General features: G+C 36.6%; 4 protein-coding genes and 1 long non-coding RNA gene across 13 annotated transcripts; 3 read left to right on the top strand and 2 right to left on the bottom strand.

Moving 5' to 3' along the window:
- The first annotated feature begins 15,258 nt into the window (after nt 1-15,258).
- Nucleotides 15,259-46,705, top strand: clmna (calmin a). The gene is given in 14 exon segments (XM_051869199.1): nt 15,259-15,673; nt 30,912-30,973; nt 33,954-34,049; nt 34,134-34,217; nt 34,313-34,405; nt 34,804-34,997; nt 35,102-35,295; nt 35,620-35,702; nt 35,792-37,654; nt 37,656-37,787; nt 38,796-38,959; nt 39,381-39,459; nt 40,156-40,214; nt 45,113-46,705. Coding segments are annotated over 14 exon segments (3,354 nt in total). The 5' UTR covers nt 15,259-15,588; the 3' UTR covers nt 45,279-46,705.
- A 1,734-nt stretch (nt 46,706-48,439) lies between these two features.
- On the bottom strand, nt 48,440-60,428 carry map7a (microtubule-associated protein 7a). 3 transcript variants are annotated; one of them, XM_051869200.1, is made up of 15 exons: nt 60,287-60,428; nt 57,454-57,567; nt 57,152-57,226; nt 56,893-57,056; nt 55,985-56,090; nt 55,741-55,854; nt 55,386-55,534; nt 55,152-55,270; nt 54,744-54,931; nt 53,548-53,704; nt 53,137-53,308; nt 51,956-52,057; nt 51,440-51,490; nt 51,181-51,367; nt 48,440-49,826 (listed from the first exon to the last, which is right to left on the bottom strand). In XM_051869200.1, the coding sequence occupies exons 1-15, from the start codon at nt 60,417-60,419 to the stop codon at nt 49,816-49,818; spliced, it is 1,842 nt and encodes a 613-aa protein (XP_051725160.1). In that variant the 5' UTR covers nt 60,420-60,428; the 3' UTR covers nt 48,440-49,815. The 3 variants fall into 3 exon arrangements, with proteins under 3 accessions (XP_051725160.1, XP_051725161.1, XP_051725162.1); XM_051869201.1 differs by having other exon boundaries at nt 51,181-51,317; XM_051869202.1 differs by lacking the exon at nt 55,741-55,854 and having other exon boundaries at nt 55,386-55,510.
- Nucleotides 54,733-78,541, top strand: LOC127499093 (uncharacterized). 5 transcript variants are annotated; one of them, XR_007926043.1, is made up of 9 exons: nt 54,733-54,878; nt 60,305-60,439; nt 67,207-67,305; nt 68,834-68,972; nt 70,356-70,419; nt 75,528-75,597; nt 75,711-75,788; nt 75,950-76,032; nt 77,318-78,541. It is a non-coding gene; the product is annotated as an uncharacterized LOC127499093 (long non-coding RNA). The 5 variants fall into 5 exon arrangements; XR_007926040.1 differs by having other exon boundaries at nt 77,086-78,541; XR_007926044.1 differs by having other exon boundaries at nt 67,142-67,305; nt 77,086-78,541.
- A 1,453-nt stretch (nt 78,542-79,994) lies between these two features.
- Nucleotides 79,995-90,694, top strand: znf395a (zinc finger protein 395a). 2 transcript variants are annotated; one of them, XM_051869204.1, is made up of 10 exons: nt 79,995-80,345; nt 84,202-84,435; nt 84,536-84,723; nt 84,810-84,916; nt 86,694-86,887; nt 86,980-87,080; nt 87,173-87,404; nt 87,557-87,655; nt 88,745-88,863; nt 89,891-90,694. In XM_051869204.1, the coding sequence occupies exons 2-10, from the start codon at nt 84,292-84,294 to the stop codon at nt 90,000-90,002; spliced, it is 1,296 nt and encodes a 431-aa protein (XP_051725164.1). In that variant the 5' UTR covers nt 79,995-80,345; nt 84,202-84,291; the 3' UTR covers nt 90,003-90,694. The 2 variants fall into 2 exon arrangements, with proteins under 2 accessions (XP_051725164.1, XP_051725165.1); XM_051869205.1 differs by lacking the exon at nt 79,995-80,345 and adding an exon at nt 80,372-80,427.
- A 767-nt stretch (nt 90,695-91,461) lies between these two features.
- Nucleotides 91,462-111,165, bottom strand: pnoca (prepronociceptin a). Of its 2 annotated transcripts, none has more exons than XM_051869207.1 (3): nt 111,045-111,165; nt 98,164-98,316; nt 91,462-93,579 (listed from the first exon to the last, which is right to left on the bottom strand). In XM_051869207.1, exons 1-3 carry the CDS (start codon nt 111,060-111,062, stop codon nt 92,989-92,991), a joined length of 762 nt encoding a protein of 253 aa, XP_051725167.1. In that variant the 5' UTR covers nt 111,063-111,165; the 3' UTR covers nt 91,462-92,988. The 2 variants fall into 2 exon arrangements, with proteins under 2 accessions (XP_051725167.1, XP_051725169.1); XM_051869209.1 differs by lacking the exon at nt 111,045-111,165 and adding an exon at nt 106,194-106,335.
- Nucleotides 111,166-127,033: the final 15,868 nt, after the last annotated feature.

Below are 127,033 nucleotides of genomic sequence, written 5' to 3'. Positions count from 1 at the left end.
AGCATTACGCAGGTTTACGTTTTTTCGCTGTAAATTATACAATGACTTGTCAGACTTGTTAAAAACTGTAAATTTAATGATATTTTACCGTTAAATTACATAAATGAACCGTTCGATCTATTACAATTATTCACCGTATGTAGTGCAGAAAATTTCTGTAAAGCACAGTTTTTCACCGTAACATTTTTACAGTCTTTTACCATTAAAATCATGGTCATTTTTTACAGTGAACGTAAACAGCGTAGGAGACTGACGGGACAGATGAAACTGTTGTATATTTTTGTTTTGTTTTTGTGCACAAAAAGTATTCTCGTCACTTTATAACATTAAGGTTGAACCATGCACTGTAGTCACATGGACTATTTTAATGATGTCTTTACTACTTTTCTGGACCTTGAATGTGGTAATTTTGTTGCTTTCTATGGGGGGGGGGGAATCTGACGACTCAGATTTTATCAAAAATATCTTAATTTGTGTTCTGAAGATGAACAAAGGTCTTACGGGTTTGGAACGACATGAGGGTGTAATTAATGACAGAAATTTCATTTTTAGGTGAATTAACCCTTTAAAAAAACTTAAAAGAAAATTTTAAATTAAAAAGTTGTAGTACTAAGATTATTAAAACTGAAATAAAATACAATTAAAGCTATATAGAAATATATTAAAAAAAAAAAAAAAAAAAGCAAACTAATAAAAATGACGAGCACAAAATCAATTTACAAAACCTTAAACTAAAATGAAAACAGAAAATATAAAATACAGTCTAATTCAAAATATTAATAAATACTATACTAATAAATAAATAATACTAAAATAACATAAAAACCCACCAATCTAGTTATAACTTTCTTCACTCTGTTTTATTGACATAGTCCTTCCACATTCATTGAATAAATAAAGATGAACCACATTAACCTAATGTGTACGGAAATCTGCACTGTAATAGTAATAGGATTATCTTGACAGAAGACATTTATTAAGAGATGAAGCTCTAGTCACACTAGCCGGATGTGCTCTTGCATATGGCGTAATCAGATTTAGCCACTTAACTTTTGACTTGAGTACAGGTTACACATTTGCTGGCTTGAATGGGATATGAAAAACACACCAAGAGCTGCCGGTCACATGATGAACTTCTGTTGTTAATGTGCCGGACATGACTCACTTTGCTAAAGACTGGGATTTTCTTGTTGCCTTAATACTGTGCCAAAGCCTGGAAAATGTTTTAGCTTTGTGTGACCATAAATGTCAAACAGCAATATCACTTGAGCAAACTGGATGACTATTAGCACTGTCGTTGTTAATTAATCAGTAAGCATAACAAAAGGTTAGTGTCGTTGTGCACCTGGTCTGTTAAAGTTGAGGCTGAAGGAATCTAGTTTATTACACTGGCTGTCCAGTACCTCTGTAGTAAATATTTAATTCTGTGGCATGTTGCCATGGCAGCCAAGGTTTCCATGTCAGAGGTGCTTTCCACTGGGAAAGTCTTGTAAATGCAAATTGACAGCTCCTAAGAAAATCATTTGAAGAACTGCCCTGTCTGGCTGTTGAATTATAGAGAGGTCTACGAATGCAAATTATCTATGAAGGTTGTGTGTGTGTTTATGTGTATATATTTCAGTTATGACAACTTGAGTTTTTGGCATGGTAATGTATATGACAATGTTGATATGTTTGATCTTGGCGGAACAGATCTGCTGATGTTGATTATTGCTACTGCAGAGCAAGTGCGGGACTTGCTACTGCCAATACACACATGACACGCTGCTGTGAGCAAGTAAGACATGCTGCTGCTGTACAAAATATCATACATGAATTACAGATAGTGGATTTATACAGGTGGAGCTGGGGAAGATGGAGGGTTTCTGAAAGTTCACTGCAACCGCTACAGCAAATCAGTGGGGATCGACTGCGCCATCTAGAGTTTCATGACAGAACTGTGTGTGTGTGTATATACACACACACACATATATATATATATATATATATATACACTATATTAACAAAAGTATTGGGAAACCCCTCCAAATCATTGAATTCAGGTATTCCAATCACTTCCATGGCCACAGGTGTATAAAATCAAGCACCTAGGCATGCAGACTGCTTCTACAAACATTTGTGAAAGAATGGGTCGCTCTCAGGAGCTCAGTCAATTCAAGTTTGGTACTGTGATAGGTTGCCACCTGTGCAATAAGTCCATTCGTGAGATTTCCTCACTACTAAATATTCCACGGTCAACTGTTAGTGGTATCATAACAAAGTGGAAGCAATTCGGAACAACAGCAACTCAGCCACGAAGTGGTAGGCCACGTAAAATCACAGAGCGGAGTCAGTGCATGCTGAGGTGCACAGTGTGAAGAAGTCGCCAACTTTCTGCAGAGTCAATAGCTACAGACCTCCAAACTGCGTGTGGCCTTCAGATTAGCTCAAGAACAGTGCGTAGAGAGCTTCATGGAATGGGTTTCCATGGCCAAGCAGCTGCATCCAAGCCTTACATCGCCAAGTGCAATGTAAAGCATCGGATGCAGTGGTGTAAAGCACACCGCCACTGGACTCTAGAGCAGTGGAGACGTGTTCTCTGGAGTGACGAATAATGCTTCTCTGTCTGGCAATCCGATGGACGAGTCTGGGTTTGGCGATTGCCAGGAGAGCAGTATTTGCCTGAGAGCATTGTGCCAAGTGTAAATTTTATTGGAGGAGGGATTATGGTGTGGGGTTGTTTTTCAGGGGCTGGGCTTGGCCCCTTAGTTCCAGTGAAAGGAACTCTTAATGCTTCAGCATACCAAGACATTTTGGACAATTTCATGCTCCCAACTTTGTGGGAACAGTTTGGGGATGGCCCCTTCCTGTTCCAACATGACTGCGCACCAGTGCACAAAGCAAGGTCCATAAAGACATGGATGAGCGAGTTTGTTGTGGAGGAACTTGCCTGCACAGAGTCCTGACTTCAACCCTATAGAACACATTTGGGATGAATTAGAGCGGAGACTGCGAGCCAGGCCTTCTCGCCAACATCACTGCCTGACCTCACAAATGCGCTTCTAGAAGAATGGTCAAAAATTTCCATAAACACACTCCTAAACCTTGTGGAAAGCCTTCCCAGAAGAGTTGAAGCTGTTATAGCTGCAAAGGGTGGGCCAACTCCATATTAAACCCTACGAATTAAGAATGGGATGTCATTAAAGTTCATGTGCATGTAAAGGCAGACGTCCCAAAACTTTTGGCAATATAGTGTATATTAGGATTGTCAAAAGTACTGACTTTGGTACCAAGTCGGTCCTGAAATTTAAAAAATGTGACGATACCAGCATTTCCCCCTAGCATTTTGAGCGCTGTTGAATGGATTCTTAAACACCTCTGATTGGCCTTTGTGTTAATGCACTCAACAGATACAGAATGTCTGTGATTGGCTACAAATGATCAACGCTTCAAAAACATGTTGTAAATAGACATCTTTGACATTCTTCACCGGGCGCTTACACAGATACACGGGAGCGTTTGAAAGCAGGCATCTATCAGTGGGTCAGTCTATCAGTGGATATATTAAGGATCCGCTGATAGACGCCTGCTTTCAAACACTCTCTTGTGTATCTGTGTAAGCGCTCTATGAAGAGTGTCACAGACACATCTATTGAGCGTGTGAACACAATGACCAATCAGAGGTGTTTAAGAATCCGCTCAACAGAGCTCAAAATCCTAGGGGGAAATGCTGGTATCATCACATTTTTAAAATGAACATTAAGATTAATAAATGCTTTAAAACTCAAGATATATTTAAACCTTAAGAGTTTTTTTGCGAACATACTTTGCAGACATTCTTTACAACTTAAAAGTACTTACTCTGCTCAGTAAAACAGTAACTTAAACAAATAAGCACAAGTCAACCTGCCATACCAAACAAGACCACAGGGAGACACCAAAGGACTGAATTTAAATACTATGCGGATCCATTCAAAATTATTAAACACATATAACACCACTGATCCTCTCAAACTTCTCCAAAACATGCTTGTTCGGCGAGCATCCGTTATAAAACACTCACAGCACATTCATTTTGACAACTACGCGAATATATTGAACTGTCTTCATGCAGAAATATGATGTTATTGTGCTCAGTGATTCGAGAGCGCAAATGTGCGGTTTGTTTGCGCGCATAATAACGGACTCGCGCATGCCTTATGTACGACTCCTGTATGTCAACTGTAATCGTATTTGCCTTCATTACAATCGTCATCCATCAAAACGTTTTTAGCGACACAGGTTTTCTTTTTCCAACTGAGAGAGTTTGCATTTTGAGCCACCGTTCAGTCAGTATTTCACAGCAGCACGATGAGAAACTGTCTAGGCTGAACCAAAACAATCACGAGAGAGGTGGTGCCTTGTTTTAAATGTATTTTTTTAATTAATTTATCTTTTTTTAATGTAACGTATTAATAGTTAAATTAAAGGGATAGTTCACCCAAAAATGAAAATTATGTCATCCTTCACTCGCCCTCAGTTTGTTCCAAACCTGTATAAATTTCTTTCTTCTGTTGAATACAAAGTCAGATATTTTGAAGGAAGTTTGTAACCAGGCTGCTTTGAGGCACCATTGACTTCTATAGTAGAGATCGACCGATATGGGTTTTTCTATAACCGATGCCGATGCCGATGTTTAGAGGTCAGGGTCAGCCGATGGCCGATATGTGCTGCCGATTTTTAGGGCCGATATCTTGAAGTTTTCCCCTTCATTTGCATGCTAAAATGTCACACTAATAATAAGTGGATGCACAACATTTCTAAACTTAACATCATTTATTGAACACTGACTTGATTTACATAAAAGTTTTAGAGCATTTATCAAGCTGAATTTTGCTCCAAAAGTTTGTTGGAAAATAAACGTAAACTTAAATATACATTTAAATAAAATAAATACAACTTTATAAATAAAAATCTATTAAAAACTTTGTCATGTTGCACAGCCTTGTATGCAAGGACAGTGCTAAACTCTTAGTGATTTCTGACATTCTTGACGGTTGACGTTAGACAGGTTTAATGAGGATAATAACTATGCGACTATTGGTCGGAACACATCACTTTATTAGGCTGATGTCCATTTCGCATTACACAGTTGATGGAAACACATGCAGATGCGCATATTCTTGAGCTGAATTTTCATTAATGCAAAGTTGGATGGAAACCCGGTTATTGTCCGCATCAAACCATGCTTCTGAACAAATGTCATACACTTCTGCGCAGTGGCGTAGCACAAATCCGCGGGGGTTTAACCAAGAAGGAGACCAATGGATATCACACAAGAAGCAACGTGCAAACTTTGCGGAAAAGTTATGCCGGTAAAAGCTTAACCTCGGTCAGTATTCAAAGTGAAAGTAAAAGTGACGGAGCTGTCTGACGCTGCATTAACGGAGCATTTTCTCTCAGAGACGAATTTCAACATAATATGCTGATAACGGTATATAACTTAATTTATTCCATTATTTCTCTTGTTGCCCGTACATATAGTGAAACAAATGAGAAGAACAGTATTTCGTGTTAAACAGCTTGTTTTTTTTTTTGTTGTTGTTGTTTTTTTGTTTTTGTTTTTAAAGTTGGTGCTTGAAGTAGCTAGCCTAAAGCTGCTCTTAATTTTCATTTATGACTGCAGTGTTAGGAAATATTATAGACTGTTAATAATTATAATTATAGGTCCAATTCATTGTATAATAGACCTAAAAAAATGTTTAAAACATTTTCAAAGAGGAGCTGATAGCCTAATCTTTTATTATCCTCACAGCACGTCAGTTATGCGGTGATGCGCTGTGAAATTATTGCGGGGCAAATTTATTATAATATTAATTTAATAATAAAAGTAGCTTACCTAATAGTAATAATAATAGACTAGAAGAATGTAACAGGCTTACATTAATTGGAAATGCCAAATCCTCTTAATATTGCCAATATTTGTCGGAGTAACGTAGCCCTCAATCACGCTGCAGTGTTTGTCAGAGCTGCCCCAAGCACAGAGTGAAATTCTCCGACTCCGGTACAGGAAAAATAAAACAGAGCTTATAACATTGGGGCTAATATGTTAGCAAGCAAGCTGCTGGTAGTTTTGGACTACAGTCCTTAAAGTTAACTACAAGTAAGCGAACCTTCAACCAGCTGTAGTATTATGCCAGTTCCGACGGTTCTATGCTATCCGTTGTTTCTTTCACTAAGTGAAGCAACACTTCATAGTTTACTAGTAATATATAGTAAATATATGGCCATAGGACTTTGAAATATCAGAATTTAAGCATTAGGCTACCTTTATCTCCCAGTACTGTTGTTGAATCTTTCAAAAGTTTCAATTCACATGCGGCAGCAGCACATTCCACCGCACCAATAACACAGGGCTGCCCGCGGACGTGCCTGGCTTTAAATCGGCGGTACTAAACACGGATATCGGCCGATGCCGATATATTAAAAAAAGACAAATATCGGCCCGATATATCTCTGGTAGTATCACTTTTTTCACATTCGTCCCGATATATCGGTCGACCTCTATTCTATAGTAGGAAAAAAAAATACTATGGAAGTCAATGGTGCCCCAGAATTGTTCAGTTTCCCACATTCTTCAAAATATATTCCTTTGTGTTCAACAGAACTAAGAAATTAATACAGGTTTGGAACAACCTGAGGGTGTGTAAATGATGATAGAATTTTAATTTTTGGGTGAACTATTCCTTTGAAAACCACCGCTTTAGAAGTATTTGTATTGTTAGCTCCACCGCAGGAACTTTCCCCAGGAACTAGGAACTTTGGGGTTGTACTCGGTGTGTTTTGACCGCAGGAACCAGGGTCTAAATGAAGTTACGGGTAAAAAAATTCCCCCTCAGAAAGTACCTGCTCGCTAGGTAGTACTTTTTCAAAGTTCCGGAAGTTTCGGGGGTGGGACTTGGTCGCTGAACATGCTGATTGCTTGAGTTCACGCAACATTTTATTTCAACCATTGTTTTTTAAAGTCTGTTGCGGTGCGTGCAGTAAGAGTTGTTTGCTATTCTAATCTACAATGGAGTTTAAAAAATACGACTGATGGACCGACGATGAGGTTCAGAATTTATTCAGCTTATATGCGGAGGACCAAATCCAGCGGGAACCGAAAAGCCGCACACAGTCCTACGTCACTAGACTAGACTTCAGTGATCCTTCAGAAATCATTCTAATATGCTAATTTGCTGCTCAACAAACATTTATTATTGTTATCAATGTTGAAACAGTTGTTTAAATTGTTAAAATTATTATTAAATATTTAAAAAAGTATTTTAATATTAAACATGTTAAACATAAGCCTTGCCAACACTAAATCTTTCAATTTCCAGTCACAACCATTTAAAGCCAGTAAACATGGTAACTGCAATATATGCACGAGCACTTTAGAAATTGTGTGTATAAGACGTAATAATCCACAAAGTATTGTTTACACAGAGCAAACACCACCCAAAAGGATTACACCTGTAGAACATTAAACTGTCATCCACCTAGAACAGGCTCAGCACTAAAACAATGCTGTAGACAAATATTGTAGGGTTTTTCTTTTCACACATTCTTGTATGGAAGAGTTAATTTAAATGCTCTAATAAAAATATACTCTTCATTTGTTTATAAAGCCTTCCAATAAGTCCATCATTGTAAACATGATTTTTATTTGCTTTTACAAACTGAGAGATGAATCTGAATGATTTTCTTTCACAAACGACAGACAGCATGTCATGGATTTGGTTGATAATGTCTAGTTTAGTTCATAATTTTTAGGTTATTATCTACTAGCTAAGCACCCAGACAGGATATAAAATACAAGTTTTGTGTATGTTATGAACAGCTATAAAACTGAACAGTGTCTTCACTGTAGTAGTTAGACAAGTGCATATTATTTAAACATAATTCACCAATGGAAGAGCATGTGATAGCATCTCCTATCATAAGCTCTTTATTGCAGCTACTGTAGTTGAATATTTTGTATGCCAGCGATTATGTTCTTCAGAGCAGCACAGACTGGGTTCAGCTGCAGTGACTGCAAACGGCTCAGGCTGACTGACCTGATATATGAAATGACCTTTTTAATTAAAGCTGGCTAAACCCAGCTTAATGATGCCTTTGTAGTGGTCTGTGTTTAGAAGAGAGATAACTTGGGGTTGTGGGACACGCACCTTTATGGTGTACCACAAAACCCAGTTAAAATTTCCCACTGACCTTCAGCTTTGGATCAGGTGCCAGATGGGGTGATGTGATGTCACAGAATGATAATACCATCAGAGAGTTACAATGAATTGATTAAGTATTGTGCTCCATTAGTGTTCATTTACCCACCCCTCTTCAACTGTGACTTCACTGTTGCCTACTCCTCCAGAGGACAGATGGTCGACACCAGTGTGCTGGCAGCATTAGCAGGGCATTTGTTCTGTAAAGCAGAAAAAATAAATCCAATCAGTGCTACTGCAGCAACTAGTGGCATCACATCAGAGCCTTGGGTCAATGCACAAGATACACAAAACAGCTGTGGCCCACATTAAAATAAGGTGAGTGTCAAGTCCAGCTGCAGAAGCTCTGCCTAAATTAAATATAGATTCATTTGGTGTCAGTATTAATCAAAATTCAAAGCTCAGTGACTTTCCTCCCCTTGAGGTTTTAAAATAATTGTTTCCAATACTGGTCAATAATAGAAACATTAATCCTACAATACTGGCTCTGGAAATTGTAAACCTAAGAACCGAAACAACACATTCACAACAAATTCCCCGCATCGCATTCAAGTGCTTTGTTGTCGGAAAGAACAGGAATCATTTAGGTTTATTCTTGCCCATTTATTGGGAGAATCTTATTAAAACCAAAATGATATTAGCGTCCCATTTATTTACAACAATAAACATTCACCGTGAGATCAGATAGGTTGATGACGATTCTGGAATTTCGTTCAAATATAGTTATTTTTGCTGTACAATACACTTCAAATTCATATATGTAAATATCCATTACTTTAATGACAAGACAAGGCAATGTAGCTGTTGTGAAAAACAATATATACTAGTAAAGAATATACCGTCACAGCAACAATCGTTCTCCCCTCCACCATGTTTAAAGCAAATGGCCTGCCCAACTCGGGAAATCGGGTATCAAAATTATCCCCGAAATTCCCAATGAAAATAAGACTTGAGAGGGCATTCGTCCAGTTTTTAGTCTTCCACTTTTTTCACAAAACCTTTGCTCTCTAGAAACCCAGTCAGTTTGGGTTCAAATTCTTTGAAGTTCAAGTATTAGCATTATAAACAGTGAATTAATACCAACATATGAAATTAAATTGGGAATGTTGGACAAAATAACAGAATATAACAGCTTATATAAGACAGTGTTGTCTTACATTAATGTCCATTAAAGCAAGACTATGTAAACAAAAAAACACAGCCACTGTGTCCAAAAGTGGCAATTATGGGATAACAGACACAGCAATGAATCATGTTCAATAAGATAATTATGTTTGTAGCATGATCCAGGGGATTAAAACGTATTTCAGACCTAGTGGAGTAATTTACTATTGCTATATTACTCCACTAGGTCTGCCTATAGGTATATGTTTTAATCCCCTGGATCACGCTACAAACATGATGATCTTAACTTTATTAATTTATTATTAATAGTAATATGTAAAGTTGCATAAAATGGAAATACTCAATAAAGTAGGCTAACTACGTTGTGTAATGGTTGGATTTCACAACTGATCACATAAAACATATATAGGTTAAAGGGTTAGTTCACCCAAAAATGAAAATAATGTAATTTATTACTCACCCTCATGTCGTTCTACACCCGTAAATCCTTCGTTCATCTTCGGAACACAAATTAAGATATTTTTGTTGAAATCCAATGGCTCAGTGAGGCCTGCATAGCCAGCAGTGACATTTCCTCTCTCAAGATCCAATGTACTAAAAACATATTTAAATCAGTTCATTTGAGTACAGTGGTTCAATATTAATATTATAAAGCGTTGAGAATATTTTTGGCGTGCCAAAAAAAACAAAATAACGACTTATATAGTGATGGCCGATTTCAAAACACTGCTTCATGAAGCTTCGGAGCATTATGAACCTTTTGTGTCGAATCAGCGGTTCGAGAGCGCCAAAGTCACGCGACTTCAGCAGTTTTGGCGGTTTGACACGCGATCCGAATCATGATTCGACACAAAAGATTCATAATGCTCCGAAGCTTAATGAAGCAGTGTTTTGAAATCGGCCATCACTATATAAGTCGTTATTTTGTTTTTTTGGCGCACCAAAATATTCTCGTCGCTTGAGAGAGGAAATGTCATTGCTGGCTATGCAGGCCTCACTGAGCCATTGGATTTCAACAAAAATATCTTAATTTGTGTTCTGAAGATTAACGAAGGTCTTACAGGTGTGGAACGGCATGAGGGTGAGTAATAAATGACATTATTTTCATTTTTGGGTGAACTAACCCTTTAAGACAATACAAAATTTACTGTAGGTGTCATAAAATTTACTGAGTTTCAGAAATTTTCTATTGCGTTTCTGATTTGGCTGCGAGATTCACCGATTTTGGGTGCCTAAGATGTGATGGATTCTATTGTCCAGTTTTTCGTTTCACCCCAAAATGGCTGCCACGCTACCAAAGCGCCTCCTCGTGGCTGTTACCCAAAAAGCATCAGAGTTTCACCTCTTGGGTTCTAAAATCTTTGCTATAATCCCGGTAGCACGTTAAGGCAGCATAATTCGTAGGATCTTGTTTGTATGTTTCTGTACGCCACACTGATGGTTATAAGTTAGGGTGGACCTTCTTACTTTTTTCTATAAATCGTACATTTTCGTACAGATTTCTTCGATATCGTCACTAAAATAGTTACGTTTTGAGAATGGATTGGCCAGAACGTACTTTATGCAAGTACTCCAAACAAATGCGCGGTCTGGTTGAACATTCTTTGTGCACGTGCTTGCATTGATCTGCCATAACTCAAGGGGGCGGTAGAGTTACTTCAGGAAAAAAAATACTATGGAAGGCATTGGCTACCGTCAACTGTCTGGTTACATTCTTCAAAATATCTCTTTTATGTTCAACAGAAGAAACTCATACAGGCTTGGAACAACTTGATGGTGAGTAAATGATGACAGAATTTTCGTTTTTGTGTGAACTATCCCTTTACGGATGATAGAACCAGAAGTGCTAACTCTAAAGCGCTAACTCGTTTCCGGGTTTTGGCCTACAAAAATGTCATCCCTGCACCACATTGATTTTAGTGAAATTCCACAAGATTCTTTTCAAATAGTTGCTTCATCATCCCTGAATGAAAAAAACGACCGAAAACTATAAAACAACAAGAAGAAAAAACTGAATTCCCACTATAGTGTCTCTTAAGGCAACATTTAGATGACTAGCATTGGGTTATCAGTTGCACTCATGACGAGTTTGTGTAGAGTTCATTTTGGACACATATAGGAATACTTACATAAATAGACCAGTGAGATAAAATAACATTTAAGAAAATCCCCCAACACTATCACTGTAAATCAAAGGCTTGTTTAATGATCTCGCACACAGTTGGTTCTATAACCTGATAAGCTTAATTGAATTTCAGTGGTGCATTAAAGTTAATTCACCAAAGCCCCTATCTTCAGTTCATATCCCCTATTTTAATCTGCCATTGTTTTCCAAGAGATTGTCTGCAACAGCATCATACCTACCATGAAGCCCTCAGGCTGCCGTAACTGAACCTGAGTCTCAACATGGCTTGTGGTGAATTGCATAGCATTCTTGAGTGGTTATTACAAGGTGAGATATATTTGAAACACAAAAGAGTAATTATCTCAAGGTCCTCAAACAATTTTATTTCATTTCCAGGAAACATGGACAGTCTTATAGCCTACTCTTAAACTAACAGTCTAACAAATCAAATGCCTATTATAGTGAGCATTGCATCATAAGAATAGAATGCTTTAAGGACAAAGATCTTTGGAAGAAATATTTTGTTCCAGCTTCTGTTTGTGGGCGGTTTTTACTTCTCATCTTCTTCCCTGTTACACAACAGCCGCCTCTGCCTGGAACAGAGGGTGGGTGAATACTGCTGCCCATCGATCTTTATGAATATTCTGCATAACTGACCCTTGCAGACATGTCTCATCATAATCACTGCAATGCAAAAACAACAGCGCTGTTATACCTCCTGCTCTCTATCTCTCTTACGCACATGGTAGTTAGCAGCACTCCATTGCTCTTCAACAGGAAATCCATGTTAATATAGTGGCTTGCTTTAAGCCCAAGTATCAGGATATTGTAGCCAGCTGACCGTACACCTTACTACTACAATACATTTTCTCTCTAAGCTAAACACTCAATATGGCCTCATTTAGAGACTTAAAGGTGCAATATGTAAGCATTTTGCAGTAAAATATCCAAAAACCACTAGGCTAGTTATATATATATTGTTCACTTAAGTACTTACAATATCCCAAATGTTTGCAACTATTTGTAAATCGTGAGAAAATTGCAATTTTAACCAAGGCTCCGGGACGTGTGAGGAGTCGCCTGTCAATTGCGTCATACCCGCGTTACCCTCGGTTTCCGGTTTTATTTTGTAGAAACCATGGAAACACCAAAGACGCTTTAATATTTACATGTTTTAATAGACAAGGGAACAACTGTTTTGATATATTTATAGACAGAAAACTAATTATTGTTATATAGCTCAACGTTTAGTCTTATTGTTTAAATCTAATTTTCTTGATTTTTTGCGAGTACCATGCTTTACCATGCCTCAGAGAAAAATACTATTTTGTCAAGTAGCTAACATAGCATAATCAGATGCAGCTTCATTTTTTAGTAACAGTAATACAGCATTTTCTCCATCATACAATATGTTTTAAAATGAATTGCGTGCCATTTATCAACATAAGCCATCCAGCATTTAATATGATATTCTAAAATCGATCTAGCTTACTGCAGTGTGCAACAAGTGTCTCACAGCAGCCACCGAGCGAACGCACAGAGTAACGTCATAACATAATTTTCAACACACTCAAATGTATCTAATATGATAAACAGAGCTGTGTTACCTCGTACTCATGACCAGGAAAAGCGGAAGCGGCGCCGGCGACTGCGACATAATAAAAGTTCTGCTACTCGCGGAAAAAGTTGCGCAATCGCTCCAGCGGCCTCGTTCAGCTCCCGCAACACTCTGTCCTGCTCTGCTTCATACTACAGTAATGTTAATAATAGCATCCATGAACATGATTTCTTCCCGCGTCCTATCCCAATTGTTTTCCACCGGCTGTGAGGTAAAGACCACGTCCCAAGATTCCGCGCTCAAACTTGTCTTCATCAAGCTACGCCTTTGTTTTGAATAGGTCTCTAGCGACCTCTAGCAGACAGAAAATATTACATATTGCACCTTTAAGACACAAGCTCTACTACTGAACTAAAGAAGCATTCATTGTGAAATATCAATCTTTATGTAGCCTATGTACAACCATTAATGTGTTTTTGCAAACAGTAATTTTATAAACTAAACAGTAAAAAGCTAAATTAATGTGATATGTTTTCCATAAACAGTTTGACAACTTGTAGGCTACCAGGTTTGGAGTTGAGGCTCTTGAGACTTAAAGAAAATGTTTGCTGATTAAGAATCTCATTTAGCTTCACTAGTGAGGATATATCAGTAATCTCAAGTTCACTTGTGTTTGTAAATGATTACATTCCATCAAAAACAGGACAGATAAAGATAAAAACTAGTAGTTCAAGCTACTCTGCTTTTTGCAGCAGTAACCAGTTTACTATGGCTTAATCGATAACCTTTACATTGACTATTCTTCTTATCAGGTTGACTTGTGCAGTATTTGTTGGTGTCATTACAAAAGCACTGCACGAGTGGTCACGAACGATAATAGATGGTTGTCCATTACAGCTCACTTTAAACGGTCAGTCGGATATGTGCTCGCGAGATGGGGGTGGGTAGGTGATTTGCACATCACATGAAGCAGATTTAGCTCGGTCATTGTGTAAAACATGTGCAGCGAAGCCATGTACGAACGACTACTGTGTCCTTCACATTTACACGACCCACATGCCGCACAACGCTGCATACAGGCACAATTCCTCCAAGACGTCTTTCGTCAGTGATAAAGAGCGAGCGAGAGAGAGAGAGAGAGAGAGAGAGAGAGAGAGAGCAGCCAGCTCTCCTATTCATTTTAGTGTACTGATTCATTCTGACGTTCCGTTCAAATGAATCGAATCGCATGACTGATTCACCTGTTATTTTGAGTCTTCTTTTAAAAGTGGCTACTAGAAGTCTTCGCGCGTCATTTAATAAGGAAAGTTTGATTGAAAAACAATAATAAGATATCATTAAGCTATTATTATGAGTTATCGATTCTCATAATGGCTCTCATAATAAGATAGAGTAATGAGAAATGTTTTTACACACCTGTTTATGCAAACGTTTAGCATCATTTGGGAACTTTGATTCATTTATGCATTTTACTTGCTTAAAAGTGAATGTGTATCAATAGTTCCAAAATGCATTTTTTTTTCTAGAAATTGAGTCACTTAATGCTTGTTATTAACAAAAATAAACAAACAAACACGAATAGGGGCTACATTTAAAAGAGATATTAGGTAGGCCTAATGTCTACACTCTTAAATATTATGGATCTTGAATTTGCTTCTTGGAAAAGGTAAGATAATTATTCTTTCTTTCTTTCTTTTAATAATATTTATTTTGTATATTAATATTGTATTTTGAAGTAATCTTTTCTTGTTTATTGTCAACCGTCTGTTGCAATCTGATGTAAGTTTCAATTGATTCCCTAATAAAAATAAAATAAAATATGAAATCTAAAAGTTGGAAATAAATAAAAGTTCAAAAGGTTCAAATATTATAAGACATACAAACAATATTATATGTATATCATTATCATTATAGATCCAGAGTCATTATTATGAGACAGTTTCTCAATATCATAAATCTAAGTCATGATTATGAGAATTATTTATAAATGTTTTTTTCTAAGGCATGTTTATAAAAGTTAGCTTTATCTAAACCCTGTATGTGAAACCAATTGACTTTTCAGCCGAAATATGGAAACAGCCGGTTTCCATATTTCGCACCTCAGTTTTGTCTTCGCTTCGCCAATCGGTTCGACTGAAAAAGAATCAGTTCAAAACAATGATTCGTTCATGAATCAAACATGAGAGAGAGAGAGAGAGAGAGAGAGAGCGCGAGAGCGCCCCGTCCTCATAGTATCAGAGGTAGTGTGGGCGTGCACAGAGCGAGGATCCTGCAAACATTAACCAGGTGGTTTTTCCTTGCACATTTCCCTCTCATTTTCATCCTCCAAGCTGCGCTGGAGAGACTTTCTTGTGCGTCACGAGGAATTAAAGTAACTTTACTGGAGCAATGCGGGAGCCGAAAACCAACATCTCCTCGGATATAGACCCCTGAAACCCCCACAAACTCCACTCATGGCCACAGCCTGGCCACCCGCCACACAGAGCACTTTATAAGAAAGAAATCTACCGAAATCACAGGACGAGAGCTTCATAAAACGAGCGACTCGCTGTTTGATCCAGATGGCGGGACACGAATGGGATGATTGGTTTGAACGGGAGGAATTGATCGGGCAGATCAGCGACATCCGAGTGCAGAATCTGCAAGGTAAGAGTGCTGGAGGCATGGGATGGGTAGAAGAGTATGATCACGAACATTGGTAGCCTATAGAAGTAATTGGAGTTGATCCAATCTCTCCATTCACCGTTCGCTTTGAAAAAGATAGATACATTTACATGTAACAATATACCGGCGAGATATAACAGCGTTGCGCTTTAGTGTTCCATTATGGCAAGCCATTTTAACATGCATTCCTTCAAACGTACTGTACCTATTTTATGTTACTCATAGGCCTCCGTGTTTTTTTAAGTATTAGCTAATAAATAATTCAATAGTGACTATTACATTTTTCAGTCTCACTAGTAACATTTCAGTACTTAGATACAAATAATGGTCACTGAAAATTGAAAAGCTTATCTAATTCTTTTACAAGTTTAGTTTAGATATATTTAGCGGGTACTTCAATTAGCACTGGACTTTAGCTGTTAAGGGGCTGCTTTACATTGTCAGCGATTTGGAGTGACAAACTAGACATCATTCATTTTCATTGACAGCTGGTGATTTCCAGTGACACTAGCAACAGAGGCCATTGCCAATGCAACAGAGTTGACAGATTTAGATTTATCTTGCCATAGGCCTAAGTATTGAGATGACGAGTTAATATTTTAATTTGCCAAAACCTGTTTGACTTTGAATTAAGACAGTTTAGTACTTGTGTACGGTTTCCTTGGCCTTCTAAAGTCCAAAGTATACAGTTTTTATGCGTACTCGAGGGCTCACGTACAGTGCCCATGATGCAAATTTCGTCACCAGCATAGTATGCGCGTACTGTACACGTGCCGCCCGATTTTTGTAACTTTGTATGCGCAGGTTACTCATGTAATTTGTTTTGCACAAATCAGTTGTTCCAGAAGGTGACAACACTGGCCTGGGCCGTCGTTTCACAGTAGAAACAGAAACTAAAGAGACCGAACAACAACAAAATCCCAGAGACTGCAATGACAACAGATGCCCCTGTTGACAAGCGCTTGTGTGAAGGCGCCATGATATCGCTGCAACTTTAGTTTAAAAAGAGTACAGAGAAATTTTTATTGGTCATAACTTCTGGAGGAAAATGGCGCAGACACTGGACGAAGTGGACAAACTTTCTAGAATGCATGTGTCGACCACCTGCATTCGCGTACGCTATCAAATGGCATATACTTTGAAAGGCTACACATTCGACTGTATGTAAACGCTAGAAAAGGTGTACTTTGGGCTTAAAAGTTGCAAAATGTAACTTTTTTTTAATTTTTTTTTTTTTTTTTACCAAATTTAGTCATTTAATGCTTATTATTAACAAAAAAGAAACACTATTAAATATTATGGAGAAATTCTTGTAATGCCCCTACTACACTGTACAATATTACTGCTATTGAATTGACTTTTGGGGAAAAAGGAGGATAATTATTTTTTTTTCTTTCTTTCCAGAATGTTCTTTTGTATGTTGATATTTTATTTTTGATGTAATCTTTACATGTTTCTTATTAACTGTCTGACTTTGAAATAAGATAGATTACAACTTGTTCAGGTAACCCACAAAATAGTCAATATTTGAAAATATGTACTCACGCACAAGGATAAAATACTTGTGATGTTAGAAGTAATATGTACTTTATAAAATACTAAAATTGAAAAATATTTTATTCACTTTTGGATAATTTCTGTTATTAAATATGTATATAAAATAAGTATGAGTAACAAGTAATTAGTTTTAAGGAATAAATGTTACAGTGGCTTGCCATAGTTGTTCTTATTATTCAGTACTTTGTATGATTAGTAACTTGACAACTGATAGAAGACCTCTATAAATTTGATCATCCAGAACCTGTCGAATTTATAGACATGATGCAGAACCAACGGGTCACTGAAAAAGGCTGAATGATTTTTTTTTTTTTTCTTTTTTTTTTTTTTCAAAGACAACTTTCTAGAGAGGGGAAGCAACAGTTATCTGAATATAGTCTGCATGTGACTGTTCACCTGCAAAGCAGCATCAGGTCCTACTTATTTGACGCATAAACACGAATAAATCATTGCCCTGGAAAGAATTGATTTAATGAGCAGGAGTTTTACACATCACTGATTGTGCATGTTCTCGGCTTTGCCATCAATTACTTTAATGTGCACCGTTAATCGCTGCTCAGTGTTGGCCGGTGGCATTTCAGGCTGTTATATGTGTTTAGTATTGCAGGTTTCATGACTATGAATGACTAAATACATGTCAAGAAGGGAGAGAATGAACATTAGGGCCTGTAAAGTAGCTCTCTGAAAACTTTCAGATTGAATATAAGCCCTCTGGGCTGCTCCTGTGGCCTAGTGCTGTTCATTGCAATAGGGATTTAGGATGTAATGTGGCTTGTATAGGGCTTAGTGGCAGAGAAATTACTGGAGAATATAAATGAAACATAGCAGAAGACAGATGCTGGAAGCAGATTACATAACATATTGTCTTCATTGAAAGAGCAATGCCCTCTGCATTGGACCACTGGAATTTCAGTGCAATAGTCTGCAGGCCCTTGAGAGCTTCCCAGATAATTGGGATGCAGACTCATCTCAGTGCATGTCTACTGCTGCAGGTTTGTTTTGAAAAGGAGGCAAAATCCATATCTTTATTAAAAATGCATGTGTACAACAGTGCAGTTGCATTTTGAAATGTTTTAACTATTCTTATAATAAATTGATTAAACTCGAGAATTAATATTTTTAACCACACTAGTTGTTGTCGTATCGGCCACAACAAACTGTTGATTATCGGTTATCATTATTGGCCCAGAAATTCCATATCACTGCATCCCTCTTGCTTGAATATTTTAGACTTTTGTGTGTGTTTTCCCCCTTATTCAGACGTAATAAAGCAGGAAGACTGAAGCGTATGCTACAAGGAAAGCATCTGTTTGTATTCAGGTTTCGAACTTGGTCTGTAAGTGCTTTTTATCATAAAGGTCTAAGAATCTTCTAAAACGGTGATAAAACAAAACCACTTGCCACGAAGCATGCAGAGCACCACTGATGATAGCAGTCTAAGAGTCAGACATCTGCTGAAGCGTTCTGAAGTGCTGAAACAGAGCCAGTTTGCACCAGGGTAGAAAAAGTGCAATAAAGTAGAGATCAGTGCGACTATACTGGTCTCTGTTTGGATGAGTTGTCAAGCAGGACAGATTTTCATATGAAGTGTTGAATGAGAAATTGCTCAAATACCCCCTCCCTCCCTGTTTCACGTGCACGCTTGCATACTTTTTAGGCACTTTTTTTTAGGAAGTGCTGGTCTACATTAGAAGGCTTTTCAAAAAGAGTTGACCGTAGGGTAGAAGACTGAGTTTGCAGAAACAACTTGAAATCAGGATAGTATCTCCCTGTCTTTTCCGTTATTCTCTTGTGTTTATCTGTAATTTTCCTCAGGCAAACCAACAAATTGACTTTCTTTCTTGAAGCAACTCCGACATCCACTCAGCACAAATTTAGCCTCACTTTAAAGTCTTCCCTTCTGTTCCCTGTTTATGCAGGGAACATGATGAAATGATGAAATCTAAGTAGTTCATTCCTGTTGTGTGGCTCGTTGTTTGGTTAAAGGGATCATCATTTACTCACCCTCATCATTTACTCTTCCAAATTTTTATGACTTACTTTCTTCAGATAAGAAAATACATTGAAAAAAAAATCACAGTATTTTTGTCCATACAGTGAAAGTCTTTGGGGTTCAATATTTGTAACATTCTTCAAATGATCTCCTTTTTGTGTTCCACAGAAGAAAGAAAGTCATACAGGTTTGGAAAAACATTAAAGGGGTCATGAATTGAGAAATCAACTTTTCCTTGAGCTTTTGATATATATAAGAGGTCATCGTACTATAAGAATATCCTGTAAGTTTCAGAACTGAAAACTTCCTTGTTAGTCCAATAAAAGCTTTTATTAAAACCAGGCCCAGCGAATGACTCGTCCCGGAATGTGCCTATCGCGCCTCCACAGAAGAAATCAATGCATCATTGCAATTTTAGCCCCGCCCACTGGCATGTTAGTAAGATGACGAGGAGAGAAGAGCAATACAGGACTAAAAATAGCATTACCTTTCAAAGGGTCCTAATGCTAGGAATATGGTTATTTATTTTCAACAATGTGAATGTCTCAGTTGAGCATTATTTATTTGTATTCGGTACATTTCACTGTGGATTCTTTGGTAAATAAATTGCATTTCGGTGCAGGCTTTGCAAACAGACTTTTACGATATGGACTCGACAGTAACGCAACAACATGTAAGTAATCGTGTTAATTCTAATGCCTGATCTGATATGTAATGATTCATGTACAGTCAGATGTTCTTTGTCTGTGTGTCAATAAATCAAACCAGTGACTAAACGGTCAACTTCACATTGTTTCTCTTAGTAGGATGAAAATAATCTATTATTTAAACTGTGATTTAATTATATACAGAAAGCAATCAAAGAACGCTTCCTTTACAATCGCTAGAGCTGTCAATCAAACAGCTTGAGTTTATCAGTGATTGACGTCTGGACACGTGCCAAAACTCCCATTTTATTCAACGAATCTCTTAGTTACATTATGTTTGCACTGTTAGTTAAGATGAAAGGATTTGTTAGTGTGCAGAAATTGAGTTGCAATGATGAGATCCCTGCATTCACATGCTCAACAACATGTCTGTGATCGGCTACAATGTTCATCACTGCAACTATTCATGCCACGATCTAAATATAATGGCATTAATCCAAATGTAATGCTATAATCAACATTTTTCATGAATAGTAACCTTGAGAACTGTAATAGTAAAAATGTGCTAAAAGTTTTTGAGAGTTCCACATGTAATACTTTCTTATTTCATAGGCAAAGATGTTAGCCAATCACAGCAGAGGGCGTTTACATTGAAGTCTCACAGCAGACACGCCCCTTAAAACAGAGCCCTCAAATAAGAGGGCTAAAATCAGGGTAGGAAAAATGCCTTTTATTTCTAAATTATGACAATTTTTGATGTAAAAAGCATATTAACATTATAAGTGCACCCCAGGAAACATTATAAAACAATAAAACATTACAGTTCATGATCCCTTTAATGTGAGTAATGAAGAATTTCATTTTTGGATACACTATCCCTTCAAAGACCTACATAATGTTAATGTTACTGAAAATTATCAATAACCTAATACAGTCAGTTTTATGTGCATTCACTTATATTTGCTGATGGGAATCCATACAATGCAATGTACCATTCACTTAAAGGTAATGTACTTTTTGAAACGTCCTTTTCCTGTTGTTTATCTTCAAGCATAGTTCTATGTTTTTGGAATTACCTGAAGAGTCTCAGATAAAAGTTGTTGTTATAGTGCAGAAAGGAACTTGGAAACCTTGGAATGTTGCTGGCATTTCCCTTGATCTTCTTTTTAGATTTGAGGGATTCTGTTTGGCTCTGGAACATCTAGAGCCACATCATCGGTGGAGGAGAGCCGTACTGTAGGTGTACCATTATCTATATTTAGCCGGCACTTTCTCCAGCACGCATGAGCGACTCGCCTGCCTGACATAGGCTGCATGTAAGGAGGATGCAGCTGAGTGCTAGAAACCTCTGCAGCTGAGAAATTATGTAAGCTTGGTTAACTCTATAGTTTCCAGGCCAGCTACTGGTGAATCTGAAAATTAGGGATTACTTTAATCGCGCTTTGCTTATGAGATTTTTATGGTGTGCTGTTCGTAAATATGCATATGCAGCATGAGTTTAGATTTTCATATTGATTATATCATGGAGACAGCGTACATTTTATTAGTGATGGTTGCCAATGAAATCCTCACTATATTGTTCACGTCTGATTTTCTTGAGTCATGGTACAAAACTTTGGATTTTAACTTTTCTAAAATTGCCAATTGACTTCCATTGTATGGACAAAAAAATGGAAAAGAAAAAAGAAAAAAATGACCCTTGTGACTTTTGTGATGGTTGCTGAACTATTTTTTTCTGTTTTAGGTAATGAGAACATCAAGAAAGCTGTTTTATTAGTTGCAGGTGTTTCTGACGGCTGGCACAGGCCAGTGGTGATGAATAGTATCAGTGTTCTTCTGTCAGTTTTATAAATAGTCTCATTGTCTAAAACCTAGCTTTCCTGATTAGCCAGTCGTCTTGATAGAAAGATGATAAAAGTCTTATTTAAAAGCAAATGGTGTAATGACTTGGACTTAAATGAATGGAATTGGTCGTCATAAAAACACATCCATCCTTTGTCTGTCAAACTCTATGGTTTTGTTCTCGTGATACACAAACCGTCAAGAGTCAAAGGTTTTTTTTCCATGGCAGTTTTGCAAAATTATCAGTTTTACATTGTTGACTGCAGCTTGCTTGGGGAGAGAAACAAGCTCTAATTGCTCTTGCATAAGAGTCTCTTGGTGTCAAGTAGAGTTTGGCTTTTGTGAAGGGATTAATTAAACTCTTTCGGCTGACAAATAATAGCCATTGTCCAACAAAAACACCCCTTCTGCTGATATTCAGAGCTAAATGCTCCAGGGTTATAAAACTGAGACTTTTTTGATTATATACATTATGCCATTAAATGGGTCCTTTTATGCTTTTTCACTTTTTCAACTTCAGTTAGTGTGTAATGTTGCTGTTTTAGCATAAAAAAATATCTGCAAGGTTACAAAGCTCAAAGTCCACTCCAAAGGGAGATACACTTTTCAAGAACTACAACAAACGACTCGTTGGGACTACAACGCACTTCTTCCAGATCTTGTGAAGTCACAAGTGTCACTCATTTAAATAATCCTCACCCACGGAATATATCCTTAGGAACGTACCACTCTGTAAAATCTGTACTTGCAAAAGTTCTGCATGTTCGTAAACAGGGGCTTTCGCACCGAATAGTTATAGGAACTCAGTTATAGGAACTAGCCACTAGGATAGTGGCTAGTTGGGTAATTTCTCCCCCGGGCCATGTTCCTGGTTGCATTTGCACCGGGAATAGGAACTCTGAATCGGCTGACAGCTGTGTTTTTAAGCACGGCATTTACAAACGCTAAAAACCGGTGAATGGAGGATGCCGTGATCGGAGCTGTGTTTGTTGTGTGTCGTGGGTTTAGTGATAACGATGGAATGAAAAACTGAAAGAGCAAAAAGTGGGGCTAAGAGATAAAATCGCCTATGACGGTGTTGCATATCATCAAGGCGGAGAAAAGAACAGCAGGTAAATGCCGTTATCACTGTTTTCCATGTTCGTGAAGTAAATATGTTTACACGGCTTTTTAAAAATGCCGGGTGCCCATGGTTGACATGCGTTACACTCACGTCACTGATAGTTCCTATAGTGTTGGTTTAGACCCTACTCTGAAGTAGGAGTTCATTTAGTTCCCCCAAAAGGAGTTCCTAGAACTTAAATCGTTCCTAGTTCCTGCGGTGCAAAATCCGGGTACTTCAGCCAATACTTCTAGGAACTATGAAAAGTTTCCTCTGGGGTGAAAGCCCCTATTCTCAGGGTCTGAGTTGGGCTCGAATTGGAATGTCAAAATGGATGCCATTGTTAATATTTACACCTCATCAGATGAAACTCACAGTTATGGTAATGGACATGACATTTCCAGAACACGCTCTAAGCGGTTCGCCAATCACAATACACTGGGCCAGCTAACCAATCACAGCACATTTGGCATTTCGGAAGGAGGGGCTTCATCGATACAGGAACCAAATGGGCCATTTGAGACAGACTGGGAAGAGAGGAGCTGCAATAATGTAAAATATTTGAAAAATAATGAATTTTTTTATTCAAATCAAGCATGAAAACCTATTCTAGCACACCCAAAACAAAATCAAGACATTGAAAAAGGGCATAATAGGACCCCTTTAAAATGTTTTATAAGTAATATTTTTTGTACTGTTCTTCATTCACCCAACCACTTCATTTCTTTCTTTTCATCTCTTTATACATTCTGCACATCTGTGATCAGAAGTGAGCTCTTTTCTCTTGACATTGCACAGCCTGACTAGTTACCTCATTCCCGCTCCAGGAACATGCGTATGATTCGTTTGATGTTTGAAAAGTGCTGTTCACATTGTGAAGTCCTTAAGCCTCTAAACAAATATAATTGTGACATTTAATCCCTTTTTAAGCATGTAAACACTTTTCACCTCTTTTATCCGGGAGTATAAGTGCTGCTGAGAGTATAAATGCTTCATTTTCGTTAGCTTTGGAAATATTTTTATGGGTGAATATCACAAAACTCTTCAAAAACAAATTTCTGCCCAAAATCTAAAGGAAGAAATATTTTTGCACAAAGAAAATAAAGCCTATTTTTAGGAACATAATGAGGTTTTGCATTGTGACATAATTTTCATGACAATTAAGGACATATTAGTTAGTCATTACCGCAGTACAAAAAAAAAAAAACATTTCTCTCACATTTTTAATTATAGACCTTTTTACAGAACTTAAAATATAAAACACTTGAATGCGTTCCAGTAATGAGAATTTGGGAGTAAAACCTGTTTAATCAGCATGAGAATATTTTTTTTTTTTCTTTATGCAAAATATGTCTTATTGGGATGAAATGTGATCTGAACATATAGTGCTTTACAATAAAGTAGCATTCTCCATCTAAAGTACACAGGCAGTGGGTCTCAGTGTAGTACGTGTAGCCCACTCGATCAGGATTGAGATAGAAGCGTATCTAAATGTATTTATTTAGACCAGGGAAAACATTGACATGCTCACAATGGCTGCTTTCAGAGTTTTAGAAAAACTGAAGCATGACTTGGTGACATTATCCTGTGTGCCATCTTTTAAATGAATACAGTAGAGTTTTTGACCATTTAACTTCTGTGTGGAAACCCCCAAATACATTTCACAAGACCTTCTTTTGTGTACTATAGAGTTTGATAAATGTACACTAGAAAGAATGGACAGCAAAATGCAGGCACATAAGTTCACAACCACCAAATCACAGTGCCATTACATTTGGTACAATTTGAAATATTACAAAGGAGCCAATATAGGGACAATACTGATCCAGCCAGTGCATTTACATTTTATGTTTTTGCAAAAATGAAAATCGCGATTGGCATGCTTAAATATGCGTTTAAGCTCACCTTTAATTTGGTAGCCTACCCAAATAAGCGAATTCAAGCAAATTCTACCTACATTGCTGATAGTATTTGAAACCATGCTGTTTGGATTGTTTTTCTCACAGTGCTTCAATGTCACCCAACATATGCCGGTTATTCCACTATGACTCTTCAACAACTATTTATAGAACAGATTTCAAATTCTGATCCTGCACCAGCCGATCAACTCCGATTGAGATGAATGGGAAGGGGAACACAGTTTATAGACCTCCTTGGTTGCACTATAAATCAATCTCTTATGTTGTGCTTTTGGAAGCCCTTTTCATGAGATGACTACATAATCAACTAGTGGTTTGTATTTTATGCCCCTCTCCCACCATAAATGGAAAACTCTCCTGTTTGAAATTCACAATGTCGCCTGATGATAAGAACGGTTGGTTTCCTGCTGGATGATATCTCACTTGGCAAACCCATTCTTTGCATGTTAAGCAAATAAGAGTCACATGATTCAGAGTCTCTGTGTTGCTATCAGGTGACTGAAAGTAAAGAGTCCTGAACAATAATGAATCTGGTAACTGTGACTTAGTGATTCTGTTGGTTCTAAATTGTTTGCATTTGATTGTGAATTCGATAACATTTGGCAAATCTGAGCATTTTAAGAGATAATTACATATCAGATAAAAGGTTCTTTCACAGGATTTGCATTTCACCAGAAGAATTATGTAATTCTGTTTGATAGAACATGAATACATGCTTTCATTGACGCATACACATATCGGAAGGAATTTAGTTTTTAGCTTTGTTGTTTCTTGGTTGATTTACTATGAATTATTATTTTGAAGAGCACGTACGGTCATCATAGCATGAAGCCACTTGTCTGAAGTGAACTTCTGAACTTCTGTGAACTTCTGTGAATCTCGCAATGTTGGACAAAATGAAAATGTGTCAGTGTCATGTAATATTAAGTTATATGTGGAGCCTGGGAACTGAAAATAGAGCAGAGTTTGCTTTGTTAGGCAAAATTATTGCAAATCAGCTAATACTTAGCATATGAAAAAAGCATAAGAATATTTCTAAAGCCGTCATGTTATAAATTTATTCAGCACTTGATATTATACAATAACATTTATGTTGTTTAATGTATTTTATAAACGTTTAGCAACCACTAAACGTTTATAAAATACAATAATGAAAACTACTGCTTCATTATTGATTAGTCACTTTTGTTCATTAACGATTTTATTATTGATTAGCTGAGTCTTTGCACAGAGAACCTCCATCTGTGATGAAGTGTTGAAAAATCCATTTCTATAAAAAAATCTACATTTAATCATTTAATCAAATAATAGCACACCCACAGAGGAGGAAAGCATCATTTTGTTGAAAATAACAATTTGTTGTTAAACATCAAGGTTAAGTTATAAATTAAATAACCTTAAATGGATCTTAATCTTATATGCAACACAGATGCTTATATTTTTATATGAATGATAACTTCAAAAGGTGTAAGTGCTGTAAATGCTTGATTTTGTCCCTTACGCACAGAGATTTCTCCAGTTTCTCTGAATCTTTTGATAATGTTATGCACTGTAAATGATGAGATTTGCAAAGCCTTTGTAATTTGACATTGATGAACATTGTTTTTAAAGTATTCAACAATCTTTTTACGCACTCTTTCACAGCTCTGTCCATCTTTACTTCTGAGAGACTCTGCCTCTCTAAGACATCCCTTTTATAGCTAATCATGTTACAGACCTGATATCAATTAACTTAATTAGTTGCGAGATGTTCTCCCAGCTGAATATTTTCAAAATTTTCTTGCCTTTGCAGCCATTTGTTGCCCCCGTGCTTTTTTGAGACCTGTAGCAGGCATCACATTTGAAATGAGCTCATTTAATGGATAAAAGTGTAAAATTTCTCCATTTAAACATTTATGTTATCTATGTTCTATTGTGAATAAAATATTGGCTCATGTGATTTGAAAGTCTTTTAGTTTTCATTTTATTCAAATTTAAAAAACGTCCCAACATTTCCAGAATTCAGGTTGTATGAAATTTGGTGAACAGAAACACAAACAGAACTGCTGACCACAGCAAAACGAACTAATAGTCCTAACAAAGACATTCTCATGAAGGGTTCCAGCTCTGCTCATGTTTAACCTTCAGACAAACAGAGTTCAGGCCCGTCTGTCACACTTGAGAGCTCAAAGCTGTCCTGTACAGCCAGGCAGTGGCCTTTTGCGTTTGAGCGCTGGCTCTTTGGAGCTGGAAGACGGCCCCCTCATTAAACAGACATGGTCTGTGTAGAAAGATGGAAATGACTGTGTTCTTGGCTGGGGCCCCTGGCCTGAAATGCTTTATAGCTCCTTTGGCAGGAAAAAAAGAAATGGAGGCTGGCGTGTTAATGTTCTTTGTGATTTCTACAAAGGGATTGCTTTTGTAGTACTGTAAAATTGATATTGTTATTATCTTGTTTCATATCTTTTATGATTTTATATAGTACACAAACGTGTATCAACTTCTAATATTGCAGGAACCGTTTACACAGAACGTGTTCAGAACCTGCTAGATGGGAAAACTAAGGTATATTGGTATCATATCATGTTTTGGCTGATACTAGAGTTTTTTTAATGTTATTTTCTGTGTATATGTGCATTTTTCTTCTATTTTTACCTTTAGATTAATTTTGCCATTATCAAACACTCAGTTAAGGTTAATTTAATAGCACTATTTAATGTAATATTTAATTAATTTCAAAATGAATATCCATTTTTCATTCTGTACATTATAATATCATCATGCCTATATTCATTTGTAGCATTTTTTATTATTTTTTTTTTTTGTCAAAATAGTACAGGATTTAAATATCAGCCATTTATTAATAATTGACTCATCATGTTGTGCTTAAACTAAATTAAATATAAATTAAAAGATAATAGGATGATGCATATGTACACAGACCAACAATTAAAAATAGCATATTCTAGTGTGAACAGAACATTTATCTTTGGGCTTGACAAAACAGCTAAATTGCTGTAGGTGATCGAAACTTTACCAACCCCCAACATGTCATACTGGGCTTGGTAATGCAAGAGCAGCCATTAGTAACCAGAATCCTTTGCAAGGATTAACTGTTTATTAGGGCCGACCAGAAACAACTAGTTCTTGAAAGCCAGGAAACACTGTGTTGTTTCATTAAACTTTTACATATTTGAACATGGGGGTGTTTTTAGTTAATATGTATTTGAATTAAAGAATATGACGACAAATGGAAAACGTAGATAAACATGTAAAATAAAGTGTTTTAGTTGACGTAATTTAGCACTAGCTGAATTCAAGGAGACATTTAAGAGCGGTCACATTACCCAAACATTGGCCTTGTATTCTGAATGATGAATTATCTGCCAAAAAAAATTTTATTAAAAAGAGCTTTACTGTGAAGCATTTATGGTCTTATTAAATGTGTTGTCACAAAAATGGTTTTAACTTGGCCACTTTCTGAATGTACACTATTGTGCTGTTGAGTTCTGTGTATGTGGCGACATGCCTAGACTTCCTGTTAGACTGCTGGGTCATTATTCCATCACGACATTTGGACCACAGTTATTGAGTCCAGCAAATGGAGCCTCTTTATGTTGTGGCACTAAATATGAATGAGGAAAGCCATGCCTCCAGAGATATCCCCATCAGGATCTTCCCATGTGTGTACTGTACACCTATAAAATCCAAATGAGCCGCCGGTAGAGGAAAAGAAAACTTGAGAAGAAACCATTCATCATGAGGTAGACTGTGTAGACGCTGTGCCTAACGGATCATGTAATCAGGCACAGTCTCATGGGAGTCTCCCCAACCGCCACCATCTCTCTAGGCCAGATGTCTTGTATTTCAAAGTGTGTACACAAGGTCCGAAGAAACATCTAACCTTTCCTCCCAAACATGAAGCAATAGAGTCACCACTTAGTATCTACCTTTTTCACAGTAGAAGCAAATTGTTGTTAGTCATATGTGAGTCAGATGTGATTTATTTTTAACATGTTTTTTGTACTGTTGATGAAGAATAATGATAAAGCTTAACAGAAAATGCTACTCAGCTGGTTTATGTGGCTTGTGTGACAAACTACATTCCCCACCATTCTCTGTGGCAACATAAGAAGGATAAAATACAGATAAAGCATCCGTTACAGAACTAATTCTTTGCTTTTCATTTTGTTTTGTAAATGCTAAAAAGCTTCCAATATTTGTTGGAAAGTGCAAAAGCAACAAATTAAAGGGCTAGTTCACCCAGAAATGAAAAAAATTGTGAATCAATTACTCAGCCTCATGTCATTCCAAACCCGTAAGACTTTCGTTCATCTTTGAAACACAAATGAAGATATTTTAAATTAAATCTGAGAGATTTCTGTCCCTCCATTGACAGTCCACGCAACTACAACATCGTTGCTTCAAAAAGTTCATAATGACATCGTAAAACTAATGCATATGTATTGACCAGTTTAGTACAAATTTTATAAAGAAACTGCTCAAATTTCATAAAGAAAAGCTCAAATGTGCTGCGTGAGATGAGAATGAACCTCATTGGTTTTTGCGAAGCTCAAACGTGCTTCGTAACGAGAATGAACCTCATTGGTTCTCGCAGAAGCTCAAACGTGATGCTTAACACAAGAATGAACCTCATTGGTTCTTGCAGAAGCTCAAACATGATGCGTAACACAAGAATGAACCTCATTGGTTCTTGCAGAAGCTCAAATGTGCTGCATAACATAAGAATGAACCTCATTGGCTCTTGCAGAAGCTCAAACATGATGCGTAACACAAGAATGAACCTCATTGGTTCGTGCTGCTTAACACATGAGAATGAACCTCATTGGTTCTTGCAGAAGCTCAAACGTGATGCTTAACACAAGAATGAACCTCATTGGTTCGTGCTGCTTAACACATGAGAATGAACCTCATTGGTTCTTGCAGAAGCTCAAACATGATGCGTAACACAAGAATGAACCTCATTGGTTCGTGCGAAGCTCAAACGTGATGCGTAACACAAGAATGAACCTCATTGGTTCGTGCGAAGCTCAAACGTGTGTGTGTCACGAGAATGAACCTCATTGGTTCTCTTGGAAGCTCAAACGTGATGCGTAACACAAGAATGAACCTCATTGGTTCTTGCAGAAGCTCAAACGTGATGCGTAACACAAGAATGAACCTCACTGGTTCTTGCAAAAGCTCAAACGTGATGCGTAACACAAGAATGAACCTCATTGGTTCGTGCGAAGCTCAAACGTGTGTGTGTCACGAGAATGAACCTCATTGGTTCTTGTGGAAACTCAAACATGCTGCGTAACACACAAGAATGAACCTCACTGGTTCTTGTGGAAGCTCAAAAAACGAACCCTTTTAAAATATATACCCCACCTCCCTTTAAAAAAAGGCCTTTAAAAAGCCAGGTCTTAAAAATCCTCAAATTTGATTTTAAAAACCTGCAGATACCCTGAATAAAGCAGTTTACATGCAAAGTGTAATTGGGGTAAAAGGCAAAGATGTAGGTGTGTCAGTCTGGATTTTGCATAAACAGTTTATGGTCTTTATCACAAAAAGAAAAAGAAAAACCGTTTAAGGCATTTTCATGATGTTTTGAGCAATATTAAATATAATCAGTGTGTGAAACTGCATAGGAAAACACCCTGATTGCAGTGATTTGCAAAGCAATTTATAGTATATTTGCTAGAGAGAGCAGCCTTACGTAAAGTGCGTTGCTCAAGAGCACAATGATGGTAGTTTTTACTAGCCCAGACCCTTTCAAAAGCATAGTTTTGCTTTGCTCATTTTTTTAATGTTTATTCTTCATGTCAACACTACACAGCAAAGTTTTGGGTTTTAATGATGTTTCTACAAGTGTATGTGCATTCTTAGCATAATAATGCAAAGACAAGCAAAGTTGCCATTGGCTGCTCATTAAATAAAACAGCTCAGTGGAGGTTTGCCATTTATAGGCACTGGTCATTCCACATTGACTATAATGATTCTGTGCTGTTTGCCTTTGTTGCCATGGTGTGCTCACAAGTGAGCCATTGCTTCAGGCTACATGTGATTAATAACACTGAGCTGCTGTTTTAGATGAAGCAACTTCTTGCCATTGCCTTTTCATCTCCGTGCATCATTTACCTCCGCTGACGTGACACTGTTGTTTTTGTTTCTCTTCCAGTTGAGAGGGAGGTGGTGCAGAAAAGGACATTCACCAGATGGATGAATCTACATCTAGAGAAGGTCAGTAGGAATTTATTTGGATTCTATGAACCCAGTAGATGGAGTTTATAGACTTCAGATGTTCAGATTATCCTCCTTGTGCACACATCGAGGCGTCTTTGTGGTGGAAACATGTAGCCTACTACAAACAGGAAATGTATATCTCCTTCTCTCTGCTGAATTATTAATGAAGGAAATTGAAATTGTAATTTCTTAGCATTAATTATGCATGAGGTAGAAACATTAACCTAAATTGTAGGAAGAATATCAGGTCTGAGGAAATGTTTTGGGGAGGTAGTGGTATAATTTTACTATTGTACAATATTTCCCGCATATGCCAATGGCAGTCAAGAAGCTGCATTTTGCTTACATTTTATTTAAAAAATAGTTTACTTGGTTGTGTCACAAAAAATGAAGACAGGTTTTGATCTTTCTTATATATACATATATACATATAAAACTTAAAACACCTAATTTTTTTAATGTAGGATTAACTTTTGACTTAAAATTATGACTCTTATTATTTTAATTTTTTGATTTTTTTTTCTCTCTGTTGCTCCCTTCTCTCACTTTCACTCTCATATCTTCCTTACCAGAAATGGCGAGACGGACACAAAACACACACACACACACGTATTTGCATGAAGCATTAGTCATTGAACACAACAGTAGGGCGACTCGTTTAAGCCTGCTCTTTTGTTTTCTCTGGCAGTCCTCTACTGCTCTTCTTGTGTTGTAGACAGCTTATAGATTGTAACACTGCCATTCTACAGAGCCTCATAATACTGACTGAAAACACTCAGCGATGAATCCTTTGTTTTCATACACAATGTCGCTCTATTCTGTGACCCTGAGTTTGGCTTCTTCTCAAAACTTTGACCCACCATTGGACAATTACACTTTGTCTGTTCTGTTTTGGTGGAAAATTTCACCTTTAACCCTCAAGTTTCCACTGTTGTCCCATCATATCCTTTTTATTCTTCTGAGAAATGTTATTTTTGATGGTGCGTGGATTAAATTAACCAAGTTAATCAGTGAAATTAACCAAGAGTAAGGTTAGTTTACCCAAAAATTTTAATTCTGTCATCATTTAATCATTCTCATATCATTCCTAATCCATAAGACTTTCGTTTATCTTCAAAACACAAATGAAGATATTTTAAATGAGATTTCTGTCCTTCCATTGAGAGTCTATGCAACTACCACTTTGACACATCAAAATGTTCATAAACTATGAATTGAGCGGTTTAGTCCAAATTTTCTGAAGAGACTCAATCACTTTATATGATGAACAGATTTAATTTAGGCTTTTATTCACATAAACATTCATCAAGCACACATCAGATAAGGTCAACGGAAGCTCAAGTTTGCTTGCTTGACGTGCAAGAACCAATGAGGTTCATTGCCATGTTACGCAACACGTTTGAGCTTCCGCAAGAACCAATGAGGTTCATCCTTGTGTTACGCAGCACGTTTGAGCTTCTGCAAAAGCCAATGAGGTTCATCCTTGTGTTACTCAGCACGTTTGAGCTTCTGCAAGAGCCAATGAGGTTCATCCTTGTGTTACGCAGCACTTTTGAGCTTCCGCAAGAGTCAATGAGGTTCATCCTTGTGTTACGCAGCACGTTTGAGCTTCCGCAAGAACCAATGAGGTTCATCCTTGTGTTACGCAGCACTTTTGAGCTTCCGCAAGAGCCAATGAGGTTCATCCTTGTGTTACGCAGCACGTTTGAGCTTCTGCAAGAGCCTTGTGTTACGCAGCACTTTTGAGCTTCCGCAAGAGCCAATGAGGTTCATCCTTGTGTTACGCAGCACGTTTGAGCTTCCGCAAGAACCAATGAGGTTCATCCTTGTGTTACGCAGCACGTTTGAGCTTCCGCAAGAGTCAATGAGGTTCATTCTCGTGTTACGCAGCACGTTTGAGCTTCCGCAAGAGCCAATGAGGTTCATCCTTGTGTTACGCAGCACGTTTGAGCTTCTGCAAGAACCAACAAGGTTTGTTCTGGCATGTCAAGCAAGTACGGTTGAGCTTCTGTTTATGTTCGTTGATCAGTGTCTATTTATGAATAAAATCTAAATTCAGCCTGTTCGTCATATAATGTGATCATGTTTCTTTAGAAAATTTGGATTAAACAACACATTTGGATTAGTTTTACGATCTCTTCATTAAGTTTTTTTAAGCGACAATGTTGTAGTTGCATGGACTGCCAATGGAAGGAAAGAAAGCTCTCAGATTTCATTTAAAATATCTTCATTTGTGTTGCGAAGATGAACGAAAGTCTTACGGGTTTTGGAACGACATGAGGGTGGGTAAATGACGACAATTTTTTTCATTTTTGGGATAACTAACCCTTTAACTGTTTATTTAACTTTCTCAGTTATGTTTTAAGTATCAAAAATATAAAAACAAAAAATAAAACGAGAAATTTTTGACAAAGTAAGAATATAGAACTATAAAAACAATGTGGATTATGATAGGCATGTAATTTAGTTTAAAAAGTGGATGAGTATTTTGCAAACTTGGGTATCTTTGGAAATCTGAGTGCAGTTTGAGATTACAGGGGCCTTTTTCTCAGGAGAAAAATCTGAAATGCCAAAGACTTTAGCAGTAGTCAACATTTGAATTTGTTTTTGGATGACAAATTTATTTTGATTATATTGTTGTTTGACATTTGAATTTGTTTTCATATTATTTCGTTTTTAAAAGTACCCTTTTCTCTGCACTTTTTCCTCTTATGAGATCTGTATTTTATTCAAAGGTTCAAAAGAGTTTATTGTCATTGTACTGCTGTGCAAAACAACAAGATTGTTGGTATCCTGCGTTCTCAAACATTCACATAAGACAACAGTATAAAAAAAGACAACAAAATATAGACACAACAACAAATATGAACATGTAAATGTTTTTTAAAAAAAAGATCCATAAGATAAAACAATATGACAGGAATCTAATATTTTGTATGAGTTTAAATACTGAACTGCATGTTTTTTCGCTGTGCAGTGCAGCCCTCGAATGGAGGTGCGGGATCTGTTTCGTGATATCCAGGATGGGAAGATTCTGATGGCTCTGCTTGAAGAACTCTCAGGATGCAAACTGGTGAGAATCATTTCAGTAGATTTTCTGAAACATTTCATCTGTTCCCATGAATGACTAAGAAAACTCTGACCTTTAATCTTTCAGCTGCATGGGTTTAAGCCATCCTCACATCGTATTTTCAGACTCAATAACATCGCCAAGGTATTGACATTTCTGGAAGAAAGAAATGTAAGTATCGTTTAGGTCACACACCCTCAAAAACAGCAAATAAAAACCCCTGAATGCCTTTCCTGAATGTGTGATAAATCTGTGTCTGGTTTTAGGTGAAATTAGTCAGCATCGACGCAGCGGATATCGCAGATGGCAATCCATCCATAGTGCTTGGGCTTATCTGGAATATCATACTGTTTTTCCAGGTACCATAATCTTGTTTTCTCCCTTTGTGTTTCTTTATTTTTACATCTTTATGCTTTACATTTGGATTAGTCCATATTTGATTGGATTTAGTTAGGGAAAATAATTAATCAGTGGATTATTTGTTCTTTTCTATGTGGCTTTAAGTGGCTGTGAGAAACGATGATTTCGATTATTTCAACGATTGCATCTGCAGCACCTTTTGATTCTTGTTGGATTAGAGTCCAAATTTGCTCTAATCTTATCTTGTCTTTGAGACAGGACAACTCTATTATCACTTATGTCTAGTCATTGTTTAGATAGGACTGAACAGTTTACTGAGCAGCATGATAGGAAATGCCACCACGCTGAGCAAATGGTTGTCATCTCCTCGTTCAGTAATGGCCTGTTTGTATTACAGATCAAGGAACTCACAGGGAACATTAAGAGCCAATTCCCCTCCTCCTCCAGCCTGTCCTCCATACCCACCAGCTCTGATTCAGACACTTCCCACTCCAGCACACCCTCAGATGAGAGAAAACCCACCATTGCTCAAAGAGGTCATGGGAAGGCAATCAAGACCCTCTTGCAGTGGGTCCAGAGACGCACTAGAAAGTAAGAGGGATTTAAGTGACCACTGAGAATATTTTTTAACTAGTTGTGCCAGATTTTGGACCAGCTGTTGGTTCAAAGCATTGCTTGCTACTTTGTTCTTCCAGATATGGAGTCGCTGTACAGGACTTTGGAAAGAGCTGGACAAGTGGTCTGGCTTTCCTTGCTGTGATAAAGTCCATTGACCCCAGTCTGGTGGATATGAGGAGGGCTCTGCTCCGAATGCCCAGAGAGAACATTGAGGAAGCATTTAGAACAGCACACTACAGTCTTGGCATCCCAAGACTCCTAGAACCTGAGGGTAAATATTAAAGAGACATACAGTGAGAGAGTTATACAGAGTTTATATACAGTGGTCCCAAAAATGTACAGTACTGTTCAAAAGTTGCAAAAGCATCTGCTAAATGAATAAATGTAAAATATATGGCACTTGGTTTGACATAATGCAAAGACATTCATATATTAAGTGAGGCTGAAGTGTCCAAGCACTGTATTACTAATGTAACACAATGTATCTCAGCTACCTTTCAGATGTCTTGAGGACATTTGTCATAGCTTTGATTTGTTTTATATAGCTATTGAAAAACATTAGCACAGTTAAAAAACTAAAAATGTCTTTCCTCAGATGTGATGTTGAATCCCCCTGATGATCAGTCCATAATGACCTATGTGTCCCAGTTTTTAGAGCACTTTCCTGGAATTGAGGAGGTAGGAGCTTTTCAATGAATTATAGCATCAATATACAACAAGTCTCATACATCTCAACAAAATATGCTTTGTTTTATTGTTTTCTCCAGGATGAAACATCAGAAAGAAATAAAGCCAGTGCTCGTATGAATGAACCTCCTGTTCGGAATGGAGTTCAGAGAAAACGGGAGTCTTTTATGGTCAAGAGAGACTTGGTTCAGCCACCACCCAAGATCTTCATCTCCTCGGTGTCTGAAGATCGTGAGCAGATCACCTCTCCAGTCCTATCACAGACCGCTGAGGACAGACCGTGGACCAGTGAAGGGTCATCAGTGGGTTCAAGTCCTAGTCCTGTAAACGACAAGCCCCTTTATCACCCCTTGGACTTAAACAAAGACGTGTCCTCCACAAACTCTCCCCAACCTTCGTTCTCGGATTCTGCTGTCAACTCGCCTGACTCGTGGAGTGAAGTACTTAGTGAGACTACTAACTCTCACCGAATCAATGAGGATCCTATAATTGAGAGCAGTATGGCTGGTACTGTTGAAGTGACCTCGGATTTAGGGTCACCATTTTCTCCAGAGAGCATGCCAGAGAATCATTTGGAACGTGAGCTTTTTATAGATGAGGGCAACTATTCCCTCGGCTCCATGGATAGTTTACATGCCAAATCCACTGCGCCATCTGAGGAGGACGATGCTTACAAATACATCTTAGATCTGAAAGAAGAACAATCTGCTGATCATTCACCCAGCGACAACATGAAGAATAAATCAGATGTAGAATGTTTAGAACAAATCGAAACCAATCCTTTGGAACACCAGGAACCAGTCAAGCCATCTTCTGATGATCCTTCATGTTTGGAAAGTGACTCAGGATACTTTCAGGATAACAAGGAAGCCATGCCAGCTCAACCTGAGGATGAGAGTCCACTTACTTCCACCGTTGATGAAGAAGTGAGTGGAAATCTGGAATCTGAATCTTTTCAGGACAATGTAGAGTCTTCGAATGCAGAAGCCATGCAGAGGAACGCTCTGGAATTAACAGATGGACCTGAGGAGAAGCCTTTCATGATTGAGTATGACAGTGAGGCTGAATGTCCAGTTTTGCAGTTTGAGAGGGTTTCTATATCAGGAAGTGAGGAGGATATTAAACTGTGCACTGATCTGACCGAAGAACCGACAGAGGAACCAGGCAAAAATGATCTTGAAAATGGTCATTCTGAAACCAACAAGGATAGCAGTGACCTCCATGATGGGGAACAAGTAGGTGTTTTGGAAATTGAGGTGAAGGATGTGAAAATTGATGACCTGGAAGAACCTATCTCAGACCAGAGACAAACAGAAGTCGAAGTTCCTGATGAAGATCAGGTGTGTTATATGTGTGGAGGTCCAGTCGCGAAGAGCTCGGCTGAATCAAGCGAACAGGGTGACGATTGTGTGTCCCATTTAAACTCAACTGAGAGGGACTGTAATTCAGACTCAAGACATTTCAGTGAATCAGAAGCAGGTGGAAACTTTGAGGACAATCCAAGGGAGCAGAACAGTGAATTAAATGGAACTGTAAGTGATCTCGAGAATGAGCCAAGTGAGAGTAAAGGTATTCATGAAGATCTGCTTATTATAGGTAAGAGCAACATGGAAAGTGGGTCAGACGGCATAAGGAGGACTGAGTTTTCCCACAATACAAATGATGAAAGCCAAGCTCAGGTTTCAGACAATACGGAGCCTGGAGGGGCCAAGGATAACAGGCCTGTATCAGTAGTGGACTCTCACTATGGCGTTCCGAAATCTGTCACTGAAGACTTAGTGGAGCCTCTTTCTGACGCCACCAACAATGATGGAGAAAACGACTCTACATCAACCCAGCGACAGCATCCAGAAGTTTCCAGCTTTGAGTCACCAATTGAAGCTGAATCCACCTGTATGGATTCAGAGCCCATAATTGGTGTCCGTGGGTACGTTGAAAAACGTCCCTACGGAGCTACGTCTGTCTCTCAGCATGACTCCGCTTCAGCCGGCCCCACCTAAACGTTCACTTACTGAATCGGATACGGACACCGAAGACACTTCCGAGGACCACAGCAAAGGATATAAGTCGAGAAAGGTTATTTTTCATTCTCACTTTCCTTTAGCCTAGAAAACAAGGCTCAGATTAATGCACAGACTGACCTACAAACTGAAGCAGTGGTATCAGCATATGAGCTGTTTTAAGGTCATGACCTCTTTTCCAAATGTAGTTCACTTGAGCGCTTTACTCAAAATGATCTCTAGCTTTAATGATCTGTCCTGTGAGTCCTGTGAGTATAGCCCAAGTATTCAGAGCCAGAAGAAATAATACTGTATTAACTCTCTTCTCTAGAACGCTTTCCATCCGCGATTAAAGATTGATAGTTGAGACGAACTTTGAAAGACAAGTTTAGTTCCCTCACATAACCAGTATGTGGATCAGCTCTCTGTAGAGTTGGGTTCAGTAGCAGTGTCATCCACTCTCCATAAGCCATTAGATAAGGGATAAAAGTATTTTGGCTTCCTTGGAGCTGCACATGCTTTTACATATTGAGGCAGTGTGAGTTTCAGTCAGGTTCATGTAATTTCCCTATTCTCTCTCCTTTTTTCATTTGACCTTTTAATAAGAGTGTTAAAAAGGCCAAAAGGGAAAACAATAGAGGTTGAGATTCTGTCATAAAATGTAATTTATTCCTCTGATAGCAAAGCTGAATTTTCAGCATCATTACTTCAGTCTTCAGTTTCACATGATCCTTCAGAAATCATTCTAATATACTGATTTGATGCTCAAGAAGAAACATTTATTATTATTATCAATGTTGAAAACAGTTGTGCTGCTTAATATTTTTTAACAATGATAGATTTTTATGCTTTAATGAATAGAAAGTGCAGAAGAACAGCATTTATTTGAAATACAAATCTTTTGTGACATTATAAATGTCTTTACTGTCACTTTTGATTATTTTAATGTATCCTTGTAAATTATTATTTTTATGGCCTTCAGTATACTTGAAGGCAAGGATGGTCATCATAGTGATAATATTACCAGAGTGGATATTAAATAGCTTGAGACAGCATTTACTCCATTCTGCATGTGTCCATCTAGGATAGAGCGGGATCTTTGCATCTCCAGGAGCAAAGCCCGTTTGACAGGCACCCAGGAGAATGGGGTGCGGTGGAGCCTGATTCACCAGCTGAGCATTGTGAGCTCAATAAGACGGATGAGGACCTGACCAGCGCTGGTGCCAGAGAAAACACTGGGGCTCTGAGGTACAGCTCTATTAATAGAGTCTGCTACAGATACACAGTCTGTGCCACAGGGGAGCGTTCTGTTTTCTGAAGGACGTGACCTCATAAGCCTCTTAGATCCATTGCAAATTGCCTTAAATGTACTTCATGTTTAGTTTTGAAAACTTTGGTTGACTTTTGGTGATCACGTCATATCCATTTTAGATTAATGATGCAAACATTGTGATCTCATAGCATGCTGTGTTACTGTAAAAAAAAAAAGTGCATTTTACATTACAGCTGATTGAAGTCATGAAATTCACTCTTCTTGTTTTTTTTTCAGTCTGTCATGAATAAATTAGCTTAATTGTAACTTAGGTCCATATAAGGTTTCTTAGAGTTCAGTGAGGCATATGAAACGTGTGTTTCATCAACCATTACAAATTTGTCATTCTTTTAAAAGGGAAGGAGTGGTGACGGATGCAAGCCAACCTTTGACTACTGTACACTTGAGAAGGGTCGTTGACACCAGTGAATCAAAGGTTTGTTAATGTTCATGATTGTGCCTCCCAATAAGCTCTGTTAAAATGTACTTATATCTTATGATATACACTACCATTCAAAAGTTTGAGGTCAGAAGATTTCTTTTTTTTGAAGGAAATGAATACTTTTATACAGCAAGGATGCATTAAATTGATCAAAAATGACAGTAAAGACACTTATAATATTACAAAATATTTCTATTTCAAATAAATGCTGTTCTTTTGAACTTTCTATATAATAATACTGAAAAATATTTCACAGATTCCACAAAAATATTCAGCATCACAACTGTTTATAACATGATAATAATAAGAAAAGTTTATTGAGCAGCAAATCAGCATATTAGAATGATTTCTGAAGGATCATGTGACACTGAAGACTGGAGAAATGATGCTGAAAATTCAGCTTTGCATCACAGGAATAAATTACTTTTTAAAACTTTTCAACATTTCAATTATAATAAAATTACTGTTCTTACTGAATTTTTTAATCAAATATATGCAGCCTTGGTGAGCATGAGTGACGTCTTTCAAAAATTTTAAAACATCTTACCGACCCCAAACTTTGGAACAGTAGTACATGTAATTATGTCATCTTGCAGTGTAGGTGTCCACATTATGAACTTTTTCTCTGGTATTAAATATATTGACATCTACTTCTTTAATTTCACCAATCTGTTGTTTTCCTTTTAATAGGGACAAAATGGGAAGGCCTTAGACTGCAGCAATGTGGACAGTACCATCATAAATAAAAGGTAACTGAAATCATATATTCGTATTGAATATATCCAAGACTGGTTAGATGTACACTATATTGCCAAAAGTATTGGGACACCCCTCCAAATCATTGAATTCAGGTATTCCAATCACTTCCATGGCCACAGGTGTATAAAATCAAGCACCTAGGCATGCAGACTGCTTCTGCAAACATTTGTGACAGAATGGGTCGCTCTCAGGAGCTCAGTGAATTCAAGCATGGTACCGTGATAGGTTGCCACCTGCGCAATAAGTCCATTCGTGAAATTTCCTCACTACTAAATATTCCACGGTCAACTGTTAGTGGTTTTATAACAAAGTGGAAGCAATTGGGAACAACAGCAACTCAGCCACGAAGTGGTAGGCCACGTAAAATCACTGAGCGGGGTCAGTCGCCAACTTTCTGCAGAGTCAATAGCTACAGACCTCCAAACTTCATGTGGCCTTCAGATTATCTCAAGAACAGTGTGTAGAGAGCTTCATGGAATGGGTTTCCATGGCCGAGCAGCTGCATCCAAGCCTTACATCACCAAGTGCAATGCAAAGCGTCGGATGCAGTGGTGTAAAGCACACTGCCACTGGACTCTAGAGCAGTGGAGACGTGTTCTCTGGAGTGATGAATAACGCTTCTCTGTCTGGAAATCCGATGGATGAGTCTGGGTTTGGCCATTGCCAGGAGAACGGTACTTGCCTGACTGCATTGTGCCAAGTGTAAAATTTGTTGGAGGGGGGATTATGGTGTGGGGTTGTTTTTCAGGGGTTGGGCTTGGCCCCTTAGTTCCAGTGAAAGGAACTCTTAATGCTTCAGCATACCAAGACATTTTGGACAATTTCATGCTCCCAACTTTGTGGGAACAGTTTGGGGATGGCCCCTTCCTGTTCCAACATGACTGCGCACCAGTGCACAAAGCAAGGTCCATAAAGACATGGATGACCGAGTTTGTTGTGGAGGAACTTGACTGGCCTGCACAGAGTCCTGACCTCAACCCGATAGAACACCTTTGGGATGAATTAGAGCGGAGACTGCGAGCCAGGCCTTCTCACCAACATCACTGCCTGACCTCACAAATGCGCTTCAAGAAAAAAGTTTCCCATAAACACACTCCTAAACCTTGTGGAAAGTCTTCCCAGAAGAGTTGACGCTGTTATAGCTGCAAAGGGGGGGCCAACTCCATATTAATCCCTACGGATTAAGAATGGGATGTCATTAAAGTTCATGTGCATGTAAAGGCAGGCGTCCCAAAACTTTTGGCAATATAGTGTACCTAATCCTTGGCTAAATTTTATTTTTATTGGTCATTATCAAAATGAAATGTTATAATAATACAAAGACTCAGTGAATCAGCATGTGGAGTGATATAGTACAGTTATGTTGTTTTACAGAAACAGTCAATCCCAATTTTCACCCTTACCTCATGCAATATAGCAATTGTAGTGTTGGTTTTGGATCTAGTATGACACTTTAAAACCTGCTCGGGCAAACACTTCCATCACTGTTTTATTAGACTTTGTGCCTCATCCACAAAACGGGAGTGTTTGTATTGTTCAGACTGGGCGTCGTCTTTGTACCTGGAGTGTAGGGGTGTGTGGCATGGGTTGTGTTTACCCCTCTAAGGTATTTTTATCTTATATTGTCAATGGCAGTCCTGCGGTGATGTAATTAAGTAAACCGTTTGCAACAACAGTCATCTAGGAAAGGTGGAAGCACAGTTTTGAGACACCCATGCATGCCTAACACTTTATTTTTTGCACAGGAAAGCACTGTAATTTTACATGACAAGATGCTTTCTTGACTTTTACTTGATTTAAAGGGGTCATGACATTTTTATTGTAATATGAAGTTCCCTTATAATATAAACAAAGATTTTTTTTTTTTTTGCCCCTTCAGTATTGCATGCGATAAGTGCTTTGAAAACATTATCTATATATAACTGTCATTTACAGACATATCATTATGAAATCATTTACTTTGGGTTTGTAGCTGCTGTCAGATCCAATTCAGCTGAATGCTTCATCTGTCAACAAGTTTCTTTGTGAACTCTCCATTACACTGTGCCTCGTTTACATAACAATCTGCGGTCAAATTCTCTGAACAAACAGGCAAGTGTCAAGCCATAAAGCAACTGAACGCCTGTAGGCGGGGCCTATGGTGCGTAATTATTCACCGATGTCTTGCTCTGGAAGCAGTCATATGCAAATACAATTACCTGTGTGACGCCACAAGTCCCCCAATATCCAAAAGAACTGTTTTTGGAGCTTAATTAAATAAATGCTTTGTTTATAATAAGGAGGACGTTTTAAGCTATGAAACTTGCAGGATGTTGTAATGGTACAAAGACATCTTATATGTCAAAAGACCAAGGCAAATTTCATGTCATGACCCCTTTAAGTTTAATTTTCACCCCATGAAGTCACTTGACAATCATTTGTTTTCATTTTTGACATGTTTCCTATTTAAACCACAGTGCAGGATGATTCATTCATATTTTTGGTTAGTTTTCTTAGAAGAGAAAGACTATACATTTTAAATGTGTATATCTGCAAAAGGTTAATTTAGTCAACTTTTAGGAGTACTTCAGCATATACGTACAGTGGGTACGGAAAGTATTCAGACCCCCTTAAATTTTTCACTCTTTGTTATATTGCAGCCATTTGCTAAAATCATTTAAGTTCATTTTTTTTTCCTCATTAATGTACACACAGCACCCCATATTGACAGAAAAACACAGAATTGTTGACATTTTTGCAGATTTATTAAAAAAGAAAAACTGAAATATCACATGGTCCTAAGTATTCAGACCCTTTGCTCAGTATTTAGTAGAAGCACCCTTTTTATCTAATACAGCCATGAGTCTTTTTGGGAAAGATGCAACAAGTTTTTCACACCTGGATTTGGGGATCCTCTGCCATTCCTCCTTGCAGATCCTCTCCAGTTCTGTCAGGTTGGATGGTAAACATTGGTGGACAGCCATTTTTAGGTCTCTCCAGAGATGCTCAATTCGGTTTAAGTCAGGGCTCTGGCTGGGCCATTCAAGAACAGTCACGGAGTTGTTGTAAAGTCACTCCTTCATTATTTTAGCTGTGTGCTTAGGGTCATTGTCTTGTTGGAAGGTAAACCTTCGGCCCAGTCTGAGGTCCTGAGCACTCTGGAGAAGGTTTTCATCCAGGATATCCCTGTACTTGGCCGCATTCATCTTTCCCTCGATTGCAACCAGTCGTCCTGTCCGTGCAGCTGAAAAACACCCCCACAGCATAATGCTGCCACCACCATGCTTCACTGTTGGGACTGTATTGGACAGGTGATGAGCAGTGCCTGGTTTTCTCCACACATACCGCTTAGAATTAAGGCCAAAAAGTTCTATCTTGGTCTCATCAGACCAGAGAATCTTATTTCTCACCATCTTGGAGTCCTTCAGGTGTTTTTTCATGTGTCTTGCACTGAGGAGAGGCTTCTGTCGGGCCACTCTGCCATAAAGCCCCGACTGGTGGAGGGCTGCAGTGATGGTTGACTTTCTACAACTTTCTCCCATCTCCCAACTGCATCTCCACAGTGATCTTTGGGTTCTTCTTCACCTCTCTCACCAAGGCTCTTCTCCCCCGATAGCTCAGTTTGGCCGGACGGCCAGCTCTAGGAAGGGTTCTGGTCGTCCCAAACGTCTTCCATTTAAGGATTATGGAGGCCACTGTGCTCTTAGGAACCTTAAGTGCAGCAGAAATTTTTTTGTAACCTTGGCCAGATCTGTGCCTTGCCACAATTCTGTCTCTGAGCTCTTCAGGCAGTTCCTTTGGCCTCATGATTCTCATTTCCTCTGACATGCACTGTGAGCTGTAAGGTCTTATATAGACAGGTGTGTGGCTTTCCTAATCAAGTCCAGTCAGTATAATCAAACACAGCTGGACTCAAATGAAGGTGTAGAACCATCTCAGGGATGATCAGAAGAAATGGACAGCACGTGAGTTAAATATATGAGTGTCACAGCAAAGGGTCTGAATACTTAGGACCATGTGATATTTCAGTTTTTCTTTTTTAATAAATCTGCAAAAATGTCAACAATTCTGTGTTTTTCTGTCAATATGGAGTGCTGTGTGTACATTAATGAGGAAAAAAATGAACTTAAATGATTTTAGCAAATGGCTGCAATATAACAAAGAGTGAAAAATTTAAGGGGGTCTGAATACTTTCCGTACCCACTGTAGATTAGCATCAAAGCTAACAGAAACAGACTAAACAAAACTGATTTCATAGGGTATTTAAAGTGCCCCTATCATGCTATTTTAAAGGTTCCTATTTTTTTTCTACAATAGGTTTACATGCATCCAAGGTCAAAAAAACACTTTAATTTTCTCATTATATACATTGCAGCATCACCTCTTTTCTCACAGTTTCTGAAACGTTTTGATAAAGGATTCAGTCTCTCTAAGCCCCTCCTTTCCAAGAGCCTACTCTGCTCTGATTGGTCAGATGGTCCAGTCTGTTGTGATTGGTCTACTGCTTACAGCGCATGTCAGAATCGACAACACAAGCCAAACTCTTCCAGGCCTCAGCTGCAGCTACAGTGTTTGAGGACGGGTCAAAGTAGACATTGTTCGTGGGCAGCCACATGAAAACCATATGCTGGCATTATGCAAATGGATTACTAGCCTACATAGGATGTGCATTAAGTAAATTGCTGGAATTAACCTAGGGCTCGTTTCAGGCAGTTCAGTATCAGTTCTTTTGGGACTCAATTTATCGTGCACTTTGATTTTTTTATTAAACTTTGCAGACCTTTTACATTCACAAACAGCTATATTACACACTATATCAAAAATAATATCTGAAAAAGCATAATATGGGCACTTTAAAGCAATGGGCTGAAATTCTAATACAAATGTGTGTACTTTTGTTTCATTACAGCTTGGAGAGCAAGACTGCTGTGAGTCCAGAAAGCACATATGACACAACCCTGTCCGACCTTGTCTACATCCTCTTGGCTGCTTGGCTCTTCGTGTACTGCCTTCTTGTCCTGCCTCAGATTGACTCAAGGACGCTTCCTAAACTCCTCTTCAACTTAGATGAATGACTGCAATATTAATATACAAAGGAAATGAATGCTTACACCTACAACTCTGATCATGCTCTTATAGATCAGCTTCCTGACATAAAGGAATAGTTTACCAAAAATTAAAGTAGTGACATTCTGATAAACATTTCCTTTTGTGCTGTATGGAACATGAGGGTGAGTAAATTATGGCAGTTTTTTTTTAGTGAACTATCCCTTTAAAATGAACCAGGACTCAAATGTTTAAGGCGTAAATAAAACAGAAAATTGGCCATATCGTTTAGCTTTGTTGCCTTTCATATTTTCATTCACATCTGCTGCACACAAAGAAAAAGTGAAAAGTGTTCTTCTTCTTTTGATTGGAGGGTTTTTGTAATCAGTCTCAACTTTTACAGGTCCACACGCAACACAATTACACAATAGATTATTTATAATGCTTTAGAAGAACATGCTTTTTGGCCTTTTATGTTGTTTGTACGTATACTATATGAAGAAAAAGCATCTTTAAGACTGCAACTGTTTGTATAAAATAAGCGAAGGTTTTTGGTATGCTTTAAAGCTGTTATGCTATGAGTTTTTGAATGTATCTTTAAAAAAAAAAAAAAGGTGATCACATTACATACACCCCTTTATTTTTCTGCATTATTTTTAGTAAAAATGAAGGCTTTCAGTGCAAATAAATGCTTAGATTATATTCCACCAACATTTATTTTATATATATCTCACATAGGGCTCTCTAAGTTTAGAGACACTTGTATGGTGTCAACAGCACTTTTTAAAACTCAAGACAAGAACTGCCAAAGATTCAGTTAAAGATACTGAAACCTCCCAACATAGTGAACAAATCATGAATTTGCCTATTCTTTTAATAATAAATCCTGCACTTACGGTATGTATTTTATGCATTTTACAAAATGCAAGAGCACACCAAAATCTTTAACTCATTTATCAGTCATTTCACACATTTATAAATACATTGTAATGACTGAATTTGTAATATTGACACTGAAGTTGTTAGTGGTGGTTTTAGGTCTGATATCAGTCCCTAAACAGAAAGATTTAATGTGAGCCTGTGGGGCTTGTAATATGTTGTAAAAATGTTGCTTTTTTTCTTATATTTCCTACATTTTAAGCTGAAATGTACACTTCCACAATATAGAACAAGCACACTGGCTGCCGAGTGCTAGTCGCATGATCATAGCAAATTAAAGTGAGCTCTGGACAAACCCAGAATGTTAATGCATTCATTTACACGCTTACAAAATATGTCCAAAATTGTGAACAAGCCAAACTTTCTGCATGAGAATGTGTATGGGAAATAACTTTTGTCTTTAACATTTTTAAAAGTCACCAAGTGAATCTATGTCCTGCTTTTGTAATGAAAATTGTTAAATTTTCATGTTAAAATGCACTGGAGTGCAATAAATGATACATTTTTTGGTTGCCAAGCCTGTTTTATTGTGTTGTAATTTTATACCTTTATCATTTAGTCTAGCCTTTTAGCCTTAAAATTCATATTTAAACTACTTTAGGTTCACTGTCCATGATTTTGCACAAAATCAAGTTGACAAAAGCCAATTGTGTGTGTGTATATGTGTGTGAGAGAGATTCAGCTAAACCCTATATTGTAAAAATGTCCCCACAAAGACGGCAATATCAGAAATCCTTGTCCTTGTGGAGACATTTTTGGTCCCCATGAGAAAAACAGCTTATAAATCATACTAAGTGATATTTTTCAGTATAAAATAATTGTCTATGAAATGTCCCCATAAAACCTGAAAACCCAACGTCTGTGTAAGCTATGCTGTATTGTAAAAAGAAAATATCACATGTTTATGCAGCGTTAGGCATGAGATCATATTAATACACATACTGCGTTTTAATAGGAAATGCTGGAAATTGGATGCAGATATATGAATTCATTTCAGCAGCAGAGTGAGAGAATCTTGCTCTAGTCACCGGATAAACTGAAAATCTTCATTTATTTGCTTGTAGCGTCACCTGCTGGTCGACTCAAACATTTCTACGTTTGTCCACGTCGAGCTAGCTAATCAAGCTGTCGAAATACCTCAGATTAATATAGCTATACATAAACAAATAAAACTACTGGCTAAGCGCATACTTCATATTCTGCTTAAACTAGTGTGAGATGACATATAATAGAGGTAACAGTTGGTCGACTCACTGACAGTCAAGCAGCAACTGTGGACAGGTGATCCAATTAGCCTAAATTTAGAAAATTCCACTGTTGTCTTCAAAGAACGACGCCATTGTGTCATCTAACGCGGTTTTACTCGGATGATCCGACCAAATGTTGTTCAAATTCACTGTAATCCCACAAAATCTGGTAAGTGCAGCAAAATTCAATCCCCTGAGGTTTAGTGTCTGTTATGGTTGCATATGTGGCACTTTCCAGGAATAGGGTACAATTTGTTGCCCCATTTAGTTTTTTTAAGCATTAGAAGCACAAATCTCATGTTTTTGAACGATTAGATATATTAGATAAACTATTATCTAACATGAAATCAACCTATGACAAGTTTTGTCCTGTCAGAGATTTAGAAGTCTTTTCATTATACAACAGTGTGACATTTTGGGCATAATCTGTTGAATTCAATTGTAGTAAAATATTTTTAATAATATTTAAAATATATTACAAAAAAATGTAACAGTGCTTAAAATTGAAAAACATTATTGAAATAATATTATTTTATATTTTACCTTTTTATTTAAAATAAAAATAATACAAATATTAAAACATTTTTTAAAAATATTTTCATGTTTATTTAATATTTATTCTTAGACAACCAGCATCACACCAAAATGTTCTTCATAATTTCCTGTCATTTTTAAGTTCTCATAAGTTTGATTTGTATTTATGATTATGTATTTGTAACACAAATTTAGTCAATGTAAGCACTTGTAAAAACCTTTGAAAAATGATTATTTATAAAGCTAAAAGTTTGTTGTATATCTTGCTTTAGTTCTCCAGGATTCTTCTCATCTGAGGTTACCATTTTCCCTACTGGCAGCCCACTTACCAAACATATAACAATATTTTTGGGCTACAAGAACATTAAGCCCCCCCTCCAGTGATTTCAGGTAATGCAAAACATATCCAATGGTTACTCTTTTTAATTATGTTTTTGTAGACTGGTCAAAAAACATACCAACAACCAGTCTGTTTTTTGAAGCTTATTTACTTACACCAATAAAAAAAGGAATTAAACTGTTTACATCTTTACACCTTATTTGCATAAGCCTCTATCATTGCACAAGGTACCGGGAAACTATATCAATGTTCATAAGGCAGACGAGCACTTAATAATCACACATTTTGATTTAAGAAAAAGGGCTGAGGGAATGTTCTTATTTGGAAAAGCTAAATAGCAGCAGTGCAAAACCAGCTAAGAAACTGTGAAAATATTCATGAGCTCACCTGTCTGGCATAATACTGTGATGCAAAAGCACTATTCAGCAATAAGGACAGATGGAAAATGACCTCTGTATACAATTGTACCCTCATGAGTCAAAACGGCAGCATTGCAAAGAGATGCTTAATTACATGAGTACACAGATATCTGGTTATAAATAAATACTGTAACACATACATTAACATTTAAAAGTTTGCTGCTAGTAAGATTTTTGTTCTAATGCTCATCAAGGCTGCATTTATTTGATAAAAAGCAGTAATATTGACAAATATGATGGCAATTTAAAACAACTGTTTTCTGTTTTAAAATATTTTTCAGCATTATTACTCCAGTCTTCAGTGTCACATGATCCTTCAGAATCATTCTAATATGCTGATTTGCTGCTCAAGAATCATTTCTTATTATCAATGTTAAAAACAGTTGTGTTGCTTAATATTTTGTGGAAAACATGATAGATTTTTTCATCTATCATTTATTTGAAATATATATATTTAAAAAAAAAAAACAAATCTTAAGTCTTCACTGTAACTTTAATGCATCCTTGCTGAATAAAAAGTATTAATTATTTAAAAAAAGAAAATCATACTGACCCCAAACTTTTAAATGGTAGTGTACAGTATGCATTCGTGCAGGTGAATTGCTGTTTATATACCTGATAAGACTAATAAATCCATAAGACTATTACATCACTGCTCAGAGATTCAAAGAGAAATCATTTCTCTTCATAACATCATAAATGTACTGACTAAAATATAAAATATGACTAAATTAAAGCTAAAATATGAAGCATTCAAGTTTTATCTGGTGGGTAATGTACCTTTAAGTCGTCATTATTATTATTATTATTATTATTATGTGAATCTTACAACATACCCAAAGTTATTTGGCTACTCAGCGATGCATGATTTCACTTTAGCAAATCAAGCAGTAATTGCTGTAGGCGTTTTAATTGGGTTGTAAAATAAAGAACTGTATTCTTTATAAGGAATTGTGACTTGTTTCCTACAGGTTTTTTTTTTAAAGTGCAGGGAAATCATGTGCATATGATGTTTTTGTGTTTTTCAGAAAGACAAGCTTGCTGAAGTTCCTCTGACGGTCTTGGCATCACATGACAGGTCCGTGGGTTAAATAACCTCTGAAGCATGGGGGAGAAAAAAATATTTGTATACCAGCTGTATGACAACTTCCACATATGTATTTATTTAAAAGTGCAATATGTAAAAATTTTGCAGTAAAATATCCAAGAACCACTAGGCCAGTGTAATATATTTTGTTCAGTTGAGTACTTACAATATCCTAAACGTTTGCAACTATTTGTAAATCATGAGAAAATTGCAATTTTAACCAAGGCTCCGGGACGTGTGAGGAGTCGCCTGTCAATTGCGTCATACCCGCGTTACCCTCGGTTTCCGGTTTTATTTTGTAGAAACCATGGAAACAACAAAGACGCTTTAATATGTTACATGTATTAATAGACAAGGGAACAACTGTTTTGATATATTTAGAGACAGAAAACGAATTGTTGTTATATAGCTCAACACGTTTAGTCTTATTGTTTAAATCTAATTTTCTTGATATTTACGAGTACCATGCTTTACCATGCCTCAGAGAAAAACACTATTTTGTGAAGTAGCTAACATAGCATAATCAGAAGCAGCTTTATTTTTAGTAACAGTAATACAGCATTTTCTCCATCACACAATACGTTTTAAAATGAATTGCATGCCATTTATCAACACAAGCCATCCAGCATTTAATATGATATTCTAAAATTGATTTATCTTACTGAAGTGTGTAACAAGTGTCTCACAGCAGCCACCGAGCGAAAGCACAGGCTAACATTATAACATTTTCAACACACTCAAATGTATCTAATATGATAAACAGAGCTGCGTTACCTCATACTCATGACCAGAAAAGCGGAAGCAGCGCCGGCGACTGCGACATAATAAAAGTTCCGCTGCTCGCGGCGTGTGTTGCGCAATCGCTCCAGCGGCCTCGTTCAGCTCCCACAACACTCGGTCCTGCTCTGCTTCATACTACAGTAACGTTAATAATCGCATCTATGAACATGATTTCTTCCCGAGTCCTATCCCAATTGTTTTCCACCGGCTGTAAGGTGAAGACCACATGTCCCAAGATTCCGCGCTCAAACTTGGCGTCATCAAGCTACGCCATTGTTTTGAATAGGTCTCTAGCGACCTCTAGCGGACAGAAAATTTTACATATTGCACCTTTAAATCTAATGTATTTATAATATAAAAACATGCATTAAATAGTATACTATACCAAGTAATAATTTTATAACTCCATGAACAGATGTTTATGCTTCAGATGTTTATATTTAAATAAATGACTTTTTAATAACTTAATATTTAATCTAATCCTTGAATAATCAAATTTAATCTTAAATTACATAATATTAAATTGGTATATTTAGTTATGTTAGATTTAAATGAAGATATCCAGAGATGAATGTATTCACATACCAGTTTGCTGATGGGCTTGAATCTCATCCAGGCCAGAAAGACTGCGGAAGGATCGGCGCTCTTTGAAGGCCACAGTAGGAAGCATATCCTCCTCGTCCCTCAGCTCCAGCTTTGGCATTTTTCCTGGACCTGGTAGCCTGATTACAGGATTCACATTCTCACAAGGCAAGTTGTCCGATGCAGTTTTCTAATGGGGACAAAAAATTAGTAGGGCCTCTAGATGGGGCATAAACAAAGCGCCTGCCAATGATAGTCTTACCTTTTCTTCAGAGTCTGTCTTTCTTGTTCTTTTCATGATTTGTTCCAGGCGCTGATTTGGAGAAAATTGAAAGCACAATATATATGTATAATATTCTAAATTCTGGAGTCAGTAAGTAAGTCTCTTATGCTCGCTAAGGCTGCATTTATTTGATCAAAAGTACAGTAAAAAGAGTTATATTGTGAAATATTATGCAATTTAAAATAACTGGTTTCTATTTTAATATATTTTAAAATGTAATTTATTGCTATGATGAGGCAGCTGCATTTTCAGCATCATTACCCCAGGCTTTCAGTGTCACACGATCCTTCAGAAATCATTCTAATATGCTGCTTAAGAAAACAGTTGTGCTGCTTGATGTTTTTGTGGAAACAGTGATACATTTTTGAATAGAAAGTTCAAAAGAACAGCATTTTTCATTTGAAATGGAAATCTTTTTTAACATATAAATGTATTTACTGTGGCTTTTGATGAATTCAATGCATCCTTGTTGTATAAAAGTATTCTAAGACATACCTTTTTCCGTTCTTGGCGTTCGGCCTCCTCTCTCTGGAAACGGCTCTCTCTTTCCAGTCTCTGCTGCTCTGCCAGCACCCTTTGACGAGCCTCTTCCTCTCTCTGAGAACACATTATGGAGCATTATAGGAATTTTTATTCTTTCTGCTAATGATCCATCTAATATAATATGATCCTAGCTTTATTTTGGGAGTGAATGGTATCCTAGATTTTAAAGTTTAAAAAAGCGCATCCATCCATCCTAAAAGTAATCCATACGGCTCCAGAGGTTTAATAAAGGCCTTCTGAAGCAAAGCGCTGTGTTTTTGTAAGAAAAATATCCATTTTTATAACTTTATAAACTAGAATCACTGGCTTTTGGTAACGGCCGTATGCAAGTCGAGTTCCGGCGGAAGAGTAACCTCTGACCCGAAGTATGTAGGATGTAGGAGTAGTATAAGGTGAGAGTAGACTCCTCAAGCTCCTCTTCTCTTATATCGAAATCCTCGGACATTTCTCTTTAAAAATTCTAATTTTAGACTTCTAATCCGTGACCGGTGTTTTGTTTCGTTCTGTCCTCTGTGCTTCTGCGGTCGTCAATACATCATGAGTCAGGTCAGAGGTCACTCTTCCGCCGGAACTCGACTTGCATACGGCCGTTACCGGAAGCCAGTGATTATATTTTATAAAGTTATATGGATATTTTTCTTACAAAAACACATCACTTCACTTCAGAAGGCCTTTATTAACCCCCTGGAGCCGTGTGGATTACTTTTATGATGGATGGATGTGCTTTTTTTGGGCTAGGATACTATTCACTCCCATTATAAAGCTTGGAAGAGCCTGGATATTTTTTTAATATATAACTCCGATTGTGTTTGGCTGAAAGAAGACAGCCACATACACCTAGGATGGCTTGAGGGTGAGTAAATTATGGGATAATTTTCATTTTTGGGTGAACTATCCCTTGAAGCTAAAGTTTGTATTTTGGCAAATAGTCTTGAACAATGATTGTTTTCAAACATGTTTCCCAAGCACTTCTCTATCTGTCACTGGTTGGACATATAGACAGTCCTGCCTCCAAATCAAGCCAGTGATGCTGAATCGGGCTAGTTGGGATGCTGAACACTTTTCAAATGGCTGCCTTATAATTATTTTTGTGTGTGGGGGAAAAAGCTTTAAACATCCAAAAGCTTTAATACCTGCTGTTGAAGCCTTTTTTCCTCATCTCTCTGTCTGCGAGCGTTTTCCTCCTCAGCCTGAAGTCGCTCTTCTTCCTCTTTCTTCCTCTTTTCTTCCTCCAGTCTCAGGGTTTCTGCCTCCTGTCTGGCTCGTTCTTCAGCTCTCCGACGGGCCAGTTCCTCTCTGCTCTTTCTGCCAAGATGAGCCACACAAGTTCATTTAGATACCTAAACCACTACATGAAGTTCAAACTCTGCGATTTCATGTACTGCATTTTAACTTTAGCATGTAACTCTCAGCAAAGACCTAGCTTAAGTTGTGGCCCTTTTTACAATTTAGCATTGATGATAATCAAAGGTTAAGCTATAAAATACTAAGACACAAAAGGTATCTTTCACTGGTAGAGGAAAGGTAAGAATACTAAATTATACCTCTCTGTCTCCTCTTTCTGTCTGCGTTCCTCTTCCTCTTTCTCTCTCTGGAGTCGGGCTTGCCTCCTTTTCTCTGCCAGTAAGCGAGAGGCCTGCTCAGGGTCTGTAGTCCAAGAAGAAGGTCTGACTTGAGCGCCGTCACCAATCCGACTTGGTCCTGAAAGTGAATAAGAGAAGAGAGACATATTTCACCAGGATATTCACAATACCTTCACAATATTCACAATCACATAGGACTCTCTAAGTTTAAGGGATAGTTCACCCAAAAATGAAAATTTGGTCATCACTTCATTCACCCTTAAGTTGTTCCAAACCTGTATGAATTTCTTTGTTCTGTTAAACACAAAAGATGATGTTTTAAAGAATGTTGGTAACCAGACAGTTGACGGCACTCATTGACTTCCATAGTAGGGAAAAAAATATTATGAAGTCAATGGGTGCCGTCAACTGTCTGGTTACCAACATTCTTTAAAATATCTTCTTTTGTGTTCAGGATTCGTTTCCTAAAAGCATCGTTAGCCAACTATGGTTGTAAGTTCCATTGAACTCTATTGATAACGCCCATAGTTGGCTTTGGGTAACGCAGCCCAGGTTTGGAACGACATGAGGGTGAGTAAATGATGACATTTTCATTTTTGGGTGAACTATCCCTTTAAGAGAGACTTTTTATGGTGTCAACAGCACTTTTTAAAACTCAAGACAAGAACTGCCAAAAATTCAGCTAAAGATACTGAAACCTCCCAATACAGTAAATGAATCATGAATTTGCCTATTCTTTTAATAATAAATCCTGCACTTGCAGTATATATTTTATGCATTTTACAAAATGCATTTTTCATTTCAGCAATTAAATTTTTTTTAAATAAAAATATCTTCACTCACTCATTCAAAATGGATGTATTTTGGGGGGAATTATTGACAATTATTCAATAATTAAAAAATTTAACATGTACAAACTTTTGCACTGGTTGCATATATGAAGTTTTTAACATTTGTTTCTCATGATCTTAACTTTGTATTCTAAAATTTTTATTTTTATTTTTATTTTTTGGGTTCCAAAGTATAAGAACCTAATGCAGGAATAATAGCTTAAATACAAACACAAAGAACCGTTTCAGCATAAAATGTTCTAAACTGAATTATTAATATCATTAAAATGTGTGAATCTTTGGAAAATGTGTCAGTCTTTCACTAACCATTAGGAATCTGAGAGCCTGCCGGTGGATTCAGAGGCCCGTTAGTAGCTGGACGTTGTTGAGGAAGTGTTTCGTCAGGCTGACCAGAGGAGAGTTCATGCTCTGGTTCTAGATCCTCCTCTTCTGGCAGCGGAGGTAAACTGTCTTGTTTAAGTGTGGCATGTCTGACATGTGATCTGTTCTGCAGCCTTGGAAATAGGGTATATAAAGAAAGAATGACCCACAGTATAATTTTGTGATTTTTCTGAGAGTGAGGAAAGTTTAGTTTTACTCATTCCTGAAGGAAAGTAAAATCACAAGTCAGATCTTTTTTTTAAAGCTGTACTACACAACTTTAGCCTCTCTGTCGCCATCTGTGGATGAAATGTGAAGTGGCAAGTTACTGCTAGAGTTGTTTGTGTACAGTACCATGATGGTGGGAGGACAGTATTCTCTGGTGGGTTTATGTCCTGTTTGGGCTGGATTTCAGTTGTTGTTTGTAGCTGTGGCTTTTTCAAGTCTTGTCCCTCAAAATCACCTTTTTCCACCTGAAATAATATATGTAAAAAAAAAACAAAAAAAAAAAAACATTTACATTCAGTACTACATGCAGTAAAGAAACATTTTTTGGGGTTTTATTTAAACTAATGGTTTAATTCCCACCAGCTCTCTGTTGGTTGTTCTGCGGATAGTGACGTTTGGACTTGAGCTTGCAGGCCTGTTTGGCACTTTCCCACAATGCACCTTTGGCTTTCGTGTGGTGCTGGAGTTCATGGTATGACATGAGGCTGAACGACGACAAACATGAACAACTGATAATAAATGGTGTGTTTGTGGGTTTTTTTTTTTTTTTTTTTTTTTTTTTTTTTGAAGATGATGAATGAGTACAGAGAAATAGGGTGAAGCAGTGAGCAGGGAAAGAAAGCAGAAAGCCTATGTTTATTACACCCAGCTGCAGACTTGTGGTTTTCCCTTTAAATAGGAATAAAAGATACAATTTGTCACTCTAAAGTGATACCTGTGTCTCGTGACAGACACACAGCACTCTTGCTTCTGGCTAGATAAGAGACGGTAGGGGTCTGAAGGCGACGGACAAGGTCAATCTCCCACTGACTAAGAGAGCGGTGTTTAGCTGGAGAAGAGCAGAAAGCAGACTGACTAACAGGAAGTGGTCAGAAAGGGAGTTGGGAAAATAGATGCGAGGCTAGAAGACCGTATTAGTGCCAGTTACTGCATTTTAAATCATGCATTGAGATATTCACCATTTTTGTTTTCATTCTTGGTGACCCTTCGTGAGCAGTGGCCAGGTTTCTGTTTGGCCTTTTGACTTTTTTCCATCGTCTTCCGCACCACAGACTCATAACGCTCCTAAAACATGGGATGAAAACACTCCCATGATCCCATGTTCCATATGTTTTTAATCATGTTTGCAAAATCACAAGAACAATTTTTCATCTTCGTTGTTGAAATCAGTGCTAGTGTTTATGAAACTGATGATATACACTACCAATAAAAAATTTGGATGCTCTTAACTCAACTTATGAGCTTAAAAACATTTTGATCTAATTTATTCATTTATTCATGCATTTAGCAGACGCTTTTATCCGTATAAATCTATATTATAAAATAACATACAAAAAATATATTAAAGTAATAAAATAAAACTAAAATGTACATTACCTAAAAATATATAGAATAAAATAATTTATATTTTTTGTATATCATATTATAAAACATATATATGTATGTTTTATAATATGAGATAGAGATATATATATATATATATATATATATATATATATATATATATATATATATATGTATATGTATGCATATTAACAAAAAATATATAGAATAAAATATATAATATATTATAAAATAATAATATACAAAAATATATTAAAGTAATAATAACTTAAACTATTAGAACTATTAGTTAATAAAAATATACTGTGTTAGTAATGTGAACTTATTCCACTAAAAAAAGAATAAAAACATCAATTTAACTCAAACCTCTTGCAGAGTTGACAACAGCATAAATATTATTCATTCATTAATTTCCCCCAAATGGTGGATGTCCAAATTTTTCACTGGTAGCATATAAAAGCTATACAAACAAAATCTCTCCCAACCAAGCATCAGTCACAATTTATCTCAAGCACAAACTCACTCTTTCTTCTTTGACCCTCTGTCTGCGTTTCTCCTCGACCGCCATCCTCCTCCTCTCCTCTCTTTGTCGCTGCTCCTCCAACTTCTTCCGTCGCTCCTCCAGGTGTTTCTCGTAGAACAGCTTGGCCCGCTCCTCCCTCGCCAGCCAGCCACGCTCGCGCAGTGCTACAGTTCAGGTACACCAATAAAAACTTCAGTAATGAAGCTTTGTTTGTTCTTCAGTTGGTAATGATGTTATGTGTCGAGAGTAAGGAAAATACCCAGCTGTTTTTGGTACGCCTCTCTCCGTTCCCGGGCCAGTCGCAGTCTCTCGTCCACTTTTAGAGCATTTGACTCTGAATTACAAAATCAATCCGAAATATTTTATGCCGCATATAATAAATTCAACTATGTTGGTATAAATGACAAAAATGAGCAGCTGGGAAGAGCTCAGCAAAGATCCAGCTCCAAAGAACTGAATCTTTATTTACTTTGTATCCATGGCAGCAGTATCAGGAAATGGAAGTGTTTGAGAAAGGAAAATGCAAATTGAATTGATAAGTAAATATTAGTTATTTCAGACCTGCATTATTTCCATTTCGTTTATTGATATTAATCTGGGCTGATTTAATGTGCGGTGGAGCACATGCTTTTCTTTTCTGCTCCAGGGCTGTGGGTTTCACATCAGAGCTGGAATCTGGGAGGGGAAAAAAACAGACTACTTAGTAATTAGAAAAATAGATGTATGTAAACACCAAACTTAAAAATATTTTTTTTTTTTGCTCTCTAAAAATTCTACTGAAATTTACCAGACTCTCCAACCCAGTTTGAAAAGCAGACTGGCAGGTTAGAAGGTAAAGTGTGTTGATGATTTACAACATTACAACAAGAATGAGGAATGCTTAGCATAGTGCAGTGGTTCCCAAACTTTTTAAAGTGTCGTACCCCCCTGAGGCATTTAACATCCTTTTGTGTACCCCCTCTTCCACTTAGAATGCAGTCACTCCTTTTCCATTAAGGGACAATATTTGCCCCCTTAAATTGATTTTCTAGTGTATTTTTTTACCTTTATAAAATAAATAATGCTTTAAATAAAAAAAAAAAAGTTCAATAGAGAAATATGCAATGATGGTAAAGACGAAATGATACTTTTAAAAATTAAACTAAAACCGCCAATAAAGGGCATTAAGTCACTGTCTTATTGAGTGAGTCATTAAAACATTCATTCAGTAACGAAGCAAGTGGCTGTATTTATGAATGGGTCGTTGAATCATTGACTCTCCCAATTTTTTTTTTTCAAAGCCATAGATTCATTCACTAATGAAACACTGCTATGTGTTGCTGGGAGAGACACAACAGTTCTGCTGTGGCTTTCATTGGAACTATTATTTCGTCGCGAAATAAAGCAAACATTACTGACATGTGAACCTGTTGTATAAAATCAATGTCACATTTGCAATCGTGTGAATATTTGGGAAAAATTGCATTCTTGCTCATATAACAAGACCTCACAAAGGGTATGTTTAATCGATCTCTATGCACAGTCTGTCTATATTTGTTATTCATGCTAGTAAGTGCTAAAACCCCACTTTTACAAAGGTACATTGTTGATGCAAACATCATATGCACACCGCAGTTTTGACCACAAAAGATGAGGTAATTTGAATGGATGTCATGTGTTTGACCTTTTACAGCACTATATTGCCTGTTAAACATACATGCTTGGTTTTTATGTTATTTTAAGGTGGAGTAGAAGTAAATGAACAGCAAAACTCAGCATTTTGTTCGCGTACCCTCTCTGTCCACCCCAGTGTAGCCCAGTTTGGGAACCACTGGCATAGTAAAAGATTGATTGATTTCTCTTTAAAAATCATTGAAACAAGCATGCAATTGTTAATTCAAACCTTTGAGTGACACATGTAGGCCTATCAGTTTCATTGTTATTCAGATTAGCACCAAACCTCATGAGTGTTTCCCAATAAGTTTATGGTCAGTTTTTTTTTTTTTTTTTTTTTTTTAAAGAAATCAATACTTCAGCAAAGATGCATTAAATTGATCAAAAGTGGCAGTAAAAACATTTATAACGTTACAAAACATTTCTATTTAAAATAAATGCTGTTGTTTTGAATTTTCAATTCATCAAAGATTCCTGAAAAATTCACTTTCCACAAAAATATCAAGCAGCACAACTGTTTTCAACATAATAATAATAATAATTGTTTCTTGAGCACCAAATCAGCATATTAGAATGATTTCTGAAGGATCATGTGACACCAAAGACTGGAATGATGCTGAAAATTCAGCTTTGCCATCACAGAAATGCATTACATTTTAAAATGCATTAAAATAGAAAACAAATCAAATAAGTGCATCCTTAATGAGCATAAGAGACTTCTTTCAAAAACATTAAATCTTACCGAACCACAAAATAATGAAAAAACAAAACATGGCGTTGGCTAATAAATGCATCTTGAACTATTTTAACCACATACAAAGGCTTTTTAACACAGTTATATTGTTCAGCGTTTTATACAGTATACCTTTGGCATCTGATTTCAAAACCGAGTCAAACCCATGCTTAAAAGCGGTACTTTACTAGTATGAAACATTACTTTAGGGAGAATTAAAAGCGTCCTTACTCTGGAGTTAACACCAATTATCATCTTTTAAGTGTACTGTGATATACATGTTTGGCCCGCCATACTATACAGACCTCTCTCTATCATAGCAGTGCCTTTAAAAACAAATCCATAAACAAAACTTGATGGCCAAAAGGCAGATATAAAAATGAACATGAGGCCTGTCTCATGCCAGTTTTGACTTTGTCCTCTGAATCAAGATAGCCCAAGGCCTGTACACCATTACAAAGGCAACATTTGTTTTACTGTTGCTGTGTAGAACAACAAAATCAGCGCCTGACTGAACAGTACGTGTTGGCGGTGAACTCTTGAGGTGAACTTGACACTCCAGAGCACCACAACAGTGATATTGAGTGGTGAAGTGTGGAGCACGATGCATTCAGAACTGCTGAATTTGCATGCATGAATATTTCAGTCAGTTGCTCTAAGAAAATTAAATCAGACGTGCTTGTCATCGGGGTACGTTACATAACAGACGTCTACCATGTGATGCAAACACCTTTAGCTCAGCTAGCCTCATCACACACAAACACAACCCATTCTTAATACGTCACTATCTGAGCTAACCATGAAGAAATGCGTTGTAATTTAGCACATACACTCAGATGGGTAATGGTTTAAGGCTCCTAAGAGAATCAGTATTTTAGGATACATATGCCCAGTCAAAGTTGTACGCAGTTTATTTCGGACCCTGAATTAGCAGATGCGATAAATGTGAACAGAATAGCAGTTTTCGATGGGAGTGAATGTCATATTTTTCATCTGCTTCTCACCAACCTCTCTGTTTCCTCGCAGTGTCGTACATCTTCAGCTGTCCTTTCTCTGCGATCGCAGCGAGACCCAGCTTTGCCGTTTTGCCCGTCTTCCTCCACTCCCGTTCCTGCTCTGCCAGGCTCAGATGAGCTGGCATCTTATTGTTTCAAGGCTCTTGTAAGTGTGTGTGTGTGCGTGTGTGTGTGTGTGTGTGTGTCCGTCTAGTTCATGCAGAGCATCTGTGTTCCCTGTGCAGAAATCTTCCACTCCAGCTAACAGCTTATCAGTGCATCTCTAACCGGGAATGGACTGGTTGAGAGAGAGAGAGAGACGGAGTATGAGACAGAAATTCTTCCTGAGGGAAACTGTGTGAGCAGCTGATTTGCTCCTGTCTGGGGTGCGTCCAGCACACGTGCCCGGCAAGCGAACTCAGCGAGCATCCGTATGTACAGAGTGCACATGTGCCATTCTCTCACAAAAGAAACCCACCCTGGGATTATTGGAGGTGTTTCTCTTTAAAAATCCATAGAGCCCCTTGCATTGCATTGCGTTGCCCGGTCACATTGACAGCATGCAAGCAGCTGCAGCAAGGATGATGTATTCACAACACAACAAAAAAAGAAGTGGTTGCCTGGGTGACCGTGATATGCAAAATTGTGACACTGAATGGAGGCATGACATTGCACGCCAGTGTCCAGAAATAGCAGCAGCCTGTGCACCCTGCAAAGAAAACACACTTTTAGGATACAAGTAACTTGTATCCAAATGTACAACCAATCACAGATCAGATTAATAGGGAAAGTTCTAGTTCTGTATCTTAGACGCGTTTTTCGCATCCCATAATGCTTGTCTTCAGATTGGCTGCTGGCGCATTAGGATCTGCTCTCAGAAAGATGACATTATGCCTCCACTATTAGTAACAACTGTGGATTCATATTGGTGGTTTTTTGTACAATAATAGCCCACTGTATTACATTGCATTAGTCATCTTTTAGCAAATACTTTCTATCCGATGCAGCTTGCAGTACATGTTTAGGGACATTCGCCCTTGAGCAATGGGTTGGGTGAACTCATAAATCACCCTTTCAGCACTCAAGTTTGAACCTTTAAGACTGTAAACCACTAAGCCACACACCACTCATGCATGTAGAGGAGGCAAGAGGTTATAGTAGGTTGTCACACATTTACTTTACCCCATATAAATTCAGTTTCTGTACAAAATACCATTGTTTGGCTACAAAAAAGCTATTGAAAATTCCTAACATTATTGCATAGAAAAAAAAAAAGAAAAGAAAAATACAGTTCATTGAACATAAATTGGTTCTGGGGCAGGGCATTTTATCACAATAGAAACTTGCCATTAAACAGCCTATTAAAGGCGTTTCCGCAAACTTTAAACTGTAAAACAATTTATGAAACTGCAAAAATGTTAGATATATTTGAAGACATGGTTTCACAGACAAGGCTTAAGTGTAGTCCCAAACTAAAATGGATGTTTGAGCTGTCTTAACTGATAGCATAGTTAAGCACAATGGCACTGACATATCTTAAAATATGTCAGTGCCATTGTTCTTTCTAAGGCACATTTTAAAAAAGCTACTTAAATGTCCTAATTTAACTAAGGCCTAATCCTGGCTTAATCAAAGCCCTGTCTGTGAAACCAGGGGCCGTATGTATAAAGCCGCTCAGAGTCTTAAGTGTGTCAGAATTCTAAGAATGACGTAATTTTACTCTTATTCCTAGACTTAGGAACCTTTATGAATCACAATTATTCTTAAGTGACTAGGCTAAGACTAGGTCTTAGCTCCTAAATTATTTAGGAGAGCTGGAGAGGCCTCCTAACCTAGTTAGAAGTAGCAAGATGGCAGCAAAGAAGAGGAGACACACGCTTTCCAACAAATGTGATGTATTGAAGTTATATGATGACATGGAGAAGTTGATAAAATGATATAAACTTGATTGACCATTCTTTTTAAGCCGCGGTCACACTAGACTTTGAACTTGCGAAAATTCATCAGATGCTGCAATGGTCGTGATATGACGTCACGGTCTACAGCATCTTTTTTTATAAACATGAATTCAACATATGACATAGTAATACATTCAAAATGTAAAAATATACAACCTAATCGATTTTATTGCAAAAATATCATTCTTTTAATTCAGCCAAGAGGTCATGCCGTGACGAATCGATCTTCTACTGGTCGCACATCTTCACGTGATGCGAATTCGCAGATCAGAGTTCACCAAACTTGAACTTTGGAACGCAGCGAAATGAGGAATTTTTCTCACGATCTTGCGTTTCCGGTCTGACGCATTCGCATGCGTTTAAATGGAAGTCAATGGAACAAAAAGTGCAGTGTGACCGCACCTTAAAGGGTTAGTTCACCCAAAAATGAAAATAATGTCATTTATTACTCACCCTCATGCCGTTCCACACCCGTAAGACCTTCGTTAATTTTCGGAACACACATTAAGATATTTTTGTTGAAATCCGATGGCTCAGTGAGGCCTGCATAGCCATCAATGACATTTCCTCTCTCAAGATCCATTAATGTACTAAAAACATATTTAAATCAGTTCATGTGAGTACGGTGGCTCAATATTAATATTATAAAGCAACGAGAATATTTTTGGTGCGCCAAAAAAACAAAATAACGACTTATATAGTGATGGCCGATTTCAAAACGTGAGTGGCTTCAGTGAGTGGCTGAGAGGATCAACGCATTCAGTTGAGGATGTCAGAGAACAGATAAAATAGATACTATTACTTCTAACCTGAGTGATCATTTTACATGTACATATAGCCTGATAGCCAGACCTGATTAAAACGTCAATACCAAAAAAAAAGACGCGAGAATGACTGATTTCATTACATTTAGTTTAATTGGCGATCCATAGTGGATAATAATAGGCTGTATAATGTAGTGACGATAACAAGGTTGCGCTGTTGAGGCTCGCACAGCATCTTGAGGAGAAATGGAAATAGGCTACCGTCACGATTAAAAACGTGACACTGATTTCATACAACTGTTCAGTTAACAAATAGTTAATATTAAGTCACTTACATTTTAGAATAAATCGGTTGAGTCAAAGATTAAATGACCCATTCATAAACAACTGCCTCATTCTTGAATGAATCAGCCATTGGAATGAATTGTTTAAACGAATGACTCACTTATTAAGACGGTTACTTGATGCCACCTACTGGTGGTTTAGTTTAATTTTCTAATTATTTAATCATTTTTCCCCCCAACATTTCTTACAATCCCATAACATTATTTAATGCAGTTGTAATTTTTTTTTTTTTTATTGTAAATTTGTAAAATATTTAATTTGATTGGTAACAGCCCTTAGTGTCCTATTCTAATTAAATTTATTGATCGAATTTAAGAATTTAAAATGAAAGATGAATACATTTAACATGAATCGTGCAATAATGAATGTGAATGAAAAGGCTTAATGTCGAGCCCTGTATGTAGTCTTAATGGGCCGCGTTTCAGTCACCATTTCATATTGTCTGACAACAAAAACAGAAAAATATATAGATGAAACAATTTTATTGGGAATTTGGCTATATTAAAATGTATTATGTGAGCAAAAAGGGTAGCACCAGAGAAGCAAACAAATGTAAAGGGCTGACACTTGGCAGAATGCGAATGCAACAATGACATGATGAATTTTCGAATTGCCGTATGTCGTCATCTATCAACATTTACCGACATATATACACACACACAGTAGTGGTCAGAATTATTAGCACCCTTGGTAAATATGATCAAAGATGACTGTAAAAATAAATCTGCATTGTTTATCCTTTTGATCTTTATAAAATTAGCAAAAATCTAACCTTTCATTGAAGGAAAATAATTGAAAGTGGGGGGAAAATCACATTATGAAATAAATGTTTTTCTCCAAAACACATTGGCCACAATTATTGGCACCCCACAATTATTTAGCACACCAGGGTGATCATGAACATGAAATTGTCCAGCCATGACTTCCTGTTCCACAGGAGTATAAACATGAGGAAACACAAAGGCCAAATTCCCTTAATCATTCATCACAATGAGTAAAACCAAAGAATATAGTTCTGATGTGCAGCAAAAGATTGTTGAGCTTCACAAAATAGAAAGTGTCTGTAAGAAAATAGCTAAAGCATTGAAAATCCCCATTTCCACTATCAGGGCAATAGTTAAGAAGTTCCAATCAACTAAAGATGTTACAAATCTGCCTGGAAGAGAACATGTGTATAAATCATCCTAATACGCAGTGAGGAGGAAAGTTTGAGTGGCAAAAGACTCTCCAAGGATCACAGCTGGAGAATTGCAGAGATTAGTTGAGTCTTGAGTCTCAGAAAGCCTAAAAAAATTATCAAACAGCACGTACATCCCCACAAGTTGTTTGGGAGAGTTTCAAGAAAAATCCTCTGCTCTCATCCAGAAACAATCTCCAGCATATTCAGTTGTCAGACAAGACTGGAACTTCAAACAGGACCGGCTTCTATGGTCAGATGAAACTAAAAAAAGAGTTTTTTTGGCTCAAACCCACCAGATGGGTTTGGTGCACATATGGATAAAAAGTACCCCATGCCCACGGTTAAATATACTGCTGGATCTTTAATGTTTTGGGCCTATTTTTCTGATGGAGGTCCTGGACATCTTGTTCAGATACTCGGTATCATGGATTCTATCAAATACCAACAGATAAAAAATCAAAACCTGACCGCTTCTGCTAGAAATCCAATAATGGGCCGTGGTTGGATCTTCCATCAGGACAATGATCCAAAACAAACATCAAAACCAACACAAAAATGTGTCACTGAGCACAAAATGAAGCTTCTGCCATGACCATCCCAGTCCCCTGACCTGAACCCTAAAGAAAATGAGTGGAGTGAACTGAAGAGAAGAAGCACCAACATGGAATCTGAAGGATCTGGAGAGATTCTGTATGAAGGAATGGTCTCTGATCTCTTGTCAGGTGCTCTCCAAACTCAACCAAGGGTGCCAATAATTCTGACCACCACTGTGTATATATGGCATTAAAAATGTAAAAATTGGCATTAAAAACCATTAAATTAGATTTGATGAAACCTGTAGAAACCCTGAAAAGAGTAAAATAAGCATATTTGGCATGCTGTCTGAGGGTTTTGAGGGGTCCGAGCTCAGAATTTAGCCAAAACCTAGAGTACTCTCCACTCTCCCATATCCTGGGAATAGGAACCAGCCAAGAGTGAGTCGGGGTGGCGGAGGGGTGCAGAAGACTGTCGAGGTAACAGATGAGTCGGCTCTGTGTATGTATAGCCTATGCCTCCTTGAGCTGATTAGATAGACCATTTGAACGTGCTTCTCCCGAACTTTATTTATAGAGCATCATTTGTCGTTTGAATTCTTCAATCTTTCGAGATGCAGACATGTAAGAGGCTGATAATTAGCTGAACATATACTTGTTTAATTAGTGACACTTAGCCTACAATTTAAAATCTTTATTTGAATATGGCAACATGATACCTCGTTCTACAATATTTCTATAAATAAGTCACTGACAGAGACTCCATCCCCTATTAGTTAATCACTGTGGGCATAGTTAGTGTTGACGTCATCCATAGCAACGAGGTCAGCCCCACCCTTTCTCTTAGCTTAAGACTTCTCTCTATTCCTTAGTAAAAGTTTGTCTCAGTTCTTGGCTAAGAGTTTTCTCTTAACCTATTCACAAAGCTGCTTTTACTGCTATTTAGGAGAACTCTAAGTGGTAAGGTAAAATGTTTTGTGAATACGGTCCCTGGCCTAAGTGTGTGTGTTGTTTTTTTTTTTTTTTTCTTTTTTCTTTTTTTTTTTTTTTCATGTTTCAAATTAGCTTTTATTGTTATATTTTTAGTTTTTATTTTAATTTAGGTTTTAGTCATTTTATGTGCTTTTGTCATTTTCATTAGTTTTAGCTTTTTAAAAAAAAAAAAAAAAAAATTGTAGCTTTTGATTCATTTCAGTTATTAATTTTAGTACTTCAAATTAAAATTAATTCACTTAGTTTTGTTTTTAGTTTTTTAAAGTTTACATTTTCATCTAATATTTATATTTTATATTATTTTCAGCTTTATTTCAATTACCGAAAACTATTAAATACAATAAAAATTAGATATTTTAGATACTAGATATTTTAATAAAAATTACATTTAAGTGTTGTATTTTTATAAAACTCCACATTTTACAGTTGTTTGTTTTTTTTTGTTTGTTTTTTTTAGGATTATTGAAATACAGCCATTGTGGCATCTAGCCTCGGTCTCATCTGTACATAACATTACGCAAATTAGATTTATCTGGAACGTGTCAGAGTCAAAAGAATTCTTTAAAACTGTTTCCAAGGTTCAAAGTACACATGTTTAATTTGTGTAAATGCAAATATCTTGTTAGTTGAATTAACAGCATACCCACAGAAGACACTAGTGATTATAATCAGGTTAGGTGTGCCCTTCGAGGGTGGCGGCACTTCCAGGTTAGTCAGATTCTCAGGACGTCTGAAAGAGGAGTAGCTAGCTGGAATGGTAAGATTTCTGATGACAGATGTTCACACAGATGTTTACAGTAATATTATGTACAGATCGTATTTCATTTGTTTATTAAACACAGACATTTTTTGAGTTTGATATAATGACTGTGATATTATTATTATTATTATTATTATTATTATTATGGCTTGATTTGCTTCTGTAACTAGATATCAGTAAGTATATTTGAAAATGGGTGTGAAAGGGAGGAGTCTGCACGAGGAGTCAATGAATGAGTGATTGGCAGTCTGTCTGATATGATGACAACTCCAGTGAAAGAATGAGGAAATGGAGCTTGTCAAAGCTTTTTTTTTTTTTTTTTTCCTGTCAGAAAGGTAGAGTCAGTGTTATGCTGACAGGAGCTAGCTGACGGGTGTCTGTTGTCTGCACCGATATGTAGGGTTCAAGAGCAGAGGAGAGACTGCCCAAGGACTGCATCTGAACGCTTTCGACAACAGTTCACTGACTGAAGGAGGTCACTGAATTATCATCTATACAGGTACTTTATCTTTTCCCACTATATTTTTGCTCAGATTTTTCACATGTTATGTTGTATGAAAGTCCAGACTTATTCATTATGGAGATTTTCTTTAAATAATTAACTATATAATTATTTATTTTTTTTTAGTTTCTGTCTCTTTAAGGAAGTTTCTTTAGTCTTACATTCTTATTATTCATTGAGCATAATAATTGAACAGTGAAACTAGGAGAGGCCCAATTCTCATCATTCGTAAATGACTAAGAGCAGGTCGATCTTGGTTTCGTTCTGGAACCTGTTCCATGTGTTTTTTTTTTTTTTTTTCCCTTTGGGTGAGGTTTACGTATACCTTACCTTGAGTACTGTTGGAATTGCATATATATATGGTAAAGATGTCACTACAGTATACCCACCAAGAAAGATGGTTTACTGTCTCATTAATAAGTGGTTATTCTAGTTTTTGATTTGATGTTCTGGTAAAATTACGACAACGGTCCCAGTTATAGTTTTATATGTATCTTAAACAAGCAATATTAAATCCATAGAATGTGGCAAAAATGAAAATTGTCATCATTTACTCGCCCTTAAAGGGATGGTTCACCCAAAAATGAAAATTGTCATCATTTACTCCCTCTCAAGTTATTTCAGATCTGTATACATTTCTTTGTTCTGCTGAACACAAAGGAAGATATTTGGAAGAATGTTTGTAACCAAGCAGATCTCATCCCCCATTGACTGACTGTATTTTCTTTGACTACTATGGTAGTCAATGGGGTGAGATCTGCTTGGTTACAAACATTCTTCCAAATATCTTCCTTTGTGTTCTTCCTTCCAAAGAAATTCATACAGATTTGGAACAACTTGAGGGTGAATAAATGATGACAGAATTTTCATTTTTGGGTGAACTGTCCCTTTAAGTCATTCCAAACCTATATTATTAACTTTCTTTTATGGAACAAAGAAATTTTGTTCTGGTTATTCAGAGAAAAACACCAATTACGATGAAAAGGCATGGAGAGTTTCAAGCTTCGAAAAGGAAACAAAAACATCATAAAATAGTCCATACCACCCTTGTGCTATATTCCAAGTCTTCTGAACCCATAAAATAGGTTTGCGTGAGAAACAGACTGAAATTTACATGACATTTCGATGAAAATATTCCTCCACAATGAGCTGTTAACCACTATATGCGGGTAATTGAGTCAACTTTAGAACCGGCTCAGTCAGATCCAGTTTCAGGCTTTTTTCTGAACTGGACCAACCAATTTATTAAAAAGGCCTAACTAAAATGAATGCCTTATTTGTGAATGAATCATTGCTACTTGGTCCAAAGGCATGTAACAATTGGTGTGTTCTTTTCTTGGGAGTTTCTGAATTTAATGGAAAGTATGTGACCTGTCCAGATTCTGAACCTATTTTTAATTGGCTTATTATTACTATTTTTATGTGTAAAGCACTATTCAGGCACAATTGAAAGTGGTATGAGGTCCACAGTGACTATATACATGAAATAATGTATTCAATTGACAATTGATCTGTTTTCCTGTAGGTTCCACAATCATGGCACCAATCAGCACAGATGTGTTGGGCTGGGCGATCTCAGAGCAACCAGAGGCTGCTTTTCTCTCCTTAATCATCCTCTTCATCGCTAGCATCGCACTCCTCGCCCTCTGTGCAAGCTGTAAAAAGTAAGTGGTTGACCTTTAAGTGATTTTGCTTGTTTTCGGTTAAAAAAAAAACATGGCTCAAAAGATGAAGTCAACTGAAAACAGGCAACAATACATGTCCTATAGGCATGTAGCAGAAAGTCACCGGCGCTATTTCTGTAAGCTACATTCCTAGACATCACTGTCAAGATTTTCTACTACGGAAATTTGTAAGGAATGAGGCAGGAATGTGGCCCTGTCACAAAACACAGAGAACTGCATCTTACGCATACTTGCTCATATTTAACATAAGATAACATGAAAAAGAGTCCAAGCAAATAAACAGTGTATTGTGGGGTTGAAATTTCTGAAATTTCTTTGCAGACTGTCTGCATAGTGGTGATGCATAAACCAGTGAGTCAAATGCCAGTTAACATTTCAGTCTCATTGTTTAAACTTATTAAGGTAAATTCCTAATAAAAAAAATAATAATATAATAAAAAGATCTATTCACATTTATTTAAAGCTGTACCTGTAGTTGCAGTTTTAATCTCAACCACTAGAGGCCAGCCAAGAACTAGTGCATGATAAGTGTTGGAAAAACTTCAGGCATTTTTGCACTGACAGTACTTATTGTTTAGTATCATCAGTGTTGGGTAAAGTTGCTCTAAAACCATAGTTAATTAATTACTAGCTATTAATTTCATCTTCAACAGTGTCATTAATGTACTAATTGCTTTAAAAAGAATTTCATTACTTAATTCTTATTACTTTCCAAATATGAACCTCAACACGAAACTGCTCTTTTAATTCTTTCAAATAAATATAAAATTGCATAAATTATTCTTGAACTGAATAGAAAGTATTGAAAGAGAGGTTACATTTACAACATAAGACGTTAACATTAGATGTTAAAATTCACTGTTTTATATAGAATTGTTCTATACAGTATTTAATGCAATTACATCAGAAGTAACTAATTAAAATTACAGAAATTAAGAGTAATCTCTTCACTTTTTCAAGGAAAAAGTAATTAAATTACAGTAATTACTTAATGCATTACACCCAAAACATACATTGAGTTAATGTAAGCAATTAAATCATGTTTGTGTTAAAATAACCTAATTGTTAATTCAATAATGATTTGAAGATTAATGACTTTTTTGGCGAATTTTGCGGTTTTAATCTCGGCCACCAGACGCCAGCCAATAACTCAAGTGCATGTGGTATAAACTTGAGGCTTTAAACTTTATTGCACTGGCAATAAATCTTTACTTTCCTAAATGGGATTGTATAAGCAATAAAGTCACTTATTTGTTTTAAACAAAAGATTACACTCATTAAGTGCAAAAATCATTAAGTTTACCAGAAGCATGGCCACACTTTAAATCACGAATGATTTCAATTTATTTTATTACTCAACAGACATTCATTTGAGTTAGAGAGCAGCAGTGCACCAGAGCAGAAATCATCAACACTTGTGAGCGTGGTGAGTGACAAATGAAAGAGCATAAACCTAAAAGAAAATTGACAGTGTTTGAGATATATATATACAATATGTATAGTATCTTACAGAAGTGAGTACACCCCTTAGATTTTTGTAGATATTTGATTATATCTTTTCATGTGACAACACTGGAAAAAAATGACACTTTGCTACAATGTAAAGTAGTGAGTGTACAGCTTGTATAACAGTGTAAATTTGCTGTCCTCTCAAAATAACTCAACACACAGCCATTAATGTCTAAACCGCTGGCCACAAAAGTGAGTACACTCCTAAGTGAAAATGTCCAAATTGGGCCCAAAGTGTCAATATTTTGTGGGGCCACCATTATTTTCCAGCACTTCCTTAACCCTCTTGGGCATGGAGTTCACCAGAGCTTCACAGGTTGCCACTGGAGTCCTCTTCCACTCCTCCATGACGACATCATGGAGCTGGTGGATGTTAGAGACCTTGTGCTCCTCCACCTTCCGTTTGAGGATGCCCCACAGATGCTCAATAGGGTTTAGGTCTGGAGACATGCTTGGCCAGTCTATCATCTTTACCCTCAGCTTCTTTAGCAAGGCAGTGGTCATCTTAGAGGTGTGTTTGGGGTTGTTATCGTGTTTGGGGTTATCATGTTGGAATACTGCCCTGCGGCCCAGTCTCTGAAGGGAGGGGATCATGCTCTGCTTCAGTATGTCACAGTACATGTTGGCATTCATGGTTCCCTCAATGAACTGTAGCTCCCCAGTGCCGGCAGCACTCATGCAGCCCCAGACCATGACACTCCCACCACCATGCTTGACTGTAGGCAAGATACACTTGTCTTTGTACTCATCACCTGGTTGCCGCCACACATGCTTGACACCATCTGAACCAAATAAGTTTATCTTGGTCTCATCAGACCACAGGACATGGTTCCAGTAATCCATGTCCTTAATCTGCTTGTCTTCAGCAAACTGTTTGTGGGCTTTCTTGTGCATCATCTTTAAAAGAGGCTTCCTTCTTGGACGACAGCCATGCAGACCAATTTGACGCAGTGTGCGGCGTATGGTCTGAGCACTGACAGGCTGACCCCCCCCCCCCCACCTCTTCAACCTCTGCAGCAATGCTGGCAGCACTCATACGTCTATTTCCCAAACACAACCTCTGGATATGATGCTGAGCACGTGCACTCAACTTCTTTGGTCGACCATGGCAAGGCCTGTTCTGAGTGAAACCTGTCCTGTTAAACCGCTGTATGGTCTTGGCCACCGTGCTGCAGCTCAGTTTCAGGGTCTTGGCAATCTTCTTATAGCCTACGCCATCTTTATGTAGAGCAACAATTCTTTTTTTCAGATCCTCAGAGAGTTCTTTGCCATGAGGTGCCATGTTGAACTTCCAGTAACCAAATTTAACACGCCTGCTCCACATTCACACCTGAGACCTTGTAACACTAACAAGTCACATGACACCGGGGAGAGAAAATGGCTAATTGGGCCCAATTTGGACATTTTTACTTAGGGGTGTACTCACTTTTGTGGCCAGTGGTTTAGACATTAATGGCTGTGTGTTGAGTTATTTTGAGGGGACAGCAAATTTACACTGTTATACAAGCTGTTCACTCACTACTTCACATTGTAGCAAAGTGTCATTTCTTCAGTGTTGTCACATGAAAATATACAATAAAATATTTACAAAAATGTGAGGGGTGTACTTACTTCTGTGAGATACAATGTGTGTGTGTGTGTGTGTGTGTGTGTATGTATATGTGTGTGTGTGTGTGTGTGTATATATATATATATATATATATATATATAATAACAGTGTTGGGTAAGTTAATCTAAAAAAGTAATTAATTACTGGCTACTTTACTTTACTATTACTGGCTGCTTTACTTATTAATTACTTCCTAAATCCCGTATTAAAGGGATAGTTCACCCAAAAATGGAAAATTATCCTATAATTTTCCATTTTCACCCTCAAGCCATCCTGGGTGTGTATGACTTTGTTCTATCAGCCAAACACAATCAGAGTTATATAAAAAAAATTCCTGGCTTTTCCAAGCTTTATAATGGCAGTGAATGGTGCCATTTTTTTTGAAGCCCAAAAAAGCACATCCATCTATCATAAAAGTAATCCATACGGCTCCAGGGGGAAAATAAAGGCCTTCTGAAGTGAAGAGATGTGTTTTTGTAAGAAAAATATCCATAATAACTTTATAAACTGTAATCACTGGCTTCCGGTAACGATCGTACGCAAGTCTAGTTCCGGCCGAAGAGTGACCTCTGACCCGACGCATGACGTATTGACGAACACGGAAGTGCAGTCACGAATTAGAAATCTAAAACAAGAATTTTTAAAGAGAAATGTCGGAGGAGCTTGAGTCAGCCCTATTTGTTTGAACCACGAAAGGCGTGGATGGATGTGCTTTTTTGGGCTTTAAAAAATGGCATTCTCTCCCATTATAAAGCTTGGAAGAGCCAGGATATTTTTTTAATATAACTGATTGTGTTCGGCTGAAACAAGTAGTCATATACACCTAGGATGGCTTATGGGTGAGTAAATTACGGGACAATTTTCATTTTTGGGTGAACTATCCCTTTAACTTCAACCAGTTAAAATGTTGATGTTATATCCACTATTGTTTAATATAAAAATGTTCTATAGTTTATACAGTATTTAATGCAATTATATCAGAACTGTAATTAAATGACAGAAAAATTAGTAATCCCTTATTTGACACTTTCATGGGAAAATTAAATTACAGTAATTAATTACTTAGTAAGGCATTACACCCAACACTGTATATAAAACTGTTTTATATTTAGTATATTACAATGTTTCTTTATCATACATTGTTAGAAAGAAAGGTTCTGTGGGTTTCTATATAGAACCCTAGAGTTCTTGAGCCAATTTTAAAGAATATTTTATGCCAAAAAGTTTCTGTATAAGGAGAAATGTCTTCGATGTTTGCATAATACTTGCGTTTAACTTCATTTCATTTATTTGTTTCATTTATTTCATTCTAGTAATAAAGTATGTTTACAGGCTGCTTAAATTGCCCCTATTATTTTATTTTAAAGGTTCCTAATTTTCTTTTGAAGGTCTCCTACTTTAGGTTTACATGAAGTTTCTGTTTTACCTGTGTTCTTGTTTCCTTTGTTCCTGTTGTCTTGGTTTCTTGCTATGTTCCCATTTGTTTCCATGGTTACTCATTTGTTAATTGATTAACCCCACCTGTTCCTTGTTTTCTCCCTTCAACTAAAAACGGAAAACTTTTTATGCGTTTTGGCCGTTCATTTACACAACAACGGCGTCTTGGGGGCCTGAAAAAGGAAACTTTTTTGAAAACAGGTTTCAAAGTGCAAGTTTTTGAAACAATACCATTGTTATCTCTGTGTAAACTGCAAAAACGAATCTGAGAAAACGGTGACATCGTGCACATGCGTATTACGTGTTTAGTCTATTCACCTTATTTTTCAACGTGCAGGTAAGGTGTTTTCTGTGAATGTGTGAGACTTCTGATTTATTACCCGCTATAGGGAAATAAAGAGAAGAATATTGAAGTGCAGTAAACTGTAAAAAATAAATAAGGTGGATAGACATGCGCGTTTGGCACGAGTGCTCTGTATAAGAATGCGTATGCGTAGCCACGTAATCTTTCTTCACAAAGTGACATCGCCAACTACTTGTCTGGCATGCGTAATTTTTAGTCATTTTCACAGGTCCGTGTGAACGGGGATAGTTTCAATAACGTTATCTGTACAAAGAAAAAACGTTTCCATTTTTAGTACATCGTTATCGTGTAAACGTACCCTGAGTCTGTATTTAAGCCCTCATTTTCAGTTGTTTCTTTGTCCTTTCTAGTGATGAAGTCCGATTCTTTTCCACTAACTGATCCTTTCGGACAGTTTATTTCAATTAACCGGTTCAAAAGCCGATTCACCAGTTCATTTACATAATCAAGCAATGACGTCATGTATATGCTATTCTACTGAGAGGGGATTAAAGCACCCATTGATGATGTGAAACGTGGATGTTTCACATGTGTAAAGCATATAAAGTGAGTAAACTAGTCTTAATCAACTCAAATTTTACATAAACCATAAGAAACTATAAAAAAAAAAAACTTTCATTTTGCCCCCTCATTCAAGTCAACTGTGCATTCAGGCTTGTATAAGCAGCTCATCGGTTCTTTGCGGACATGTCCGAGTCCGAACTGCTTCCTCAGGTGACTCGAGATCTGTTGTAACCGTTAACTGACTCTTGACTTGAGACAGAGCTGCTATCAGTGTACTGCTGTTGACACTGTTATATGTTTCCAGTATGTTTTAGTTGTTGTTCTTTGTTTTGTTTTGAGCAAAAGCCAGAACATACAGTATGTTTTGCATATCAGATATATCTTAAAGACTGTTCTCAGTTCAGTCAGTGTACTGTTGGACTAACTGGAGTGCTGAATGAGTTTGCAAAAAAAGGATCATATACTCCTGGATATTAGCTCATTTCCAGATGAAGTGACTGTCAGAGGCATGACCAAAAGTGAGATGTGATTGTGTAACTTGTAGATCTTTATTGACTTGAGCCACAAACGGTTTTAGACTGTTCAGTCCAGTTCACTAAAAAGAATGATTTGTTCCCAAAACGGACAACACTAGTCCTTTCTTGTCCATGTTAAAGGGTTAGTTCACCCAAAAATGAAATTTCTGTCATTAATTACTCACTCTCATGTCGTTCCAAACCCATAAGACAAATTAAGATATTTTGATGAAACCTGAGAGGTTTTTTTTTTTTTTTTTATCCTCCAAAGTAGACGTTCTTCTTGGGCAGCCAATGAAGACTATAGGCTAGGGGTTGTGCACTTTGATCTTTAAAACTTTGTTGACATTTTACATTCACAAACAGCTATATTACGAAAAAGCAGAAATGGGGAACTTTAATTCATAAAACTTAATGAATTTTGTTTCAATTCATTTTTTGTTTTAATTAACTAAATTTGTAAAATGATCCCATGATGGGAACACCTAAAAGGTTTTATATATGAAACGCCTGACAGAACCCTTTTCTTCTAAGAGTGTATAAATGGCCAAATGTGATGTAAATCTTGTGCTCAACTCTAATTGTCAATTGAGCAGGCAAGAAAGGACAATTCAACAGGAGCCAGACACAACCCTGCTGCTAATGAAATCACGGGTGATGAAATCGGTAAACTGAGTTGTCAATGACACTGAATTTCTTTTGAATCTGAATAGCTGTTTATCTCTTTGCAGTGCTATCAAACTCACTCATCAGATGCACTTTAATCTTGTCTTTTGAAGGTTTAGAGTCTGGTGATGTAACAATCTCTCAAGAAGGAATCGTGTACAAACCCTGGAGAAGTCACACTCTCACTCACGGTATGTCTCTCCAGGTCAGAAAAGATAATTGCAAGGAATTCAAACCACAAAAGTAATTTAATACCTGTGAAATCGCTTTACTTCTCACCACACATTTTGATCCCAGAAATGAGAAATGCACAGAAAAGTCTAACATATAACAATGTATGTGCTTTCTGCAGGTTCAAACCCACCAACTCAAATAAATGGCAGTGTTGGGACAACGAATGAGGGTTCAGTAACGCTTCACGCTATTTGAGAAAGTGTAAGCACTTCGGATGATTCTGTTCTACTTTTAAAATACTCTTAAAGGGATAGTTCACCCAAAAATGAAAATTATCCCATAATTTACTCATCCTCAAGCCATCCTGGGTGTATATGACATTCTTCCTTCAGCCGAACACAGTCAGAGTTATATTGAATAATATCCTTTTCACGAGAGAGTCGAGTTCCAGTGAAATGGTGACCTCTGACCTGACTTATGATGTAGGTGTAAAACGAGAAGTCTAAAACAAGAAGTTTTAAATAAAAATGTTAGAGGATTGCAATATAAGAGAAGAGGAGCTACGTCCTGCATTGGGTCAGAGGTCACTCTTCCACCAGAACTCAACACTTTAGTGAACGTGCGTATGGCTGTTGCCGGAAGCCAGTGATTATTGTTTATAAAGTTCATTTCGCCTCAGAAGGCCTTTATTAACCCACTGGAGTTGTATAGATTACTTTTATGATGGATGGATGCACTTTTTGGAGCTTCAAAAACTATTCAATACCATTACAAAGCTTGGAAGAGCCAGGATATTATTTAATGTAACTCCTATTGTGTTCGGCTAAAAGAAGAACAAAGTCATTTACACCTATGACTTGAAGGTGAGTAAATTATGGGTTAATTTTCACTTTTGAGTGAGCTTTTCCTTTAAAGTGATAGTTTACCCAAAAATGAAAATTGTCATAATTTACTCACCCTCAAGTTTTTCCAAACCTGTATAAATTTCTTTGTTCTGTTGAACACAAAGGAAGATATTGTGAAGAAAATTTGTAACCAGGCCGCTTTGGGGCACCATTGACTTCCATAGTAGGAAAAAAAAAATACTATGGAAGTCAATGGTGCCCCAGAACTGTTCAGTTTCCCACATTCTTCAAAATATCTTCCTTTGTGTTAAACAGAACAAAGAAATTTATACAGGTTTGGAACAAGCTGAGGGTGAGGAAATGACAGTTTTCATTTTTGGGTGAACTATCTCTTTAAGTTGCATTTGAGTGAATTTCAAATGACAAAACAAACAAATGTGTGCCTCTCTTTTTTTTTTTTTTAATTCAGATAATAAAAATGGCATCAACGACGTAGACCTAACACTAGACTTTGTGGTGGAAACCATCTTCCACCATCTTTATTATGCAACCTGAAATGCTTATACTAAACAAAACCCCAAATTATTTGGAGATACTTTCTATATTCTTCTGGAGCCAGGCTGAAATCCTGCTTTGTGATGTTGACTCCCATAAAGTGTCCATCAAACTTCATAGGAAATATTGTATCCCCTTTCCCTCAGCATTGACCGGACTGATTCAAAGCTGAATGCTTATGCAGCGGTTCAGACAGTGTCCCTCAGGGCACGGAGCCTGATCTTCTGGCCACACCCGTTCTGACAAATAGGAGTCTCTTTGCGGGTGGTCACCAATTAAATGCGACATAGGCAAGAAAAACAAGGCACATTTCCATCTGAAGATGAGGTGGAAGTGTTGTCACTACCAGAGAGACCTGAAGAAATGAAGATTTTTCCTGTTTCGTTTTCTGATGAATTCCAGTATTGTGAAACTATTCTGTATTCTTAGTAGGGGTGATGTATAGACTTTAGCTCTCAGATCGACTGATCTGGATATGTTTAACTTTATGGATTTAAATGGCAGCACACTGGTGAATAGTTTTAGGTTTTGAACAAATGTATGAATTCCAGTGGGTATGCATACATCTGATTAAAAACTTTGTTACTTTAATTACATTTTCAGACTCTTTAGAATTATCCCTCCTGTTCTGGTGAGATTGACCTTATCTAGCAGAAATATTTGCTCTGTAGAATTGGGCCTTTTTTTTTTTTCTTTTGAGGGCATTTGTGGGTCAATGACAAGATAGTGTCATTTAAAGGCTAAAATTCTTAATCTTAGAAATAATGTTTAAAATTATCTTTTATTTCTTAAAAAAAAAAAAAAAAAGCAGTGAAACAATTGTAGACTATTATTTGTGTAAACAACATGCAAGAAACCATTTAAAAATCATAAAAGCATGATTTTTGTAAAATATCTGTGACTGCAGAAAATAGAAAATAATTCAGTTTTTTTTTTCGGTGGTATGAAACCAACATAATTACATTTCTGAGAACTTAGCACATGGGTTTTAAACATTTTCTTGAAAAAGAAGACTCATTTTTGTATGTCATTGACTCTTATATACAATAGACACTGTACTGACCCTAACTCTGCTAAATCTGAAGTAAAATACTGTGTAATATATAAAATATTAGATAACAGCTATACAAGGAGGCATTCACTAGGGGCATTAACCAGAGAGTCTTACATTGTGATAATGTATTTGCAGTTGCATTTATTCATGGTTTATACTGTATTTCTGTGTCACCAAACATGTAACATTTTTCATTGAGGGTGTTTTCATTTTGATTAGAACCAGTTCTTTTAAGATTAGGAAAATCTCAACAAGAGTTTGGAATAAAAACAGACCATAAGGGTTAATTTGCATGCCCTATCTAATAAATTCTTAATGTGTGTAAATACTTTTGTTTTTGCTTGCACCTTATACATATTCAGAATCACAAATACATTGTGAAAATATAAAAAAAGCTGCAGGAAAAAGGCGTTTATCAATCATTATCAATACTATTCATTAGATCGCACGTACTGTCAAAACACGGAGGTGACAACATCCTTAAAAAGTCTATTAAAATATCTTTGAACATTTCGTCGATCTGCGCTCTTTGTCCTACTTTCTGTAACGCGCAATACTCACGTTCAGCGGTAATGCGTAAACAATAAAAAAAACACACTATGTTTAAAACGTTCTTCACGTGACGCCTGTTCTTGCAGTATTTGGGAAACGCGCACGGAGCTGTGGCCGACGTGCAGAATGAACGTTCTCTATGTTCTGGCACGAGGATGTGCGCTCTCTCACGTACGCGTTTATTGGCCTCAACTGGTTCACGAGCGCAGCGCGTGGGAGGTGAGTCACAGCGATCGACCAATGGCGTGCGGCGGTGATGACACCGGACTGGGAAAGCTCGTATTATGTAACCCTTTCACACCCTCCCCTTTAGAACACAGCAACTAAAACAGAAAAGAAAACAGCTACTGAACTTAAGATGTTTTTTGTTGGTTTAAATACAACACGCCTGATTTTAGTTAAACATATAGATTAACACCTTATTAACCCTCTCATTGTAAACCATTAAAATTCATTGACTCGTTTAGGGTACAAGACCAACCATAAAACGAATGTGTTTTTCTGGTTCCAAAGCGTATTGTGATAAAAAAGAGAGCAATTATGGAAAAAAAAATTAAAATAAAACAATGTGTGTGAAATGTCAAAGAACATGAAGACAACTCTTTGCATTTGAATTAATTGTCAATATTGCATATTTTATATAGCATATATTTATATCATATTCTTTACTGGAAACAAGTCAAAGATGACCCAAAGGCATTAGAGGGGTTAATCCTATAAGGGAAATTCATACAGCCAGCCACAAGTCACAAGGTACACGACGTACACATGCAAAGAGACATATGCTGCACTATGCAGACGCATATATGATAGTTAAATAAGTGTAATTTTAATGCACACTTCGTGTTATGCAATAAAAAGCATAAACTTATATAAAATGTGCTGGAAACCACGTTTCAAATCATTATTTTTCACTGTGCAAATAATGATTTGAAACGTGCACACTGAAAAACAATGCATCCATTTTGCACGTTGTTTCTCTGCATTGCTGTTCAAATGCATTTTACAGGAGTAATGCAAAAACACGGAGATTTAATAAAAGTGATGTAGGAGTGCACGAAATACAGTATCCTATGTGTGTCCATTGTGTTTCTCGACCCTTCCTCAACTTCTGCGTAAACAAGTTGGAATTGTAGGGCGTGTGTCTTGGAAAGCGCTGCTTAGCCAATGAGCGTCGACATCCCCACCACATGGTCAGGTTGTTTACTACAAAAGCAGAAGCCCGCTAGAAGGCGCTTGGGTGGAAACCCGGAACTGGATTTCACTGGAACGGCTCGCCCCGGTGAAGACGGAAGCAATACGGATTAAAACTAAATCAAACAGAAGCTCGCTTCATCTTCGGCATGTTTAGCGAACATTGTAGTTGTGAATACACTGCTTTAATAGTAGTGTTCCTACGGTCTTGGTGCTTTATCAAACAGAAACAGTGACTGTTACTGTTAAAGATCCAGGCCGGGATTTTGAATACCTGAACACCAGCCGTTCTGGGCTATGAAAAAGGACAATTTCAAGTTAGAGCCGGTCAGAGCGAGCCTTGTGGAAAGGGGGTGTGTTGAAATTTGGCAAAGGTACGTGCGCAGCGTTCATTGAAAGTTTTCCTCTCTGTTTAAATGTATTTGTGTCTTATCTGCGTTGTTTGGTGCTATTAAGGTTAGTAGATTTTTTCAGTGAATTAATGCGAAAATCTCACGGATGTTTATGTTTGATACTTATGGCTTGTTTGTGCGATTGATGTGCTTCCTTTTAGCAGAAAGATTGATTTAGTTCTGTACGGATTCAATATCTACACAACTGTGAACTTTTGCATTTGATATGAAAACATTTTCCGGGCACATTGAAAAAAAAAACAAACAAAAAAAACAGTTAATTAATTCCGGTTTATAATCTTCAAAAACGAACTTTTTCGCATCGGAAGAGATTAAGTGTCCAGCTGCTATGCTGAGCAGTTTTGCAAAAACTGCATTTTAACGCTTTGAATGAGTACTGGATAATCTGCTCCTGCTGCGCGTTCTTGTCGAGTCGCTTCTGCTACACGGCAGCGAGCATGTGGGCAGCGACTCACGCGTTGTTATTAATGTCCTGGATAAGCTGTTCGATTCCTGAATGAACGGTTCTTTCGAGTTGGATGTTCAATGAATTGGCTGAGCCGGTTCACAAAACTGGCCTGATGAAATATTAACTGTTAATGAATCAGACTGAATGTCGTGTCCGATGAGAGTTATTTAAATGGCCGAACAGCAAAAATAAATGAAACGTTCATGACTTGATTATGTGACAGTTAATACGAGACCGAGCTGGTTTAACCATCTGGTGCTGTCGTTCTGTTATTTTTGAAAGAAAAAAATTACGGTTTTTTTTTTTTAAATTTTTTTTTTAGGATTTTTTACTTCATCTGAATAGTACGAAAGTTGGTAAATATTTTAGAACTTGCTATGTAAACACACACACACACACACACACACACCACAACAACAACAAACAACAAACAACAACAAAATCATGGACATGATTCGAAAAGGCTCCTCTCAGTCAAAACTGACCGCATTGGAAACGAATGGGAAGTGAATTTCATCTAGTGGAAACGTTTGGTACTGCGCCCAAACTAAATCTTACTGAAAGCTCATTTTTTTGAGATATCAACCTCAAATTTGGACCACAACTTGTTTAGATTTATTGCTGGTTTTTTTTTTTTTTTTACCGTTTTAGAGTAAAACATATTTTGGAAAATATATATTTCATATAAAAAATAAAAATGCATTTTTCATAATAATAAACTTAAATGTCTATAACTTTTTTAGTTTCACTTTTTAAACTAATTTTCACTTCAGCAATAATTTGCCAAATGTCATCTTTAAAAAGAGACCAAATTTAAGTCTGTGCTCCAATGCATTCAAGATTTATGACAGTTTAAGTTGGAAATTTCATTTTAAGGTCTATGCTCAAAAAGTGATTAACAGGTAATAAATTGATCATAACTGTTCTATAAATATAATTTAATAACATAATCTCCTAAAAATACAAAATATTAAATAAAAAACATTATCGAACTAAAATATAGTACATTCATTTCACTGAAATAAAAAAAAAGGTCATTTTTGACCACCACACGAGCATCACCAGAGGGTTAATAAATATTTTATTAAAACATGTAAAAACTTAATCAGGGTGTGATTGTTTCAAAGCAAAGTTAGTTCTAAATAACTTTATTTTTATGAGTTGAATCATGGCTGCAACAAAATTAATTTGAATACATTAAATCACAGTAAGCACCTAGGTATAATAATATAAAACTGTAATAAACAGAAACATGAAATATACCACGCCGGTGTGTCGGGGAAAACGCGACGACATAATTACGATACAATGTAATGTCATTCTTTCAACCAGTTATTTGCAAGAAAGTGATCGGTCTTCTGAATGTACTGAACATTCATCTACCAAAACCATTACATCATACACATCCTATATTCTCCAACTTTTATAATCACCTAGTTGTAATTAGAATGTGATTTTTAACAGATTTAGAAAGGCAAAGGTTGCAGGTTGGATGTAAATAAAAAGCACTTGCCTCAACCTCCAGTTCATTTTGTTTTTCAAAATGCTCTAATTTTAGTATAAATAAGTTCCTATTAGACTCAAAAAACAAGCAGTAACATTTTTTAATCATCTGTTGTTGTATACTGTACATTCTATCTAACCGCTGCATACTGTGCAACACTGACATGCCAAGTAGAGGTCAAAACACATTGCAAACTAAAGGAGGTCATGCAGTAATATCATGTGATTTTAATGGTTTGCACAGTATTTTCTGTTCTGTTGTTAATAATTTGCTACTGCAGATAAATTAATGTATTTAGGAAGTATAATATAGTAAATATAGTTTATATGTAATATATAGTATCAATCAATTATACGTAATACAAATAATTTGCTTTTAGAATTCAGATGTTGATTTGGTGCCAAAGAAACATTTCTTATTACTATTAAAGACCGTTGTTTTTGTGGAAGCTGACACCTTTTTTTTTCGGATTATCTGATAAATAGAAAGTTCAGAAGAACATTTCTTTAAAATATATATACAGTCAAACCAAAATTTATTCAGACATCTTGAACATTTCATTCATTAATACAGTTTATTCACTATAGTTTAAAAAATGGTAATAAAATATGACAAGATCTCAGAGTTAAACTGTGTCAGAAAAACATTCATCTTAATTTTGTCAGATAACACTTAAGCAAAACATGGTCAGGTCAAAGTGTCTCAAGAATTTTTGGTTCCAAATTTTTATCAATTTTACTGGTAGTCCACCGTATGAAGAATTTTTGGGTATATTATGTCACAGTTTACTTTATTTTGCTATCCTCACTTACATAAATGAACTATAGTGTCCTGCACCCACTAGTAAAAATATATAAGAAATATAAAAAATGTCTGAATACTTTTTGGGTTGACACTATATATATATATATATATATATATATATATATATATATATATGTGAACCATTATATAATATTAATTTTTAGCATCTAGTTAGAACATGTTGGACACTTATCCCCTGGTTTACAGGGGATTTACATTTTTGATGAAGCACACCTTCTCATTTACATCTATTATTCTGCTTGTAAGAATAATACAAACAGTAGCAGTACACTTGCCATGCTGCCAAATATGTGGTATTTGGCAACCAATGGAAATTTTTGGTTCAATCGGTTGCAGTTACTCTGAATCACCTTTTACTGGAATGGAGGAAACTTAATACCTTGCTGCAGCTGGTAATAAGCGTCATCTAGTAATTACCAATTCCTCTGTGCCCCAAAATCTTGGGTGAACATTATGAGGTTGCAGTTTTAATGTCTTGGATTAGTTAAAGTAGTTTTTGCATGGTTTATTCTGTGTTGACACAATGAGTCACAGTCATTCTGCAGAATCTGCACAGTTGCACGTAAACTTCTAATTTTGCATCATTCGTCCTGTGACGTCTTAATAGTTTGATACTTAGTTGCCGGATGTTTCACAAAAGGATGGTTGGTGACTCGTGCTGATTTCACTGATCAGAATCAACAGGTGAAAGCATTGTTGAGACTAATGTTAATATTTTGTACATACACCTGGCAAGGTTAATATATCTAGTTATACACATTTAGATAACTGAATCATGTTTATGATTTTATGTCATAAATATTTTATTTTGTTTGGGTAGAACTAGTGGTCGACCGTTATGGGTTTTTCCAGTTTTAATGATACTGATATCTAGAGAGCAGTGTGTCTAAACTGAGATAATTTTTTTTGGCCTAATCCTGATATATACACACTAAAATGAGATATACATAAAATTGCTATCTCCAAAACATCAGGCTCTCTTTCTGGCAATAAAATGTGACCCGAACTACATTAATCATTTGTTTGTTTCCTCTTATCAGCTTCCTGTTTGTCATTCGAATAGCACTGCTGAATCTCCATCAGGAGTTCTTCAAGGCAGTCGAGAAGATACAAGGTGCTAAAAACGGAAAATGGTACCGAAGACCAGGCTTGGGAAGCGTTCCCCACTGGGCACCCTGGTGTGTGGATCCTCAGCGGATGGCTTGACAGAAACGGGGCCCCATGGATGCCCGGAAAATGGGCTTCACAGAAGCAAGCTTTACCCAGGACAGAAGGTAAGCATGAATGTCTTTGTTGTTGTAGAGTAAATCAAAATATGACCGGTATTCTCAATGCACAATGGCACTTCATGGTGTTTTTCCTGATACGTTTCAGGTGTATGTGCACTGCGGAGGACAAGAATGTGGAGGTGTGGTCGAACAGCATAACCACGTGGACAATGAGGTTTCTATCTTCCTGCCCCAGCTCAACCAGCACGTTCATCGCAAGCTGGAAGACGTGTGGACGAGCCCCACGTCCAGTTCTACCTCCTCAGTCTCCTCATCCATTGATGTGCCAAGAAGGTGTGGCTTGTTGTAGATGTCAAAATGATGAATGCTGACTTTTTGAGTGAGAAGCACTCCCTTATAACTCTACTTCAACACTGCAGGAATCCAGAGACAGTGGACATGGATGAGATTATGGCTGCAATGGTGCTTACAAGTCTTTCGTGCAGTCCAGTCATCCAACACACAGCTCCAGGGAGCGCAACTCCAGGTTAGTTGAACCTTATACATTCATAAATGCTTTGCCAAAGCGACAAATCTGGCGTAAACCAGTTGAGATTACTCAGCACTTGCTGAGATAGGCGTTAGTCACCAAGAAGAAATTCCTAACAACTGCACGTACAGTTTTCACTAGTTAAACAAAATCTCACTGAAACTAGTACAGGATTGCATATCATAATTTTTAATCGCTCCTGAAGGATTAAATAAGACCCTACTACCTAAACTGAGTCTTCATGTTATATATTTATATATATATATATATATATATATAAGACTTCAGATGCAAAAGCCTCTAAGTGCCATCTGAAATTTACTTCTAAAATGAGCATTTTTATCAAGCTCGTATATTTATGTTCAGTTATTTGACCTTAATGGCAATGAAAAGGACCTATTAATTGCCATTAAACTGAAATTACTGAACCAAAATATACAAGCTTAATAAAAATGCTCATTTTAGAAAATAATTTCAGATGGCACTTAAGAGGCTTTTGCTTCATATATAATATATATATATATATATATATAATATATATATACACAGTCAAACCAAAAATTATTCAGATATTTTTTATATGTTTTACTAGTGGGTGCAGGACACTATAGTTCATTTATGTAAGTGAGGATAGCAAAATAAAGTAAACTGTGACATATTATACCCAAAAATTCTTCATACAGTGGACTACCAGTAAAATTGATAAAAATTTGGAACCAAAAATTCTTTAGACACTTTGACCTGACCATGTTTTGCGTAAGTGTTATCTGACATAATTAAGATAAATTTTTTCTGACACAGTTTAACTCTGAGATCTTGTCATATTTTATTACCATTTTAACTATAGTGAATAAACTGTATTAATAAATGAAATGTTCAAGGTGTCTGAATAAATTTTGGTTTGACTGTATATATCTATCAGCATCATTACTCCAGTCTTCAATGTCACATGATCTTTCAGAAATTATTCCAATATGCTGAGTTGTTGCTCAGCATATTATAACATTTCTTATTATTAACAATGTTGTAAACAATCGTGCTGCTTAATAATTTTGTGGAAACTGTATTTTTTTCAGGATTATTTGATGAATAGACAGTTCAAAAGAACAGCATTTATTGGAAATAAACATATTTTCTAACATGTCTTTACTGTGACTTGATCAATTTAATGCATCCTTGCTCAATAAAAGTATTAATTTCTTTTTAAAAAATCTTACTGACCCCAAACTTTTGAACGGTAGTGTATATGTACATTATTTTGTATAATACATTCTATTATATTATGCATTACATTATGTAATATTAATTATTTATATAATACTTATAATTTTTCCAACATGTTCTAGCATCTAGAACAGGGTTCACACATGTGCTGGAAATCTTTGAAAATGCTTGAATTGTAATGTAGTGTTTTATGTCGACTCATCCAGGTTAAATAGGATGCCAGGTCTAACTTACAGACATTTTGAACCATGAAACGTGTTTTACTTTAATTTGTCATCCTTTTGTAGAATATTATAACAAATGCTATCAAGGTTTTTTTTTTAAACATCTGATTTAATGTGATGAAGTACATATATGTATACTGGGGTAAATTACATGCTTACATACATGTAATTTACCACAGTTGTAAGGTGCTGGAAAAGCTTGAAAATGCTTGAAAAGTGTTTGAATTTAACTTTGGAAAAGGTGTAAGAACCCCGTAGAACCAAACATTTACGTTTTATGATGAAGCATATTTTCTCATTCACCTGTATTATTCTGTTTGTATTAGCTTTGTGTGGAATGGAAAATGCTGGTGGTGAACTGTCTGATGCTGGATATTGGAGCTGCGACCATGGAAACGGAAGCCCCACCCCATCCCCACCCATCGCAGAGCTGGACAAGAGCGCCCCTCTCGTTGATGAAGGCCTGGACATGGAACTGGACCAAATGTTGTTTAATGAGCCAACGCCAAGGAAACGCAAGGTAGATTTTAAACTATATTTATATATATATAATACATGAGGTGTTGGTTTTTATGTAGATTATTTATTTTGTTTGTGTTTTTCACCCTGTAGAACTCAGTAAAAGTTGCATATCGGTGCTTGTGGCCAAACTGTGGAAAAATACTGACCACAGTAGTAGGCATCAAACGTCACATCCGAAATTCTCATCTTGGGTAAGCATCACAATCGCCATACATCTCGCCAATGAAAGCAGCAATCTGGGACGTTTAGATTGTAAACACACTGTGTGTTATGATTTCTGCAGACAAAGTGATGAACACTCCCAAAGGGAAGAAGACTTCTACTACACTGAAGTCTATCAGGACTTGGAGCAGAACGCTCCCCCTGGTGGCCACCGTCCTTCCTGCGCTTCCCCATCCAGTCCCAGCCGGCACACGCCCCCTTCTCCCTCCACCCCGGAGATGCTCCGGCCCAGCCCGCTCAGCCAGTCAGCCCCGGGCAGCTTCTGGCAGGTCCATTCTGAGCACTCTTACCAGGTCAGATGCTTTACATTGTTGTGATGTAATTAAACACCGTTTCCCTTGAGGGCTTTTAGTGCCATCAAAGATCTGATTGGTGTCACATGTCACTGTTGTCCTAAATGAACAAACATGGACAATTGTTTAATATGTTGATGTTGATTCTTTAGGCTCCTCCACCCGTTCAGGTTGTGACTCAGTGTAAACCAGTGTCTGTTCCTGTGTCCTGTCATTGGACTCCACCTCTCACAGTTCACCAGAGCAAACAGGTGAGCGTTTTCTTTATTAAAGAGGCCATATTATGCCTTTTACAAAGTCTTGGTTTAGTTTTAGGGGTCTACTAATATAGGTTTTCATGCTTGAATGTTCATTGTCTTTCAGCAACGCTCTGTTTAATTTCGGTCTCTTTGAAGCCCCTCCTTCTGTAAAGCGCAGTGTGCTCTGATTGGTCGGCTAGATCAGCGTGTTGTTATTAGTCAGCCGCTTCGAGCACATTTTGGAAATGTCATGCCCCTTACTGTAAACCGTGAGTTTCAACACTACTAATGAAACTCAACCAGGCCTTGCCCCTATTTTTGTGCATGCCTCAAGCGGGAATTATTTGAATGAATGAGGAATTATTTGAATAAATGAGAAATGTCATGACATGTACTCAAAATTACTAAGGAGGTGTTTCAGGGAGTTCAGAAACTGTGCGCACTGATATAGAGAATAACTCCTTTTGAGTGGACTTTGTGCTTTGTAACATTGCAGACCTTTTTCATGCTCAAACAGCAAAATTACACACTAAATAAGAAATAAAATAAATAAAATAAAAAAAAGCATAATACGGTCCTCTTTAACTGATCATCTACAGGGCTGAAGAAAGCACAGATGTCGTTAAAGAGAACTTTTCGCTGTGGGAATATTTATAGGTAATGGATTGGTTATGCAATGTTTTCTCTGAGGCTTTCAGAATATACAAAGCACCACATGGTCTCAAAGACATTATGTGTTTTAGCACTGGAAATGGGAGTGACATGCCCATGTTGTTTTTGTGTCCTTTGTTCCACCCACAAGAGATGCTGATGGTATTGCAGTGCCATCTAGTGGAGTTGAGGACACTGTGTTCTATTTGTCTAAAAGGCATGATTGTCACTTGGTTGAAAAATCATGTAAAAATATTGTGATCTGCGTATTTTTATAACATTACTTCTTTGAAATGAATGAGTTCTATTGTATATTTTTTTTTCACAGTTTTACCGCACTGATGCATTGTTTGTACCGCAGAGTAGTGTTTGCAGCTGTAATATTACCTGCAGTGCGTCATTCTGTGACTAATGGTGGTCTCTCTCTCTCTCTCTCTACTCGTCCCCCAGGGCTCACCATTCCGCCGTCGTTCAGTTAGTGTTGGTGAACAGTGGCTCCAGAATAACAACGCCACCTTCAGGCCACATCCTGCCAGTGTTTCACCTCCAAGAAACCATTGCACTTCCAGGTGAGATTGGATTTTTGCAATAATTATTCTTTTAGTCAGTCTTCATTTATAAAGTTTATGTTTGATCAAAAAAATGTGTTGAGATTGAAATCAGAAACTGATTAGCCTTAGAAAGAGCTTTATTGCCAAGTATGCTTTCATACACAAGGGATTTGTTTTGGTGCCAGAGGAAGCTTAAATAATAGTAAAATAAAAACTAAAGTCATATGTGAATAAGACACACACACACACATACATTCTACTAAATTTCTCCACCTGTAATGACTTTTCTTTTGACGTAACCAAGGTTGGGTGGGCAGGGGAAAATTATAGTAACCAATAACATCTTAGTATTTTAATATAAAACTTTTGTACACTACATTTAAATCCGGATGGAATAAATCTACCCAATGTTCATCATTTTTCAGCCAAATATTTAATAATCACACTATTGTTCAAAAGTTTGGGGTCAGTAAGATTTTTTTTTAATGTTTTTGAAATTCTCGTGCTCAACAAAGCTGCATTTATTTGATCAAAAATACTGTAAAAACAGTGATATTGTGAATTATTTTTCTGTTTTAATATATTTTAAAATGTAATTTATTCCTGTGATGGGAAAGCTGAATTTTCAGCATCATTACTCCAGTCTTCAGTGTCACATGATCCTTCAGAAATCATTCTAATATGCTGATTTGCTGCTCAAGAAACATTTCTTTTTATTATCAATGTTGAAAACAGTTGTGCTGCTTAATATTTTTGTGATACTTTTTTCAGGATTCTTTGATGACTAGAAAGTTTGAAAGAACAGCATTTATTTGGAATAAAAATCTTTTGTAACAATGTAAAAGTCTTTACTGGAACGTTTTGACAATTTAATGCATCCTTGCTGAAAAAAAACCCTGAATTAATTTCTTTAAAGAAAAAAATCTTACTGACCACAGTAGTATAAATTACGTAGTTCACCTTCAAATTTTTTGTGAATAACATTTTATTTGTTTTGTTGCATTTAGATGTCAAATTGAACTCTGAATTTATTTTCTACTAACAGGAGGATTCGGGGCGAAGCCAAGAAATGCAGGAAGGTGTACGGCATTGAACACCGAGACCAGTGGTGCACCGCCTGCCGCTGGAAAAAGGCCTGTCAGAGATTCCTCGACTGAATCCTTCTTGAGATCGATGGAAACAGAACACTATCCTTACAGAGACCCACAAGAGAGGAACTTATCTGGAACTGTGGTTGGAGGAAACCAAAAAAGCACCTTTGCGACTTAAAACTTTTTCTACTTTTTAATCACGATTACGTGTTTTGTTTTTTATTAAAAACCATGTTGGTGCTGGAAAAATTAAAAAGCGAAAAGGACAGCCTCTGCCCCACAACTCCTGCAGTCTTCCTGCATCTTATCATATCAAGAACTGATGAAGTGTGACCTTCCTTACATGCAGTAAACAGCCATATACTTAATGTATATGTAAATTGTTTAATGTGGTTCAAATATTGTTGTCATTAGATACAGATGGAAAGTTTACTTATCATTCCAACTTAATAGCTGAAATGAGACAGGAGAGACTTTACTGTGGCCCATTGCTTTCAGGGGCAAAATTGGCAGCTTATGGTTAATTGTAGATTAACAAAAGAAACCAGAGTAAATGTTTCAACACCATATAACGTGTTAATGTATGCCATGTTTACCTGCTGATAAGCAGTTTTTTTCTTCGATTTCCAGGGCAAAGTTTTGTAAAACAAACTTTTGAAAAGGAGGAAAACAGGATTTTGTATTACAGTTTTGATATCTGTGATGTGTTAAAGCCTATGTCATGTCATTATCATGTATATGTCACAGGTTATACTTCTGTGGAATAAGATGATTCACTTTTCTGTCATGTCAATATTAAGGAAGTATTTGTGTAAACATGCATGATCTGATACAATTTATTCATTTACTTTTGCGCTTCTTGCCCCAGTCCGCTCACTTGCTGTTCGTTTGTTTGGTCTGTGTTCTTGCCAAAGAAAATCTCAGCAAGATCATACATTGTATACATCTCTGCAAAATAATGTGAAAAGGATCTGTTGATCATTTATGGGAAAGTTGTAACCAACTGTTTGGTTCATATTCTTAATATTGGGTCCAAATATTTTCTTAATATTTCGAATAAGATTTCAATGTGTCATCCGTTTTCATGTGTAGCTCAACTCTAATTATTTTTGCAAAGCTTGATGCTTTGACATCATTAAAACTGAATGTACTTTATCCTGAAGATCTCTGTAAGTCTTTATGCATTTCCAACAGTTGTGTAAGACATCCTAGCCTGAGAGACATTCAATGAACCTCATGGAGAACAATCTTTTTGTATATTTTTGTAAAGTACTTCCAAAGTATTTCCTTTCATGAAACTTAAGTTGCTTCATGCCTTTTTTAAATAAACGTTTGTGCAAACAAGTATGACCTAAAGCAAGCGTTGCATTTTAATATTTGTCCTTTTGAGAATGAAAAGGTGGGGTGCTTTCAGTATACAATAAGGTGAACAGGTAGAAAATATTACATTGTTTTAGACTGAGATTTAAATTTATGATGAACAAAATACTTCAGGACACAATCATTTGCTGCATGACAAGCCACAGAAAATAGTAAACTATTTTATTGACAGTTCAGTGTTACTATGTACAGATCATTTATTGAACATCATGAGTTTTAGTATTGGAATAAAGGGAAAAGCATGACTCAGTAATGTTTGCATAAATACATCATTTCGTATGCACAAATACAAATAAACTTTGACAGCTTCAAAAAAATAAAATGAAAGCTTTTGGTTTTCCACTTTTTGATGAGGAAGCAAACTCTGTGCATGTGCATGATAGAATTTGTTATGTTTGTATAGGCATTTTACAGTGATGAGTCTTTGCTGGAATGATTTATGTGAAATCTGGCTTTATTTATTTTGGGGGGGGGAGACCGTAAACACAGATTAGCTTTCCTTAATCCCCTTAGAGGGATAGTTCACCAAAAAATGAAAATTCTATCATCAATTACTTGCGCTCATATCGTTCTGACCCCATTTTATATTCCTTCTTCATTAAAACCAAAAAGGAGATGTTAAGCAGATTGTTCAAGCTGCTCTTCACCCAATACAATCTCATGGCAATTCATAACTGTTTTACGTTTTGGCAAATTGGTGGCTAGTTTGAAATCATCGGTACAATCATATTTGTACTGTTTACGCACAGTGATGGTTATGTTTAGGAGTGAGGTTTGGGCTGGTTTGGGCTTTCTTTTTTTCTTAAAAGCATATTGTCATATGATTCACATTGTACGAAATCATACAAAAACGCTACTTCGTAAAATAGTTATGTTTTCCATACAATGAAAGCAGATTGCTATTTATACAGCCCATTAAGCTCCAAAAATAACAAAATGTGGCATAAAAAGTAGTCCATATGACTATACTCCAAGTCTTCTGAAATCACAGATTTATGAGTAATCTATCGCTTCCCATTCCCAAACATAATTGGTTCGTCACGTGACCAAATTGCAGCGTCGCAAATTTGATTCGAGATTTGAAAGCAAAAATTAGGTTTGATGGCAAAAATGAGTTAAAAACGTACTTAAAAAAAGTCTTGACTTTAGTGGTGATTTACGGTGCGTTTGGAGCTCAAAACGACATAATGTTAAGTAAGTCGTGACAATTTTTTTTTACATTTTTTTTGGTGAACTATTCCTTTAATCATTCTATTTTGTGTAATTACCGTCTAAATGACATCCCACCTTAGTTTGGAGTTTTCATTATGGGAATTTTCATTGACCAATAGGTGGCAGTGTTGTAGAGGAGATGGATTTGAATCTGATAAAGTTTTCAAATGGTCTTTTGTAGAATGTACAATGTAGAATTAAACTACAGGGGCCTTCATATACAATACCAATCTATAGATGTCTCGAATTGAATCTGAATAGTTTTCTTCAAACTTCAAGCTAATATCACTTATTGTTAGCTTTGTTTGACACAGATTAGATGCTTCAGTGAGTAAATGCACATCTAACTCTGTGGCACTATGAGAGCTTTTTGTGTTTGAGGAGAACGGTGCATGATATCTTTCGAATGAGCATAACAAATGGTTTGCTGGGTAATTTTATTCGCTTCAAAGGTCAAAGCTTACTCATTCGGTTGGGTGACATCAGCAGACATACTATTGAACTCGCTAGCTCGAGTACTCATGCCCAAATACTGCTTGAGGAACTCGCTAAAACGCTTCTGGTTGTTCCATTTGCGAGCGGATTTGCGGACGCCTATGAAACCCCCATATCTCTTTTGCAAAGGCCTGCCAGGATCCATGAACTTCCTGTAGCCATACTTGTTTTTGAGGAACCCTCCAAAGCGTTTGATTAGGTGGATGGCAGCTTCTTCCTCATTGCCTTCCATCTCGCTGTCTCCATCTCGCTCTTCCTCAGATTCCTGTGCCGACTGTACTTGCAGGAACTTGTATTTTTTACTGAGTTGCATATCTCGGTCCTGATCATCCATTTCCAAAGCCCGTGTTATGTGGTCAAACCTCTGGAGGGTATCAGAAAACTGCCCATCATCCTGGTCCATAGGCAGAGAGGTGTCTGCCTCCTCATCTGCTCTTTTCAGCATGGCACCTCCAACTGATAATGAGGCTTTTGGTTTCTGCTCCACAATGGTCCTGCGACACATCTCCCAGGAGTTGCCTGGTGAAAGTTTACCATGACACTCTACCAGACAAACCTGAATAAAGACACACACAAACACACATATTTCAACATTATAACATGCTTTAATAATACAGACACACTCAAAAACATAAAGAGGTGATGAATGTTTCATAACGTTATCTTCAACCAAAGACTACAGATATAGAAAGACGGTTCACTCCTGTTAGTTTTGAATGGGGGAAACTGCATCGCGCAATATGGCAGAATAAGTCCCGCCTTCTAACTAAAAGAGCCAATCGCTGATTGATAAAGTCACTGCGTCACTGCAGCTGCCGTTAGAAGCTCCGGTTCCCATAGAAACCTGAGACTCGCGCTTAGGACTGCACATGCGCTTTGGCTAGTCTAACCTGAAAAATACGATTTTTTTAACGCTATTTGAGCATAAGAAACAACATTTATGGGACAGTTCATATCAGATTTTGTTGCTGATTTAAAATATGTTATTTAATTGTGAGTTCACCAAGCAGTTGACGTTTCAGGATTCCCCCATTCAAATAGACAGGACTGGATGCCCGAAATAGCTGCCCGGAGGTGTTGCAAATATGGCCGCCGAATGAACAGACTATCCTTGAAAGGGACTTCAACACATTAATTTATCCATTGACTAGTCTTAGCTGACTTAAAGGGATAGTTTGCCCAAAAATGAAAATTGACATCATTAAAGCCGAAGATGTAGTTTACTTTTTTCTTCAGCTGAACAGTAAAGAAGATTTGGTGATTCGTATAATGCAAGTCAATGGCTACCGTTACTTTGAAGGTAAAAAAACCCCCCAAAAACATATATAGGCAAAACAAAATGAATACCCGTGGCACCTGATGATATACTGAGGTCTTATGAAGCGAAATGAACAGTCTGTGCAAGAAACTGAACATTATTTACAACATTATTTCCTGTAATTCACAGCCTCGGTGTAGCCACTGACTTGCATTGTACAAATCACAAAGGACCACGGTTTCAGCTAAAAATCTTCTTAACTGTTCAACTGAAGAAAAAAAAAGTCACCTACATCTTAGATGGCCTGAGGGTCAGAAAATTAACAGCAAATTTTAATTTTTGGGTGAACTATCCCTTTAAGATTGTCTCCCAGTCAGCTAAACGGGTGCTCAGATGGTTTCTGCCAGCTGGTCTCCCAGCCTAACCAGTTTAAAACCAGCCAAGAAAGCTTAGAATGGTTTTAGCTGTGTGTGTGTGTGTGTGTGTGTGTGTGTGTGTGTGTGTGTGTGTGTGTGTTTGTGATTTATGAGGACACAAATTGGTATAATGACATGGGTAGTATTACACTGTTATTACGACGTAAACATGAAATAGGAGGACATTTCATGAGTCCTCATATTTAAAATAGCTTTAAAAACATACTAAAAAATGATTTATTAAAAATGTAAAAATGCAGAATGTTTTCTGTGATGGGCAGGTTTAGGGGTAGGGGTAGTGTAGGGGGATAGAATGTACAGTTTGTACAGTATAAAAACCATTACGCCTATGGGATGTCCTCACTTTGATAGCAAAGTGTGTGTGTGTGTGTGTGTTTAGCAGAGTATGCAGCACATCAAAATGAAATTAAAAATCCTTATTTAATTTTATTTTCCTATTTTAATTTTCTTAATGCATGTTCTTGGTCAAATTGACTACAAATCTTTTTTTTTTTTTTAACAGAAAGCTGTTTTCATAAAAGTTTTGTCAATAAAATATTTTAAACCCCTCCCCTGCAACTACTGTTTGTTTATTTGTTTGTTTGGGTTTTTTGTACATTTTAAACACATCAATAAAGTTGAGTAATATAATCCATTTTCTCTGAATATCTTCAATATCTTGTTTCAATATGTCACATTATGGAAGAAAAATGGGATTTGTTAAGTAAAATCTGATTTTATGTTTGATTGTTTTTTTGTTTTGTTTTGTTTTGTTTTGTTTAATTAAACAGCAGTAAGTTTAGTCCTTGAAACTGATTGCCAAGCATCTTGCCAAGAGTGCTGACTTTTTGAAGCGACTCTTTCTGGAGGTTGCAAGTGATATAGTGATTCATTGTATCATCGACTCAACCGATTTATTCAAAACATTAGAGCTGTGTTCGAAATCACCCCCCTATAACCTCATTCACTATTCCTATTGCTCGTCTAATTTAGTCCACTTGAGGGAGTGAATGAAAACGAGTGAGTGAATTCGGAGAGACATGGGAATTCACGACCCTCACAGTGCATTATGGGTATTCTCTAGCCGTTAGGTGTGTTTGACTTGAAGCAGTGAAGCGCAGAACGATTGGTATATGACATTAAAGTACCACACAGTAACAAATACGGAGAAGAATATGGAGGCGTCATACACCAATTGGTCTGCGCAGCACCATTTGAAGTCAAACACACCTATTTAGTGTACATCAGTTATACACTCATTATTGCAGTGCATTATGGGATTGAATGAGTTCACTCAATAACTTCCACTATGGTTTCGGACACCATTAGAAATGGCTGTCCCCTCAAATAGTGCCCTATTTAAGCGTATAGGGGGCAATTTCAGACACAGCCTAGGTGTGTTCAACTTGATGCGAGAGCAATTCAAAAGCATACTGAACTGTCGACTCTCTAATCGCTCTTGTGGTACTTTGATGTCATACACCAATTGGTCTGTACAGCGCCACTTCACACTTATGATTTGATCAGGAAGGAAACACAGGTAATGAGAGCTTAAAGCAGCGAGGAATTAAAATCACGAGACACGACCCTCACACATTAAAGTGTGAGGAGCGTGAGCTCTGTTTAATGTAATCCAGTGCAATCAATTAACCTTTTCGAATTAAAAGTCGGGTTTCGAGGGAGTTTGTTAGTGACCAGAAAGACAGGGAGAAACAGAGGGAAGGATATGGTTATTCATGCTGAAAATTGATAAAACACTTCAGGGAGAGCCTACGTACAGCTATGGAGGGCTACTCAGGCCAATCAGTTTCCGTAAGCAGCCTTGCCAAATTATGTTATTGTGTTTCTACTTAATTACACAACAAGATAACTGAATCACCCCAGCTGTTTTGAGTCAAAAGGCCATCTTTAACCAAATTAGCACTTCTGCCCCCACAAATGCGTCTTATTGACATGAATCAGAGAGTGTGTCCTCCTCTCCTCGGAGCTATAATCAGCTGCAGTGGCAGTGCACAACCACATTCCGCTGTTATGATCATTATAATTATGTCAACTAATGATGAGTCTCGGGAAAATTCGATACAGTTGAAGCCACAGGTCTTGAACAGTAGCCTACAGAAAATTAAATAAGATGAACAGAAGATCTGGGTAGAGTAACAAATCAAACTAGACTTCTACATTATCCGAAGAAAAATGCCTCTGACATTTAGGTGGTTCCTAAGGTGCTTGGGTGATTTGAGTGGTTTCTATGTCGTTGCAATGTCAATAGAGCTAGTTTCTATGACATTCCAGTTTTTTAGATATGGCTTGGATAAGTCATTTAATGTAAGTGTATGGGATTTATTTGAGTATCAACTTTGTACATTTCTCATTTGAAGGAAAAATAAAAATAGAAACAAATGAAACAATTATTGTTGCATAGTAAGAGCATAAAGCTATAAAAATTAATGTTGTCAATGTATTTAGATTTGGAAGAATTTAATAAGAATACTAAAGAGTACTAAGAATACTAGCTCATATTAGCTAAATCTCTGATTACAGATGTTTTTATGTGAGCACAATCTGTGACATTGAGATCTCTTCTGAAACTATATCACTGTAAACCCTAACGCTCAAAATAATTAATTGGTTTGAGTACAACAAACTTAAATTAAACAAATTAGTTCAGTCAAATTAACTTTTATGAGTATTTAGTACTTTCTTTTTCTTTCAAGTTCACAGAACTGATATATTTTAAGTATATTGAACTGTTTCATTGTTTTGAGTATTATAAACTAATTTCTTTTAATTTAGACAAACTTAAGTTTAACTAAAACTGGGCTGGGATTTCTATTTCCCAGCATGCTTTGCCCATGGCATGCAAAAGGGAGAGTAAATGCTAAAATTAAGTGTTATATAATGTTTTTTTGTGTGCAATATTATTGTTAAGTGGGAGATTTAGTAGTGATTAATGTTTTGTTATGCTAATTTATAAGAGTTTCTGTTAATGTTGGTTTTTGGAGAGTTATCATCATGGTGACAAGTGGTGAATGTGGCTTGGTTTGAGAGCAAGTATGTTAAATGCTTTATATTGCTGTAATTATTCAGCAAGCGTTATACCATGCTATTGTTAACATGTTAGCAAGTTAGCATTTTCTGAATTAGCTTGTTATAGCTAGATAAGTTTACACTGATAAAAATGTTCACATTGAGGTACATTTTTAAGTTAAATGTATCAATTAGTGTACTCAAACATTTCAAGTTACAAATTAAAAATCTGCCAGTTCTGCTTAGGCCTACTTAAACTTTGAATTTCTTAACTTAAAAATTTTGAGGCAACTGACTGAAGAAGAAAAAAAAAGAAAAAAGAAAAAATCTGTGCAAAAGTCTCCATTTGCTTTCCATTTAATCTCATTGCTGTCTATTTAAGAGTTCTCATTTGTAATATTCTTTCCTACGGGAAGTAATGGCCACAGTAGGGAATTACCAAATTGTTGAAGGCATATTCATTAGGCAGTTTTTGGCTGCAGAAGAGGCAATCCTTCTGGCAGTCACACCATGCTGGGTTACACAGTCCAAGCAACAGTAGCGTCCACAGTGGAGTCTTCATCACGGAGTGTGTTAACAGCTGAAGTGCACTCTGTAGAGAGGATAGAGAAAAGAGATGATGGTGCGAGAGAGAAAAGAGGTTACAGTTCCTGGAAGTAAAACTTAGCACAACAAAATGTGTATACATTAGTTCAACTGAGTTCAACTTTCCTGGAATACTTATGATTGGTCAAGCACAGCTTATTAATAGTATATTATATATATATATATATATATACACACTATTAATAAGCAGTAAATAAGGAGTTTATTGAGGCAAAATCATTGCCTAATATTTTTGTGGAATCCATTTTTTAGGATTCTTTGATAAATAGAAAGTTCAAAAGATAATCATTTCTTGGAAAAATATAAAAGTCTTCACTGTCACTTGAATTTTCATGTTTATTATTGAAAATCTGTATAGTATAAAGCACTATATAAATGAAGGTGACTTGACTTGATCAATTTAATGCATACTTGCTGAATAAAAGTGTTAATTTCTAAAAAAAAAAAAAAAAAAAAAAAGCTGACCCTAAACCTTTAAATATAAATATAAAATTAAATATGATACTGGTGAGCAAAAACCCTTTTGATATTTGGCTAGAAGCTCAGGAGTCCCCAGTTACAAAATCAAAACATTGTTTACTCTGTAAAAAAGAATTGTTGGTTTAACTTAAAATTTTAAGGCAACCAGGTAACTTACTTTTTTGAGTTCATTGACATTGAAGGCGATTGATTTAATCAACAGAAACTCAAAATATTATGTTATCTGAACTACATTAATTATCTAAGTTGATTTGACAAAAGAAAAAATGTTATGATAACAAATCATGAAAATAATTTTTTATAGTGTAAGAACTGGAATGAGACTCACTGAGCTTAGAGAGAAGAGACTAAATATGTTACACAGTCCATATAAAAAGTAACTTGATTGCAGATTAAACATTATTTATTAGATATTAATGTTGTTATATTGTCGCAGTGTTTGGTTGTTTACCGGGCGACTTGTTTAATAAGTTGTAATGGACTGTTTTTCTTTGTGGGAGCTTTAGATGAATTAATTTAATGAAATAATTTCAACTCACTTCAGTATTTAATGATCAATTTATTTGTTTATTCAGCAAGTAGCCATGTAATGAGCAGAATAATGTACAGTCAGAAGGTCATTACTGCAAAATAAACTCCTTCAGGGTGAGATTATTTTGCGATAATGACTGTCTGAACGCACTTTATCCCTCACATAATCTAAACTAGATTTAGATGTAAAAATGTATCATATCAGTGTGACGTTAACAAACTATATTTAAGGTACTTTTTGATTGTTTTTGAGACAGACTTAGCATTTGCAAGTACTTCATTAGCAAAACTCATCATCTGTAGTAATTGAAGCTAGAATTAGTGCTTGTGGCGTAATGGGAGCAGAATGGAGAAGAGGAGGAGGATTTGATGCATGCTGGTTAAGCAGTCTTAGTCACCATATTATTCCAAACAATAGAAAGGACTATAAAGCTTCAGAATTTAAGCGCTTTAAGAATAATAACCTTATTCTGCGGCTTCCTTGTCAAGCAAATAAAGCAAAGATGAGAATGTAGGTTTCAGCATAGACGGCTGGCCTGACATGCTGTCCGCCAAACCATCAGTTGTTTAGTTGCTTCAAAAGCAACTTCAAGATAAATCAATTTCACCTGCATTACACTTGTACTGAAAGTGTCACCAGGAACAAAAGCAAAGGTGTAAGTCACGGAGAATCGATAGGCACCCCTTGAGTGAGTTTTATTGAATTCGGGTCACTGTACGAGCAACAGACAGGGAAAGACACATAATTATAAGTGTGTGAGTGAATTACACACAACTTTATGCAGGGGGGAACGAACTAGATATTGATTTTGCCACCCCCTTTAGTTAATTTATTTTTTTCTTTTCTCAGGAACTACAAGATGACGCACCTAAATGGATTCTGGCCAGGGTGCAGCATTGCTTAGAGGTGATATTTCAAGTGAGGATTGTTTGTTACAACTACAGTTTTTCTCTTCAGCAGCTATTTTTTCCTGTTGAAGTTTCTCATTTGAATTTAGATTACCAGTACAAGTTTTCTGAGCACCTCAGGTGCCCCAGAAGTTCTTAATCTCACTGTATAGTTTGTACAGACCTATACATACATGTGGGATGCAGAGCTTGGCAGTCCTTCAAAATGTAATTAACTAACTCAATTATGTAATAAAAAAGACTTAACAAAGATAGACACAGTGATTTAACTCCTGACCTTTGGAATTATCTCATATACCCAGAGGAAAGAACAATCTCTTATTGACTAAGTGGGAGGAAATTGGTGCTGTTTGAGAAACTGTGCTTTTTATGTCATAAGAAAGCTTTCGTTTTGAAAAGGAAATCCTCAGTGCTCTATTTACAGAATGTCAGCGTTTCATATCTTTACTGTAGTAGCAGTGCATATAGTGATGTGTGACATTGGCTAATGCCATCTTTACACTGCATCTAAAGTGGCACTTACACCACAATAAGACTCATTTACACAAACGGCATAAATGCATTTACCCTAACCCTAATTGTGTAAATAAACTTATGAAATTAATGTTTTAAATAGGAAGTTATTGAAACATATGAAACCCTTTTTCTGCCTCAGAGTAAAAAAATAAATAAATACAAATATAATTGCGAATTTTCTGACAATTGTGACTTTATTTCTCATAATTGCGACTTTATTTTTTCACACTTCAGACTTTAAATATCTGCAGTCACAATGTAATTTTATATCACAGAATTGCGCCTTTATTTCTTGTAATTGTGTAATTGTGATTTTTCATAATTGCAACTTTTCATATACGGCACAGTGTCACAGCTCACGATTGCAACTTTATTTGTCACATTTTGAGTCTTTATTTCTCGCAATATGACTTGATATCTCACAATGTGATTTTATATATCACAATTATAAAACGGTTAGTTCCTGTCCTTGATTCTGATTGGTCAATAGCTGTTTTTTTTTTCATGATAAAACATGGCTATGACCGCTTGTATCTGTGTATCACTACACAACACCATTAGCAACCACTCTTAGCAACGTAAACTGTATGTTCTCAATTGAAATTGTTTACCGAAGCTTACTGTATTATGTAGAACCGTATTGTGAAAAAGAGATCGAGTGAGCGAGTTTATTACCTGCATTCAGATTTAGCATTTTCTTCAGGTCAGTCCTATGTTCATAAAAAAAATCTGTTTAAATGTCCGACGTATTATCTTGTCCTTTTAACAGTTAAGGGGTTTTCCCATGACTGACAGCACTAGTCAAAGCATTTGTCAGTTGCGTCTTGTTCCGTGTTCACAACAATTCAGTCTTTTCAATGTAAAAGTCTTCGCTACTGACTGACACACTCATAAAGACAGTCTTTGCCGCCATCTAATGGCATAATAATGTAACTTTTGTTGCTGTTCACGGTCAGGGACTATTTTTTTCCGGCAGAAGGAAGGCTTTAGTGAAAGTTTACTTCATGAAAGTTGCATTGAAAGTTGCTTTAATATTTGTATTGTGTGGTAACTGTTTTATAAAAGCGAGGCTAGTGCTGTATCATGAATAAGTCACGATACAGCACAGCCTCTCGTACCTTATTGCTTACTTATAATAATAACGGCTTTATTTCTAGTAATTATGACTTATTTTTTCAAAATTGTGACATTAAATCGCAAAATGCGACTTTATAGCTCAGAATTGAAACTTTATTTCTCACATTTGAGACTTTCTATCTTGCAATATGACTTTATATCTCAGAGAGTTGCTTCACTCCTTATTTTAAAATTGACCTCAATTGATCTCAATGACAAACTGTCGTATTTTTTGCAGATGGGCTCCGATATGAAATGATGAATGAAAATATGTAATTATAATTTATAAATAATTAAATATATACTCTTTCAGTGTTCTGCTGCTGCAATTTTCAGAACAAAAGCAGCATCAGATCTGTCTCCGATTTTAGGGGTTGAAATAGATCAGATCTACATGTTTTAGTACGGCTTTTATGTGGAATCGTGTTTTTACACAGAATCTAGTGCAGGCACACAGCAACTTTACCTTAGCTGCGTAAACAACCCTAAGTGTTCATTTAGCCCATAAGCTTTAATGTGTCCTGTCTTCATATTTTAATACACCTTCCATTATGTCAGCTACTTTCCATATACTGATCAGATAAAAGGAAGAGGTACACAATGCATTAATGGATTCTAATGTGTACACTGCAACATTTCTGTCATTGATGCTCATAGATATCATGATGAGAAATATCAGACATTGTCCAGTAAACAAATCAAATGGAAAGAATTCTATGTTTTGCTTCATTTCCCAACTCCATCACCAGTTGCTACTCTCATGGAGATATTGTCCATCATTTCAGACATGTTACCTCCGGAGATTTTGAATGTATTGTTTAAAGACACTCACAGGCTCAATTAAACTCCAGAAGTAAATGGGGTTCGTTTTGCACAGCCCATTTCTCAATCAAACGCGTCATAATCAAAGCTAAATACCAGAGGGGTTCTCAGTGGCGGAGACGCGAGGCTCACTGCGGTGTCTAATTAGACCAGAATTGTGTAACTGCAGATGGAAAGCTGGAAAGAAACTGCTGAGAGGGGTCTGTGAGCTGACAAACACACAATTATGATCACATATAGAGATACATTATGTATGACACAAAACTAACACCATAATCTAAGGAAATAAATAGTGGTACTGTATATGATCATAATGGGCTGGCCATTGGGGCGGAGATTATATGGCGCTAACTGTGGTTTGAATTAATGACGTCAATTTCCTTCAAGGATGACGCATTAGATCAGTTAAAAAAGAAGAAATCAATGACCATTATTACCAATCCTATATTAACCCAAAGAGCCTTTAGTATCCAATAGTTGATGTGCACAAGTGTCATTATTATTGGCTGTAAAGATAATGAATGTCAATGAAATGACTAATGATGCATCAACACCCCTGAGGAACATTTTTAATTGTTCATTTGTTGCTCGTACATAGCTCAGGAGACTTGTCTCAGTTAGCTTCCTTAAGGATCATTTATATTTCTCCCTAAATTCCTTAGGAGAAATAAAAAAAGAGACGTACAGTACAGTGAGAGTGTAGAGCTATAAAATCAAGGTGGATAACAGATATAATTTGGTTTTAGAAGAATCTGATGAAAAATGTTTTTTTTTTTTTTTTTTTGTGATCTCTGATGTTTGATTGCTTTGTATACTTTTGGTATCTTGGCCAATCTGAGTACAGTTTGAGACATTGTTGAGACCTCTTCTGAAACTCCTCACATCAGTGGCAAACACTGACAGATAGGCAGACAAGTAAGACGAAAGGAATTGAGAGGGAAAAGAATAGAGTGTAGCGCACTTTGTTCACCTGCACGTCTCAGCAGGGCCGCTCCAGCCCATGAAGGTCAAAGAAAAATATTTGTGCGGACACACACATACACCTACAAACTCACAAGCTCAACGCAGGCACAAATTGAATGCAAAATTGCCCCAATAACCACAACTGTTTTCAAACTAAATAAGAAATAATCAGTGGCTGGAATGGAAGGATTCACCACACTTAAACAGCAGTGAGGACGGACCTTTCATCGACACCCATGATATAAAGATAGATTATCTAATCAAAAAAGCTTAAGGCTGTTTTCATGCTTGTGATGCAAAAGTAATAGTTTCATCTGTGGTATTGAATGCAGTTGTTAAACTCAAGTTAACTCCTTGATGAAATATCAAGGATTCAACTCGTTCTTCAGTGCAGTCCCTCACACCAGTGCCTTTCATAGTCCAGCATCAAACAGACATGTTAGTCTAGATGGTAGATAAACTACTTGGAATTTGAAAAAAAAAAAAAATGTATTTGTGATATTGCTTACAGTTTTGTACTCTAACAATGGCCTTTAACACCCATTTTCATGATTGAATTGTAAGAATGAAGCATAAATCTGTGAGTCACTGCACTGCACATCCATCTTCAAACAAAGCTTTCCTTTTCTCCAGCCAGTGTCTAATATCCTTCATAGCTACTAGTTTGAACTGGCTGACCACTATAATATATTTGTATACACATATTTGTTTACATATTATACTGTATATATATATATAACAGAAATGTTCATGACTATTATAAAGCTGGATTATCATTTTTATAAATATTTTCAGTCATTAACTGTGATTATGCTTATATCCTTTGCTTTTATGCTTATGCTTATGCTTTTTTTTTTTTTTTTTTTGTATCAGGATAATTAAAGCACCACCAGGACAGCTAATCAGGAGTCAATTTCACAGTGGCTAAAATTGTGCCATGAGTTTCGGATGAGCTGATAAATGTGCCTCAGGGCCCTCAGAGGAATAATCTGACTATTCTTAAATTCTACAAATCATCATAGCATCAGATCCCCTCAATCATTTTTCTACACTCTTAGAAAAAAAAGGTACAAAAGCTGTCACTGGGGCGGTACCTTTTAAAAAGGCACTACTGTCCTATGTACCATTTAGGTACTAATATGTACCTTTAAGGTACTGATATGCATCCTTAAGAGGTAAATAAGGTACAAAAGTGTGCCTTTTGAAAAGGTACCGCCCCAGTGACAGCTTTTGTACCTTTTTTGTGTATCATACTTGTGAAAATTGTCTATTAATCATCATGTGGATTTGTCTTTACATAGGTTTTTTTTTATATAAAAGAGGTACTGCGATGATTGGCATTATTATTCACTTAAAATACAACATACAACATTAAGAATTTACAAAGAAGGAATCAATAGCACTCAATCTTTCTTGAGTTGAAACTCAGCTAGGTTTTTTGTTATAGATAAACAGTATTACCACTTTTTTTTTTTTTTTTTAATTTATGATCATAACCACAGTTCTTGCAAAGAACTCTGCTCTGATATTTTAGTGACACTCTGTGGTTAGGTATGAAATTATCTAGTGCAACATCAGAAAGTTACATTTTGAATCATCCGAGGCAGAATTATATCCAATCTTTAAAGGCTAATTCATTATGACCTCATGTGAAATCAACAAACAATTAATGTCTGTCTTCATTTCTGTAACCTGAGCGCTAAATCCAAATTAACTCCAGCAGATAAGACATTTATAGGCACTGGCCACAGATAGTAGAAAATTGCATGGTAATGGCCCATGAACGGAGCAGGTGCTGGGCATTGTGCTGCACCAAAAGTCAGCTCGTTTTCACAAATATTTTACAATACTGTCGATATTGCCTCTGACCTGAATCGAAAACCTCAGAGTACAGTAAATTTCTCCCCAAAGTTAAATGAGGTGTATAGTAGCCAGGATTATGCCCTGTAAAGAGATGCATTGATTTCACTGTATCAATCGATGACACAATTATGAGAGCAAAGTGAAAAATACGTCCGTCATTCACAAGACAGAGTACAGAAGACATATAACAGCCGTAAACCATCATTTGATGCTTTATATCAGAAAATTATTTTAAAAGAATTTTACAAAAAATGTAAAATGTCCGGCACATGGTTAACTATGATTTTATTTGTATTCTTTGTAAAGTATTGCAGATAAAAGTTGACTAAATAGTTATTTAGATTAAGGTATTCTGCATACACTCGCAATAAACTACCGATCTGATGGGATATATCACCCAGAAATGAAAATACTGTCTATTACACCCCCATGTTGTTCAAAACCTGTATGACTTTCTTTCAAAAGAAGATATTATACTTTGGAGTCCAAATAAAACTGAACACCAAAAGAAAGTGATAGAGGTTTGGAAGTTTAACCACCATTCTTTTTTTAAAACTCGAATTGCACACTCTAAATTACAAATAATCAGCAATCAGATCCGTGCAAAGTGGCCTGAGTAAAGTGATGTGAATCTAAAGTGTTTCTCCCCCTCAGTCAGCCTACCTGAGCTGTGTGCGGTTCAGGCACCTGTCCTGAGCAGATCTGCTGAAACTGAAGGCGGTTATATTCTCCTATTGCCTGCTTCTGTTTGTTTCCTAAGAGGATGCTGTTGCTCGGTCGTCTTATAGAGACACACCCCTCCCTGTGGTCCAACCCCTCACCCCCTGTTTTACAAGTGTGTGTGTGAGAGAGAGAAAGAGAAAGAGAGAGAGAGAGGACACAGGAAAAGACTGTCCTACGTATTGGGATGGGTGGACGTCAAGACTTATCTTCTACGTCAAGGATTGCAGTCTCTCAGAACAAGCTAGAAAACTAAAAATATAAGCAAAACATTTTCCCAGAATACCCGCACACTCATTCACAGCGTGTCCTTTGTCCATTCATCCTCTGTGCTGCTCTGATGAAGTGATGCTCCAAGACAATAATGCTTTGGGAGCTGCATGTAAAAAGCGTGACCATTGGCATTGAAATGGATTAAACTTCAATCTGCACAGTTTTCAGTATCTCATTTGCAGTCTTAAAAGTTAAAATGAATATTGATCAAGCAATAAACACTTTAAACTATGAATTATAGAGTAAACTATTAGGGAAATTAGGGAGGTTAAATTAAACAGACTTGTTTTTGTAAAATAGAGAGGTCTTAATAGGAATAGAAATAAATTTAATTGAGCGCAATGTATACAATAATAGTGGATAAAGTAGTTCAGATTGTTTGGCCTTCAAAGAATAAGATGAGAAATATTTGGGATTGTACTGAAATCTCTAACTGTCGATTGCAGACTTTGGTGTTTTGGCAGATCTGAGTACAGTTTGAGACATAAAAACTCTAGAAGAGATGTCATGAGATTACTGTTTTGTTATGTTTATTTGCAGGAGAAAAATGAAAAGGCATAGGCAAGTCCATTTGTTCTTCATTTAAAGGGTTAGTTCACGCAAAAATGAAAATTATGTCATTAATTACTCACCCTCATGTCGTTCCACACCTGTAAGACCTTCGTTCATCTTCAGAACACAAATTAAGATATTTTTGATAAAATCCGATGGCTCAGAGAGGCCTGCATTGACAGCAAGATAATTAACACTTTCAATGCCCAGAAAGCTACTAAAGGCATATTTAAAACAGTTCATGTGACTACAGTGGTTCAACCGTAATATTATAAAGCGATGAGAATACTTTTTGTAAAAAACAAAACAAAATAACAACTTTGTTCAACAGTAACACTGCTTCATGAAGCTTCGAAGCTTTACGAATCTTTTGTTTTGAATCAGTGGTTCGGAGCGTGTATCAAACTGCCAAAGTCAAGTGATTTCAGTAAACAAGGTTTTAAGTGCCTCATAAGTGTTTTGAAATTTCAGTGGTTCACCACTGGGGGGGCGTGACTATGGCAGTTTGATACGCGCTCCAAACCACTGATTTGAAACAAAAGATTTGTAAAGCTTCGAAGCTTCATGAAGCAGTGTTTTGAAATTTCCCATCACTAGATATTGTTGAATAAAGCTATTTTGTATTTTGCCGCACAAAAAGTATTCTCGTGGCTTCATAACATTAAGGTTCAACCACTGTAGTCACATAAACTGTTTTAAATATGTCGTTAATAGCTTTCTGGGCATTGAAAAAGGAAATGATCTTGCTGTCAATGGAGGCCTCATTGAACCATCGGATTTTATCAAAAATATCTTAATTTGTGTTCTAAAGATGAACGAAGGTCTTACAGGTGTGGAACGACATGAGGGTGAGTAATAAATGACAGAATTTTCATTTTTGGGTGAACTAACCCTTTAAGATATTTTTGCTGAATCCAAGAGGTTTTTTTTATCCCCCATAGAAAGCAAAATTACCGTCATTCGAGGTCCAGAGAAGTAGTAAAAACATCATTAAAATAGTCAACGTGACTACAGTGGTTCAACCTTAACGCTATGAAGCAACAAAAATAATTTTTGTTCACAAAAACAAAACAAAAATAATGACTTTATTCAACAATTTCTTTGGGGGATAAAAAAAAACCTCTCAGATTTCATCAAAAATATCTTAATGTGTGTTCTGAAGATGAACGAAGGTCTTACGGGTGTAAAACGACATGAGGTTAAGTAATTAATGACAGAAATTTCATTTTTGGGTGAACTAAACCTTTAATCATATTTCTGTATAGGGAAAACAGTTGAGATGTTAGAGAAATCTTATTCATGAGTTTTCTTTGGGGGAAGTTTCTTTTTAATTAGCAAAACATCCAGTGTTAAATTAACACTTCCAGTGTCACCTGGTGTTTATATAATCCGGTGTGGATTATATAAACACTGGCAATGTTAATGTAACACTAACAGTGTTCATTTAACACTGGAGGTTTTACTTGTGTTTTCTTCACTTGAGATTGGTAGTTTCTGCAATCTATATTTATCTTATAGACTAAAGAAAAAAATTACCACTGTCACATCACCCAGAATTAACTGACAGAAAGTGAAATAAAATGTAATACACAGTTATAAAAAAACTTAGTATTCTTTATATTGTCCAGTCATACTAATATTTATTCTCATTTAAGAATAAATGTTTGCAGTCAAACAGGCATCAAGAAAACTATACTATACTAAACACAACGTCCCCTGAACAAGTTTTAAAAAATCAATCCTTGTTTAAGACATCTCCAATAATGAGTACTGACAGTCACACCAGTGAGGTGAGAAATTCACAGCACTCTGAAGACGAGTGTGTTTTACACAAAATAGCCTGTAGATAAATGTGCCTGACGGATAGCGAAAGCTCCTTTGCATAGTCTCACAATGAATGGCAGTTTTAAAATAAAACTATTTCATGGTGATACCACAAAATCCAAACTACAATGTAAGGACCTGAAAGTGTTGAGATTGCTTTTCTAACAGTGAGCCGCTTGTGAATTGAAACCCAGTCTTGTCTGGCAAGTCCAAAACAGCCAAATCAGAACAGGCCAGCACTTTGTCCACAGGTGAAGGGACCAGAAAATTGGCCCTCCCAGCTGTGGCCTCCACAGTTGCTTAAGCCAGATCTTATAAAGTGAGTTTAAGCAGTCATGTGTTTGTCCTTGGGCGGGTATATAGAGAACCTCTGATTATGGTGATGGTAAAAACAGCCTCTCGCTGAGATGACCATCTCGTGATGCTAAGAAGGGCTTCTGGCCCAAATGATGTATCATTGTAGCTCTCAGCTGGATAACATGGAGGGGGGAGATCTGATAAGTGTGTTACAGGATGAGTTGTGTTCGCTGATCTGGCTTCAGCGTGTCACCATGCTGAGGAAATGGAGCCAGAGAAGAAACTCATGCTGAGAGAGCAGAAAGCATTTACGAGATATTCTGGGGATCAGCTCTAGGGTGAGTCTGTGATGGGCAGAACTGTTGGTTTGCATCCGCACTGCTTGCTGATTATTGTGTTCTGGACTCAGGGCATGATGCATGGAAGATAAAATGGGCATATTAGAAAAGTCCAAGTCCCATGCAATGCAGTGAAAGACAAAGGAAAGTCTTCAAAAGAAACCCTCAGCAGAATATCCAACCTGATTTAAGAGTTCTTTTTTCAGTGATCTGATAATTGGTGCCATCACTTGGCACCTTCTATGAATTAGTGCTTTAAAAAGTAACGTAAACATAAATTAACTACATAAAACATGCAAGAACGAATAACAATCTATATTAATTTATCACAGTGGCACTAGCAGTTTGCAAGAAACTATTGAATACAGTCATTTTTATGTAATAATTTGAGTAACCTGGTTGAATGGTTGAGTTTAGCAATAGTTAACAATCCCATTTTCTCAATTTTTACAAATATTATTTACTTGTCTTTCTCTCATGTTGTAGAAACAGCCCAAATTATGCTATTTCTTGAGCGTCATGTCACATTTTGAAATGTTAAATTTTTGTTTTGTAATAGCGAAAAATGCGAAAAATAATGTGGTAATACAGCTGCATGCAAAAAGTGAGATACATGAGCAATATAACACGAGCAGCTGTGTGATACGGCTGTATACCAGCGCGGCTGTGATTCGGCCGTAGATAATCACAAGTGCTGATATACAGCCATACACTAAAAAAATAGTTCTATATAGTTTTAAAAGTGGTTCTTTGGCTCGTAATCATAGGGGAACCACTTTAAGTGCTGTATAGCACCAAATCTTGGTGCTTCAGTGGTTCTTCACTGGTTCTTTGGGATGACTGAGGTGCTATATAGCACCGGTACCGTATACAGAACCTGTTAAGCCCCTGTATGGTTTGTCAGCAGTTCTTTGGGGTGGTTAAGGTGCTATATAACACCACTGCCATACAAAGAACCTGTTGTGCCCCTTTAAAGGTTCTTTATGAGCCAAAGAACCACTGTTGGTGCTGTTTAGCACCATTTTTGTTGAGGAAATAAAATGCAATATGGCACCTCTTATGGGTTCTACTTAGCACCATTTGACAAAGGTGCTGTAGAGCACCTTTAAAGATATGGTGCTACATAGCACCAAAAGTGGTTCCCCTATGATTACGAGCCAAGAACCACTTTTTTTAGTGCTATATAGCACTTTTTTTTTTTTTTAAGATATCGCACAGCTACGGGTGTGATATTGCATTTATACAACAGTTCGACGGCACGAGTGTGTAAATAAATAACAACAATGGAGTGTCTTTAAAACCCTCTTTTGTGAAGAACTACTTTCTTCCGCCACTGATTCAAATCTCAAGTTGACAGTTTGACCAAGCCTCCGTTACTAATTCTAAAACATCACTTTTCAGTCTAAACTAGTAATGAAGGAATGTTGAGTCGCTTCATTGAAACTTATTGTATTTTGTAGAGTATTATTAAGAGAGACAGAGAGAGAGAGAGAGAGAGAGAGAGCATTACCTGTGTCTGATATAACATTCATTCTTCAGTTCCATGTTCATAATATAATATCCATTATAAAAATCTGATTGAATCTCCACTGAGGAAAGCGATCTTTGTATTTTTACAGTTAAGGGAATTTTCCATAACAGCGCTAAAACAATGTCCTTTGTTTACAAAAGTCCCTTTCAATTTAAAAGTCTCTCATCTCTCATCTAATGGCGTATTAATGCAGCTTTCACTCAATCCATATTACGCACTAACGGACCCTTTTTCAATAACAAATACAACATTTTATATATTATATAATATATAATAATATTTATTGAACAACAATATTTAAATTAACAACAATAGCCATTATAAATGACAATAGAAAATAAACACAATTGAACAATTCAGTCAAACGTACCAAAGCAGTGCTCTACAGGGTGCAAGTTATAGCCTTAATGTTAAATTATTAAATTTAACGTAGCACAATTCGATTTGCTCAGGAACAAGTAATAGATTAATAAGATCAAAGATTGCCTGTTTTATACCCAAAATGAATTATATCTCATGTTTAACCGCTATAAGAGCCAGCAGCAAATTCCCAAAGCACTGGCCAAGATGAAGCTGTTCTCGGCGGGTACACGAGCACTGAAAGGCTGCTGACGGCCTGGAGCATGCATCTCCGAAAACCTCTAAACAAATTGTAAAATAGGCACTATGGTTAAATGTGAGTCACATATTTCAGGTCTAAACAACTACATTCTCACCTAAAAAACCCCAAAACATTCCGTTCCAAAATAACAGTAGTATTTATAAAAATATGGTGGGTTTGCTCATCCGCCATGACGCTCATTGTGAGAATTATTCAAATGGTGAAATGGTTCCTGTGGCGATACTGGTAGAGTATTGCATGGCCAATCAAATTCAAGAACCAGAAAGAACTGTTGTATAAAGCTAAATATTATATTTTTTGGTAAATAAAATTAATAGTTATAAATAGTTTTACTACAGTTGATTGAATATGAGTTCAGTAGGTTGTCAAAATGACACTGCATGATTTTATTTGTTTGATACAGGCATAGGCCCAAATTACTTTACGTTTTAATTGGGGACATTTAATGTATTTAAAACTAGCTACTTTTCATGCTAGGTTAATTTTAATCTTGTAGATAGTAGTTTATTAAATATATAAATATAATTAAATAGGTCTCACATAAAAAAAATAAAAATAAAAAAAAATTGTGTTTGTGCCTCTAGTGCTTTAAAAAAGTAACGAGACACTAGAGTGCAACATATTCACGGAATGTGCCACAATGTAACAGGTTCCCTTGTTGATGATGGCGGTATGCTTTGTTAGATCTGTCAGTTTCATAATGATACTACAAACTTGTGTCTGAAGACTCAATCAGCCATTTTGTTGATTCAACACTGGCAATGTCAGAGTGCAATTTCAGAAACCCTCCCAAAGGTCCTTGTACAGCTGTATTTCCTTCCTGGCATCATCAGCTTGATTGTAAAGTAAACATTCCCAAGTTGTTTCAACCAAAATCAGAGTCATTGATAAAAATGTATCACAGCAATGAATGCAATCAATCAAGGACCCCAGAAATCCCCAGTATCATTAAAACATGAGAGAGAACAGAGATGCATCATATGCAATCAGTTTGATTAATAGAGCTGCACCACACTGCTAGAATCCCACGGGATTATTCCTATATGACGTTAACAGATTACTTTATATTTTTCTACTTCTGAGAAGAGATAAAGATGCACTAAACTTTCTTCAAAGCAGCAAAGGTAAACCGGAACAGAGCAAGACTGTAAATTCACACAATCACAAACTTAAGTTACAGAATCATGAACACTGTTATCAAATTAGCTCTTCATTAATGCCTGAGACAATGAGTGGGATTTAAATTACATATTTTCTTAACAAGTACTCCACTACTCTGATTTATACGCCTTTGCAGTAATTTATTCCTTTGTTCAGTTCTTTTGCTAATTCATAGAAAAATCATTGTAACTGCAAATGGCATACTTTACAAATAACAGATACAAATGAATCATCTTAAAGGGTTAGTTCACCCAAAAAATGAAAATAATGTCATTTATTACTCACCCTCATGCCGTTTCACACCAGTAAGACCTTTGTTAATCTTTAGAACGCAAATTAAGATATTTTTGTTGAAATCCAATGGCTCAGTGAGGCCTGGATAGCCAGCAATGACATTAATGATACATTAAAGTACATTAATGAAAGATCCATTAATGTACTAAAAACATATTTAAAGCAGTTCATGTGAGTACAGTGGTTCAATATTATTATTATAAAGCGACGAGAATATTTTTGGTGTGGCAAAATAACAAAATAATGACTTATATAGTGATGGCCGATTTCAAAACACTGTTTCATGAAGCTTCGGAGCGTTATGAATCTTTTGTGTCGAATCAGCGGTTCGGAGCGCCAAAGTCACGTGATTTCAGCAGATTGGCGGTTTGACACGCGATCCAAATCATGATTCAACACAAAAGATTCATAACGCTCCGAAGCTTAATGAAGCAGTGTTTTGAAATTGCCCATCACTATATAAGTCATTATTTTGTTTTTTTGGCACACCAAAAATATTCTTGTCACTTTATAATATTAATATTGAACCACTGTACTCACATGAACTGATTTAAATATGTTTTTAGTACATTAATGGATCTTGAGAGAGGAAATGTTATTGCTGGCTATGCAGGCCTCACTGAGCCATCTGATTTTAACAAAAATATCTTAATTTGTGTTCCGGAGATGAATGAAGGTCTTATGGGTGTGGAACAGTATGAGGGTGAGTAATAAATGACATTATTTTCATTTTTAGGTGAACTAACCCTTTAAGTTCATTATCAACTATGGTGCTAGCAACACCAATGTCATGAGTTTGATTCCCAGACACACATGAAAGCATGTTGCTTTGTATAAAAGTAAATTGCTGAAACATTTAAAGTTTTCTTAAAGAGATTGTTCACCCTAAAATTAAAGGGATAGTTCACCCAAAAATGAAAATGATCCCATAATTTACTCACCCTCAAGCCATCCTAGGTGTATATGACTTTCTTCTTTCAGCACATCCATCCATCATAAAAGTAATCCATACGGCTCCAGGGGGTTAATAAAGTGACCTTCTGAAGTGAAGCGATGCGTTTTTGTAAGAAAAACATCCATATTTATAACTTTATAAACTAGAATCACTAGCTTCCGGTAACAGCCGTCCTCAGTTAATGTTGAAACAATGTTGAGATTTCAACTACAAATCAATGATAATATCATTGAATCAACATTATGAAATGATGTTGGTTCAATATCACGTTTGCACCAGCATTAAATGTTGAAACAATGCTGAACAAAAAATCAATGGTAATGCTGTTGAATCAACGTTACATTATGATTGATTCTACATCACTGATGCTGAATTCCTGACCATTTCAAAGTTCGGGGAAAACCTTTTAAAATATAAATTACACCTTTCCAGCTGAGTCAATTTATTTTATTTAACAGTTTAACACAATCATTTACAAAAAAATATAAAAGATCAATCAAGGTCATTAGGATCAATGGAAACTTCCAGGCAGGTGTGTAGGAGCTAAACATGTAGAGTAATAAACACCTCTGAGCTATGGCCATTACTATAAATTATATCTCAGTTCATTTTCTATGAAACTACAAAGCATTCAAGTAACACGTTTATCTTGAAGAATAAAAGAGCTTAGGTTTTTTCAATGAATGTTTCTTTAAAGGGAGAGTTCACCCCAAAATGAAAATTCTGTCATCATTTACTCACCCTCAAGTTGTTCCAAACCTGAATGAGTTTCTTTCTTCTGTTGATCACAAAAGATATTTCAAAGAATGTTGCTAACCAGACAGTTGACTGTAGCCATTGATTTCCATAGTAGGAAAAAATACTATGGAAGTCAATAGGTGCCGTCAGAATTTAAAAAAAATGTCCCGCTCGTGCTCGTCCATGTAATGGCAGTGAATAGCGACCAGCATCAAGATTTTAAAAAAGACGCAAACGTATCAAAGAATGATCCCATGCAACACATATCATATATTCCAAGTGTTCTGGGGTATACAATATGAAATTTAACGTATTATTTAATGAAATTCTTGACCTTGGCTGTTGGTCTTCAGTGCATGGCTATGCAACATGCTCGTTTGTGTGACTCCTGTTAGCGCCGCAGTTCACTCCATCTCGCCCAGTAAAAGCACACAAGTTGTCAGAAATCAAGATTCACAAAAACGCGACACAAAATACAATCCATGTACCTTCTTCTCTGAATATATCTGTTGTGTTCGTCGTAACAAGAAGTTATCACGTTCACATCTTTCAACTGTCATTCTGACTGTCATCACACAGTTCCAGTCTGGAGATATTTTACTCAGTGAAAAAAGTACATGGATACAATGCCTAAAAATCCCCTAAGATGTATCTCGTGTCACATTTCGTGTCACAACTGCGGTGATAACGGAGTCACACAAACGCACACATCGTGTAGCCATGCACTGAAGACCAACAGCCAAGGTCAGATTTTAGTTAAACAATACATTAAATTTCATATTGTGCACCCCTAGAAAACTTAGAATATACAACGTGTCACATGGGATCATTTTTTTGTGTCTTTTTTAAAAAGCTTAATGCTGGTTGCTATTCACTGCCATTATATGGACAAGCTCAAGAGGGACATTTTTAAAACATTCTCCTTTTGTGGTCCATATTAGAAAGAAGGGCATATGGTATTAGAACAACACCAGGGTGAGTAGTTTATGACTTAATTTTCATTTTTGGGTGAACTATCCCTTTAAATTCCATGTATATTATGAATGTGATTGTTTCATTTAGATGATGTTATTTGTGGAATCAGACAAGTTTGTCTGCAAGTGTCTAGACCAGCTATTTTTAGGATACATGAATGTGGAACTATTAGAAAGTTCAAGACAGCTCCAATTTGCCCTTGTCACTTAGCATAGCCGAAGTATAACAACGTCATATCAATTTCTATCGCCAAGGGCGAACTGCAAAAGAGTAAAATGGTTTTGGAGTGGTTGTCAATCAAAGAGTATGAGCTTCATGTTAAAATTTAATTGAAAAAAATCATCTCATGATATTTATACAGGGTGCCATTGCCAAAGGGCATTTGCAGCATCTTAAAGAAGCCAAGAAATTAAAAACATTGTTTAGGTATTCATTGTCACATAGTTCCTCAATTAAGAAAAATAGTATCTGTTATGCTTTCCACAGCTCAAGTGTTTGCTATTTCACAAGATGTCAAAAACATGTTTTCCAACATGAGAGTAAATAGCTGGACTATACTGTGGTCAAACATTAAATCCTCTTTCTCATGGTCATATGATGTCCACAAATATGGGTTACTGAACACTGACCAAATCAACCGTTGTACATTTACACAGGAAAGTGACCGTGCTGATGTTTAATGACCATGCTTAGTGCTTTAGAAACTGAGAGACAGTGAGAGCTTGAGATCGGGGCAACAGCATGTGCGCTAAAGCCGGCTCCAGACGGAAGGCTAACATTGGTTGACTTACGCTTTGCACTAAACAGGCTGCCACCAGCAGGCATTAGACGGCTACTCACTGTGATTCACCACAGCAAACTTCATCTGAATACATCACCAGCTGATTATTTCATCACTGCTCAATAAACAGATGGGGTTACAGTATATTTGGACTCTGCATTGCCTAAGGATGATTAATCAGACTGACTAACAAGTCCATTGATTGTACAGGAGTTTCAGTATATACAAACAGGAATTGTTCAAAGACATTTTAAAATATAAAAATCCAGCATAAAATAGTACAGTATATGAAAGTTGTCAGTTTTCATCTGCTTTGGATGCTGATTATTGTTCAATTATGTTATCCTGCTATGCATTTGGGTGTTCTTGGTGGTTGCTAGGGTGTTACTATGGTGTTCTGGGTGGTTTCTAGGGTATTTTCGGTTGTTAGGGAGTTTCTGTGGTGTTACTTTGGTGTTCTGGGTGGTTGCTTGGTGCCGAAGTCAAAAGAACCCTCCTCTAAAGCCGCTTTTCCACCGTCAGGCTGAACGGTTTTAAGGCCGTGTGTCCACCAATGCGTTTTTACCCAGCTGAAAACGCTAGGCGCTCTGCTTAAAACGCCTATCTGTGAGGGCTTGAGAGCGCTTCAGCTGCGCAGCGGTTTTTTCAGTTGAGACGCTTTGTTGCTATGATACGGAATATCCGCGGCACTGTTACTTATAACTGATTTTGCAGGTAATTTGTTTCAGACTAAAAATGTCGACACAATGTGGAATACTTGCCATGTATGTTCGGAGACCAGCGATATTAAATTCTCATCCATCTTGTTCCGTTCTCTGCTTGATGATGTTGTTGTACAGCAAGAAGAATGTTGTGACAGTTGGCCGGTGTTGTATTTGTCCCGCCCCTCCTCCACTTTGATTGGACGGCTGGCTAAAAAGTGACAGTGATGAGCGCAGCGTTTTACTCAAAGTTGAACATTCTTCAACTCGAGGCGACTTGAGAAAATCGAACCGTTAAAAATCCCAGAAGACGCTGCGGGCGGTCGACGTACGGAAGCCTGCAAGCTCTCGTTCTCACTTATGAGATTCCCGCTACAAGCTCGCAAATACGTGACGGCTCGTGAATGTAAACATTTGTCCGTTTGTTTTGCTTAATTTTAATGAAGTAATAACCTGAAGAAAGCCTGCAGTATTTTTACTGGATTACAAAAATTAATCTTAACATTGACAAAGCATGTGTAGCACAAAGGCTATTCACTTTCATAAATACACGCGGTAAAATAAAATATATAAAATTATATGAAAACAATGTCTATAATAATATGATATAAGTATTTTAATAGTATATTACATTTGTTTGTGATGTTACGTTACATTTATTGTGCATTAGCTGCTACTATAAAATGCTGAGACGGTCAAGATCACAGCACATCTCAATTCTCAAATGATGCGTTCTGTGTCCTCGCGTCCTTCCGAGTTCGTTCTTTCAAGGTCGCCTGGCAAGACCGGACTCCACGAGAACGGAAGTCCGTTCTCTGCGTTCTTGGAATTGAGAAACAGCCTATATATTATAGGGAGATGAGAGGGTCTGTATCTCTTACCATTGGAGAAAGTGTAACGGCTAACTTAATCACGTGCGGCACCTCTCAGCCTATCATGTAATGGCCTCTGGTCTCCTTTCTTGCGTACCGCCAGTACCACCACAGCCGGAGCGTTAGCATTAGCCGTTACGCTTTTTTGGCTAAAGGTTGCAGGCTTGCCTTCCAGGGGCTTTGGCTCAGCGCCTTGTTACGTTCCTGGCGTTTAAAAAACACGGAGCTTCCATTGAAAACAATTGGAAAAGTATGCTAGCAGCTGAAAAAAAAAAACGATTTGGTGGACACGGGGCCTAAGAACGGTAAGGAACGCTTCCAGTTATATTTCCACTTGAGCTTGGTTCGGTGTGGCACGATTACAAACCATTCTTGGCTTGGAATTCTCAGTTGGCAAAAATGAAAATTATCCCATAATTTACTCCCCCTCAAGCCATCCTAGGTGTATATGACTTTCTTCTTTCAGTCAAACACAATCAGAGTTATATTAAAAAATATTCTGGCTCTTCCAAGCTTTATAATGGGAGTGGTAACCAATATTTTGAAGCCCAAAAAAGCACATCCATCCATCATAAAAGTAAACCATAGGTCTCCAGGGGCTTAATAAAAGCCTTCTGAAGTGACGTGATGCGTTTTTATGAGAAAAATATCCATATTTATGACTTTATAATCTAGAATCACTAGCTTCCAATAACGGCTGTGTGCTCATTCACGAGAGAGTCGAGTTCTGGTGTAGGACGTAGGCGTAGCATAAGCTTAGGTGAGAGCAGACGCCTATCACAGTTCAAACAAATAGGGATGGGCAACAAACTCAAGCTCCTCCAACATTTCTCTTTAAAAATTCTCATTTTAGACTTCTAATTCATGACCGGTGTTTTGTTTTTCTCTATCCTCTGTGCTTCAGAGTTCGTCAGTACGTCAAAGTTCACTCTTCCGCCGGAATCGACTCGCTTACGGAAGCCAGTGATTCTAGTTTATAAAGTTATAAATATGGATATTTTTCTTACAAAATTGCATCGCTTCACTTCAGAAGGCCTTTATTAACCCCCTGTAGTTGTATGGATTACTTTTATAATGTATATATTTTATAATGTGCTTTCTTGGGCTTCAAATTATTGGTTACTATTCACTCCCATTCTAAAGCTTGGAAGCTTTAGAATGAGAGTGAATTGTGGAATTGGGCTACTTTTAAGTTAAGTTAAAAATTTTTTAAGTGGGTTGATTTTCACCCCCGTACATATGATTTCAGTGCTCCAACACCCCCAAAACACCCCCTAGACGTACAAATTCAGTGGAGAACTTGGCTGCTCGATGGAGAAAATAGCATTGGGCTATTTTTGGGGTACTTTTGACTGGCCAATGGGCTACTTTTGTCAGACAGACCTGGCAACCCTGACCTAGGATGGCTTGAGGGTAAGTAAATTATGGGATAATTTTCATTTTTCGGTGAACTAACCCTTTAACGCAAGTTAATAATAAAATTAAAAGAAATATCTGATCATCCTCCATAACGGTCGCTATTTACATCTCATATCGTCTGTAAACTCTCGCGTTACCAAGGCATCGACTGACGCGTTTGTATTACATTCCAAAGAGCTCCGTTATCAGTCCCACAGTGGAAAATGAATTGGCACAGAATGGAACAGTTAAAACAATGAGAATGGTTTGGCCTGACGCTGGAAAAGCAGCTTAAGTCTTTATGATATTCTGGTCTCATTCAATGCAAGTCTACTGGATTTGTTCATCTGTTTTATCATCTACCAGTGAAAATCATGAGTCTGATTTCTTAGAAAAGTAATAACACACCTCTCTTCAACAAGCTGCACGATTGTTGAATTACAATTCAAAGTTTAATACTTGGGGTCAGAGGTTTTGAAAAAATATTGGTGCTTCTTTACTAATAAAATATAAAAAATAAAAGGGAATTTGCCACTTTGACAGGTCGTTAATTGACTAAATTGAACAAAATGACAATCATATAATGAAACTATGTACTAATGTTGTCAAACTAAGCATTTATAACATTACTGCTCACGATAGGGTACTCATTTAATTAATCATTCAACGTCACAACAGACTGTTGTCACCAATGATACATCACGGAAGGCAGTCACTCATCAAACAAAATCTTCTTGAAAATGAATCACCATTGTGCAACAAAATCACACATTTTAGTCAGAAAGCGTTTCTGCCAAATGAATGTGACTGTCTGTATCAACATTCGGCCTGTAGGAGCCAAAACAGATGCTGCCAGACATGTGAGAAGAACATGATGTTTGGTTAGACCACGTTTTCAGGACTACTGGACCTTTTAATCTGTTTGCATACTGTACATTCCTCAGAAAAAGTTGTAATTGCATTTGATTTTATTATTTATTTAGTATTCAATTTTTTTTTTTTTTAAACATTTACAAAATGTTCTCAAAACAAAACTTTATCTTGTTCAAATGTTTATGTACCCTTAGTTCTTAATAATGTGTGGTGTTTGCATGTGTGCAGCCATCTATTCAAGTTGTTCTTGATTAAAAAATCCTCCAATGTCTTGTACGTTCTTTGGTTTTCCAGCGTTCTCTGCATATTTGAGTTCTGATCCACATGCAGTAGCTATATGTAACAGGATAATTTGGGTAAATTTAGTTAATATGTTGTGTAGAAAATGTATAAATATGCATTTTGTACAGATTACAATGCAGTAAAACGTTTGATTTTGATTTTTTTTAAATGCATCTTACAGATTCTGCAAGCGGTATGTAAACTTATAAACACTGTAGATGGTGTAAGTTAATGCATTCATTTGACGGTCAAGCTATGAAAAATCCCTTTCATTATTTCAGTCATTTTAGCTGCTAATTAAATAGTCATTAGGAGTTGCAGCTCATTTATGATTACCCTGAGGAGAAATGACAGAGAGACTTTTCGAAGGGGCACACTTTGCTGCCTACAGGCTATATTTAAAGAAAACAGCAATAACTAAGCCAGTGATTTTCTTTTTTTCCAGTTTAGTGCACACCGAAACAAACTAATATATATCAACATGAATCTCATCATTGCTTTAGTTGATTTGACCATTTTGATTTGCATTTAATAATGCTGTGACTATAAGAAAACGCTTTGCCAAGCTCTGCGATGCTGTAATTATGACAGTAAACAAGCAATTATATTTTTTATGTGTTTCCCCATAATCCAGTGTGAAAGGATGCGGAAACACCGGGGTTTGGAACATTGCGAAGATAAGTAGCTTATCTCTCTTTCTGCAGGTGTTTGAGACTGCGATCCAATCAGGGAATTTCAGAAGGAATTCATTGACTCTTGAGCTCTTGTAGATCCAGTATGTTTGTGAAAAAATAAAAGGCATTTAATCTTTTTTGGATTCACTAATATGCCAAACTAGGCAGGAAGTCATTTCAGGGTGATTAACAATGTGTAGCATGAGAATATAACTCTGAGAGTTCTTCTGAGAGAGGTATTTGTAAAAAGAATGTTTATTTTTGACATGATTGTCTAAATAATTCAATCATTATTATAGTTATGTGACTATATTCTGAATTGAATAATATCTACTTAATGAATACTGTGCAGTTTACACCATACTCTGCTACTATTTTGTTTATAAATTATCAGATGACCTTATCATATCACATGTTTAATTCAGCAAGTGGTAGTTATCATATCAGAAACAAATATGCTTTTTAGCATTTTAATACTTCAAATTTAAGTAAAAATGCCTTAACTCTTCACTGTGAACCCTAACGCTCAAAAAAATTAATTGGTTTGAGTGGGACAAACTTAAATTAAACTAATTAGTTGTCAAATTAACTTTTATGAGTATTTAGCACTTTGTTTTTCTTTCGAGGTCACAGAACTGATATATTTTAAGTAAACTGAACTGTTTCATTGTTTTGAGTTTTATGAGCTCATTTCTTTTAATTTAGACTAATTTAGGTTTAACTGAAACTGGGCCAGGGTATTCTATTTCCCAGCATGCTTTACCCATGGCACTTGAAAGGGAGAGTAAATGCTAAAATTGTTTTTTTTTTTTTTTTTTTTTTTTGTGCAAGATTAATGGTAAATGGGAAATTTAGTAATGATTAATGTTTGGTTATGCTAATTTAGAAGAGTTTCTGTTAATGTGGGTTTTTGGAGAGTTACCATCATGGTATCAAGTGGTGCATGCGGCTTGGTATTCTTTATATTGCTGTACTCATTCAGCAAGTGCTATACCATACTAACAAATTAGCAAATTAGCAAGTTAATATTTTCTGAATTAGCTTGTTATATCTAGCTAAGTTTACACTGATAAAAATGTTTACTTTGAGATTACATGATGAATTTACAGTTTTTCATAGTCACTCTGGCACATTTCTCAGATCAGAGCTGAAATTCTCAAAACTACTCGTTCAGCCACCACATCATCTAGTCACATATGCACATCATAAAAGCAGTTTCTCATTATCATGAACAAATTGCAAATGCTTTAGTACATTCAGGCAATTGATTATGTACAACTGTCTGCTATTTCCTACATTATCAATTGCTAATATCATGTTAAAAATGTATTATATGTTTCTCTGTTGAATAGTCTTACCCCTCAAAACATCTAGTCATTAGTTCATCGCACAAGTCATTAAATGCAAAATGGTTGACCTAGTTATCACAATGTGTATATACAAGTATATTATCTATATATTCTATTAGACTTTGTAAATGTGTCCTGAATTGATAAATTTTGCAGGTGAATCCTGAATTTCACTAATGTATTCAGGGGAATGTAAAGCTTTAGATCAACCAATGACTCAACCAGTTCTCTAAAACAGCTCAAAGATGCATGTCATGAATCTTCAACTGGAAAGCATATATAGACAGAGTACAACACAAGAGTTACAATTTCTGATAATGGAAGAACATCATGGAAACAAATAGGGTCAACAGCTGGGAAGAAGAAAAGGAGTAAGGATGTGTGGTAGAAGGGTAGAGAGGCAAAACAGAGGAAGAGGAAGATAAAGCAAAGGGGGCGTAGGCACGTTTCTGGTAAAATATGGACCACTATTGTAAACATTGTTCTCAATCATGACCTTACAATGGCTTATGTGGGTCTAAAGGTGCAGCTGAATGTTTGGAGAAAAACCTTTTCCTCAATCATTCAAGTATTTCATAGATATAACAGGTATGTATTTCAGCAACGTGCACTGCACTCTAATATGGTATGCATGCTATAATCTTAATATTACAGTAGCATTTTTACACTTACAGTAGCATATTACACTTGCTTTACACTTACAGTATAGTTGGCTAAATGAACTTTATACAGATACTTACTATATCACACACATACACATGAATACATATATACAGTGTATGTATATAGTCTTGTCTTTTTCATTTATCACAAGGACATTTTACAGTAATGTGTTGACAGACCAACAGTAAATACAAAACTGTGAATCCTGTCCAGTCTTTGCAATCAATCTCCCATATACAGTAATGTGTCCATTTGTACTGTTAAAATTGATATATGCCATACAGACAAAGTGCAGTCTTGTGCAGTTTCAATCACTGTCATAAAAACTGTAGCCATAGTTTACATCTGAAATATTCATCACTGTTATATTGACAACATGACTAAGCATTTTGACTATCTTGTTCGAGAACAATGACACAAGGACTTGTCATTCTGATGGCACTGATATGTTCATTGACATAAATACTTGCTTTTGAGAGATGAACTAAGGATTTTGAGCAGGTTACAGGCTTTTGCAGGTAATCCAATATGTTGTGCTGTTTGTACAAATTGTTTCGAGAAATGAACATACTGTTTTGCAAATTTGAAGGATGATTCGAGAAATGTGCCAAAGCAACTGAGAAAAACTAAGTTAAAAGTTGAATGATTTGTTATGAATTAGTTTACTCAAATATTTCAATTTAAGAACAATTAAAATGTATGAGTACACTACAAAATAAAAATCTGCCAGTTCTGCCTACTTAAACTTTGAATTTCTTAAAAATTTTGATGTAATTATTCAGGTTTACAGTGTTGGCAGTCCAATCAAGCAATGAATCAAGAAATTGATTTTAAAAATCCTGACATTTTAAATCATTTGTCAAAAGGAGATAGATAGATAGATAGATAGATAGATAGAGTGGAAAGTATATATTTTAAAACATAAAATACATATTTATTAAAATTAAAAAAATATATAATCATTTTAGAGTATTATTTTAAATATCACAAATATTTTTTATCATATGTTTTATCAGTAATTGACTTTTTATTTAAGCAGTGCTCTTTAAAGTATGAAATGGATTTATGTTTTTCCCCTGTCTGTTGTCTTTGATGTATTTATGGCTTGTCCAAATGTTTTCCTGCAGCTCCAGAGTGATTAATCAAATGGCTTTTAGAGCTCAGTTGATTAGTTTAAGAAAAGGGCAGTATCAGTAAAAAAGCACTCATAAACATAAATAATATTTATAGCAATAATAGTATGAGAAGTGTACTAGTATGCTATTCCATAAGATTTGAAGATTTTTCTTACATGCTGTCACGGGTACAAAGCGCACAACAGGAATAATCCAGGAAACAATCTTTAATTCAAAAAAATTCAGGAAACTGGATTTCACAACATCTCAACATTGACTAGACAAGAACAAGGACTGCAAGAACACTCCTAGAACAAATGAGGGAACTAACAAGCTAATTAATTGGACGACAGGTGTAATGAATCAAACAGAAACAGACTAGGAACAGGTAAATGGCAGAATCAAAAACACATTGAAACAAAGTAAAAATAGAGCATATATGTTACACATCCATTTTCATGCTTGTTTAAGAACACTCAAAAGCTTCAGTGTTTCACAAACCTGTCATTTAAACATTAATCATGAGAGAACAAAAGAGCAAGATAAACTGTGATAGATAAACTGTGTATTATTTTTATTATAAAAAATTGTAGTCATTATAAGTAGGGAAGAAATGACATCAGCACTCTTTTAGCACAGTTTTGAGCCAGAGAAATTTACCAAGCAATGTATAATATGAAAATCCCCAAAGAGTTTTTTTTTTTTTTTTTTTTTTAAACTGTGGACCAGGAACTGCTTGTGTGTTTTTATGCTGCCAGGCCAACTGTGAAATTTTCTCTGTACATTCTTGATAAGTCCACTTTAAGACGCCTGTCTTTCTCATTTAAGGTGATTCAAGGAAATCCTCCACGTCGGATATGAGGTCCTTGGGTGTTATCTAGCCGGAAAGCTGAGAGCAATTTGGGTGTAATTTCTAAAACAGCAATCTCTGTAAGTGCAACAGAGCGAGGAATTATGGAAGCATGGCTCGTCTGTATGCTTGGTGCGTGGACATTAAAAATGATTAAATAATTATCTGCTCAGAGACAACTCTTCAAAAAGAACCAATGAACATTAGAATCCTCAAATGGGACAATAACATTGATAAGAATGGTGGTAATTGTGTTTAGAGAATTTTCTATACGAGGCTTATTGTAATGAAATTGCGTCATTTGGACAATGTCGCTATTCAAAAAAGCCATTGAGTCTTTCTGTGAAACTGAAGCTAACCTTTTAAACAGGAAGTTTCACCAGTGTCAGACTTAAACCCAACATTACAGTTCGATAATGTAGCTGAAAAACTGCATTGATGGCCACATTTGGTGGGGGCAAAGTGAGACTGGAAGGATGACTCTGAGGTGTTCAGAGGGAAGAGGCAGTTTTTCATTTTCAGTTGGACCGTGCTTCAAGGAAAAGGGCAACCCTCTCAGCAGAAACCGCACTACAGATGCCATTCATTTAAGAGCTGCTCGAGTGTGTCATCTCATTCCAATAAAAAGCCCAAAGGTTACTGTCCCAGCCCCCTCCTGTCTCTTTAACACACTCCCCATCTATTTTTTTCTTTTCACAACCACCCTCTGTCCATTAAGTTAATGGATCCATCGTGATGTAGCACACATTTCCAGTTCCCCAGTGTTGACAGATATTCTGGGTGACGATGGAAGTGTTTGATTGTGCATCTAAAGTGTACAACTCAATACTTACGCACTCACAGACCCCTTTCAGCACTCCACTTCTCCTAAAGTAAAGTTCTTAACAAGATAAGCCAGTAAAGAATAATGGAGGAAATCACAACAGGCTTAGATGGGGATTCCCTCCTTAAAGAGAAAAAAGCCTTTTTGAACACGTCTTCTTAATCAATTCGTTCCGCCACTGATACAGAATCTTAAAAGGAAAAGCCTTTCAGGATTGTGACATAATTACTTTTTTTTTAATACTCACTTAAAATGCTGCAGCATCAGAGATGGAAGAAATCTGTGGTTCATGTAGGAATGAATTCAGATGAGAGGAAAGCTCCATTAGACTTGGGCATAATTGATAATTACCCTGTGTATGCGTAAATACATCTCGCGGGCCAGCGTGGCTATAATTTATCTGCCTTTCCATAATGCCTCCCAGAGGAACTATTCCATGCAAGTTTTTGAAGGGGAAAAAAGAGAAAATGCAACCCTCTACGGGCACACTGAAGCTCGAGATGCCATTGGATAGTAAAGTTTTTATTTTACCCACCAGGCTTTTTACATGGAATGCAAAAACTATGCAAATGAAAAAGATTCTATATAATATAAATCTAAAATTACTAGCAATAAACTACAAGCAATAGCACACATAAACACAATAGAACAGATACAAATGAAATAAACAGTGCTTTTCAGGTTGTTCAGGTTGATCTAATGGGGCGTTCACACCAAACGCGACTTGCGCGAATAAATTTGTTCTCCATTGTTGTTCCGGATTTCTGCCTCCACTCGCTACATCGTAATCACGTTACTACTAGAGCTCCTGATTGGTTAAAGCAGCGCGAATATTCAGATTT

This window comes from Ctenopharyngodon idella, chromosome 17, assembly GCF_019924925.1.
Source record: "Ctenopharyngodon idella isolate HZGC_01 chromosome 17, HZGC01, whole genome shotgun sequence".
In the NCBI taxonomy this organism is placed as follows: domain Eukaryota; kingdom Metazoa; phylum Chordata; class Actinopteri; order Cypriniformes; family Xenocyprididae; genus Ctenopharyngodon; species Ctenopharyngodon idella.
This window is presented reverse-complemented; position numbering and strand designations above follow the sequence as displayed.

What these genes read in the sequence shown, in the direction of transcription:
- znf395a (XM_051869204.1), top strand. Translation starts at nt 84,292, where the DNA reads ATGGTACCGAAGACCAGGCTTGGGAAGCGTTCCCCACTGGGCACCCTG. An exon ending in CAACGCCAAGGAAACGCAAG is followed by an intron (nt 86,888 to 86,979) that starts GTAGATTTTAAA and finishes TTCACCCTGTAG; the next exon opens with AACTCAGTAAAAGTTGCATA. An exon ending in CAGTTCACCAGAGCAAACAG is followed by an intron (nt 87,656 to 88,744) that starts GTGAGCGTTTTC and finishes CTCGTCCCCCAG; the next exon opens with GGCTCACCATTCCGCCGTCG.
- pnoca (XM_051869207.1), bottom strand. An exon ending in AATATGCCTTCAACAATTTG is followed by an intron (nt 93,580 to 98,163) that starts GTAATTCCCTAC and finishes GTCTTTATTCAG; the next exon opens with GTTTGTCTGGTAGAGTGTCA.
- map7a (XM_051869200.1), bottom strand. Translation starts at nt 60,419, where the DNA reads ATGCCAGCTCATCTGAGCCTGGCAGAGCAGGAACGGGAGTGGAGGAAG. An exon ending in ACGAAATGGAAATAATGCAG is followed by an intron (nt 57,227 to 57,453) that starts GTCTGAAATAAC and finishes TTTGTAATTCAG; the next exon opens with AGTCAAATGCTCTAAAAGTG. An exon ending in AGACAGACTCTGAAGAAAAG is followed by an intron (nt 51,368 to 51,439) that starts GTAAGACTATCA and finishes TGTCCCCATTAG; the next exon opens with AAAACTGCATCGGACAACTT.